The sequence below is a fragment of the Delphinapterus leucas genome, chromosome 12 (assembly GCF_059928025.1).
Source record: "Delphinapterus leucas isolate spDelLeu-1000000601 "Yukka" chromosome 12, BTC_Dleu_Yukka2, whole genome shotgun sequence".
Lineage (NCBI taxonomy): Eukaryota > Metazoa > Chordata > Mammalia > Artiodactyla > Monodontidae > Delphinapterus > Delphinapterus leucas.
The window spans coordinates 65,630,568-65,734,175 of NC_143140.1; the positions used below are offsets into that span (position 1 = coordinate 65,630,568).

The window sequence follows — 103,608 nt, forward strand, 5'->3', positions numbered from 1 at the left end:
TCCCCTTACCAATACCAGTAAGTCTACATTAACAGAGAATCCTAGCTATTTAGTCCCAAGCCTCAAAGTGCCTGGCACACAGGGGCACTCATTAAGTGCCTATTGTGTGAATGTCTCAGTCCTCTTCAGTTGTTACATTGGAGTTCATAGTGCACAGCCTCTAATTTAAATCCCTGGCTACTTTGCCACATTGTCATCATCCTTGGATGGTGGTTGTTAGGACCTTTGAATAAGAAAAGAATAATTGAATATTTCTCCAAATAATCTCCTTTTATATACTGTCACTGTCTTTGGGCTTAACAACCCCACATCCTGTCACCATGACAACACACTGTCCTTAGTCCCATTCAGACCATTAGACATATTTTATAAGTAGAATATTTGGTTTCATTCTACCCCATTTCGACTTAACTTTTTTGTGTGTGATAAAACCAGAGATACTAAGCAACATATTAAGTCTTTGCTTTAAAACTCAGGCTATGGTGTTTTCATGAGGTTTTGATTTAATAGTTCACACAGGTCATGTGAGACTTGTCATGAGCATTTAACATTTAGAAACTATTTATTTTGTTCTCGCAACAAGTAGCAAGAAACTTCTGTCTGGTAGGTGTAAAATTAGGTTCCAGAAACACAAAGATGAGCAAAAACGCCTTTCCTTCCCTGGGGACACTAACAACACAACACCTAGTATATTCATGTGTATGACGCATGAATCTGTAAATTTAAAATTAGAGATAATATGGTCAGATAGTGTTTCCCTCTTTTCTGCTAACACAAACACAACCAACTATTGATGTCCTCATATCTGCAGTTTGTTTTAGATTTTACTCTGAGAGTCTCAGATTATCCTAATGCTGAAGGGTTTATAATCTATCAAATGACAAGACAGTCAAATTAGCGAAAGGAGAGACAGCACATTAATTCCAATCAGTGGGTTGTCTTCCTGTCTTATTTCAAAATACATTTGGTAGAGAAGCAGTTTCCTTTACCTCAGGTAATAAAATATGCTCTAGGAAAGTTTTCAGAAAATAAAAAAATTCCACCCTATTTAATTATATTTTATATTCAGTCTTAATGATTATCTTTCAGATTTTTCTAGGGGTAGGAAGAATGTGCAGAACTAACTGGGATTGGTAATACCAATGGTAATAATAGTTATTATATGTATTAGTCATGGTAATCTGCCTATTCACACTCATTACCTCATTTAATCCTTATAATAATCTAGTGGAATATGTACTATCATCAGCCCCATTTAAAAAATGAGGACTCTGGGGCTTAAAGAGATTAAGTAATTTGCTGAGCTCCTAAATAGTGGAGGAGAGGGGAGGAAGTTTTGGATGTTATTGGTACTCATCTTCATTAATAAAAAGTCCATCTTCATTTGTTCTCAAGGTAAATGTCACACAGACCATTTGCAGCAGAATTTTTGCAATCAGGGAATATTTTATTAAGCCAAGACATTTCTAGTCCCTTGTCATATATCTTGGGTTATTAACGTCTCTCTTGTTATGAGCTAAATCTACTTCCTGTCGCTCTGTAATACCAAAATATCTCCAGTTAGTTAGACTGTGGAATCCAGAACAGTACCCCTGAGGTCGTTGTGATATTGATGTTTCTATTTGGATCTTCTTCCTCTCCTTCTCCGGGAGCCATGCTCTGCATCCCTGACTCACAGCACATGCTAACGGCTCCGGGTGGCAATGATGCAAGCCGCCTTAGTTAATAAGCCCATTAGCAGTCAGCACCATTGTGGGTGGAAGAGAAAACAACTCTCAGTTTGGGGTGAAATAAAAATACACACTGTATACTGAGGCAACAGAAAGGAATGGGAGTACAACTGTGAAACGCACAGTTATTATTCCCTTAGAGACCCCGTACTGTACAAAGCTCCTTAAAATATTTTATTCTCATCTTTCCATGACTAAGAAGTATTTCTTAATGTTGAAAACAGAAGAAAAAAAAAAACCCACTGAAACTAAAACCTGAAAGTTAATGGAAAGAATTAGGTTTCACTCAGAGTCCTGTAAATGGTCCAAGAAGAAAAATCAGAGTTTAAAAAAGGAAAGAAAGAAAAGGCAGAGCTCTTTAGGATTTCAGAGTTAATGGGTAAACCTCCAAAGTGCTGGCCACTTGAAAGCAGCTTAGATGAACACCCAGAATTCTGGGACTTCACTAAGGAGGAGCCTAATTACTCAGATCTACGGTGACAGGAAAAAAGAGGTTGCTCTGCAAGATTCTTGCCCTCCAGGGGTGATTAAAGTATGGTCCTAATTCCAAGATGCATCTTAGGGTGGCCTAGACCATGGTTTCTTAGCCTCAGCACCACTGACATTAGGGCCAGGTGATTCTTTGCTGTGGGGCCTGTCTTTTGCATTGTGGGATGTTTACCAGCATCCCTGCCCTGTCCACTAGATGCTGGGAACATACCCCCTCCCTCAGTCATGACAATCAAAAATGCCTCTAGACATTGTCAAGTGTTCCATATGGAGCAAAATCACCAATGGTTTAGAAAACCAATGGCTTAGACGTCCCTTGTTCACGCTCCTATAAAGTGTGGTGACCCAGCTGACACTTCTTCAGGAGACCTAGCTATATAGGGTCAACCCAGGGGTAAGGACTTCTACACTCCTTCAGATGACTTTGAATTCCAACTCATTTACTTACTAGCTGTATGGTCTTGGTCAAGTTACAGAATAATAAAATATCAGTAGTTAATATTTATTAAGTGCATACGCATTCACTTTTCAACCAGAGTGTACTGAAGGAACCAGGAAATATACTAGGTCCTGTGGATATGATTCTGAGCCAGAATAATACTGACTCTGATTTCGTGGAACTTAACAGCCTAGTGATGGGATGGAAATTACAAACTACTGCTCATGTAAATGCATAACTACCCAGTCAGATGAGTGCTGTGAAGTAAAGTACATGGCATTAGCATGTACATAAGTCCTATGGTTGGAGAAAGCATCAGGCATTCTGAAAGATCAATGTGGTTGAGCCACAGAAAGCAGATTTGCCAGAGGCCAGAGAGTTTGCTAAGCACCTTCCCTGTGGGATGGCATGGAGTGGGTTCATGCCACATGATACGGGTACTGTTGTTAATACCCCTATTTTTTAAAACAAAATTCATAAGTTATCCCTCCCCTCCTTTCCCCTTTGGTAACCATAAGTTTTTTTTCTATGTATGTGAGTCTGTTTCTGTTTCATAACTAAAAACATTTGTACCATTTTTTAGATTCCACATATAAGTGACATATTCATCTTTCTCTGTCTGACTTACTTCACTTAGTATGGTAATCTCTGGGTCTATCCATGTTGCTGCAAATGGCATTATTTCATTCTTTTTTATGGCTGAGTTGTATTCCATTGTATATATGTACATCTTCTTTACCTGTTCATCTGGCGATGGACATTTAGGTTGATTCCCTGTCTTGGCTATTGTCAATAGTGCTGCTATGAACATTGGGGTGCATGTATGTTTTCAAATTAGAGTTTTCTCTGGATATATGTCCAGGAGTGAGATTGCTGGATCATATGGTAGCTCTATTTTTAGTTTTTAAAGAAACCTCCATACTGTTTTCCATAGTGGCTGCACCAATTCACATTCCCAACAACAGTGTAGGGGAGTTACCTTTTCTTCACATCTTTTCCAGCACTTATTATTTGTAGACTTTTTGAGGTGATACCTCACTGTAGTTTTGATTTGTATTTCTCTGATAATTAGTGATGTTGAACATCTTTTCATGTGCCTATTGGCCATCTGAATGTCTTCTTTGGAGAAATGTCTATTTCGGTCTTCTGTCCATTTTTTGATTGGGTATTTTGGTTTTTGTTATTGAGTTGTATGAACTGTTTGTATATTTTGGAAATTAAGCCCTTGTCTGTTGCATCATTTGCAAGCATCACTAATTTTGATGCTGACAAATTTATCATCCTTTTGTTTAAGGTATTTACATTTTGTGTGTCATTTAAGAAAACCTTTCTTACCCAAAGCCATGAAGACATTTTCTTATAAAATGTCTAGAGTTTTATTTTGTTTTATTTTTTAATAAATTTATTTATTTGGCTGTGTTTGGTTTTCGTTGCTGCATGCAGGCTTTCTCTAGTTGCAGTTAGCGGGGGCTACTCTTTGTTGCGGTGCATGGGCTTCTCACTGTGGTGGCTTCTCTTTTCGTGGAGCATGGGCTCTAGGCATGTGGGCTTCAGTATTTGTGGCACGCGGGCTCAGCAGTTGTGGCTCGCAGGCTCTAGAGTTGCTCTGTGGCTCGCGGGCTCTTAGTTGCTCTGCGGCAGGCTCAGTAGTTGTGGCACATGGGCTTAGTTGCTCTGCGGCATGTGGGATCTTCCCGGACCAGGGATCGAACCTGTGTGTCCTGCAATGGAGGGAAGATTCTTAACCACTGCGCCACCAGGGAAGTCCCTAAAGTTTTATTTTTTAATGTAAGTCTTTCACACACCTAGAGATGATTTCTATATGTGGTGTAATGTAGGGATCTGATTTTGTATTTTTCATATGGATAACCAATTGTTCTAGCACTCCTGAACTCTGCTGATCAGTATTGCCACCTCTGTCACATAAACATTAACCAAATGTGTATAGATCTGCTTCTGGGCTATCTCTTCTCTTCTATTGTCTTTCCTTGTCACATTATCTTAGTTATTACAGTTTTGTAATGTCTTTATCTGGTAGCGTATGTCTTGATCCTATCTAATATTGTTTTTAATACACTTGACCCTTTGTTTCTCCATGTAGATTTTAGGGTAAACTTTCAAGTTCTACCAAATCTTGTGGGCTTTTTTATAGGAATTATATTAAATTTAAAGATTAATCTGAAAGAAGTATTATATTTTGATTTCCTAAATATATACGTCTCTCTAATTATTTTGGTCTTCTTTAATACCCTTCAGTAAAGTTTATAATTTTCTCCAAGTCAAGCACATATTTTATTATGTTTGTTTCTGGATTCCTCATGTCTTAAAATTACATTTTCTAGCTATCTGTTGCTAGTATGTAAAAATGCAATTGATTTTTGTATATTGCTCTTATATCCAACAATCTTGCTGAACTCTCTGTTTAGATCTTATAAGTTGTCTGTAGATTTTCTTGGGTTTTCTAAGTAGACAACCATAATGACTATACTCATACACCAATACACATATTTACCACATGAGGATCTGTGATGTTGTCACTCAGCCAAGGTCACATGATTTGAGAGCAGGGAAGCTGTGGTTCAAGACCAGATCTGTTGTACTTAACAGCCTGTGTTCTTTCACCACTCAGTTATGCTACCTCTTCATTATCCCATCTTTTAGTGTTTTGTTTGATTGATTCTTTTTGTTCTTTTTTTCAATTCTTATGTATTTTATTTTGCAGACTTTTTCTTTTTGAATTGTTATGTTTTAAATATATTTTTCTTCCTGCAATAGCTAAGACTTCCAGTGGTAGCTTGGACTTGCATTAAAATATAAAATATAAGCAATACAGTAGACATTCTTGATTTGTTCTTGGTTTTAAAGAACTGTTTCTATATTTACACCATCAGGTATGATATTTACTGTAGAATTAAATATATATATCCCCTATACTAGATTAAGGAATTCCTTATATGTAAATATTGCTCAAACATTTTGTCATCAATGGAAACTAAATTTTTTCTAGTGCTTTTTTTCTGCGTGTACTTAGACATTTTTCCTCCAAACTATTATTGCAGTGACTTACATTATTGGATATGGTAAATTACAGTAATAGATTTGAGCCTCAGTTTTCTCATCTGCAAATTGAGAAAAATCTTTACTTTGCTTGGTTTGGTGAGGAATAAATTAAATAGTGTCTATGAAGAATTGCCACGCAGGCACAAAATAAAGACCACACCCATGTCTTCCTTTTGCCCCATGATGCACTCTCTGCTCTGACACTGTGCCCTAGGACTGTGTTAATAATTAATGACTTCTTTGTTGCTGTCTCTAGTTAAGTTCAGCCAACGGGCGGTGGCAGCAGGCCACTGAAGTATTGGAAAAGGGTGAATAGAGTGTTTATTCTACCAGCCATGTCCTCGACAGGCCACACCAGATTGTGTGCATTTCTCTCCTGAAGAGGGCAGTTCCTATCATGTAGCGCTCTCCACAGAGCTGCCTCATCCAGATTGTGTTAACCATACCCTCTCCCGCCTCTTTGAGCCCAGAGGTGATATAGCTCTCCACACCCACATGCACTTACCAGACTCTGAGTCTTGCTCTCTTCACCTTGGTTTCCTTAATCTCTGCCCACATCTTTGTAAAATGTCCCTTTACTTAACTGTCCTCAAATGATTCAGTTTGAGTGCCTGTGTTTCATCCTGGGAACCTGATGAATACAGAGAAAAATAAATAAATTGTTCATTCCATCCCACTACAACCTGAATATGGAAATGGATGAGCTATTTATTTATTTATTTAGTTTTTGCAATTCTAATTTTTTAATGTCCCTCTATTTTCACAGTTTTCAGGCAGTGAAAGCATTATAGGAAATTTGAAAGACTGGCAAGCCGCCTGAGTGGAAATGGATGAGTTTTTTCTTTTTTTTAACATCTTTATTGGACTATAATGGCTTTACAATGGTGTGTTAGTTTCTGCTTTATAACAAAGTGAATCAGTTATACATATACATATGTCCCCATATCTCTTCCCTCTTTCATCTCCCTCCCTCCCACCCTCCTTATCCCACCCCTCTAGGTGGTCACAAAGCACCGAGCTGATCTCCCTGTGCTATGCAGCTGCTTCCCACTAGCTACCTATTTTACGTTTGGTAGTGTATATATGTCCATGCCACTCTCTCACCTTGTCCCCACTTACCCTTCCCCCTCCCCATATCCTCAAGTTCATTCTCTAGTAGGTCTGCATCTTTATTCCCATCTTGCCCCTAGGTTCTTCATGACCATTTTTATTTTTTTAGATTCTATATATATGTGTTAGCATATTTATTTTTCTCTTTCTGACTTACTTCACTCTGTATGACAGTCTCTAGGTCCATCCACCTCGCTACAAATAACTCAGTTTCGTTCCTTTTATGGCTAATATTGCACTGTATATATGTGCCACATCTTCTTTATCCATTCATCTGTTGATGGACACTTAGGTTGTTTCCATCTCTGGGCTATTGTAAATAGTGCTGCAATGAACATTGTGGTACAAGTCTCTTTTTGAATTATGGTTTTCTCAGGGTATATGCCCAGTAGTGGGATTGCTGTGTCATATGGTAGTTCTATTTGTAGTTTTTTAAGGAACCTCCATACTGTTCTCCATAGTGGCTGTATCAATTTACATTCCAGCTAACAGCACAACAGGGCTCCCTTTTCTCCATACCCTTTCCAGCATTTATTGTTTGTAAAGTTTTTGATGATGGCCATTCTGACCAGTGTGAGGTGATATCTCATTGAAGTTTTGGTTCGCATTTCTCTTATGATTAGTGATGTTGAGCATTCTTTCATGTGTTTGTTGGTAATCTGTATATCTTCTTTGGAGAAATGTCTATTTAGGTCTTCTGCCCATTTTTGGATTGGATTGTTTGTTTTTTTGATATTGAGCTGCATGAGCTGCTTGTAAATTTTGAAGATTAATCCTTTGTCAGTTGCTTCGTTTGCAAATATTTTCTCCCATTCTGTGCGTTGTCTTTTCGTCATGTTTATGGTTTCCTTTGCTGTGCAAAAGCTTTTAAGTTTCATTAGGTCCCATTTGTTTATTTTTGTTTTTATTTCCTTTTCTCTAGGAGGTGGGTCAAAAAGGATCTTGCTGTGATTTACGTCATAGAATGTTCTGCCTATGTTTTCCTCTAAGAGTTTGATGGTGTCTGGCCTTACATTTAGATCTTTAATCCATTTTGAGTTTATTTTTGTGTTTGGTGTTAGGGAGCGTTCTAATTTCATTCTTTTACATGTAGCTGTCCAGATGGATGAGTTTTAAATCAAGTATTTCTTCTGTTCAGTGAAACAACTATTCATTGTCCTGATTTAAATGATTGAATTAATAATTATTATCTCTGATTTTGTCAAAACTGTTTTCTCTGTTTTCATTGTTTGGAACTACTTGCAACTTTCAAATCAGAGTTGAATAAGCAATGCATATAAAGAGTCTAGCACTATCCTTTGAGGCACTTTAAAGGCACTCTAACATTTGTTTTGTTTAAAAGGAAGAAAGAAAGTGTATTGTGAAGGAGTAGAAATTTGAGCCATTTTAATAACTTTCAAGCTCACTGTGCTCTGCAAACCTAATATTACTTCCATTTTGTGATATTATAATGGAAATTATAGAGCACAAGTCAGGTCTGGAAGGTAAAGATATGGAAATTATTTAACATATCAAAAGGAACCCACATTTACTCTAATTTTCTTCTTGGTTATGCTGACAATCTTTCTCATTTTGGAATGTCTTTCATAGCTTGTAAAAGGCCATAGATGGACATAATGGGCCCAGTAGAGTCTAAGTTGAAATTGGAAAATTGTTCAATAATCATCCCAATGAGAAAACTGTAGCAATCCTTCATTTGATGATATTCTTGCTTATAGTATATTTGGAATTATTCTAAGATAAAAAGACATTTCAGGTGAATTTAAAAATCCAAGGTATTAGAGACTACAGCTTTCCAGCTTTTTCAGGGGTTAAACAAATACCTCTGGAAAAAAATATTATTGAAAACAATAATCCACTGACCAATCTCTTCCATGGTGTTTAAAATTCGGTATTTAATCTATCTAGGTATGATATAGAGTCTTGTTTAGAAAAATAGATAATATGATATTACTGAGTTTGGTTACTTTCAAAAATATTCTAGACACATAGTTTTAAAATAGGCAGTCCTAAAAATAGTGTCACATTACTGAATCTCTGCATTTGCCATCTTCCTCACCAGTCACGTTAGAAGAACATGTACTTGTGTTTAATAAAGTATTTATTTGCTTATTTTTAATGGTTGTTTCAATTCTGTCTCCAATTACTTTTTTCTTTAATTGAAGTATAATTGCTTTACGATGTTGTGTTAGTTTCTGCCGTACAACAAAGTGAATCAGCTATATGTGTACATATATCCCATCCCTCTTGAGCCTCCCTCCCATCTCCTGCCCCCGTCCCACCCCTCTAGGTCATCATGCTACACAGCAGGTTCCCACTAACTATCTATTTTACACATAGTAGTGTATATATGTCAATGCTACTCTCTCAATTTGTCCCACCCTCCCCTACCCCCCCATGTCCACAAGTCCTTTCTCTACATCTGCATCTCTTTTCCTGACCTGCAAATAGGTTCACCAGTACCATTTTTCTAGATTCCATCTATATGTGTTAACATATATTTGTTTTTCTCTTTCTGACTTACTTCACTCTGTATGACAAACTCTAGGTCCATCCACCTCACTAAATAACTCAGTTTTGTTTCTTTTTATGGCTGAGTATTATTTCATTGTATATATGTGCCACATCATCTTTATCCATTCATCTGTCGATGGACACTTAGGTTGGTTCCATGTCCTGGCTATTGTAAACAGTGATGCAATGAACATTGTGGTATGTGACTCTTTTTGAATTATGGTTTTCTCAGGGTATATGCCCAGTAGTGGTATTGCTGGGTCATATGGTAGTTTTATTTTTATTTTTTTAAGGAACCTCCATATTGTTATCCATAGTGGCTGTATCTATTTACATTCCCACCAACAGTGCAAGAGGTATCCTTTTCTCCACACCCTCGCCAGCATTTATTGTTTGTAAATTTTTTGATGATGGCCATTCTGACTGGTGTGAGGTGATACCTCATTGTAGTTTTGATTTGCATTTCTCTAATGATTAGTGATGTTGAGCATCCTTTCATGTGTTTGTTGGCAGTCTGTATATCTTCTTTGGAGAAATGTCTATTTAGGTCTTCTGCCCATTTTTGGATTCGGTTGTTTCTTTTTTTGATATTGAGCTGCATGAGCTGCTTGTATATTTTTGAGATTAATCCTTTGTCAATTGCTTTATTTGCAAATGTTTTCTCCCATTCGGAGGGTTGTCTTTTCATCTTTTTTTATGGTTTCCTTTGCTGTGCAAAGGCTTTTAAGTGTCATTAGCTCCCATTTATTAATTTTTGTTTTTATTTTCATTACTCTAGGAGGTGGGTCAAAAAGGATCTTGCTGCAATTTATATCAAAGACTGTTCTGCCTATGCTTTCTTCTAAGAGTTTTATAATATCCATCTTACATTTAGGTCTTTAATCCATTTTGAGTTTATTTTCATGTACAGTGTTAGGGAGTGTTCTAATTTCATTCTTTTACATGTAGTTGTCCAGTTTTCCCGGCACCACTTATTGAAGAGGCTGTCTTTTCTCCACTGTACATTCCTGCCTCCTTTATCAAAGATAAGGTGACCATATGTGCGTGGGTTTATCTCTGGGCTTTCTATCCTGATCCATTGATCTATACTTCTGTTTTTGTGCCAGTACCACACTCTCTTGATTACTGTAGCTTTGTAGTTTAGTCTGAAGTCCAGGAGCCTGATTCCTCCAGCTCCATTTTTCTTTCTCAAGTTTGCTTTGAACCAGTGGGAGGTAGCTGTGAAGGAGGAAAGGTTTCCACACACTAGGAAGGCCCTTCGTGGGCAGAGACTGCAGGTGGCAGAGGGGGGAAGCTTTGGAGCCATGGAGGAGAGTGCAGCGACAGGGGTGCGGAGGGCAAAGCTAAGAGATTCCCGCACAGAGTATCAGAGCCGACCAGCATTCACCAGCCTGAGAGGCTTGTCTGCTCACACGCTGGGATAGGTGGAGGCTGGGAGCTGGGGCTCGGGCTTTGGAGGTCATACCCTAAGGAGAGGACTGGGGTTGGCTGCGTGAACACAGCCTGAAGGGGGCTAGTGCGCAGCTAGCTGGGAGGGAGGCTGGGAAAAAGTCTGGAGCTGGAAGAGGTAAGAGACTTTTTCTTGCCTCTTTGTTTCCTGGTGCACGAGGAGAGGGGATTAAGTGTGCTGCTTAAAGGAGCTCCAGAGAGGGGTGCGAGTCGTGGCTATCAGCGTGGACCGCAGAGGCGGGCATGAGACACTAAGGCTGCTGCTGCAGCCACCAAGAAGCCTGTGTGCGAGCACAGGTCACTATCCACACCTCCCCTCCCAGGAGCCTGTGCAGCCCATCACTGCCAGGGTCCCATGATCCAGGGACAGCTTCCCCAGGAGAACACATGGCATGCCTCAGCTGGTGCAATGTCATGCTGGCCTCTGCTGCCGCAGGCTCGCCCCACACTCCGTACCCCTCCCTCCCCCTGGTGTGAGCCAGAGCCCCTGAATGAGCTGCTCCTTTAACCCTGTCCAGTTTGAGCGAAGAACAGACGCCTTCAGGTGACCTATACGCAGAGGCAGGGACAAATCCAAAGCTGAACCCCAGGAGCTGTGCAAACAAAGAAGAGAAAGGGAAATCTCTCCCAGCAGCATCAGGAGCAGCAGATTAAAGCTCCACAATCAACTTGATGTACCCTGCATCTGTGGAATACGTGAATAGACAACGAATCATCCCAACTTGAGGATGTGGACTTTGAGACCAATGATATATATATATTTTTTTCCCTTTTTCTCTTTTTGTGAGTGTGCATGTGTATGCTTCTGTGTGTGATTTTGTCTGTATAGCTTTGCTTTTACCATTTGTCGTAGGGTTCTGTCTGTCCGGTTTATTTATTTATTTTTTTAGTATAGTTTTTAGTGCTTGTTATCAGTGGTGGATTTGTTTTTTGGTTTGGTGGCTCTCTTCTTTCTTTCTTTCCTTTTTTTTATTACTTAAAATATTTTTTTTAATAATTATTTTTTATTTTAATAACTTTATTTTATTTTGTTTATTTTATCTTCTTCTTTCTTTCTTTCTTTCTTTTTTTTTTTTTCTTCCTTTTATTCTGAGGTGTGTGGATGACAGGCTATTGGTGCTCCGGCAAGGTGTCAGGGCTGTGCCTCTGAGGTGGGAGAGTCAAGCTCAGGACATTGGTCCACAAGAGACCTCCCAGCTCCACATAATATCAAATGGTGAAAATCTCCCAGAGATCTCCATCTCAACGCCAAGACCCAGTTCCACTCAACAACCATCAAGATACAGTGCTGGACACCCTATGCCAAACAACTAGCAAGACAGGAATACAACCCCACCCATTAGCAGAGAGGCTGCCTAAAATCATAATAAGGACACAGACACCCCAAAATACACCACCAGACTTGGACCTGCCCAGCAGAAAGCCAAGATCCAGCCTCATCCACCAGCACACAGGCACTAGTCTCCACCACCAGGAAGCCTACACAACCCACTGAACCAACCTTACCCACTCAGGGCAGACACCAAAAACAACGGGAACTACGAAACTGCAGCCTGTGAAAGGGAGACTCCAAACACAGTAAGTTAAGCAAAATGAGAAGACAGAGAAATACACAGCAGATGAAGGAGCAAGGTAAAAACCCACCAGATCTAACAAATGAAGAGGAAATAGGCAGCCTACCTGAAAAAGAATTCAGAGTAATGATAGTAAAGATGATCCACCCAAGAGGGAAGAGATGTGGGGATATATGTGTATGTATAACTGATTCGCTTTGTTATAAATCAGAAACTAACACACCATTGTAAAGCAATTATACTCCAATAAAGATGTTAAAAAAAAAAGAAAAGAAAAGAAAGCCATAAAAAAAAAAAAAGACTGCTTTGGCTACTCGGGGTCTTTTGTGTTTCCATACAAATTGTGCAATTTTTTGTTCTAATTCTGTGAAAAATGCCATTGGTAATTTGATAGGGATTGCATTGAACCTGTAGATTGCTTTGGATAGTATAGTCATTTTCACAATATTGATTCTTCCAATCCAGGAGCATGGTATATCTCTCAATCTGTTTGTGTTGTCTTTGATTTCTTTCATCAGTGTCTTATAGTTTTCTGCATACAGGTCTTTTACCTTTATAGGTGGCTTTATTCTTAGGTATTTTATTCTTTTTGTTGCAATGGTAAATGAGATGGTTTTCTTAATTTCTCTTTCTGATTTTTCATTTTTAGTGTATAGGAATGCTAGAGATATCTGTGTATCAATTTGGTATCCTGCGACTTTACTAAATTCATTGATTAGCTCTAGTAGTTTTCTGGTGGCGTCTTTAGGATTTTCTACATATAGTATAAGGTCATCTGCAAACAGTGACAGTTTTACTTCTTTTCCAATTTGTATTCCTTTTATTTCTTTTTCTTCTCTGATTGCCATGGCTAGGACTTCCAAAACTATGTTGAAAAATAGTGGTGAGAGTGGGCACCCTTGTCTTGCTCCTGATCTTAGAGGAAATGCTTCCAGTTTTTCAGCATTGAGAATAATATTTGCTGTGGTTTTGTCATATATGACCTTTATTATGTTGAGGTAGGTTCCCTCTATGCCCACTTTCTGGAGAGTTTTTATCATAAATGGGTGTTGAATTTTGTCAAAAGCTTTTCTGCATCTATTGAGATTATCATATGGTTTTTATCCTTCAGTTTGTTAATATGGTTTATTACATTGATTGATTTGCATATATTGAAGAATCCTCACGTATACTGAAGAATCCTTGCAAGTGATAAATGCCACTTGACCATGGTTTATGATCCTTTTAATGTGTTGTTGGATTCTGTTTGCTAGTATTTTGGTGAGGATTTTTGCCTCTATGTTCATCAGTGGTATTGGTCTATAATTTTCTTTTTTGGGGATATCTTTGTCTGGTTTTGGTATCAGGGTGATGTTGGCTTTATGGAATGAGTTTGGGAGTGTTCTTCCCTCTGTAATTTTTTGGAAGAGTTTGAGAAGGATAGGTGTTAACTCTTCTCTAAATGTTTGATAGAATTTTCCTGTGAAGCCATCTGGTCCTGGGCTTTTGTTTGTTGGAAGACTTTTAATCACAGTTTCAATTTCAGTGCTTCTGATTGGTCTGTTCATATTTTCTATTTCTTCCCGGTTCTGTCTTGGAAGGTTGCACTTTTCTAAGAATTTGTCCATTTCTTCCAGGTTGTCATTTTATTGGCATATAGTTGCTTGTAGTAGTCTCTTACAATCTTTTGTATTTCTACGGTGTCTGTTTTAACATCTCCTTTTTCATTTCTAATTCTATTGATTTGAGTCTTCTCCCTTTTTTTCTTGATGAGTCTGGCTAAAGGTTTATAAATTTTGTTTATTATCTCAAAGAATCAGCTTTTAGTTTTATTGATCTTTATTGATCTTTACTACTGTTTTCTTCATTTCTTTTTCCAATAATGTATTTGAAAGCTCTAATAATTATATGAAAATAAACCGAATAGAAAGCAAAGAATGTAGAGATTCTCTGGATTGACTCATTTTAAATCCTCCCCAACATCAATTCTATTGTGCCTTCCTGTGTGTAAAACTAACAGTTACATTCCGCCGTCTCTCTTAAAGGTAGAGTTCCAGGTGTAACTCAGGTTGCAACATTCAAAGAGGCTCTCCCTCTGAGTTATGTGGAGGGAAAAGAAGAGTTTGGGGCATCCATTTCGCCAATAGAGATCATTGCACCAGTGGCATATTGCTGTCAGCAGCAGTGGCTTTCAGATTCAACAGCTTCCTATTGTGGAAGAGCCAGCAGCTTCTGAAGTTCAGCCCATTTCTGCAGTCATCCCAACAATTCTGGGAGCTGTCTCTATCCCTGAAAAAAAACTCTTCACTAGTGGAGTGGATTCTATTGCCTACCACTAAAAACTCTGTCTAAGACAATTGGTATAGTGTATCGCTGAATCCTCAGTATAGCTGAAATGAACCATAATAGGAAAAGAAGAAGACCTTTGACACAGTAGAGTCGATTCACTTAGCCTGCACCAGGTGCTGTGCTCTGCGAAGTGCTTGGAGTACAGCCCCTAAGGAGCTCCCCGTGAGCATTTTTGTACATGGGTGTGGGGAATGGCATGGTTTGGGAGGGGGGCAAGGAGAAGCTGACAGAGAAAAATAACCAAATATTAAACATGGCGGTAAGAGCAGCGTACTGTATAAACCTTACCACTGTTTGAAGCCTGACACCTTTTAAAATCAGAGAACTTAGGAAGGGAGGAAGGAGAAGAGAGAAGAAGGAAGGAAGGAAAAGAAAGGAAAGAGGAAGAATATCTGACGCTTGTAGATATTATTTGACCAGCATGATGTACAAACATTATCTTATTTAAAATACCATCACGGTATACCAGGTACGTTGAGAATATTGATCCTGTTTTAGAGATGAGAAAACTGAGGCTCAGAGTCTGGGATTTAAATCCACACCCATCTATACCAAGAACTTACACTGTTTTTAACTTAGTGTAGTGTGATGGGGATAGGGAGAGACAATAAAATTTAGGGTTATCTGTACAAAGTTATTAATTGAATACCCAGTCCGTAGAAGGAGATTTAAAATTGTGAGCATTTTTTCCCTTAAACTTTAATTACAGCTTGCTGAGTTTTCCTCTACATAAATTCAAATTTTTATACTATGGACATTTACGGGGCAAATTTGAAATGAGGACATGAATGTTTCTGGATATTTCTTACCACTCCTGAAAATTTTGCTGATTTGGCCTGATGGTTCCTATGAATAACTTTGCGAGGTGGGGAAGTGTAAAGTTAGGAGGAACAAGTTTACCAGAATGAACTATGATTAATGACAACACGTAATTCCCTTAAAGTTTTAAACTAAGAATGCATGTAAATGAATAACCTTTTTAAGGACAGACATGCTGCATCACCAGTAGAGTTTACTTAATTTATTTTGACAACTGCTTCTAATTACTTATATAACGCATTACATGGGTAATAAAAATGCTTAATAGGATAAGACCTCATTGCTATTTCAGATCAAGTGAGAGGTGTGTGTGTTGATTTGCCAGGCATTTGTGTGTGTGTGTGTGTGTGTGTGTGTGTGCACACGCGCTGGGAGGATTCATTCAAAGAAACTTTTGAAATGTCAGGTGTAAAAAGAGATTAATTCCCACGTGGAATGTGAAAAAACTCTTCAATTGGTGAATACTGACAATTCTCAGCTGTGGAAAGCAATAGCTAAAATTTATTTTAGGTTAAATTATATTCTAAAGCTAATTTAAATGTTGGTTCTTGCGCGAGTCAGCCTATTATATGTTAATCTAGCGCCCCCTTGTGTAATAGATTTTAATAAAGTTTGGGAGTCAGTATTTATATACTCTGTTTTCTGATAAAGTTCTGGTATCTATAATATATAAACAATTCTTACAACTCAGCGACAAAACCCCCAACTATCCAATTAAAAAATGAACAATGAGTCTGAACGTACATTTCTCCGAGGAAGATATACAAAATGGCCAATAAGCACATGAAAATTTGCTCACATTATTAATCCTTAGGGAAACGCAAATCAAAACCACAATGAAATTGCACTTCACACCCATTAGGATAGCTTATATACTATATTTTGATTTCTAATTCCTAAAGGAATATTGGATCGTGATATTATTTTACCTTTGTTTGGTTTTTTTTTTTTTTTTTGGTATTTTGAAAAGCATACATAATAAAAAGTACAGAAAGGAGTGAGACTGAAATTTTCAGGCTTACATACTACGCCTATGACTGTCATTGAACAAAAACCACTTATGCATCAGGACATTTCTTAAGAAAATCAGATTCACTCTCAGGAATAAAGGAAAAATAACCTTGTAAAACAGGAGAATTTGTTCTGATTCTTGGAATTTCAGGGCAAGAAGAAAATGTGGAGACCTAGTGAGAGGCAGGAAGTGGTTGACATTTGTGTTTCCTGTGCAAATACTGCTGTCACCGTGTGAGGGCAGCACAGGCTAAACGGCATTATTAGTCCTTCATATGGAACGTGGTTTTATGACAAATTTCTCTCCCTTTTTTTTTTTTTCGGTACGCAGGCCTCTCACTGCTGTGGCCTCTCCCCCTGTGGAGTACAGGCTCCGGACGCGCAGGCCCAGTGGCCATGGCTCACGGGCCCAGCCGCTCCGCGGCATGTGGGATCCTCCCGGACCGGGGCATGAACTTGTGTCGCCTGCATCTGCAGGCGGACTCTCAACCACTGCGCCACCAGGGAAGGCCCCGAATTTCTCTTTTTAAAGAAGGTTGTGGTGCAGATACACAGAACAAACTAGTGGTTACTGGTGGGGAGAGGGAAGGGGAGCAACATACGAGTGGGGAGTGGGAGGTTCAAACTATTGGGTGTAAGATAGGCTACAAGGATGTATTGTACAACATGGGGAAGAGAGCCAGTACTGAACCCTGTAAATGGAGTGTAACCTTTAAGAATTGTCTATTTTCAAAAAAAAGACTCACTGTCTGTGTTCTTCTGTTCCCTTAATATCGTTATTACTGAGATCTGTTCAAGGGCAAGCATTGCGGCCAGGCTTAAATCACAAAATGATTTAGGCCAAAAGTGGCTTCTCTTATGTCAAAAACTATAACTGGTTCTTTTCCTCGGGGCACTTCTTGCCCTATCTGCTTACAGAAGTATATTCTTCCTCATAGTAAGATTTTCAATGTGGCACAAAAACTTGTTTACTAATAGAACGAAAAAACTTTAGTTTCTCTGTAAAAGGAAGTCAAAAGTATACAAACCTATGCACAGTAATGTTTTTATTTTTTTATATTATTTGGAAATGATCTAGATATTCAATGAATACCCATCAATCAAGTTATCTCAGTATGACTATAAAGTTTCAAGTAACCAAAAAGATTTTGGAAATTATTTTTAAGTACACATACCATAAAGTACAATTATTGTTGAAAAGTTTATTTATAAACTTATATCTCACTTACATCTATTTAATTTACTTGTTAATAACCGTTACGTTTAGATTACTCATGAAAATTTCATTAGACTTTGAACAGGTAACCATGTTCTTAAGTTATCTTTCTTGCTGACAAATTCTGTGACAGAGATAACACGAGCTTATTTTAGTAAACCTAGGTAGAATAAAAGTTTTATTTTTAATGCTGATGACTCTAAAAGCATGACTTCTAAAATTAAATCAACAAACTAGATTTTATTTATTAATGTGGGCAGAGAAAGTCAGCCCACCTTATCAGTAAACAAAGGATACTGTGGCCATGAAGCCATCAGTCACTGCAGCCACCCCGATGGTGCTCCCTGAAGGTCTTCAGGATGGAGAAAAACAGGACACTGGCAGTAGATAGTTAAGGTGCATATCAAAGGAACAATTTCATTGACCCTAGACTCTTGCATCTTCTAATACATAGAAAAGCGCTAAATTCTTTAACTTGAGAAGTCTGCTTTTGTTTAATTAGCGGTAATCTTTTGATGTTCTACTACCTGTTTTTTGTTTGTTTGTTTGAACTCCTATATATCCTGACTTCTCCCTTACCTCTTTGGAACAGTCCCTCAGAGCTATCTGAGAGGCTGTCTCCCAGGCTTATGTCCTCAGTATGTCCACTAAACAAAACATAATTATCAGCTTTTAGATTGTGCATTTTTTTTAGTAGACACTAAAGACTTATCCTAGATCATGTGAACTTGAAAACACATTTGGGTTACTTTCAATATTTCTGAGAGTCTAGAAATACTTAATTCATATAGGCACTTATTTTTCTTTAAGCCAATTACATAGAGTTCTTTTACAAATTAATGTTGGCAATACCGTCTGCAGGTAGAAAAATATCACACATCTATAATGTACATACATAGACATACATAAACATATAGACAGATGAAAACAAATCTTATAACTTTTGTTTTAAAATTTTAGCTGTGAGATGGGTAAGATAATGCAAAACTCACTAGCTTATAAAAGAACAATTTGATCCAAATAGTGTTTCTGGCTGATGGCATAAGTTTATCTGTTCAGACAGCCTATATTTTTTACTAACATTTGTGGAGTTTTAAGATTTTTCATTTGCCTAGATTCTAAGTAACTTTCCTTTCTTCCCCCGCTTCTGATAAGAATGACCTCCTTGAAGTTTGCACTTCAAAGATATGACATAATTAAGAGTTCCAAGGGAAAACCAAGTAGAACATTTACATCTCAAAGGCGCGGGGAAAACGCAAGTTCCTCCAAGAAGGACTTCGGTTTCTTAAATTCAGACTTTTTTTTTTTTTAATACAATATCCGCAAGCCTTTTGAGATGACTAGGGGAGGTTTGGGGATTGGTAAAAAGGATAGGTGGGCTTTGATTTGCTTCTAGAGCTGAACTCCGTTTCTTGTAAAGATTAGATTCGTAAACAAGTACAATTGTTTCTAATTCCTCTAGGGATTGGATTGCAGCTTGAGTGACATCATAGGTTGATCCACCCATCTGACTATATTATCTTCAATTTGCTTCTTTAGATCAGGGAAATGTTCAACTTAGATAGAAATCAAATATTCCTCTGTTTGAGACTTAGAGCTTTGTCTTTGGAAGGTTTTTCTTTCCCTTTGGGTACATAGTTTCATTTAGCTTAGGGAAAAATGCCTTAAAAGAAGTTTCTGTCAGGCTCTGAATATCAGCTGACAGTTTGGCCAACTTTTGACCATAGAGCTACTGAAAAAATCCTTTCAAATAACTTGTCAGGTTTCAGTCGAGACAAACAAAGACAACACTGACCCCCCTAAAAAATAAGAAAGGAAGAAAGAAAGAAAGAAGGAAAAAGAAAAGAAAAGAAAGACAATTCCTCTGAGGGCTGGCAATAATTGGTAGGACCCAAGCCACAAATGTGGTGCAACTCATATTTCTATTCCACCACATTTTGGGGTCCCCAACCTGATGGTTGCCAAGCCAAGTTCTCAGGACACAAAATGAAACAAACAGGAAGGTAACAGCTGTCCCTGGGAAAGAAAGGAGCAATAACTGATAGGTCTGGATTTGGAAAAGTAGGGAAAATATGAAATTTTATTTTCCTTTCTAGACTGGCAGTACGGACAGAGATTTGGGAGAGCTGACTATCAAAAGAATTCTCATCCTTCTGTCAGTTTTCCTAGGATTTAATCTGTAGGCTCTGGAGTAAGTTGGGTTTAAAGTAGAGTGTAGCTCCACTATTTACCAGAAGTTGTCAAGATTTTCCAATAATTTTAATTTTAGTTTCCCTTTGGCTGTTTAAGGGAATAACTGGTAGCAGTTACAGGAGAACCCCTTGGAGTCCCGTCAACACTGATATGGGCCCATAAGGGGGAACTTCGAGGGTAGATACGGGGGTGTCTGTAAGGCCACTAAATTGGTGGACTCTTTTTAATGGTTGTGTAGTCTCTTCAGAGTGGAGAGACAATTCAGACAGAAAATTAGTAGAATGAGTACTCAAGTGAAGGGTAGAAGGAAGCAGTAGATGTTATGTGTGCCTTATAGTCTTTTGTTCTAGGTACCTCTTGTATCTTTAATTTTTCATTAGCCTTTTTCAAGGAATCTTTGAATAAGTTACTTTGGAATTTTGAAGCTTTTTGGAAGCTTCTGCATGCCAATTAAAATAGGGATCCCATTCTGTTTGTTTGATTTGGGAGCCCTTGCTTTCAAATGAACTTCTTAAATAAACGATCTTGTCTAATTGGAACATTCCTCATAAAGCCATTGTAGCTCAAGTTTGTCTTTAATAAGATTGATCCATGCACATAAAGAGACACCATAATTTTTTAAAAATATTTATTTATATGTTTATTTATTTGGCTGCGCAGGGTCTTAGCTGCAGCACGCAGGATCTTCGTTGTTGCTTGTGGAATCTTTAGTTGTGGCATGCGGGAACTTTAGTTGTTGCATGTGAACTCTTAGTTGCAGCATGTGGGATCTAGTTCCCTGACCAGGGATTGAACCCAGGCCCACTGCATTGGGAGCACAGAGCCTTAGGCACTGGACCACCAGGGAAGTCCCATAATTTTTTTTTAACATAAAATTGGCTGAGGTTCCTAAAGGCGGGGCATCCTTAGAACATTTAGACGACTGAGATCTAATTTTTGGAGTTTTCCTGAGGGCAAAGAAAAAAAGTTCTAGATAGCTTAACGGGTATGCTTAGGGTTGGGACTTGGGTTTTTTTTTTTTTTTTTTTTTTTGCGGTCCGCGGGCCTCTCACTGTTGTGGCCTCTCCCGTTGCGGAGCACAGGCTCCGGACGCGCAGGCTCAGCGGCCATGGCTCACGGGCCTAGCCGCTCTGCGGCATGTGGGATCTTCCCGGACCGGGGCACGAACTGTGCCCCCCGCATCAGCAGGCGGACTCTCAACCACTGCGGCACCAGGGAAGCCCTTGGGTATTTTTTGATAGTATGCCTTTCACAGGATACTTCTTTTTCCTGGTAGATGGCCTTAGCTCTATTTGACCCACGACCAGCTGTTCCTCCTTGGAGGGAATTTTCTTGCAGGTGGCTAGAGACCTGTTGTCAAACTTACTCATCCGTGACCACATTATCCTTACATGGAAATATTGTGCTTGGAGACAATTTTCTCTCAAATAAAGGTGACAAGTTCTTCAACACAGTTGGACTTCCCGGGTGGCGCAGGGGTTGAGAGCCTGCCTGCCGATGCAGGAAGCACGGGTTTGTGTTCCGGTCCAGGAAGATTCTACACACTGCAGAGCGGCTGGGCCCGTGAGCCATGGCCGCTGAGCCTGCGCGTCCGGAACCTGTGCTCCGCAACGAGAGAGGCCACAACAGTGAGAGGCCCGCGTACCGTAAAAACAAAAACAAAAACAAAAACGGTGACAAGTTCTATTTAGGTTCTTGATTGGTGCCTACTGATTTTAGTTTTGCTGTCAGGGAAATTCACAGTTTAAGTCTAAACCAAGCACACTCTAATTCAGAAACCGAAAGAGTACTCAGCAGAAGGACAATCTGTCCTTATCCAAATCCTGAATAAAGTCAGAGAATTAGACCAAAAGGAGGGAGCTCAAAATCCAGGAGGAGACTCGTCAAATCAGAAGCAGAAGGTGACCCAGGGAAGCACTGAGCTCAAGGCATTCAGTGCAAATACTTTGCTGGATTCCAAGGGTCATTGTCCCTTCAGGGGGTCATTTTCTTCAGATCCCACATTCTGTCACCATTGAATGTCAGCCTAAATAATGAGGTAAATTGAGGTGAGCTCAAATGACCAGAAATTGGGTTTATTTGGGAGTAGCCAAGGAATTGCAATCTGGGAAACACAGGCAGGTCCGTTGAAGATTTGGGGTGGGTTGTACTTCTGGGCAAGGAGCTCAAAGAAGGGGAAGTCCAGCTGGAGTTAAAGCAGTAATTTCATTGGCTTGAGGGTGGGGATGTTCGTTGGTCAGGAGATAAGTCTTGGACTTCTATAAATCAGGCATTCACAGGAAATCAGTCTCTCATTTCCTAAGTTCCATTCTTCTGAGGGGGCATGCGTGAGATTCTCCATTTCATATATTCTGGTTCCATTTTAGGTTGAAACCCCTTCACACTGGGTACCTCCCACTTATACGGGAGGTATACATGCTATTAAACTTCTGTTTGTTTTTCTCCTTTTAATCTGTCTTTTATTACAGAGGGGGCTCAGCTAAGAACCTAGAGGGGTAGAGGGAAAATTATTGCCCCCCCCAAGAAGAGTTAATTTAATAAATGCCTCAAATGGTGAAAAGAGAGTGTCATTTGTTTATTTTTTTCTGACTTTTCCTTCTGTTAGTATCACTATGGATTCGTGGATTTTTATAAATTCAATGAATTTCAATAAACTACAGTTATGGAGGGGGGAGGTTTCAAACCATCACAAATATAATCAGTGGAAGACCCTTTAAGCTGGCTCCTGGGTCCTTTGCACATGACTCCATTAGCCTTTGAAAGTGTTCTTTCTTGCTTTGGGGCACCAAATCTGAATCCTTGGTATGAGAGACAAAAATTCCTGTTCTAAGAGTGCTAAAGGCAAATGCAGTGACATCATATCTTAGATATTTCAGTGAGCAAAGGTAAAAAATACATATTTTAAAAAAATGAGTTCCTATGCGTATTTCTAATCTTGTCATTACAGTATTTTTACTTAATTTCTTTAATTTTATAGTTTTATCTCCCTCCACTTATATTTCATCCTATAATGTAAAGAAACTACTTTTAAAAACAATACCATAACACAACATTATAAAACAACTATACCCCAATAAAAGAAAACAAAGAACACAAAAATTAAAACAAAAACAAAAACAATACCAGTATTACCACTGAAAAAAGTTAAAACATTATTTTTCCACAGATTTTCTTCCCCTTAGAGTGCATCCCAGTAAGAATGTACAGTTGGGACTTCCTTGGTGGTCCAGTGGGTAAGACTCTGCGCTCCCAGTGCGGGGGGCTGAGGTTCGATCCCTGGTCAGGGAAATAGACCCTGCATGTGTGTCGCAGCTAAAGAGTTCACATGCTGCAACTAAGAGTCTGTGAGCCACAAGTGAGTCCAGTCTGCATGCAGCAACTAAGAAGTCCGCATGCTGCAACTAAGACCCGGCACAGCCTAAATAAATAAATATTAGAAAAAGAAAAAGGAAAAAAAAAGAATGTACAGTCAAGGTACTCTCTTTTAAAGTTACTTGAAATACATCTTTCCTCTGTGGAGTAACCCTAATAATTTAATATACAGCCAGGGTCATTTATTTTGTTTGGCTTTCAATTTCAGTCACTGAGATTTAAATAAAATGATATTCTTTAGCATGTAATGACTCAGAAATCAGATCCAGATAAGAAATCTTCCTTCCATCCTGCCTCTTCCACCTCATTTCTCCCCACCATAGGTAATCATTTTTAATGGTGTCTTCTTTAGCCTCCTAATGTTTATTTTTGCAAGAGGATATTGTGTCTTATTTCCTTCCTTTCCTACACAAAGGGCGGCATATCATTTATTTTTATACTCCCTTGCATTTGTACATAACCATATATCCTGGTGATTACTCCACAGCGGTGTTATCGCTACCTTCTTCTAACTTCATATATTGAGTTTCCTAATCCAGCATCTTTTGAATAGTTTCACTACATTTAGGGGACTATTTAGCCTCACAAGGGTAGATAGAGCCCAGAAAAGCTGATTCTCACACCTCCCCGCGCAAACCTTCCTCCCGCTTTCAAAATGGCATTCTTATATTTCCTGGGCTCCTCCAGTCAGGCTGAGCGGGCAATGAGTGTTTGGGGAAGGCAGTTATGCATGATACCCCTTCTGATGGCCTTGGTGGCAGCAGGACGGTGAGGCTTCTGCGTGGTTCCAACGGTTCCTGGTACAGAAGCGTCCTGGGTGACTATGGCATTTGCAGATTTGATAAACTCCACTTAATGGCATCAGGACAAACAGTAACATCTGGTGGCAGCAGTCACTGTGAGGGCCCCCTTGTCAGGCCCCCTCTGTGGTGATGTTTGGGGGCTTGTTCCCAGAAACAGCCTTGAGCCTGGTTTTCCAGTCAACCCAACACTTCTCTGAGCTGCCTGGGATCCTTTTAATAAAATCCTTTTTCAGCTTAATTGGCCAGAGTATGTTTCTCTTGCTTACAACTAGGAACTCTGACCTAAATGCTCTTTATGAAAAAATAATGATTAAACAAGACTAAATAAAGAGAGTGAGGAAAAGGAGTGTACCATCTGTCCTTAGTTCATCTGTAATAGATTATCCTTGATGCACTCTCTCTCAGCCTGTCCTCAATATTTCTATTATGTTCATTTTTCTGCTTAAAAAAAGATAAAAGCAACCAAATTTTGAATTCTACGTTTTGCTTCCTCCTTGTGTACCGGGATGATAATTGCAGAGAGTAAACTGAAGTTTAGCTCTCTACCTAATGCCAGCATTTCTCAGCATCGAGGCTCCTTCTTTTTTTTTTTTTTTTTTTTCATTTCCCTGTGCTTTTGTTCTGGCATCAAAGATGGCTTTGAGGATGACTGCTCTCAAGATATGAATGGTAAAGAAAGAAGGGTCAAATTGTTGACTTTTGGGTCTCTACGGAGATTCTCGTGAACTCCCTCAGTAAGGGAGATGTTAATCTTCAAAACGTGAGTTTCCGTTTCAAGAGCCAGGTATTTGAGGGTACCACGAAATCTGATTATTGGTTTTTGTTTTAGTCCGAAAATCTCATCTTTGAATATCAAGAGCAAAATCAGGAGAACTCACACATGAACGTTTATGCCAAAACACGGTGAGAAGAACGGGGGATATCGTAAGGGGAGGTTTGGGTTTTCTCCCACTTCTAGAGATGTGTGGCTGAGTGGGTCAGTGGACCTGGAGGTGCCTTGGGGTGATGCAGGAGCATGGGAGAGAGCTTTGTGACCTGGCTGCCCAAGAGCAGAGGGGCACAGCAGAAGCAGCCAATAAGGGACTAAAGGAACGGTTAACCTCAGCAGCAAGTATCCACAGAGAAGTGGCTGCATAACAGACCCTTGCATGCCCCTGATGCCATGATCCTAGTTGAGTATTATCAAGCTCACTGCCTGGGATATGGGATCTAGGTAATAATGTTCTCCTGTTGTTATCACATTAATCAATAGGCTGGAGCACTTCTTGGTCACCGCTGGACTTAAGCACACGCTTCATTAAGTTACTATAGGCTAGGGACGTCCCTGGTGGTCCAGTGGCTAAGACTCTGCGCTCCCAAGGCAGGGGGCCCGGGTTTGATCCCTAGTCAGGGAACTAAGATCCTGCATACCGCAACTAAGACCCAGTGCAGCCAAATAAATAAATATATATTTTTAAAAAGTTACTGTAGGGGGCTTCCCTGGTGGCGCAGTGGTTGAGAGTCCACCTGCCGATGCAGGGGACATGGGTTCGTGCCCCGGTCCGGGAAGATCCCACATGCCGCGGAGCGGCTGGGCCCATGAGCCATGGCCGCTGAGCCTGCGCGCCCGGAGCCTGTGCTCCATAACGGGAGAGGCCACAGAAGTGAGAGGCCCGCGTACCGCAAAAAAATAATAATAAATAAAAAATAAAATAAATAAATAAAAAAGTTACCGTAGGCTACTGAAAAGAGGGACTGGAGGACTCCCGAGAGAACATGGTGCACAGCCGTGCCCTGGGCACACTCAGACCTCCAGGGAGAGTCAGAGTTGGGAATGAAGTAGAATTTTGGGAGGCCAGAAACCTCACACCTCACTGGTGCCTCTGTCACTGACGTTGCAGGAGCTGGGTCAGGCTGTATAGGTTCAGGAAGAGGGAGGAGGAACAGGGGTCCTGTGAGGCTGACAGTGCAGAGAGAAGACATGGCAGAACCCCCAGAGACAGAGCCGGGAAAGCATAACATGACTTGGACAAGGCTGGTGTTGGGTGCTTTCTATGACTCCTCTCTTTATGCCTAACCAACCCCGGACACTGGGACTCCTCCGAAGATAGGGCATTCCAACTGGTTCCATGAGCTCCATTACTTTTGTTTTTCATCTCTTGATTCCTTCCCACGAATCTGTAAGGCTCAGGCTGCTTTTTAGGGTTAACATACAAGTTTATAAGTAAAAACATATGGGAGTTTATCCTCCTTTCCTCATAATAGATTGTAAACTCCTCTGAGACAGAGGAACCCGCCTTCTACAAGATGCCTTCTATTATGTACTATGCAAACGGGGGAGAGTTTTCAAATATTAACTGACTGACTAGACCTCTCCATTCTGATGGGAATGCTGGCAGCTCCATCCTCAGTGTCACAGGTGAAAATAACAAATAGCACTAGATGTCCCAAACGTGTTTGTTTTTCTTTCCCAAGAGGACTACCTCGTGCTTCCCTAAGCCATTTCACCTGGTGGCTCATCAAACCGTAACCCTGCCCAACAAACTTGTCTGACAAATGACCTCACAGAAGCTGAAGCTAATAACCTTGAGGACAAACCAGGATTTCTGGCTTCACCTGTTGGCTCATCAAACCGTAACCCTGCCCAACAAACTTGTCTGACAAATGACCTCACAGAAGCTGAAGCTAATAACCTTGAGGACAAACCTGGATTTCTGGCTTCACCTGTTGGCTCGAAGTATCTGGACTGATTGCCCATGTTTTCTTAACTTTGTTCCACATTTAATTTTATTAAAAAACATTGTACTAATTGGCAAATTAATGAGGTTTCATAAGATAAAAATGTAAAACACTTAACACAGCTTTGACACCAAGCAAGCTCTCCCTACGTGAGCTAATCTTATTACCGGATCTTCAGAGATATCACCTTATTCATCATTCTCTCCCGTAATCATATACCACTATATGAGAAAGCAACGTCTAAGTTGTTGAACTTTTTGCTTGATATATATTTTAAGGTATGCCCCCTCCTATTTTTCCTGCATTTGCTACTTTCTAAAGTGGTCACAAATATTAGCACAGTAAGAAGTACATGAAAAGAAACTGCATTCTCTGTGCATTATACATGGCCTTCGTTACCCAGAAAGGGCCAGCCTAGTTTTCTTTTGTTTTTGTTTTTTTTTTTTTGCGGTACGCGGGCCTCTCACTGTTGTGGCCTCTCCCGTTGCGGAGCACAGGCTCCGGACGCGCAGGCTCAGCAGCCATGGCTCACGGGCCCAGCCGCTCCGCGGCATATGGGATCTTCCCAGACCGGGGCACGAACCCGTGTCCCCTGCATCGGCAAGCGGACTCTCAACCACTGCGCCACCAGCGAAGACCCGTTTTCCTGTTTTGAACTTGCTTCTCCTCCACCCAAGGAGGTAAGTTACCTTTGCCTACTATGGAGATTTCAATGAGGAGTGGGAATGCCAATGTCAGCTTAGTTCAGTGGTTCTCAAATTTTCATCTGCTTCAAAATCATTTGAGAAGTTTGAGAAAAGTCAGAATCCAGGTCCTATTCACTCGCTTCCCCCCTCCACACAGATTCTAATTTGCTAGACCAGGGAGGGGGTCCTAGGAATCTGCTTTTTTAACTCATCCACTGGGTGACTCATTGGCAGGTGGTACAGAGACCACAATCTGAGAAACACTGGGAAGGCCCATTTATAGTCTCCCACTTAACAAGCATTTACTGGGCATCAGGAGTAAAACTAGGCATGCAGTGTATTCCAAGAGAATACAAAGCACTGATGAAATAGACAGTTTTCAAAGCATGTTCACATCTTTTGTTTCCTCTCCACGTCAACCATGTGAGAGAGGCAGAGAACAGATTGGCTCTTAGATTGAGAGACTAGTGTCTTTAGTGGCTAATTGATTACTTTTAACAAGATGAAATGCTTTTTGTGCTAGTCAATACTGAAGTTAGTTTTTTTGAAAAACAAAAGACTACTTTTTTTCTTCATTCTACTCATGAAGATATAACATTTAATTCCTATAAGAGTGCCTTGTAACATTTCTAGATCACGGAACCCCACCCCCCTCTTAAGAATCTGATGAAAGTGAGGAACTGGCCTCTGAGTGTACAGACGCACATGCCCATGAAACACTGCAGAAAATTCCATCCATGGACACCAGTTAATCTACCTTGTCCTAGAAGTTTGCTCTTTTCAAATGCAAATCTAACACTGTTTATTCAGCAAATATTTTTAGGGCACTTACACCAGGCAAAAGCACTGTGTTAGATGTGGGGTAGCAATTTGTGTCTTAACAAGCCCTCCAGGTGATTCCGATGTATGCTAAAGTTTGATATCCACTGGCCTAAACCAAAATGCTCCCCATAGGTTCAGATTTATTTGTGGGGGGCCATCACTGGTGTTTTTAAAACCTCTTCAGGAAATTTTCATACACAGGCAGAGTTGAGACTCACTGGTTTAAACGTTGGAAATGTGGTTTCTGGTCACTGATAAATGCTCACCGTCCCCAAAGGAAGAAAATCCGATGTCCACACCTATGTATCTATGGCTCCCAGCATGCACGGTGACAGTAGGCTTGGAGTTTTAAAGGCGTCCATTATGACCAGGCAGCCCTTTTGCAGTCATGAGGTCACTTTGGAGGTGATGTTCCAATGCTCCTCCTCCTTCCAATTAATTTATTGTTTAAGAGCAGAAGCCCCAGGTCCTGCTTTCTAGTTAATTATCTTTTAGAGTTGTTTTAATGGAAAAGATAAAACACAATCTCTGAGTGGTTTGTGTGACACTAGAAGATAGAAAATCCATTCCTGGGGTGGAGGCTTTTAACTTCCAATTGCTGTCCTTAGTGACAAATAGATCAATTTTTGTTACTGATCAGTTGCTCTGCTAACAGTTTCTGTTAAGACATCTATTTCACAACTAATGGAGAAATTGTTGTTTTGGAGAGCTTGTAGGCTTTTGATTCACACGAGAAGAAATTTTTGCAAGTCACTGTCCTCTGGAATATCTGCGTAGGGTCACTAAAGTTAGGTAAAAGACATTGCCTTGCCCAATAGAATGATTTTTATTAAATAAGGAAATATACATATACATGTATATATAATTTAAAAATAATAGCCATTATTATTCATTATAATTAATCTACAATAAATTGAGCATTTATTATAGATGGACACTGTATTAGACACATTACATACATTAGTTAGTATATTCTTCACCAGAATCATTCAAAGTTATTATTATCCCCATTTTGTAGATGTTGTTCAAGGTCAAATACTCCGGATTCAAAGCCAGACATTTCTGATTCCAGATCTGTGAACTTTTCACAATATTGCACTCTCCTATTATGACACATAGAGTCCTAATATTCATATCATGCTTCATCAATTACCATGAGGAAGACTATTACGACAGAATTCCAAACTCCTCGTGTAACTGAACGCTTAAAATGTTTGAGGGGAATTCCTTGGCAGTCCGGTGGTTAAGACTCAGTGCTTCCACTGTAGGGAACATGGGTTCAATCCCTGGTCGGGGCACTGAGATCCTGCAAGCGGTGCACTGTGGCCAAAAAAAAAAAAAAATTTGAGGAACTAACTGCGCAATGCTCATCGTCGCCCTTTCTAGTTCCTGTGACAGCTGCCTCTGTTTTAAGCTGGTAAAATACTCTTATTCAGTATTGGGTTTATCTTGGCTGTTGTATGAGAGCCTGTAGAATGGATAACTTTGGAATTTTAACAGTAATTTCAATAGTAGTGAAGAGTGAAAAACAATCTAAATATTCATCATTCAAGTTAATTATGGCAACATCATTTGATAGAATATTGATATCTCTTTAAAGCATTCTTCAAAAAATTATTCATAACATAGGAACTGTTCAGAAAATAATTCTAAGAGAATAAAACGAGATATAAAATTGTTCCCAATGAACAAAGTTGTTTGCAATGAACAACACATGTAAATACATAAAATATTAGAAAGTAACATAGCAGAATATTAGCAGTATTTATATATGAGAGGTAGGGTTGTGGGTAAACCTACATTTTCTTATTTTTTCAATATTTTACAATGGGCACATATCCATTTTTAATAATAAAAATATTATTTTGGTCTATCATCAGGAAGAAAAATAAAAATTATGAGGAACCTGACAGATTATTCAGTGAATAATTGAGTTGTCTAATTGAAATGATAAATGTCTCCAATCAGTCTCATTAAAGATATTCATGTTTAGATGTAAAACTTTTCTGAAACTATGTCTGTTTTATAGAAAACCACACGTTGCTAACACTTTCCTTGTGAGTTTGGCATTATAAAATATTGGTTTATATATATATTCATTGTTTTCATGCTAGAAATAGAGTAGAAGGTGCCTGGTACAAAGTATGTTCTCAATAAATATTTGCTGAATGAATGAATGAGTAGGAGACGATTTCTCAGGTTGTAATGCATAAAGAGGTCACCTTCTGTCAACTTTCTTTTACTGTTGCAGTCTTGGATTCTTTTTTTTTTTAATCAGTCAGCTGGTATGTTTATGAGCATTGTCCTATAAATATTTTAATCATAATTTTCTCTAAGCCTTCTCTTGGAGGATTAGTGTAAATATGCTTAAAACAGAAATATGAATTCAACTAATACTAAAACTATATGTGTCTTAATGAGGGTGTAACTTCTTTTTGTCAATGTAGAAAAGAAAGCCTCAAATCTTAAACTTGCATACAATTGTCTGAAATCCTTGAAAACAGTAGAAGCTCTTCCCAATAGCACAAATCTTCCTGGAAGTTCACTTGTAATAGAGTTTGGCAACAAAGTCCATGGACATTACACTGTAAATACCACTTATATCCCTGCTTTCAACAGCCTTGTTGGTAAAAATTTTGAAACTTTGGAAGTACTGTACCAGAAGGTAGACCTCAGTGGTAATGGAAAACAATGGATATTCCTAAATCTGAGAAAAGAGCAGTGACTAGATCCACCCAATTGAGAAACCACTTATCCCTAACTAAAGTTGTATTTTTATACTCTTAGGGCTTTCTGGCTGTTCTCCTGGTGTCTATTTGCCACTGACTCTCACAAACAATTTAGGACCACTTTTTTGAACAGATACAAATAAATCAGCCTATGGCATTTCAAGAAAAAAAATTGTGTATCAAAACATTATAAATTTACTATTTAGTTGCTTATTTATTTTTCCCGTGCTTTGAGACTATGAAGAATTTGAGGGTGCTTTTAGGTAACACACATAATCTAATAATCAAAAATATACTAAAAATCAGGATGAGATAAAATGAAAGTGAACACACACACACACACACACATACACACACAAAATCAGCTTTGAGCTTCCTGGAAAACATAACCCCAAAGAAAAGTCCAAAAGAAGAAAACTTAACTTTCTCAGGCCAAGCAACACTTTATAGCATTCAGTTCTGAAAGAAATTACTCAGGGGACTTGGTGTAGGGAACACTTAAAGATATAGCACACAATAACTTCAATAATAACTCCACCGCAAATATAGATATAAGGCTGCTTATATCTAAGACTTGTAAGATATAAGGCTTCTTCTTATTGTATCCTTCCAAAAAGATCAATTTCATGATACTAAAAAGCAACACTGGGAGATCAGTCTGCAGTGAATCAAAACAGTGCCCAAGGATATTACTTTCTTAGATTGTGGTTCAAACCCTCAATAAAACCTACATTAAAAAAAATCAGAATGGATGAATTGCTTCACTTGAGAACACTCATTTATTAATAGATGTAGGTATAAAGTGTCATTGACTGAAGGATGTTCCAGCCAAATACTGTAAGATCAACTAATAGGGGAGTGGCCAAGTTGGCAGCGTAGGAAGACCCTGAGCTCATCTCCTCCATGGGCACACCAAAATTACAACTATTTATAGAGCAACTCTTGATGAGAAGAACTGGAAGACTAGCAGAAAAGATCTTCTACAATTAAAGATATAAAGAAGTAACCATGAGATGGGTAGGAGGGGCAGAGATATGGTATAGTCAAGATCTATACCTCCAGGTGGGCAATTTACAAATGGGAGGATAATTACAATGGCAGAGGTTCTCCTCAAGAAGTGAGTAGTCTGAGTCCTACATTAGGCTCCCAAGCCTGGGGATCCTGCACCAGGAATGTGAGCTTCCAGAATGTTTGGCTTTGAAGGTCAGCATGGCTTACTTTCAGGAGAGCCAGAGGGCTGTGGGAAATAGAGACTCCACTCTTAAAGGGCCTACACACAATCTCACATGCTCTGGAATCCAGGGCAAAAGCAGTAATTTGAAAGGAGCCTGGGTCAGACCTACCTGCAAATCTTGGAGGACCTCCCGAAGAGGCAGGAGGCAATCTGGGGGCATAGACACTGGCAGCAGAGCTCCTCGGTTGCATAGGACATCTCCTACCAAAGGCCACTTCTCCAAGGCCAGGAAACATAGCCTACCTACAAGATACATAGAAATAAAATCAGCAAATTAGGCAAAGTAAGGCAACAGAGGAATGTGTCCAAAATGAAGGAACAGGATAAAATCTCAGAAGAACTAAGTGAAGTGGAGATAGGCAATCTCCTCTACAGAATTCAAGATAATGATTATAAAGGTGTTCCAAGAACTCAGGAGAAGATTGGATGAACAGAGGGAGAAGTTAGCAGTTTTTAACAAAGGGTTAGGAAATATAAAGAAGAACCAAACAGAGATGAAGAATACAATAATTGAAATGAAAAATACATTATAAGGAATCAATAGTAAATTAGATGATACAGAGGAATGGATCAGCAAACTGGAAGACAGAGTAGTAGAAAACACTGAAGCTGAACAGGAAAAAGAAAAAAAAAAAGAAATGAGGACAGTTTAAGAGACAACATCAAGCATAGCATTTGTATTATAGGAGTCCCAGAATTAGACGAGAGAGAGAAAGGGGCAGAGAACTTATGTGAAGACATAATAGCTGAAAACTTCTCTAACCTGGGAGAGGAAACAGACATCCAGGTCCAGTAAGCACACAGAGTCCCAAATAGGATCAACTCAAAGAGGACCACAGCAAGACACATTGTAGTTAAAATGGCAAAAATTAAAGATAAAGAGAATATTAAAAGCAGCAAGGGAAAAGCAGCAAGTTACATACAAAGGAACTCCCATAGTGCTATCGGCTGACTATTCAGCAGGAAGCCTGCAGGCTAGAAGGGAGTGGCAGGGTATATTTAAAGAGATGAAAGGGAAAAATCTACAACTAAGAATATTCTACCCGGCAAGGCTTTTCATTCAGATTTGATGGAGAGATCAAAAGATTTAGAGACAAACAAAAGCTAAAAGAGTTCAGCACCACCAAACCAGCTTTACAAGAAATGTTAAGGCAACTTATCTAAGCAAAAGCAGAAAGGCCACAACTAGAAACGTGACAATTATGAAAGGAAAATCTCATTGGTAAAGGCAAATATACAATAAAGATAGTAAATCAGCCATGTATAAAGCTAGCAGGAAAGTTAAAAGACAAAAGTAGTAAAATCATCTATATCCACAATATGTAGTTAAGAGATACACAAAACAAAAAGATGTAAAGTATAATTTCAAAAACAGTAAACATTGGTGGGGGGGTTAGTAAAAATGCAGGGTTTTAAAAATGTATCTACTTAAGAGATCAGCAACTTTAAATAATCACATATATAATAATCATATATATAATATATATATACTGCTATGTACAGTGTGGGGAACATAGTCAATAACTATGTAGTATGGTGACATATTGTAACTAGACTTATCATGGTGATCATTTTGAAACATATATAAATACCAAATCACTATGTTGTGTAACAGGAACTAACATAGTGTTGTAGGTCAATTATACTTCAAAAACAAACTCATAGAAAAAGAGATCAGATTTGTGGTTACCAGAGGCAGGGGGAAGGGAAGGGGGAATGGCATGAAGGTGGTCAAAAGGTACAGACTTCCAGTTATAAGATAAATAAGTACTAGGGATGCAATATACAACATGATAAGTATAATTAATAGTGCTGTATGTTATATATGAAAATTGTTAAGAGAGTAGATCTTAATAGCTCTCATCACAAGAAAAATATTTTTTTCTATTTCTTTGATTTTATATCTATATGAGATGATGGATGTTCACTAAGCTTATTGTGAGAATCATTTCATGATATTTGTAAGTCAAATCATCATGCTGTACACCTAAACCTTATATAGCGCTGTATGTCAATTACATCTCAATCAAACTGGAAAAAAACACCAACAGTGGACTGGGACCAATTAGCTCAAAAGCCTGCTAGCACCAAATTCAAGTTTTTACACATCTAGTGACTTCCCTGGTGGCGCAGTGGTTAAGAATCCGCCTGCCAATGCAGGGGACACGGGTTTGAACCCTTGTTTGGGAAGATCCCACATGCCACAGAGCAACTAAGACCATGCGCCACAACTACTGAGTCTGTGCTCTAGAGCCTGAGCCACAACTACTGAGTCTGCATGCCACAACTACTGAAGCCCATGCACCTAGAACCTGTGCTCGACGACAAAAGAAGCCACCGCAATGAGAAGCCCACACACAGCAACAAAGAGTAACTCCCGCTCTCCGCAACTAGAGAAAGCCTGCACACAGCAACGAAGACCCAACGCAGCCAAAGAAAATAATACATTAATTAATTAAAAAAAATTTTTTTACACATCTAGTTGTTTTAAGCATTGCCCAAATAAACAAAATTTTAGCCATTTAGAGCTGCCTGTCTGCTTTGCATACTTCACCAAATAGCACCCAACATCTGCTGGTCATAGATAAGATAAACCCTGTGATTATATAGGTGCCAAGCTGCTGCTGCCCTTCAGAGCTTTCTGCCCCAGAGGCTTCCTGGGAGACTGCTGAGAAACAACACATAAACATTTAAGTACCCTCTTTTCTGGGAATTTCCTTGCCCTTCTCTCCTTCTGGATGTCCCCCTCCCCCAAATAATCTCTAGATTGTTTGGTTCTGGTTCTGTGAGGGACTATTTTCAGATGGATGGATGGTTATAGGAATAGGTGTGTGTGTGTGTGTGTGTGTGTGTGTGTGTGTGTATTTCCTAGCTCTGCCTGCTGAAAGAGCACAGAGGCAATGATTTCCCAGGAGCGATGGGCATTCCTGCCACCCGGATCTTAGTTTCCACATACCATTCTCAAGTAAAAGGAACTGGGGCTCCTTGGACAAATGGCTAGCCCCAGGGCTGTCATAGGGAAAGAACAAGATGAAAGTACAAGACGAGCCTGGAATATCTCTTGGTTCCAGAAAGTAAGGAAGTGCTCAATAAAGATGGTGTCATTAAAACAAGATACACAAGTCAGCTTGAAACATTGGCCAAATCTGGGGTAATCTGAGAACAAAATAATAAACGGTAATGTTTTAGGTCAGGCAGCTATAACAAAATACTATAGACTATGTGGCTTAAACAATAGAAATTTCTCACAGTTCTAAAGTTCAAAATCAAGATGCCAGTAAGGTAGGTTTATTTCTTTTGGCTTGTAGGCAGCTGTCATCTCTCTGTGTGCTCACATGACCTCTTATTTGTGCATCCATGGAGAGAGAGAGCAAGTTTTTGATGTACCTTCTTATAAGGGCAATAATCCCATCATGAGGGCCCCACCCTCATGACCTCATCTAACCCTAGTTACCTCCCAAAGGCTCCTATTTTCAAATACCATTGAGGGTGAGGGGTTCAGCCTATCAACTGGATGTGGGGGACACCAACATTTGTAATAGAATATGATGGATCAATACCCATAGAGTAGAAACCACGATCACATGGTGATATGAATAACTGAATAAATAAATAAATGGGGAAGGAATAAAAGCTCTTTGTTAGAGTAGAATTCCAACTAATAAATGTAAAAAGTGATGGAAATAAATGATCACCATTTGGCAAATGTCACAGTAATAACTGTTTTAGTCAAGAATCATCAATGAAGGCTAAACTTAGTGGGTTGAAGTATAATGAGAAACAGGATAATTACATAAAACTGATTAACCTCACAAGATATTTATTAATCACAAAGAGAAAAATAGTAACTCTACAGTGGAGAAACCTGGTAAATCCTACTTTAACTGAGAGATCAAAGTCAACCTCAACAGTAATGGGACAAATCAACATCACATGCCCTCTAACGTGATACACGGAGAGTACACAATATTACTTCTGTGGTATTCTTGCAAAAATGTAAAACTTGAATTTAATCAGAGGAAACCTCAGACAATCCTAAGTTGAGAGACTCTTTAAAAGTCTGAAGTTTATGAAAGACAAAGAAAAACTGAGGAACTGAGATTAAAGGAGATTAAAGGTGATTAAAGGAGTCTAAGGGGACGTAACAAGTTCATGCAATCTGTGATCCTAGCTTCAGCCTGAGTTAAGGGCTCTGTCTATATATTATACCTCTGGTCCCACATAATGAAAAGTACAGAAGCAAGCAGTAAATAAAATGGTTTTCAGTAAATACTTATTGATTGATTACTTACCAAGGAATCTAGGTAGGTAGAGCCCTCTGCTTTCATCACTTCCCTCTCTTTGAGTGGCAATGTGTTTTGAACCACCCACAGAATGTAAGTGTGCATGTATACAGGATAGAGGAGCTCTGTCCTTCACCAGAGAATTTATAGCATATAAGCTAAAAAACTGAGTGGCTGCCTTGAAAGTGCTGGACTCTGCCGAGTAAAAATGTTTCATGATCTCAGAGGTGACTCTCATTCGTCCTTAACTCTGGAAAGCCAGAGAGCCACATCTTCAAACGGTTTACCCAAAGAGTGGATATCTTGTCGATTCCCCCTTTTGGGAAATGTCACTGGAAAGACCATAAGTTCAACTTTCTACTGTATTTTGCCAGAATACTCTCAAAAATTCACCTGTAAACTTCCAGTTTCCAAGAATAGTAGGCTAGGTTATTGAGATCATCTCTCTTGATGACAACAACTAAAAATAATGGGCAAAACTCACTTAAAAGCAGTGATGACCTAACATGACAGTAAAGAATTGTGAGGTTAAAATTAAAAGGGAAAATGGGAGCCTCAGGAAGTAAGCTAGAACAGAAGCTGCTTTTGCTCTGGGGCATTTGAAAATTCAGGTAAATTTTAACTTTTGTTTTGACAGCCTTGTGGAGTGAAATGGACATAAATCAAAGCTCAGGGCATATAAAAAGTTCAGAATTAAAGAAGAGACCTTAAAAAAAAGCTGTGACCCTTTAGAGGGACTATCCTCAGAGTAAGGTGGAAAAGAAGTTAACCAGTTTTTACAAAGATTTGCATCCAAGTTGCAATTCACCTGGGTGGCACTGAGACCCTGAGCCCTGAATTGGATTTAAGGTAGTTCTAGACTTGTTGTGTCCCAGGTACCTGGAAACTACACAGATTTTATCGGAAGAGGATACTTTTATCATCTCCTCACATTATTCCTGAAAATATTTTCATTAACAATGACCAGCACAAAGGTGACCTAGCATTAAAAAACAAATCACCATAAGAAAGAAACAATAAGAATAGAAGTAGGCCTACAAAGGTTTCAAACACTAATTACCAGCTACAGACTACAAGCTGACTATATTTACTATGTTTAAAGAAATGAAAGACAAACTTGGAAATAGCTTACAGGGAGAAGAAACCCATATCAAAAAAAAGGATAATAATTGAGAATTCATTAAAGAGATTTAGCTGATGGACAAATTATTGAACCAGGGAATAGATCAGAAGATGTTCCCTAGAAGGCAACATGGAAAGATAAAAAGACAAAAAGAGCAAGAGATAAGAGAATAGACTTAGAAGGCCTAACATACTTTTCACTTTAATCCCAGAAGGAGCGGAGAAAGAAGGTGAGGCGGAGAATATGAGACTCTTGCACATATAAAAATGGCTGGGAATTAAAAACAACCTGATAAGCAATATTTATCCACAGATTCAAGAAGCCAAAAAAATCCAAGAAAGATATATAGAAATGCACAGCTAGACCCAGCACACCAAAACTACAGAAAGCCAAAGGCAAAGAGAAAAATCTTGAAAATGACTAGACAAAACCCCACTTTCCTCCAGAAATGCCTCATTGGAAGCTTAGATAACGTAATTCCCAGAGCATGAACCAAGATAACCTTAAAACAAAATCCTGCCATCTCTTAAATTAACACACTTCTGGTTTCCATTAATAGTTACAAGAAATTGATATCCAGTGCTGGTTAATACACAGACACACTAAAACTCCTCAGCAAAAAAGAAAATTTTGTTTTTAATTTCAGTTTAATTTTCCAGAGAAGTCAGACTTTGAGGGCATCCACCATTTAGTAGGACAAATCAAAAGAAAGTAACCACTGAAACATAATATATAATGATTTGACTCTCTGGGTCTAGGTAGAGAACCTGATGAATTTTCTACAGATTCTTTGTCAACTTTTTCAGAGTATATGGTTCACTACTCACCAGGTTTCATTTCTGAAAGATTCCGAAAATCCTTTTAATTTTTTAAAAGCTAAAGTTTGACTGTCTCATTTATAAGAATGAAGAAGTCTTGCAGGTGAAGGGAGGTGGCATGAGAAGTGGGAGTAGCATTAGAGGGATCCAAGAAATGTGGATCCCATTCTCAGCTCTAGACTCAATTCGTTGTGTGAGTTGAACAAGCTGCTCTACCTCAGAGGACACGGTTTTTCCATATGCCTGACTTCCTACATTCCCAGCCACATTACCTTAGAGTAAATCTAGATCCCAATAACAGGCATACACAGTTGTTCTCTGGCTCCAATCTTTGCCTGTTAGTGCAGGACCTTAAGTCCTCACACTATTTCTAGGGTACTCTCAGGTGACTCACATGTGCTCATGAAACCAGCGATTATCATTTTCTGTGATTTATACCTTCTTCCTTCTCTCTTAGATTCTGTCTGGGAGTCTGCCACTGCAGCTTCCGAAATGAAATTTAAATATCTTCCCCATCCCAAGGCTCCAGTTCAGGGTCCCCTTGGGAACTGAGGGCTAGCTCTGGAGACTTTGGGGCACCAGGTGGGTGGGTCTTCCACTTTGGGGTTACTCACTGTCTCCTGGTGCAGTGCTGCCCCGAGCTCCTATGCTCATAGAGAGATCAGTGACATCCCGACATTTTGTTTCCTATAGCCCCCACACCCTCAGGAGGACTGCCTCAAGTCTGACTGGGTAAAGAGAGGAAGGCAAAGAAAGAGGAGGAGGCTATAAATACATAGTCATGAAGTGACATGAGCCAGACGCTCAGAGTGAAGCTTCTTTCATGGCCGCCCACTCTGCTTAAGCTTCTAGCATGCCTCAAAGGGTTAGAAGAGTTCCTTCCTAGAGACATGGCTAGTTAACGTACCAGGGATCATTAGTTTGAACATTTCTATAAAATCAAAGTGTTCCAGGAGTGGGCCCCTTATTGTATTGGGTTTAAAGAGTTTGGGCAAAAAAGAGTGGATATATGTATATGTATAGCTGAATCAGTTTGCTGTACAGCAGAAACTAACACAACATTATAAATCAACTATACTCTAATAAAAATTAAAAAAAAAAAAAAAGAACACTCAGTAATTCAAGAAAACTTAAGAACCACCAAGCTGGAAACACTGGTGCCGAGCGCGAACGTCCCATCTGTAGCACATACATCGTAGACCCACCCCCCTGCTGTCGTACCCACACCCCTCACACCCACCCTGACCCAGACCGAGATGAAACAGTCTCCAATGCCAGCCTTTCAGGTCACTCCATGAGTAAGAGATGGCTTAAAGAAAAAGAAAATCTTTAATGGAATCTGTTCTCAAATAATATGTTACAACAAAATATGAAGAATGTACACAATACAAAAATATTTAGAAGAAAAAAAAAAGTTTGGGCAATGCATCAAACAAAATGGTTCCCTGAAATCACTTCATTAGAGATTTAGTCCTTTGGATTTTTTGTACTTTCTAGCTCTTTATAAAAGTGCTAAGACTCCTGGGCTTCATTGGAAGACAGTCTTGTTTGTCAGTTGGCTGATGAAAGGACAATGCAGAGATGGGCCACAGTTTGAAGCCTTAGAAAGAGAAAGAGGTAGAGAGTAAGAGCTATATGATTTTTTGGTTTCTCTCATCATGTAACTTATTTATTCATCCTTTCTTTTTATTGCAAAACCTTAGCTGAGGGCTCTTAAGGGTTGCACTGTGTTCCCCTAAAGATATGGTGAAGTCCTTATCTCCAGTTCCTCAGAATGTGGCCGTATTTGGAAATAGGGTCATTGCATACATGTATAACTAGTCAAATGAGGTCATACTGAAGTAGGGTGGGCCCTAATCCAATATGACCTGTGACCTTATAAGAAGATGGCCATGGGAAAACACAGAGGCACAGGGAGAAGACCATGTGAAGATGGAGGATTAGAGTGACGCGTCTACAAGCCAAGGAATGCCAGAGGTTGCTGGAAAACCACCAGAAGCTAGGAAGAGGCAAGAAACGATTCTCCTATCGGTTTCAGGAGGAGCATGGCTCTGTGACACCTTGATTTCAAACTTCCAGCCTCCAGAATTATGAGATAACAGATTTCTGCTCTTTTAAGTCATCCAGTTTGTGATATTTTGTTATGGTAGCTCTAGGCAACTAATACAAGGGCCTATGTGTCGAACCTCATTCTAGTGGCTTTGGATCAAAGTCAAATAAGATGTGGTCCCATCTTCAGGAAAGTGCTAGATAGGATTTCAGAGAGAGAGAGAGACAGAGACAGACAGAGAGAGAGAGTGAAAGACGGAGGGAGAGAAGGAGAGATATTAGATAAGAGGTTTGTATTACTAGGAGAAGGGCTTTAAAAACTTAATATGTACACTCTAAAATAAAGGAAAGGATTGAGCTGGAAAAACTGGAGCTCTGATAGGATGATATAGGTAAGATGCCCTCTGTCTTCTTCCTTTTGAAGTCCTGAGATGACAGCTTTGGAGATCAAAAAGATGGTTTATGTTCACAACAAAAAGGAAACAGTAATCACTAGAAGTCAGCATGGGTTTACCAAGAAGAGAGTGTCTCTCAGGGTCAATTCATCATCTTTGACAGGGAAGTCAGACTGGTAAGTGACAAAATGTAACAGGCAAAGTGTAGCAAGAATTTATTGACATACCTGGAAGTTTTCCTTATGATATCCTTACAGCCAAGATAGAGTGGTTGAGCTGGGAATTGAGGGAACAGCTGTACCTATGGATCCATGACTAATGAATGGAACTATGACAATCTGGGCTGAGGTTTCCATCGGAATGCCAAGGAGCTCTTTCATAGGTGCTGCCCTGTTCAGTATTTTTATCAGTGAATTGGAAAGTCAAGCATTACCAAATTTGTCTTTGATGGGCTAGATGCCTCCATCTACACCTGGATGTGTGCACTTGGTTCTGGATAGGATCACATAGTTAAGGAGGCCATAGGGAAGCCAGAAGATGTTTTGAAGGGAATGACCAAGTTGATGACCTGAAGGAGAGTAGCCATCATGTAATATAAGAAACTGGTGAGGTATTTGGGGATATAGAGGCTAAACAATAGAGAATGCAAGAAGTACATGAAGCCGAGGGATACTGTGTTTTACTTGGATTGAAGGGTTGTAATCACCGGGTCAAGTAATAGGAAGGCAAACTCAGCTTGATATAGAAGGAACTTTCAGATGTTAGAGTAAAAATAATACACCCACAATGAAACCTGAAAGATATCAAATCTCTATGGACTCATCTACAAATTCAGTAAAAATTCTAACAGGATTTTTTTTTAAGGAACCCATCAACTTATTCTGAATATGTAGATGAACAGAGGCTTATAAATAGCTAAATCAGTTTTGAAAAAGAAGAGCAAAATGTTACTATTTGCCGAAGAATGGTAAGATATACCATAAAGCCAGGATAATCAAAGAGTGTGGACCTGGTACAGCCACAGGTAAATAAGCCAATGGATCAGAAGAAAGAGCCCATGTGTCTAGGGGAACTTGGTACACGAGGGAAATAACACTCAAATCCATGAGGCAAAATGGAAGGACGGCTCAGTGGGTGTTGTTGAGGAAACAGATGGACTCTACAAGGGAAAATAGAGTTGGAAAACTTACACAATGTACAAAGATGGGTATAGATGGATTAAAGAACTAAATGTGAAACATAAACTCTAAAGCAAATAGGAGAAAATACAGAAATATATATTTGTGATCTTGGAGTAGAAAGGACTTAATGAAACTTCCAAAGTGCAAAGCATAAGGAAAAAATTATTCAACTGTCCATTTCAAAAAATAAGAATCTTGAGTGATGACATATAAAGTTATCAGGTTACTGACAGATTAGAAAAAAGTTATTTGCAATGTGAAACCATAAGAGGTTAATACTTAGCTATATAAAATACCCCAAGTAAATATCTAGGATATATTGGGTTGGCCAAAAAGTTCGTTTGGGTTTTTCTATAAGGTCTTACACACTGGTCTGACAGGCACACATAGCTGACACTTCATCTGCGTTTAGAATGTAAAGTCCAGTGGTTAGGTGGATCCAGAATGCCTACGACTGTGTCATGGCTCTTCCTCTTTGTGACATTTGGCAACCCCTCTGAACTTTAGTTGCTTCATCAGTAAAATAACACAAATAATGAGACTGGTCATAAAATTCACATAAGGATTAAATGAGATAATATAAACCAGAACAGCATCTGGCACATGATAAAAACTCAGCCGTGGCTGTTTTTGCATCTCTATTTCATTTTGATATTATGAGTCCAATAACTGTTACTTTCCCGCATATTGTATTTCAAAATTAGTGTGGTAACGCTTCTGGGTTATTAATCAGGCAATTAAGTTTTTCTTTAATTAATAATCAGAAAAGGAAGTCATATGCCTTCCCTGAGACTGTGCTCTGGCGGTGTATGAGGTGTGCCTCGTAGATTAACCATTAATCCCAGAGTGAAAACTGAATTCAGCGTTGTAGAGCTGGAAGGGATGTGGGAGACCATCTTGCTAGTCCCAGCCCTTTCGACACAGGAGGATGCAAAGACCTGGAGGAGGTAAGTGCCATGCCCTGAGTTTGCACCGCAAGAACCATAGCACTTCTTCTGTGGTTTTGATTAATTAATTATGACTAGAAAAGATAATTAGGAAATCAAAGTGGTGATTAGGAAAGATTAATGTCACCAGCTGGCTTTGTCAAATGGGTGTGAACTGTCTACATGAATAATCTCACTTAATTAGAGACCTAGACCCAGAGGACTCATAGTTATTCCAAGTATGAACTTGCTGGACTTCCACTTGACTGTTGCTTTGTTTCAGTAGGTGGAGCCACTCTCCCTCATTAGAATAAAGTAAACAGATTTAACTCAATTATAAATAGAAAAATAATATGTGCTCTCCGTCACTGAGAGTTGCACAGAGTGACGACTGGCTCGAAACCCCGGGTGCAACAGTGAGCAGTGCTGGAGCATGAGTTCCAAGCCAAAATCCATAGGGATCATCGGAGCTCCTTTCTCAAAGGGCCAGGTGAGTAAAAACCCTGGCTTTGAATAGCCGGAATTTATGAGAAAGTTTCGAATTTCAAAATTAGTAAGGTGTTAATGTCTAGTTAGTTAAATTCCCTGATACAACCTGACCTGAAATCTATGTTTTAAAGTCCTCTCACCATTTTGCATCATTGTATAATTATGGTCACAAATCCATTTATTCTTATGGCTCCTAATCTCAGCCACAGCTAATTTTATTTAAATCTGCTGAATTTTTCCTCATAATTTTTTAAGAGAAAATATTTTTATTTGAATGGGAATAGAATATTTCTGCATTGTAGCTACTCATTTAGATTTCCGTGCTCTCGTTGCTTTTGGTGTTACTGTGTATGTAGAAGGAGATAGAATTTTAAGAAAACACATTTGTTTAGTTATGTAATTAACACCTAGAAGAATTTCATAGACGGGCAGCAACCTTTAGAATTTAAAAATGTGGATAACCTAAATATTATTGATTTATCAACTTTGCGAGTGATTTATATTATTTTAGGGCTTTCATGATTCTATAAAAGTACTGATTTCATGGACTAGGTAGAGTCCCTTGTGCACCTCTCTTTGAGGGAGGAAAAAAGAAAAACAAAAAAGGAAACCCACCTGCAAGTTGACCACATTGAAAGGACTAATGAATTTATCAAACTCCCAGATTCCAAAACATGCCAGCCACACGTAAATGTACAGTCTTTTTTTTTTCTCTGCCCAGGCACACTCATTCTGGTAAATCTAATGAGATTACAGATATCTTCGACTCCTGTAAGCGTCTGTGCTAAAAGAGGGGGGATGGGGAAGTACAAAAACAAAAACAAACAGGATAGAGTGTGAATTGACACCTTCCCAGGCTGATTTTTTGTGGTTGTGGTTGTTTTAAATGGGGTTTCTCAGGTGTCTTAGAACTTTCTCTTTGCCCGTCTGAGCAATGTATTTCTTCTCTTAGTTTTGAACTCTTGCTTTGCTCTCTGGCTTTTTTATTACAAAACAAATTGGGACAGGTCGGAGGTTAGAGATGCAAACTGCATTTGGACTGTCAGTCAATACTGCTTCACTTTCCCTGGAAATCTTCCAAAGGTCTCTCCTGAAACACAGGGACATTTTGCTGACAAAGAAGTGTTTCTTTTAATGCTGGCGGTAATTGCAAAATCCACAATGTGCTCACCTATTCTTGGGACAGGTTCTAACAAAGATAGCACTGAAATAACTGATAAAAAAAGAAGGAAGGAAAGAAGAGAGGAGGGAGGGAGGAATGAAGGAAGGAAGGAAGGGAGGGAGGAAACGGCTTGAATATGCTCTGACCCCTGGACCTCAGCAGAAGGCCAAATGCTGATAATAACAGCCATTCCAGGGGATAATATTTTGAAATATAGCCAGATGCATTTTCCATTCTCCATAATTCTTCCTTCCTGGCTTCTACAGCTCTTCCTTATTAAAACATGGCCCGGGGCTTCCCTGGTGGCGCAGTGGTTGAGAGTCCCCCTGCCGATGCAGGGGACACGGGTTCATGCCCCTGTCCGGGAAGATCCCACATGCAGCGGAGCGGCTGGGCCCGTGAGCCATGGCTGCTGACCCTGCACGTCCGGAGCCTGTGCTCCGCAACGGGAGAGGCCACAGCAGTGAGAGGCCCGAGTACGGCAAAAAAAACAACGACGACAACAACAAAAAAACATGGCCCCATGAGAATGAAGCTTATTGTCTCGTGATAGTAAGGACTCAGAGAGAGATATTTTTCTACACTAAGCCATAGCATAGAAGGGAAAAAAATGGCCAACATATAAATTTCTGTCCTCACTTAAAGGAGGTAAAATTGGATAAATAGGCAAAAGGGAGGATTAAAGGGCTAGAAGGTTGAATCTGAAAAAGGACTCCATTCCCTTGCAGGGCAGTGGTTAAGGGGAGGAGGTGGTGGCAAAGAATGAAGTAGGTATTGTATTGATTTTACTGTTGAGTTAACTAAAAGGCTCAGAGAGATTTGAGAACTTGCTCAAGGTCACACAGCTTTGACTGTGTAATTCCAGACAGGACTGTCTGATACCAGAGCCTGTGCTCCTGACCTGCACTGGTGCATCTTTAGATCTACAGCGGATCTTAGAGTTGCAGTCAGTTAGGGAATGGAGCCCAGCTTCAAAGTCAGTAGAGCTAACAAAGAACAATGAGAAAAGACCAATCATTAGAAGCAGTTTGAATCAGACAAAAAAAAAAAAAAAGCTAAAAAGTGTCACTCTGTGAACTTGATCGACTGTGATATTGTAATAAATATACAGCTGGGCCTCCATATCTGCGGGTTCTGTATCTGGAATATCTTTATGTCATTTTACGTAAGGGACTTGAGCATCCGTGCAGGGGGCAGGGGGTAGGGGGAGTAGGGGTGGGGAGATGGGGAGGTGGTGGGGTAGGGTAGGTGTCCTGGAACCAATCCTCTACAGATACTGAGGGAGGACTTTCATATCAACTAAGGGGTGTATAAGATTTGTTGTGTGTGTTTTTTTTTATAATTCTTAAAGTTCAGAATGGTGTTATTTTTATTTTTATTCTTTTGGCGGTAGGCAGGCCTCTCACTGTTGTGGCCTGTCCCGTTGCGGAGCACAGGCTCCGGACGCGCAGGCTCAGCGGCCATGGCTCACGGGCCCAGCCTCTCCGCGGCATGTGGGATCTTCCCGGACCGGGGCACGAACCCGTGTCCCCTGCATCGGCAGGCGGACTCTCAACCACTGCGCCACCAGGGAAGCCCCAGAATGGTGTTATTTTTAAAATTTTTATTGAAATATAGTTGATTTATAATGTTGTGTTAGTTTTGAGTGTACAGCAAAGTGATTCAGTTTTATATATGAACGTAAATTTAAAATTCTTTTCCATTATAGGTTATTACAAGATGTTGAGTATAGTTTTCTGTGCTACACAGTAGGTGCTTGCTGGTTATCTATTTTATATATAGCAGTGTGTATATTTTAATCCCGAACTCCTAATTTATCCCCTCCTCCGTCTCCCCTTTGGTAATCATAAGTTTGTTTTGTATGTCTGTGAGTCTATTTCTGTTTTGTAAATAAGTTCATTTGTAAGGGGTGTATGAGATTTGTTCTAAAGTTTGAAAGGGAGAGGGAAAAAGGGCAGGGAGTTTTATCAAATTGACAATTTTTGAGCATCTGCTAAGTGTCAGCTCCGTACTACAAAACACAGTGCTGGAAGTGTAGAAAAAATTGGACTGAAATCTAATAATGGAGAAAAGACAAAACAAACACAAAACCAAGGCAAAATCTGAGCCAAGCAGCACGCTGTTGGAGTTTAAAGAAGGAGAAATTGTATCTGCTTGAGAGGGGGTGGGAGTCATACAAAAAAGGAGTGGAGTGAAGGAGCAAATGTGTCCATCTGAGTGTGGGGCGTCCCTGGCTGCCAGGGACAGGAATTTGACATGGAGGATTTACCCGGCAGCCAGGGCAAATCATCCGGTAATTTGAGTTGGGGAGAAATATCTACTTAGTTTGGTGCCACGGCACAATCCTGGGGATAGATCCACGTGTCTTTTGGCACACCTTCTCCCCTGAGAACACAAAGTAACCTCCTGTATTGAAAAGGCTTGTTGGAAATTAGAATCAGAGAGACACATGCAAGGACCGGTTCTTTAGATGGCTAATCTGCCGGGAGGCTGGAGAAGACTTACAGCCAGGAGGAAGCGTGTTAGCTTCCCTGATGTAAAATGAGCAAAGGTAGAATTGTGCCAACTGTGCTTAACCAGGTCAAAATACCTGAAATACCAGGTAAGTTTTGTGGTTTCGGCTCCCGGGTGATGATTTTCCCTGCTGCCTGCTTTCTCCCCAAGAGCCCTAACTTACCACCGTGAGGACCTGCAAGTAGGTCTTTCTCATGCCATGCTCTTTTTTTTTTTCTTCCTTATGTTTTTACTCAAGCTGTTCCCCTGGTTTGCAAAGTTTCTCTATCACCCTATCTATTTTCCTGAACACCTACTCACGTTGCAGGACTCAGCAGAAATATCAGCCTACTCCACGCAGACTTCTCTGACACACTCTGCTCCTGGCAGAGTTAGGATCATCCTGTTTTTGTGGTTATGAATCTTGTATCTGCGTTGAAGCAAGTCTCTAAGCACTGTAATTGGGATTAAATATCCAAATCCCCTATTAGCTTGTTAGTTACTCAAAGACAGAAGCCCTCTCCTTTTAATCACTCTATCTCCATCTCTCAGAGTGCTTTTGCACAAAATATGTGTTCACTGTGCTGGTAACGCGGTGCGATGGAGAAGAGGAGATGCAAGTTTTGGAATCTAAAGAGTGCAGATGTGAACTAAGGCTCTCCCATTTGTTAGGAAAGTTATATAACCTTTCTGATTCTGGATCTTCATATTTGACATAGGGGTAATTCAATCTACCTTGCCGTGATGATTAAATGAGATAATGTAAATTCCTGACTCTGTAGGTATTCAAAAATTGATACTCTTCAATTGATTAATGAAAAGGGTTCCCATTGTGGGCATCAGATGGTCATGATAATGTCTGAATTACTCTATTTTTTAATTGTTCAGCCACGAGGAGGGGTGGAAGAAGGCCCTACAGTATTGAGGAAGGCTGGTCTGCTTGAGAAACTTAAAGAACTAGGTAATTTGAAAAAATTAATTACTTTTTATTGAAGTATAGTTAATGTACAATATTATGTTACATGTATGTACAATATAATGCTTCACATTTTTAAAGGTTATACTCCATTTACAGTTATTATAAAATGTTGGCTTATATTTCCTGTGTTGTACAATATATCCTTGTAGCTTATTTTGTACATAGTAGTTCGTACCTCTTAATCCCTTACCCCTATATTGCCCCTCCCCACTGGTAACCACTAGTTTGAGCAAGGTAATTTTTAACTTGAAAGATCAGCCTGATTTTCTTCTCACTCTGAAGGAAGGACCAGGCTCCTGCTAAAAGAGGGTGTGTCTGGAGTGACATTTATACCACAGAATTGCAGCATTGGCTATAACCCTAGAAGTACAGCCTATAAAAAAAGCAGCGATGGGGAGCATGCTCAGTAAATACTGTTGGATGAATATCCTCACTCAGATCTTTTGTCTTTCCAGCCAGACTCTTGCATAAGAGAATGTGTGTGTGCAAGAACTGGGGGTGGGTCGTAGGGGAGTCAGAGGAATTGAAAATGAAAAGCCAGGGGCAGCAGGAAGTACACTACTAGCAAGAGGACCCCTATTTGTGAAAGGAAAGAAAATAAAACAGTAATATGATAACAATAATAGTACCTAGTGTTTGCATGGTGTGTATATGTGTACACATATACATATACATACATATATACGAGCATGCAAATGCAAAGTGATATAATTTTAAAAGTATGGGCTAAAGTAAACGTCATCTTTATATTTAGAACTCTGATGAAGTGTTGGGGAGGATATGGAGCAACTTGAACCCTCGTGTATTTCTGGCGGGAATGCATAATGATACAGCCACTTTGGAAAGCACTTTGGCAGTTTTTAAATAAACATACATTTACCTCTTGACCCAGCAAATCTGCTCCTAGATATTTACCCAAGAGAAGTGAAAACATATACCATAAACACTACTACCCGAATGTTTGTAGCAGTATTATTTATAAAAGCCAAGAAATGGAAACGAAATGCCTATTAACCGGTGAATGGATAAACAAAAAGTGGTACATCCATACTACGGGATAGTGCTCAACAATAAAAAGGAACAGACTGCTGACATAGGCAAGAACATGGATGAATGGCAAAGACGTCATGCTGAGTGAAAGAAGCCAGACACAAAAGACTACCGTGTGAAATTTTAGAAAAGACCCAAGCATAGCAGGACAAAGATCAGTAGTTGCCTGAGGGTGGGGCAGGGATTGACCATAAAGGGGCACGAGGGAATTTAGGGGGTGATGAAAATATTCTAAATCTTGATTATGGTGATGGTTGCAAGACTGTAGATATTTCTAAGACTGGTTGATCTGTACATTTAAAGTGAGTGAATTTTAGTGAATAACAATTATACCTCATAAAGCAAAAAAAAAAAAAAAGACCCCAAGAAAGAACAGAATGCTTGGGGAAATGGACTAGACTAGTCCCTCTGTTAACAAGCATAATTTGGTCATATTTTATATCAGGTTGAATCTCTTGAAGGTGTTAGTGAATCATGGATACACACGGACATTTAATGACTACAGCGTACAATGACTGGTTAGTTCAGAACACTGTACTTATATCACATGAAGCTCTGTAAATTGAAGCCTAAACAGGGCCTTTTAGGGAGTGACCTAGGTCCTTAGAAACTTTGGGCTAGCTGCAATTTCTTTTTTAAAGAAGTATAATAATAGAGCTTTTATTTCCTGACCTCACAAAAGCTTTTAAGGCTCGTTGCTAATCATACGTTCTTATTTAATTCAGACAGTCCCACTATGAGGCAGGTACGATGGACAGAGCAGGGAGCTGAGCTGCTTCAGCTGGTGACAGATTGGACTGAAACCATGGGCTGTTAATATAGTGTGAGAAAATTTAGAAAATATTGGTGTATTTTCTTCTGGGCATAAATATATATGTATACATATTCTTTTAAAAACAATTTCTTCATTACATATACAAAACACGCTTATTGTAGTAAAGTAGACAGCACATAAACAGAGACAGAGACCAAGACAGTGATGCCACCCATTAAGAGCAAACCAGCTTATCACTGTTACACTTTCGTGTCTAGCCTAACTGGCTCAATTCAAGAGGTATCGATATTTGCAGAGAACCCAGTATACAGCAGGCACAGGTGTACAGCAAATGTGGGATGATGCTGTCAGGCAACAGTGGACAAGGTTTTTTGCCTTCACAAGTTTTTACAGCCATTCCAGACTTTTTTTTTTTTTTTGCAAATACACCTATTTGGTAAAATTGGAATCATCCTACAGGCTGTTTTGTAATCTCTTTTTTTACTTAGTAACCTGAAACTTTTAATTTTAATTATAGAGTGTGATGTGAAAGATTATGGGGCCCTGACCTTTGCTGATGTCCCTAATGACAGTCCCTTCCAAATCGTGAAGAATCCAAGGTCTGTGGGAAAAGCAAGTGAACAGCTGGCTGATGTGGTGGCAGAAATCAAGAGGAACGGAAGGACCAGTCTTGTACTGGGCGGAGACCACAGGTCTTTTTTAATGATTATCTCTATGGAAGTCTGGCACAAATACTGTAAAGGAAGTATCACCAAAACCATGAGAAGAGAGAAAATAAGGAAGGGAGAGCATTGATCAATATTTTACACCAAATTTTCTGTCTTTTTTCTTTTAAATTTATTGGTTACTACTTTATTTTGGAAACATAAATTTAGCTCTGTTTGAAGGCTTGCATTATCTGTATAACAGCAGAAGATACATGACATGTGAATGGATTTAGGCAAAATATTCAGACTTACATTTCTAAATAAATGAGCACTGAGGAAATTCATAGTCAGTTTACTGTACTTGATTACTGATAATAGAAACAACTCATTTAGGTCAACAACTAAAGCATGCGTTTTCCCGTTATAAAAGTTAATAATTGTAAAAATTTTGAAATACACACACATATATAAAAGGGAAAAAACGATGGCAGTTGTAATTCTCTAACAACCGTTTCTACTGGAATTTTGAAAATCTGGCATACTTCCTTCCTGCCACAATTTTTTCCTTGTGTATGATTTTAACAATTGTGTATTATCCTGTTTTGTTCTTAATCTACACTACCAATTTCCTTCTGTTACTTCATGATATATACAAGCATAATTGTTTATTGTTGCTTAATTTTTCATCAAAGTATGATATCACTATATATATCCATATTTTCAGATATTCAGATTATTTTCAAATTTTCACCATTATAAATAATTTGGCAAAGATAATTTTTGCGTGCAAGTCTTTCCATGTTTACTCTCAAGGTCCCACGATATGTTATCAGAAGAAGTATAATTAGATAAATAGTACAAATATTACAATAGCTCTTGATGCAAGGGTCAGTTACCTCATCCCCCTCCGTTTTCTCCCCTAAAGCCAAAGAGTTACCAGGGCTTCTGTGACGAAACTGCCATTGAGAAACTGGAGCTCACTTTCTTTTCTAAGCGGAAAAATTTGTAAGTGGAAATTTTCAGAGTGGCTAATGGCCAAAGGAAAAGAAACCTGTAGGGAAAGACAAACATTAAGCTGAATCATCAATACCTGAACATCAAGAAACGACTGCTTCCACTTTGAGAATCTGAAAGTTCACGATTCTCTGGAGGATTCCTGAACATTCACAAGTGGGAGAATGCAAGCATTGCATGGCAAATCCTGATCTTTTAACTTTTGTGTAAGATATTACTTAGCATTTTCATTCCGGCAAGTTTTCTGGAGCTTGGAATGTTTGAGATGAACTTTGAGGGTTCTGGATCTGGCTAAGAGCGGGTCCTTAAATACCTAGCAGGAGACTAGAAAGTTCCAGCAGAGGATCTGAGTGAGTGAGCTCCCAGGATACTCTGGCTGAAGTGGATGTAAGGACTTCCGAGTGATGCTCCCCAATTGTAAAAGAATTGGATTTTAAGAAAAATGGAAGGACTCTGTCATAATTCACTTGGGAGAATTAGTATTTACCAAGAGAGATGAGAGTACAGAAAACGAGCCTGAGTTAACCCTGAGAGTTGAGTGGTGTCTCATGCTAAAAAATCTCTTGTGTGGCTACTGTCTTTTCACACAGTTAATTTTTAGTTAAACTATAATTTGCAATTTTATTAGAAGGTGGTTTTGAAAAAAATTACAAATTTATTAGTAATGCCATTGAAGTGAATAAATATAACTTGTTAGTAAATATTAAGTATAAGCTATACTTTCTCTATTGTTATCATTGTTTAATTGGCATCTCCAGTTTAAAACCTCTCAGAAATATTAGCCACTTTGACTTAAAGGAAAATCAGGTGAGGATGTTGCATTTATGATATGATGTATGTAATGATACTGCAAACCTGATGTCCATACAAACTTCTTTTCCTCTCAAGTTTGGCAATTGGCAGTATCTCTGGCCATGCCAGGGTCCACCCAGATCTCTGTGTCATTTGGGTGGATGCTCACACCGACATCAACACTCCACTGACGACCACAACTGGGAACTTACATGGACAACCTGTATCTTTCCTCCTGAAGGAACTAAAGGGAAAGGTAAACAGCTGGTTGGTATTTTGTTACAAAAGAATTATCTTTAGCAGAAGTTCAGGAGGCGGAAGGGAAGTAAGAACCCCTGTGCCATCTTCTTGATTAACTTCTCAAACTTTTTTCTGGGCAGCCAATAAGCAATGGGTGGGCGGATAGAGGTGGTGAGGCTCTGTACCTCTACCTTGATAGTTTGCAAACTGACTTCATATGTAGCTTCCCTTCTGATTCTTAAACTACCCTTTTTAGTAGGTGGGGCAGAGAGGAATCCTCTATAAACAAGTTAACAGAGGTTCAGAGGTTAACAGACATACCAAATGTGCAGCAAGGACCAGAACTGGTCTCCTGGCACCTCCTCCTTCTACTACAAACCCCATAGCCTCTCATGCTTACCAAGTGTCCCCTCCACATCATAGGGCCTTTTCAAACATGGAGTTTTAAAATGAGGATTATGGTGGTTTATTATTTAACATCTTTACTATGAGAAACATATATCTAAACCACAAGAGGAAGAACTACCTCCTCCTTGGAAACTTCTTTTCTAAAAGACGTTAAGATGAAATTCCAGAATGAGATTTAACATTGTAGTTCATAATTTTATTGATATGCTGTAGCATATCAATAAAACAATTTTTATTGATTCAACCGTAGCAAATTGGCCGTTGTGATGATACTTGGGGATCAAAACCTCCTTAATGTTAAATGTCGGCAGCAATGTTTTCCGAACAGATGACCAAAGTGATAGGCTTGCAAAATGCGTAGCCAGCTCATGGGAAGAGCCAAGCATGGCTCCAGGACATCTGAAGATATGGTCAAACCAAAGGTCTGATCGAAAATTTCCCTTAGCCACTCTCAACCACCCTCTGGATTAAGTCTTTACTAAGAGAAGAAAAGAAGGAAGCTACGAAAGTAATGGAAGCACACTGATTTCTTTACAGAAGAGTTCCAGGAGAGCAGGGCAGAGTGGAAATGGGGCGCAGGGCAGGTAAACGCTGACAAGTGATTCAGGTTAGGTGTGGGCCACAGGGTTGAAGCTGGGTAAGGCCAAAGCAAACAAGGGTAGCACAGGCGGGCAGGCACTTCATTCTTCATTTTGTATTATATTTTAATGATTTCCCTGAGATTTATGTTCTAAACCAGACACAGGCAATCTAACAAGTGTCCTTAACTTTCAATGTAAGATTTGCTCAAGAGAAGCATATATAACCCAATGGAACCATTGCAATTCTAGATTCCCGATGTCCCAGGATTCTCCTGGGTGACTCCCTGCCTATCTGCCAAAGATATTGTGTATATTGGCCTGAGAGACGTGGACCCTGGGGAACAGTAAGTTTATTCCTTGATGTGACTTATCTTCCTTTTTGTCCTTTCTCTTGCTAGGTGTGCTGGTCAAGCCGATGAGAAAAAATTATTTTCAGCACCAAGTCTATATATCTATATCTACACATATTTATATGTATACACGTACATACATATACGTGTATGTATTCAGGTGATTTTTACGTTGACTTGCTATTTAGAGATATATTGATATATACATACAGTTCACCAAACTTAAATATTTTTTTTAATCTCACCACACTGATCTTTTCTTTAAAAGGAAACAAGAGGGCATAGGGTCAGTCTCCTTATAAATTGTAGATTAATATATCCTCTTTCATAGCTACATTTTGAAAATTCTGGGAATTAAATACTTTTCAATGACTGAAGTGGATAAACTGGGAATTGGCAAGGTGATGGAAGAAGCATTCAGCTATCTACTAGGAAGGTATGATACTTTGTGTGTGTGTATGTGTGTTTGTATGTGTGTAACATAAATATTATGAAAAGGACTTGCTACTGACACTGGTCAATGTAAGTTATTAATAAAGCAAGGAAGTACAATCATGGAACTTCACTGGGTTGTTACTTTTTATGAAGTAAGAACTGTATTTTTCTACGAAATATTAAACCACCAACTTTAAACTGAATTCCTTTCCCACCTCTTAAAAGAAAGAAAAGGCCAATTCATTTGAGCTTTGATGTTGATGGACTGGACCCGTCTTTCACACCAGCTACTGGCACACCAGTCCAGGGAGGTCTGTCTTACAGAGAAGGTCTCTACATCACAGAAGAAATTTACAAAACAGGTATGTAAAAATCTGAGTGAATAAAGAAGGAAGTGTACACCCGGCCAATATATATTGATACCTCCCAAATCTGAAGATCGAGCCCCAACAGACACTTCCTAAATGTCCATTGCATGATGCAATGACTGAAATGTTTTCAGTTATTACACCTCTTTCTATTCCCAGATAATATTTCAAGTCAGTCTGTACTAAATTAAAAATGTCAACTATTTAATAAATTACATTATTTCCATTTGTTGTTGTAGGGCTACTGTCAGGATTAGATATAATGGAAGTGAATCCATCTCTGGGGAAGACACCAGAAGAAGTAACTCGGACAGTGAACACAGCAGTAGCAATAACCTTGGCTTGCTTTGGAGTTGCTCGGGAGGGTAACCATAAGCCTACTGATTACCTTAACCCGCCTAAGTAAACATGGAAACGTCATATAAAAATATCACAGTTAATGACATAATTAGCAAATCGACTAGTTTAAACTTCTAGTTATCCTCCCAAAGGTTTCGTCTTTCAGAAAAATGTTTTGCCTTGGTAAAAGTTAGTACAATTAGTATAAACTGTATCAATTCCCTCTTGGTATGAAATTCAAGATATGGAAATGCTAACTTTTGTGAAATTAAAAAGCTTATATTCCCATTTTGGCAAAAGCCTTATCGTTAGAGAAATACACATTCATTTCCAAATAAAAATATGCTGGCATTAAAAATAAACACCTATATCAGCCCCCGCACATAGAATGGATCTCTTGATTTCAGGAGATAAAGCTACCCAGCCTGAAAAGGGACCATATTTCCATGTTGTTCAAAGCTGTAATCCCTAGAAACTTCTTTTCTCTTTATCTCTTTGTAAGGTTCTGTCACTGCTACACAGGTTTCTAAATACAAGCAAAACACACACACACAGGTGAGAGTGTCAACCTGGAAAAGCAACTGATTTATTTTTAAAAACAGAGATTAAAGAATCACCACTTAAGGATGATTTTATTAAGCTTATGCATTTCTAGCTATGTTATTTTCTTTCTTTTTTTTTTTTTTAAAGAAGATGTTGGGGGTAGGAGTTTAGTAATTTATTTATTTATTTTTGCTGTGTTGGGTCTTCGTTTCTGTGCGAGGGCTTTCTCTAGTTGTGGGAAGCGGGGGCCACTCTTCATCGCGGTGCGTGGGCCTCTCACTATCGCGGCCTCTCTTGTTGTGGAGCACGGGCTCCAGACGCGCAGGCTCAGTAGTTGTGGCTCACGGGCCTAGTTGTTCCGCGGCATGTGGGATCCTCCCAGACCAGGGCTCAAACCCGTGTCCCCTGCATTAGCAGGCAGTTTCTCAACCACTGCGCCACTAGGGAAGCCCTAGCTATGTTATTTTCTTACATGACTTCCAACTCATTTCATATAGTAAGTTCAAGTCCATGGCAAAGGCAAAAACTTGCCAATCTACACTAGAAATATTAGCCCATTTACTTGGAAATCTATGATAAAAAATTTAAGCCATTTTAAAAAGAATATGAACCTGTTTGCTCCAGTAATGCAATGAAATCTAGAGTCCTTTACTTGACAAAAATCTCTTATCCCAGATACACCAAAAGAGATTTATGTATAAAAGGATTTGTAGTAACTATTTTACATGTGTGGTGCCTTTAAACCAGTGTATTTGAAGACTGAATAAGTCATTAATACTAAAAAATAAAAACAATGGCCAAGATAGGAAAGATTGAGAGTGCCTAGTAAAAGTCATTTAATCAGATTATGTCCCCATTCCTAGGTAGCTCTAGTACATTGTTGTGGATATGAACAACGTGTAGCTTACTTTATCTCTTAGAGACAAAAACATAGGGAGATGGGAGTTGGAAGTCAACAGATTCACCATTTGAATCAGAATAAAACAATCTGAACATCACTGCCTCTACTCCACCACTATGTAGCACGATCATGTTCAGATTTAATAGATTCAAGTCCGTTTTCGCCACAGCACACCCTGACCTCACTGAGTCACTGGCAGAGACACTGGCACCTGATTAGACTGAGGTGCTGGAGACCCACTACTGACGGCTTGTGGAGGCACTGCAGCTGGTTCCATCTTGCTAATGTGAGTGATGAATCGAAGACGAAGTTTTAAAGCTGGTTTTAAATTACAGATAATCTTCTCTACCTAAAAAATGAAAACACATTAAAAAGTATTTTAACCAGAGAACTTCAATTTCCAACCTTTAAAGAAGCAATTTACACATACCCTGAGACAATAAACTAGGGAGTGGAACAGGTGGATGAGATGTTTCTCTGCATGTTTTGTGTTTTAACAAAAGCAGATAAAACTCCTTCTTTCTTACATGAGAAAAAACATGTGTTGTCCCTCACACACACACATATATATATGTATATATGTGTATGTGCGTCTATCTATGTATGCATACACTTACAAAAACGTACTCATTTACCTAGCTAGCCAGTCGTCCCACTGACGATAGCTAGTAGAGTTTACACTGGGAATTCTACATACCCACCAAGGGGATCATCCTTTTAAGATACCATCTTCACGGAAGGTATCATGTAAGGGAAGCATAAAGCACGATTATATGTCGAAGTTCTTTGAATAACTTACGTTCATAACATTTATCTATAAAGCTAACTTTCTGGTTTTGATTTACACTTGGAATTCAAACTAAATAATATTAGATCTACTCTTACTTAAAAAACTTTAAAGAAATAAATACATCAAGCAGTTCCATAGCTTTCTTAGCTTTACTCAAATGTTTTTGGATCTTACTAGGAAAGATCAGCCCATTAATAATTCTTCCTTTTTGTATTCCCCTTGTGTCAAAGTTTCTTAGGCCCAAATATAGGGAATATGCTAACAAGAACATTTCTGAATGGGTTCCCACTTGACAATCCTGCTGAGGCATGAAGGAGGCGACACCCTCCCCACCCCATGTCGCCAGCTCCAAGGAACGAATCCCTCAGGCTAGGAGTCATATGTTTACGTCTATCAATTTATGTTCCTTTCCCATTTTAGAGAGAAGTAACATTGAAGTATGGAGGGGAGGTCACTTAATTCCACCTATCTGCCCTCTCTCCACCCTTCTAAAACAGCTGAGATCCTGGTTTCCACTGACAGGAAACTCAGTTATGATTTAAGGAGGACCCTTCCACTTTGAGACAGCTCTCCCAGGGAATGGCTCTTTATATGCTGAGTTACAACGTGCCTCCCTTTAACTTCACCAGTTTGTATACCTTTTAAAGTGACACAGAACAAATTTAATACCTATTCCAAATGGCAACACCCAAATAGTAAGAATACAATTGATTCCCCAGGACTTTAAAAATTCAAGTTAAGCACCCCCAGTTCCTTCAAATACCCTTCACTAGTTATTCTCCTGACCCTCCCGGTTTTAGTCTTCTTGTCATGCTGCGATTTGTCTCACATCCTCACAGTGTACCCTAATCACTGTGGGGAAAACTAGGCCCTGCTTCACTTATAACACAAGGCCTCTCTGATCTTTTCAGTAGCCATACCGTACTGTTTCTTCCTAATGAGTTTACTGTTAATAAACCCCCAGGTCTTTTTCAGATGTTTTGCTGCAAATATCAAGGGGAAAAGTGTGAGAAATTATAATAGGTATTTACTTTAACACTATGTCCAGAGTAATAAGCCACGTAGCCTAAAAAGGTCTATTAACCTTGTCCCCTTAAAAGAAAAAAATTAACCAAAAACCCCACTCACCCAAACAAAATAGTCTATCCGCCATATATTTAAGTTTTCTAAACTAAATGTCATTAAAAAATAATTAAAGTGAACTTACTTGCTCTTTTACACTGTCACCAGTAAACATGTACTTCATATGATACAGGAAGTCACAGATGGGATCCATGTAGTTTAAGTGGGTGCTACACTGGTCTACGTTCAGCAACATGTCATAAAATGCCACACCAATCTATTCAACAAACAGCACAGAACTACTTAAATGGTAAGAAAATGGTTCAATAACTCAGCTTGATGCAGCTAGACTCCATTCAAGACCAGCACAGAGGATAACATGTTTGTTGAGGAATTGTCACTATCAGACAGACCTCTGTGCACATGGGTGATATGACACTGCCTGCATTTATAATGGAATCCAGAGTGCTACAAACTGCCTCCTAATAGAGCTTACATGCAACTTCTCTTTCTAATAGTATTCTCTTAAACTTAAGAGCTAGACAATCCCTTTTCTAGAAACGACCTCTCAATTTCTGGGATACCTGCAATCGCCGGGAGGAGCCTTTATACTGGACCTTCTTAGTTCCATTTGGTGGCTCACACTTTAAGGGTCTACTCCTGGCTCATTTCCTTTTATCTATACTCTTGTTATAGGTGATTGACTTCAACCATTCCCATCATTTTAATGAATTCCTCTGTACTACAGAGAATGTTCTCAAATGCACTTCTCTGTCCTTTACTTTCTTTTCAACCTTGATGACAGATATTTTCCCCTGCATCTCCAGTTCAACACATCACCCATCAAACTCGTTATAGGCATACTAAGTTATGGGGACACTAAGGCCTCAAAAATTGCTCTTAGATCCCACTAAAATGATTTTCCTACTAATGGTAATGATATGCAGTTTGAAAAACACTGGGAAAGAAATCTTAATATATCTTTTAGAACCCAGATTTTATTCTACCTCTATCATACATCGAGTTCTCTCTTGCTGAAATCTTTGTAAAAATGGTCCCACGAGATGGTACACATAAAGCAACTGGAACTCAGTCTTCACTATAGGAAGAAGTACTTCAGTAAGAAACCTAAAATTTAAAAATAAAAATTTATTGTTACTTGAAATCAGTTGAATTGTTTGAACGTTGTTAATACAGCCTACCCGAGTATTTGCAAAATTTGTAATCTTCTTAAAAACGTTTCTTTTAATTTTGGTAACATTTTAAATTAATCTCACATCTCTCACTGGCTCTTATTTTCATTTGATTATTGAAATAAATTACTTCAGATTTAGAAGTCATTCCTAATAGTAAAATTACTGAATGACAGAATGCGAATTATTTGAAATAAAAAGAGAATAACCAACCTAATATAAAGGCCATTCTCAAGAAATGTGAATCTAATTAATACCAATTATACAGTCAAAAAAAAAAACCAGAAGATAGCCTAATATTAGTTATGCAGTTCAAAAGCCAACTTTCGGGATATATTCTGGAAAAAGAATGCATTTGACTAAGCCTCCCAAAATGGTAATGGAAAACAAGATACCAGATTGTTACTTGTACATACAAATTAATTTCACTCAAACAATTCTGAAATAAAGGAGGCTTCCTGATACCTAGAATCTACTTAAGACTTCTACTTCTAAGTTGTTCTATTGAATGAGATATATACCTCATGCATAAATGAGATTATAAAACAAAAACAAAATGATAAATCAAATGTCTTTAAGAAATCATAATACCTACTTGGGAATGAGAGAAAGTTGCCCGATGCTAGAATGGTGCCACACCGCATGTGCCAGAGCTAACGTGTAGCTGCAGCTCATCTCAGAGTAGGACTGATGACAAGCAGTGAAATCAAAGAGGCGGAAAGGATAGCCGACCCACTCTGTCTCAGACGTCAGGCTGGGACTGCTGATAACACTCACAATTCGATCATGAAGGACGATCCAATACGGCTCCTTTAAAACCAGGAGAAAGCCTCGTGAAAAATAGCATTTATCCGGTATTCCACCCCATATCCAGTATTCTACTCCAAAGCTTAAAATAATAGCACTTTCTCATGTCCAGTTCATTTAGTATCTGATATTTACTACATGGTAAATTGACTTTGCCTAGTTTATTATACAGATAACACTGGTACACATTTATAGTTCATAACTATGTGTGTGTGTATACATATATTTTGGAGGAGTGTAAGGAAAAAGTGATTCATAAAGGTGCATAAAAAACAAGTGTGGAAAGCTCAGGTTTAGACAGTATTACTGACATTCAAAGATGTTAGACAACTGTGTGGTGCTGACTAGACACGGGTGGCGGTCACAGAAGGGAGACTTCACATGGGCGGAGAAGTCATGGAAGACTTCACTGAAGAAGCAAGCCCTAAGCCAGCAGAGAAGGAGTAAGCTTTAGAGAAGGTGACGGAAGGAATAAGGGTTCTGATATATTCTCTTACATGGCAGAAGTACCTGAAACATGTCTCAACAAGCATTATTTGCAGGAGCCAAGGCTCTAGATACATAACATGTTATGGGGGTTGAAAGTAGATCAGATTTTAATGGGAAAACTAAGGCTGGATAGGTAAGGTGGGACCAGAGATGCAGGGACCCATAAGTCAGGTAGATTTATTTAGATCTGATGCAAAATGCAAACAAAATAGTCACTGTAGATTTCTGAAGCAATAACAATGTGAAAGCTTAAAAAATATGAAACATTTCATTAACTGCATGACGAGCTTATACAAATCACAATGATTAACTCACTGGTAGGGCAGTGATGATCAATCCAATTGCATTCATCCATGCTGTAATGTTCTCTCTTGGCACTAAAGGCTGACTATTAGTGGGGAAAAAAGAATAAAAGAGTGAAATTATAAAAGTGACAATGGATCTTATTTTGAGAACATATATCATTTGGGGGGTGACGACTGACCTATTTCAATAAAACTACAATGGATTTTTAGCGAGTAAAAATATAAACAAAAGCTAAATAAGGCTTTTCTTCTTTTTTTGCTCGTCTCCTTTAACAATGGTTGCTGAGCTAAAAGACTATTTCACTTATGTATACTTCTTCTCCAATCATTATCCCCTACTTTACACTGGTCTTTAAGGAGGGAATCTTGAAAGACTATCTTTAGTGAGAAGTTAACATTATTCCTAAATTAAACGTCAAACAGCTAATAAAGAGTAGAAGTGGGAACAAACCCAGGTCTTCTGACCCTGTTCAGGGCTCATTCCATTTCATCTATATTACAAAGACAAGATCTGGACCCAAAAGACAGCCACTATTCAACGTGCATTGGCCTTGGGACAACAGGTTTGTCAAACAGCTCCAAATAAAATATCATTCTCTACAAATAAACAGTGAATCTTATTGCAGGAAACAGGATACACACCTTTTCAGGACAACATTTAGAAGAGCATTTCCAACATCTTGGCCTGAAACAGCCAAGGCCATGAGCTCCACACAAGTAACGTGCAGTGCGTGGGCAGCGGGGTTGGGAAACTCATTGAATCTCCAGTCGCAGTTTGGGAACGGGCCAGGGGATTTGCCAGCCATTGGTGCAGATGGTGAAAGCAATAACTGTCGATTATTTTGAGATTAAAGGCTCCCATTTGTATAGTGCTTCACAGTTTCCAAATGTTTCACATGTAAACATCTCATTCGATTACCAATTCATCTGATTATGAGGCCTCAAGAAGTGATTTACTGGAGAGCTTAAGAGGCAAACAATACAAACCAAATACAAATAAATCTGACATGACCCAAGTGTACTGATAGCAACCACGTGGTCAAGCACAGGTATAAACAATTGGTCTCATGTAAGTGGGCTCTTGTAATTGTGACATGATGGCTATAGATGCAACCAAGGTATCTGTAGGCTTTATCAACCTATTTTCTTTTAATAGTTATAGGAAAGTTAATAAGAACATTACTTTCTCATGAGTAATTCTTTTACTTCAGGAAATAATTCCTTGCATACGAAAAGAAATCATGCCCATTTATGTAAAATTGCTCTATCTAGTAAATAGTGGCATGAGGTATAGACATATTAAGCACAGTGTGCTAATAATTTAAAACAACATAAACGTGAAGAAATAAAAATACCAATATAGAATCTCTTTCACTAAAAAAAAAAAAAAAATAAGGTTTTATTGTTATCTATTAATGTTTTAAAAAACATTCAGGGATTTATTTAAAGCAACAAAATTCTATGTTCTCCAGTGGCAAACAAGATGTATGTTCTATAACACATAGTACATTTATTTAGGAATAAGACTTTTTTTCTTGAAAACAGATCTCTTCTCTAAGGTCTTTTTTGAAATATAAATTTTAATGGAGTAAATTTCTGCCTATCTGGCATAATGCTGCTAATTTAAGATTTCAAAACCTTCAAAACATTTCAAATAAAATGATCTTAAAAAATTGAAATCTTAGAATATATCAAAATCTTGGAATATTTAAAGACAATATATGTTCACACAAATCAACATACAGTTATTTCTGAAGAGTCTGGAAAAATCACAGTAAAAAGGATATTATCTACTAGTCTGCCAATCAATTTGCAATAGTAGGAGTCATCTGGGACCCAGGGATTGTCTTCTCGTGCATTCATAGCGCATTTCAGGTAAGTGTCACTTAGACACCAGCCCTGTGGTCGATTATCCTTGAGCGACCCAATGATTGCATGGACAAGTTTTCGTTTGAGACTTTCGCGATTTCTCAGGTGCATTTCATAATAGTGCAGAGTGTTATACAAATAGGTCACTGGACGATCTGCCAAATAGAAAACAGATCATTTCAATGTTACCTGGTTACTGAAAACTGTGAAAAACTAATCCTCATTTTCAAGATTACCAAAAAACAGCTCAGAAGGTTATAAAACTATTTCACATGTTGGGCAATTGCATACAATGAATATTTTTATTCTAGGACAACACAGAAGGCTTCTAACGATATACACAGCTTATACTGAAGGATATTCATCACATTCTGACACAGCAGTTCCAGTCCTGGAAATTTATCCTGCAAAAATGGCTTATGTGTAAGCAATGTTGCTGCAGCCCTGTTTATACTAGCAAAAGATTAGAACAGTGTAAATGGTGAAAAACAGGGGACTGGTTAGGTCAATTATGGCATGTATGGAGCAGCTTTGTACGTACTGATACAAAGTAATCAACCATAATACATTATAAAGGTTAAAAAAAATAAGGTGCAGAACAATGTGTATATTACATAATATTTGTGAAAAAAAATAAACTACCAACTCCAGAGTATTTAAGGTAGGATACACAAGAAACCGGTAATAGTGATTGCCAACAGGGAAAGAAACTGCCTAGCTGGAGGACAGGGATGGGACTAACTACTTTTCACTGCATCACGTGCATACATTACCCAATACAGAAGAAAAGCATTTTTTTTTTTTTTTTTTTTTTTGGTGGTAGGCGGGCCTCTCACTGTCGTGGCCTCTCCCGTTGTGGAGCACAGGCTCCGGACGCACAGGCTCAGCGGCCATGGCTCACGGGCCCAGCCGCTCGGCGGCATGTGGGATCTTCCCGGACCGGGGCACGAACCCGTGTCCCCTGCATCGGCAAGCGGACTCTCAACCACTGCACCACCAGGGAAGCCCCAAGGAAAGCATTTTTAAAGGAACGCTCCCCTGGACTTCATACCTACTCTGCAGTGCTAAAACGCAATTCAGACTTCTGCTTTGAAGGGAGACATCTCAGATCAAGGACTAAGAAAAACTGCCCCCAGATAAATACGCCCTGTCCCCACAGTGGCTGCTCCAGGACTTCTGTGCTCTGTCACTGACCTCACCATGCTCCAGTTACCAGGCTCAAAACTTTTAGAGTTGTCCCCGATTTCTTTCTTTTGATATTTTCCCCATAACTGGTCAGTCAAGCCCAATTCCTACTTCCTTGACTATCTGTCCCTTCTTTCTCATTTTCAATGCCACCATACTTGTTTAGATGCTAATCATACACCTGAACGTCTTGACATAAGTCTTTGAAATGGCTTCCTCCTTCCAAGACATGCTGTGGCCAGAACTGGACTCACCTTTCTAAAAGAATGCTTTCCATACCATGACTTTACTCAGTAACTTCTAGTTAACTCTTGAATATCTGCAGGTTATAAAATCCTAACTTCTCAGCCTGGCATTTATGGTGATCTACCACCAGGTACAATTTAGCCCATTGTTTTCAAAATGCCTTGTTTTTTAACACCTCCATGATTTTTCCAAAGGATTCTTTCTGCTTATCATGCTCTCTTCTCCTTTCTCTTTATACAAATCACATACATCATAGTTCAAACACTATCCATCCAAGAAGCCTGCCAAGATCTGTTTAGCTCATAGTAACATTAGTCTGTTCTGAACTCATACTTCCCTCCTATACTGATTTGGTAATTAATCACACAATATATAAAATAAGGGATCTCTAGTATATTACTTTTTTTTTGGCTATGATTTAACTATTGATATTTTTATGTTTTCTATTTTATACTTCATGGCATCATCACATAGCACTGCCCCTCAAAAACATTTTTATTAAAAATTATTAAAATAAAACCTTTAGAACTACTATTATCCAAATGGTCATGCCCAGCTTAGTTTCGTCTACAGAGCTATTAGATGGAATTAAAATTTGAAAAAGCTCACCATGAAATTTATATAAGCCTCCCAGGTGATCTAGTAGAGTCTCCAATGACTTGGATACTGGGAGCAACTCTAAAAATCTGTGGATTACTATATCAAATACTGGAAGGAAACGGAGACACACATTTCCAAAATAGATGGGTAGATACGGAGACTGGATCGGCACCGGAGGATCGACCTGCTCTGCCAGGCCCTCAAAATAGAGCTTCTCCGGGTATTTCTGTGGAAGTGAGGAAATGGTAAATGTTTATGGGATCTTTTGTAATTTTCTTAAAAAAGGAGCTAAATAAACCTGTCATTTTTCGAAGAGTATGAAACTGTGTTTGTTCCTGCAATGCAATGAAATCTAGAGTCCTTTACTCACCCAAAATCTCTATTATCCCAAAGATATACCAAAAGAGATTTACATACGAAAGGATTGGTAATAACTCTTTTCATTTTGTATTGTAAGTACCCATGTCTCCTAAAACTGTAGTTTCAATTTATTCTTAACATTAGAGATACTCTAGAACCTTGAGAATGTTTAGGGAGCTAATTCACTTCTATACAGACCAGAGAGAAAAGAGCAGAGCTGCAGAGAAAACAGCCAAGTCAATTAGCCAAATACCTAAAGTTTGGCCTTAAAAGGGATTAACTGAAGCACTAATTTTAATTAGTACCTTGTGATAATTCATGTGCTTGGTGTGCCAGTCATTCTGCAGCCAGTGCTCTGGGGAATTTTCCTTCACAAAGTCACTTACTCGATTTCTAAAATCATTTGGTTTGAGCAACAGCAACTGAATTATGAAATAACAAACCTGGGCTTCATTCCCTTCATGACTACGCATGGCCTTTGGAGAAGAACAGAAAAATTAAATGAAAATGCCCAACCTGTGCAAAAGCATGGCTCTAAAGAGTCTAAATTTGAAAACAGTAAAACTCACGATTATTAGAATTTCATTATATGTCTAGTCTACCCCAAAACAACTGTTCAGCATTCCTCCAACATATCTGACCCTTTCTTGCCTATTTTTGGCTCTCACCTAGAATGTCCATCTTTAGTTTTTGAAATTTAACCTACCTTTTAAGATCCACCACCTAGGTAGATGTAATCTCTCATTGTTGCCTGGCAATATTTTCCCTACACCTCTAACTTATCCTTTTATTTTACTGATTTATAGACTTACCTTATTTCCCTTACTAGACTATAACCATCTTTATACCTATGCTCTACAGCTAAGAGGTAAATGTTAACCACTTAAGCTCCCTAAATATCACCACTATAGTATTAAAAAAAATGTAGCATTGTCCAGCCTGGTTCAGTGATTTTTCTTAAAACTTGGCCTGAAATAGACATCAAACTCAGGAGAAAAAACTGCTTGGGGAATACTGGGTGGCTATAAGAAACACTCAGTTATGACTATGGCTACCAAAGTGTACAGAAATGGTTATAAGTACTGAAAAAAGATTCAGTGACTTTTTACTACTTCCTGCCTCTAGTAGGAGCCTTTGAGAATCAACTCAGGGCATTACAAGGCCAGGACCACATCTGTCTTATTTACTTCTATACCTTCTGTGCATACAACACAGTAGATATTCAATACATGCTTACTGAATGAATGAAGAAATTGGGGAATCTCTAGTTCCTTAGGGAATTGATAGCAATACTTGTTTTATAGTATAAATTTATTAAATCCTTAGAAACAACATAGAACAGATCAGCACAAGATCCATTAGCCATACACATCGATCCAAAAGAGAATGGGACTGCTTAGAAATCTGTTCTTAAGTAAATGTATTCTTACCAGGCAGAGAATTAATCTGTCCAATGTAACAATGTTGTACTTCCATACCATGTCATTAAGAATTTCAATGCACTTGTTGAGTTGCTGACCCCCAGCTGATGTAGAGAACTCATATACCAGGAAATCTGCAAATGTTCTCACATGGACTACCAAGGCCCTAGCTCCAATTCTCTCTAACACTCTGGAAAGCAGAGAGTAAAAAATAAATTGCATTGCTGCAGGGTATATTGGATTGCCAAATGGAATGCAGATCTAGGTTTCTGGCTTACCTATAGCCAATCTGATTAATATGATCTGTTTCCAGGAGCATTTTCCAGAGAAGACAAAGGAAGAGAGGAGGAGAGCGCTGTGCAGAAAAGTGGGTAATGATGTCATTTTCATTCGTCATTGACTTCCACTTCCTATACTCCTCCTCCACGTTTTTTTTCAGATTAAAACGGCTTTCCTGAGGTACATTATTTTGTTTAAAGAATGCCTACAAGGGAGAACAGAAGTTTATTTCAATGGTTGTAGTAAAAAGGGCTATGGCTACAAAGTCAAGAAACCAGCTCCAGCCTTGACTCTAACACTAATAAATTCCAGGTGACCTCAAGCAGCTCAGTAATCAAGGCCTGAATTTCTATACTGGGAAAATACAGAGGCTTGATTGGATTATCTGTTAAGATTTCTTTCCTAGATTTTCTAAACAGAAATTCCAAGCAAGCCTGAATTTCAAACTTTCTTCAATCATCTGTTGACACTTCTGCTCATCTTTGGGAAAAAAAAAAAATGGAAAAGAAAAAGAAATGTAAGTACTCTTTGGTTACATATTTTAGTATATCTATAAGGAAAATCATTACACTGGCCGAGTGATTCTCAGAGTATGGTCCCCAGACCATCCTTATCAGTGTTACCTGGGACCTGTAAGAAACGCAAATTCTCAGGCCTTATCCCAGACCTACTGAATCAGAAGCTCCGCAGCTGGGGTCCAGCAATCTTTAGCTAAACAAGCCCTCCAGGTGATTCTGATAAGTTTGAAAAGACCTACTGTTCCAGCCCTATTAGAAGTTACAGAAAACAGATGTTCATTATGCCTAAAATTTTCTCTGCAAAGTGGAAGACAGATGAGGTTTTCCTTTCTCCATATTATAAAAGCCAAGTTTATAGTTTTTCTCTTTGTGTGATTTTAAAAAATCAGTCAAATGTACATGATGTGTATTCTGTGAAGCTCCATTACACTGTATTTCTCCCCATTGCTGTTCTATGAGAAAGAATTTTTCAGTTAATGTGTTAAATCTCACAAGATTCTAAAACTGTTCACTAGTAAGATGAAGCCATAACAATTAAATTTTTAGAAACATAACCAGTCCTATAATAAGACAAGGAAAAACTCAAGAGATTTTGGAAGTAATAGCAAGGATTTACAAAAAAAAGAAATAAAAGCTAATTTTCTCTGGGTATCATCAAAACTCTCTAGAATAACACAGTAAATGGGAAGAATGATTTCATATACTGTATATTCAATATATAATTCAAGATGAAATTACCTGCAGTGGGCCTGGAAAACAACTAAGAGTGTGTGAAGCCCAATTATGAGGAGTAAAACTCATGATGGTCTGAAGGATGTCTTTACACCAAGTTCCCTGAATTGAATCAGAGCCTGTAAAAAAATCTAAACACAAGCAAACAGATGTAACCCAGATATAAAAGCTCATGGCCACAATTCATAAATGATTTCACAGAAAAGTCACAAGTATGTACACTCAGAGAATTTCACTGCAGTGCATTCACTACTTAACTAGTAATCACATCGGTAAATGTGAACATAACTAGTGAAAAGAAGACAAAAGACATTTGGTATCTTTTTTTTTTTTAATTACAGAGCACAAAAGACAAAAGGTATCTTTTTTTTTTTTTTAATTACAGAGCACCAATGATAAAAGATTGGTACAGGCCCATCACGACTGCTCATTTAGTTCACTCTGACAATGAGGTATTAGCACTTTACTGAGCCAAGGAAATAGAATTAATAAAGTACCACATATCTTTTCTGGTGGTTGAAACAGCTATAGACTATAACGCTCTAAACCAAAGAGGTTTATTTATGTAAAATAAGACAGTTTACACAAAGGTATTTGAGGATGCTAAATTCAATAGCTGTTTCTTTAAAATAGCCATTCTCAAAGTGTGGTCTGTAGACTCTGTGGGTCCCCAATATCCTTTCAAGGATTCGATGAGGTCAATGCTATTGAAATAATAATACTACTAAGATATCATTGGCCATTTTACTGTGTTGAAATGTGCACTGATGGCACAAAAGCAATGGTGGGTAACACTGCTGGCCCTCAGAACAAATCAAACAGTGGCACCAAACAATACTAACAGCCACTGTAATCTTCACCACAAAACACTCTTAGCAGGGGAAAAAAAAAAGTGCCATTTCACTTAAGAATATCCTTGATAAAGTAGTAAAAAAGATTGTATCTCAGCCCTTAAGTACATCTATTTGTAATATTCTGTGTGATAAAATGGAAGTACGCATAAGGTGTTCCACCTACACACCAAAGTATGATGGGTATCTTGAGGAAAAATACTTGTGCGATTGAGTACTGGGTCAAATTAGTTCTTTTTTTCAATGGAATTCCAATTTTACTTGAAAGAACATATAGTTTTCTGGATTTGGGCGTTAGGCAGACATTTTCTTGAAAATTAACAAAGGGAGTCTGTCACTTCAAGAAGAACAAATGACTGCATCTTTTACCAATGATAAAATTTGACCTTTCAAGTGAAAATTAGAATTTTGGAAAACTTATATACACTACCACAAGCCTAATAGTTTTCCAAAACTTAAAGAATTTTTCTAATGAAATCTGTAGTGAGATTAAAAAATGTAATTTTCTTATACTACATAATGAAATGTGTCAACATTTACAAGCTCTATCTACAGAACTCAGTAAACCAATGTTTTCTAAAAAAACAATTCATGAATTTACAAAATATGCATGAACACAAAATCCATTAAATGTACAAAATAGATCAGTGGGTTATAAGGTAACAGAGTACAAAGAGTTCACTGATAGGACTTTGTACTCCATTTAAGAAACTATCAATTTTTCAATTTTGTGTGACACCAAACAATATTCATAATTAGCTGAAAATGCTATTAAAATACTCTTCCCCTTTCCATCTCCTACCTGTGTGAGGCCATTTCCTTTTTACTTACTTCTACTAAAATAACACTTGCAATAGATGAGATGTAGAAGCAAATAAGAGAATCCAGCAATGTTCCTTTACATCAGACATTAAAGAAAGATGCAAAGGGCTTCCCTGGTGGCACACTGGTTAAGCATCCGCCTGCCAATGCAGGGGACACGGGTTTGAGGCCTGGTCTGGAAGGATCCCACATGCCACAGAGCAACTAAGCCCGTGTGCCACAACTACTGAGCCTGTGCTCTAGAACCCACGAGCCACAACTACTGAGCCCACATGCCACAACTACTGAAGCCCGGTCCGCCTGGAGTCTGCTCCGCAACGGGAAGCCACCACAATGAGGGCCGCGCACTGCAACGAAGAGTAGCCCCTGCTCACCACAACTAGAGAAAGCCCGTGCACAGCAACAAAGACCCAATGCAGCCAAAAATAAACAAACAAACAAATAAATAAAAGCAGCTCTATAAAAAAAAAAGAAAGATGCAAAACATGTAAAACAATGGTACTTCTCACTAAAGTTTTGTTTTGGAGACGACAGGGTTTATTTTTCATAAAAATCACATCATGTATGTTAACATGCAATAGGTTTATTACTGTTATTTTAAAATAAATCAAATATTTAAAAAACTCCTACTTTAATATCTGACAAAGTAAATATCATATATGTAATCCATATAACAGAAAATCTTTGGGAATTTCAATTATTATTATTATTTTTTAAGAGTATAAAGTGGTCCTGGGACCAAAAAGCTCAGGAACCAAAAAGAGACCAAAAAGAGACCAAAAAGCTCAGGACTTTAAAATGATGTTAGATGACCAAAAACTGATGTTCAACCTAGTTAAAATGGTAGTACACAGAGAAGAATTTACATTAATTACTGAAATGGTGAAGATATCAAAACAACAACTGGTTTTTTGGAAACAAGTGAGAAGAATCTTTTCAGTAGGTTACCCTCCCCCCTGCCCCTTAGTAGTCAGGAGGGACACAGCACACTCTGACTCATCTGTGTCTGTTGGTAGTGGCTGCATATTCACTGTACCTGTTACGTGAGTTGCTCTAGCTAAGGTCAATATCAAGGCGCGGTTCAGTTCTTCAGATTCCGCTGAAAGCACCGTTTTGGGATCGCTAAGGAAGCGTGTAAACTGTGGCTGTACCTCCGAGCTACCTAATGCTGTTATAAGCCTGAGTGCAGTGCTCTCAACACTGAAAAGTGGGAGAACAAAAACAATCATTAAAAGATCAAGCTGCAGATAAAAATCTCAGAACTATAGAATTAAATCTAATTCTAGGTTAATCACAACGGGAAAACTTGCAAACTATAAATTTCCCTTCTTTGGTTAAAAACAAACAGACAAATGAACTCGTCTTTTGTGTGGGAATGAGCTTTGCTTAATTTGTTTTAAAAGCCCGAGGTGCCAAATTTTACGGCAAAAACCAACTGACATTTTTACACATTTGAAAAAGATAGCTTGTAGCCTGCAGGACTAAAAAATTTCACCTGGATGCACAGCATTTGAAAAAGTACATCTTTTAAAATTTGAAATGTATTTTCACTTAGAGAAAATCAAAATGACGTGATACTTTAACCATAATCTGAAGTATATTTGAATCCAGTATTCTAAAGGGCTAAGTTAGAATACAATGTCAAAGGTCTTGGAAGTACTTGTTCTCAGTCCAAAGATCCCTAGGCAATAAGTCAACTATCTTACTAGGTTTCTATTTAAAAAGCTGGACTCTACTTCTTCTATACTGGAAATAAAACACTCCAGAAGCCCTGGAGTTTTATGACAGTGAATAAAAATACTGTAAGGTAATGGATTAAGTTCCCCATCTCCAACAAAGTTTCTAATGAATCCAAGGAAAGACAGTCTCCAATGAGCTCACCAGAGATGGAGCTGGTTCTGGTTTGTTTGTGCAACTGCAGCCAAAGTATGAAGATGACTCAGGAGCTGAACTCTGTAATGAGGCTGAATGTGGTGCATCCGGTAGCTGAACATCTCAAGAAGCGTGTGCAAGATCCCCCAGGCATGAGACTTGAAAACAGTTGGCAAAAGCTGACCTTGAGGAACAAGACAGTTGAAGGCACCAATCAGTAAAAGCTATGTATTAAAAGATACCTGAAGAAAAGTCACACTGAATAAAATCCATGCAAAGATTCTGATCGTGAACACACACACATACAAACATACAGATACACATGCACACATATATACTCATACATTTTCCAAATTTTCTCCATAATTTGTACTTTAATTTTAAGGAAGAAAATCCAGATCCTTATTTTTGGGTTGGCCAAAAAGTTCGTTCGAGTTTTTCTGTTACAAAACGACCTTTCTGGCCAACCCAACAATACCAACTTTGCTTTTTTTTTTCTGGAATTTGACAAATGATACTCAAGTTCATCTGGAAAGGTAAAATAAGAGCGAGGATATGGAAAAAAATTACTCTAACCTTCCTCACTTCTTTATTTTTGTTTAGTTATCTTTTAAATTACTTTCATAACATTACTGTTCCCAACCTTTTGAAGCATGAGGATCACTTTCTAATACACAAATTGCATCACACCCCCTCCTCCCTGCTAACAAAGTTTAATTTGACTTTCAATTATCTGGAAAAAAGAGTAACCATGGTTAAAATGATACTGTATTAATAAAAAGTTAAAATTACCTCAAATCAGAAAAACACTTCCATATTAGAAAATATCTATTATTTAGAACTGCATAACAACCAACAGACATCGTACAATGTCTTCTGCAATGCAGGAACACCCCCTGCCTATTGCCAGTCAGACTTGGTACTCATTGCTGCCCCGGGCAAACCAGAAAGAGAGGCAAATGGGACCGCTGGTTTTTATATGAGTACAGGCATCATGTCTGTCCTGCTCACTGCATCCCAAGCACCTAGCACAATTACACGCCCCCCTTTCTTAACCATAACTTTACTTTAAAACATGCATCCCACTCCCTTGACCCTCTGTGAGGGTCTATCCCTCTTTTTAGTTTTATTTTTCTCTGTAAGGTTTATCACCTGACATATTCCATATTTCGATTATTTACATTTTTTGTCTGTCTTCCTCATTTAGCAGGTAATCTCTATGATGGCAGTGATTTCTGTACACTGCTATATCCCTAGCAACTAGAAAAGTATACGTTGAATGAATGGAAGCGTTAATGGTTAAAAACACCAGAAAGTCCTGTCTTACTGATAAATCCTTTGATGCCCAAAGACTCTATTTCCATATAGACCAATAAACGGCTGTACGTTTCCACTAGGGCTGGAGCCAAGGCCACACTGGACTTTGCATGAGCAAGTTTTATCACTCTGGTAGCAATGCTGTGGATAAGGCTGAGGAGAAACAACACATTAAAGTAAAAGAAAGTAAAAATTCATTATTTTTGACATAAACACAGGAATTATTCTACTTATAGAGAACTTGGTATAAATCTGAACTTAAATATATAAAATGAATCAGCTCTGTTTTAATCATTTAGGTTGTACAGGACACATGGTAGTGATGCACTGTACAACCTGAGACTAATTCTGGTTTCCACGCTGCTTTCAATGTGCCTCAGGATCTCTCTGCTCACGGAAAAGCAAAATTTGGGTACAACTCATGTACTCAACTCAAAATTTGGGTACATGCTTGAATGGTTTTAGGCTGTTTCTTTTTCAAATATGTCACTAAAACCATTTAAGAAATTAACTTTTGTTACAGAATTACTTAACAAATCACTGGTAAGACCCAAATGTTAGGTACTAAAGGGACTTTCCTCAATTTCGTCACATATGCCAGTAAAGCGCTTGTATAATTCTAGCACAATGTTAACCATTTGAAAAAGAGCATGTTTTTTCTAGAACCAATGACCCCCCACCTGGAGGTCCACACATACATTCTCTTTGACCTAGGCAGTGTTTGAAGTTTGAGCCAACACTTAATGGTTGAGAGTCTAGAAATAAAAGCCCTTTCCAAAAAAACCAAGAACTAGATACACTAATGTTCATTCTTACACTGCAGAAATTAGCACAAGTGGCAGCACCGTTAAGTTGAGCCCCTCCCGCTCCAGTCAGCCTCAACCCCTCTATACACACAGGCTTCCGTGCACACTATTACCTGACTCGCCTTCACGCAGCCCCAGGCAGGCATCACTCACTTACATTATCAGCTTGGCTCCTATGGGCACTTGAGGTTCTAGAATCACACCCAACACAGCCCTTTCTGTCTTTTAGAAACCATAAATGTCAATTCTAAAAGCACTCTTATGTATAGTCAACATAGGAAAGATATTACAGTTTTTGCATCCCTGGACTCAGCAATTCTACTTCCAGCAAATTATTTAATAAAAATGCAATTATGGATAGGTGCAAAGACAGCCAGAAAGGTGCAAAGACAGCCAGAAAGGTGCAAAGATAGCCAGAAAGATAATCTTCATAGCCATCTTTATAACACCGAGACACTGCAATCTCAGTATCCAACTACGTGGAACTGACTAAAGAATCACACATAGACACACAAAAGACTTCTTTGTAGCAATTAAAACAGATGTTCCTGAAGAGCACTAGATCTAAAAACATGTTTAATTTAAAAGAAAACACCAAAAAACAGGTGTGTAATAGATTATATGAGAAAAAGGTGGTTATAAAATAGTACTGTAGTTAAGAACACATTTTGAAAAAACAAAAATACCCCCTATAAATTCATATATTTATACATAGAAAAAAGACTCAATACATATATATAAATATAATTTTACAATGCTTATTTCTTACGGAGGGATTATAGCAATTATTTTCATTTTCTTTGGGTTTATTTGTATATTCTAGAATTCCTATAATAAACAATACCATTTTTGTAATAAAATAAACCTAAAGGTTTTTAAAAATATACCTGGCCATAAAATATACACACATAATCATGAAATCAAGTCTTTGCTGCACTGATATCAATTCCCTGGCATAGGACGAAATAAATAAAAAAGAACATACCTCATTTTGGCATGAACTGTCAGTGAGTCCAGGAGGTTCATTGGTAAGGGAGTAATAGATCCTGAAGCCAAACAGCTCGTTCCAGGAAGAGGTATCCTCATAATTCCATTTCCATAAATAGTTTCTACCAGAGCTCCCATGGGTAATGTAAAACATTCTGAATTTGTAGAGTATGCATTACACAGCAGGGCGATCTTATAGTCATTCATCTGTAAACTTTTATTTCTAAGACTCTGCTGTAGGAACCTAAAATTTCAAGTTCCATTCAACAGAAAAAAAGTGCAAATAATTTCTAGAAAGGTAATTTGCATTTCTAAAAAAGTTTAATTTCATGCAACTATATATTTATTCCTATAGGTATTATAGTTTCTGCCCAAAACATAGTGTCAACACATATAAAAGACTGAGAAGCATTTCAGAAAGAATGTAATTATAAGTGAACACTGAATGGTTGTTAAGTATGTACTATATATACTGCACTGAGATTCAGATAATGAAGAAATAACTCACAGATTCATGAACTAGCCTACTTATCTATTTGCTTGAGTACAATAATATACCTTCATTACAGATGTCACTAAGGAAAAATGGTTAAGGGTTACCTCACAAAATGAAAGCCAAATGAAATGTGAAGTCTGACTACCCTACAGTCTCCTATGAAGAGATCTGTCAGTCAGTCCTTTTCAGAAGTTCAGCTATTCCTAACACCCTTGACGGAAGCCCAGTCCTATCTAAAAGAGGGCATCTTCTTTGAGTAATCGCAGCTTTGGAAATGATGTAAGGGAGCATGCCAGCCAGATCAGCTCAATCAATCCTGGCAGCCCAGGGAGTGAAAGATATCCCAGTCAGATCATGCTCAAATTCCAAGTACTTAAACAATTTTGAAACATTTTCACACAGTTTTGGAAATTAAGTATTTTAACTAAGGTAAAACATGTAAAAGCAAAGATTAGACCTGAAAATTAAAAAAATATATATAAATATATATCTCCACATACATATAAACAGGCTTGGTTAGTCTTCTAGTTGCTTTCTGCTGCAACGGATCAGGTTCCCTTAGTTATAACGTACACATTAAATATTTACCCTTACCTCTAGTGGATGTGGGAAGATTTCCATACTTCACATAAATACTGAGACCAATATTAGTCTACAACCCACTATTTATTAAATTAAAAAAAATGAACTGTCAAGCTACAAACAACTTACTCATGGTGAAGCTTTAGGGAATGAGGTATTGGAATCTGTAGCTTGGAGTTGTCATTTTGAGCTTTTCTATTGAGGTGAATCCAAATGCAGGTCATTGCAAAGGCATGAGTTGACTGGGGTTTGTTGATGTCAGGAACTGGGATAAACTAGAAAAGAACAATTTAAATACAAGAAAGAGTAGAATTAACTAATTATATATATTTTAGTAATCCATTTCTGCTATATCTCATAATTTAGCTCCAACTGTTCAATAACACAAATCAGAAGATCTAACAGCTATCAGATATTGAAACTATTACAAGATTGTTTTTACTTGCCAAGAAAATAACTGAAATCCACAGGTGCTTAGTCAAGCTTTTCCTACTGCCACAAAGCATTCATAATCATTAAATTTTTATTCTTGGACTCCCCTGGTGGCACAGTGGTTAAGAATCTGCTTGCCAGTGCAGGGGACCCAGGTTCGAGCCCTGGTCCAGGAAGATCCCACAAGCCACGGAGCAACTAAGCCCATGTGCCACAACTACTGAGCCTGCGCTCTAGAGACCGCGAGCCACAACTACTGAAGCCCGCACGCCTAGAGCCCGTGCTCCACAGCAAGAGAAGCCACCGCAACGAGAAGACTGCGCACTGCAACGAAGAGTAGCCCCCACTCGCCGCCAACTAGAGAAAGCCCGCGTGCAGCAACGAAGACCCAATGAAGCCAAAAATAAATAATCAAATAAATTTATTAAAAAAAATTTTATTCTTTAAAAATTAAACATCATTAAGAAAAAAATTAATCACATCATTATCTTACTGAGTGTGATAAATATGAATACAGAGTTTCTAAAAGTCACAATATATGCTTTCCAAGAACATATAAGAGACATGCAATCTAAATGAGTAGCATAAAACATATTGTTTATTGATGTGTGAAATGACACGGATGTCTGGAATTTGCTTTAAAATCATCGGCATTAATAAAAAAGATGAGGAAAGAAGATGAAATAAGAATACTTCTTGAACTTCCCTGGTGGCACAGTGGTTAAGAATCCACCTGCCATTGCAGAGGACACGGGTTCGACCCCTGGTCTGGGAAGATCCCACATGCCGCAGAGCAAATAAGCCTGTGTGCTGCAACTACTGAAGCCTGTGCACCTAGAGCCTGTGCTCTGCAGCAAAGAGAAGCCACTGCAATGAGAAGCCCACGCACAGCAATGAAGACCCAACGCGGCCAAAAAAAGAATATTCTTGGTGATGGGACAGGAGTGTCTTTTTCTATTTACTCTACATTTTTTGTGCATTTTAAAATTTCCATAATAAAATGTTTCTAAAAAATGACAATCATCAATATATACCATATTTTACTCAAATACCTTATATAATAAAACACTAGTGTGACACACTCAATTGGCAAACAACCAAAAAAACCATATTAACAGATACTGATATTATGTGGTCACTCAAATGTGTATAGATTAAAACAGTTTCATGCTTTTAAAAACTGTAACCCTGTTTAGAATGTAGAGAAAGAGCTTGTCATACTAGATGTTCAACTGTGATTTAAGATAAACTTCAAAAATAATCTAGTTCAATTTCGTCACTTTATACAGGAGTAAACTAATGTCAAGAAAAACTGAATGTCTATCCCATGATCACAGCAATCACAAAAACTGGGAAAAGAACCATGTTTCCAGCGTTCAAGTCCAGTGCTCTTTTCACAAAATCACACTAAAATCCTTAAGCATAAATGAGGCATAATTCTAATCACATTGTTAACTATTTAGTAAAACTTACTTCTTTTTCTGGGTACAGAAGGTCAAAGAGCTTCATGACAGGGAGAAAATCAGCTAGTGCATTTTTCTGAATACTTCCAGAAATGAATTGCAAGAGAACCCACATCAGATGATCTCTGCCTTTAATCAGTCCTCGCCCTGCTAACTGTAAAAAATGTTTAAATACAAATCTACACAGCCAGTTAAAGAAACAGATACAGTAAAGTTTAAAGAAAAAAGAGAGAGAAACCTTGTTCTCAGAAAGTTAGCACCTTTTTTTTTTTTTAACATCTTTATTGGAGTATAATTGCTTTACAATGGTGTGTTAGTTTCTGCTTTATAACAAAGTGAAATCAGTTATACATATACATATGTTCCCGTATCTCTTCCCTCTTGCGCCTCCCTCCCTCCCACCCTCCCTATCCCACCCCTCCAGGCGGTCACAAAGCACCCCTGAGCTGATCTCCCTGTGCTATGCGGATGCTTCCCACTAGCTATCTACCTTACGTTTGGTAGTGTATATATGTCCATGCCTCTCTCTCGCTTTGTCACAGCTTACCCTTCCCACTACCTATATCCTCAAGTCCACTCTCTAGTAGGTCTGTGTCTTTATTCCTGTCTTACCCCTAGGTTCTTCATGACATTTTTTTTTCTTAAATTCCATATATATGTGTTAGCATACGGTATTTGTCTTTCTCTTTCTGACTTACTTCACTCTGTATGACAGACTCTAGGTCTATCCACCTCATTACAAATAGCTCAATTTCGTTTCCTTTTATGGCTGAGTAATATTCCATTGTATATATGTGCCACATCTTCTTTATCCATTCATCCAATGATGGACACTTAGGTTGTTTCCATCTCTGGGCTATTGTAAATAGAGCTGCAATGAACGTTTTGGTACATGACTCTTTTTGAATTATGGTTTTCTCAGGGTACATGCCCAGTAGTGGAATTGCTGGGTCATATGGTAGTTCTATTTTTAGTTTTTCAAGGAACCTCCATACTGTTCTCCAGAGTGGCTGTATCAATTTACATTCCCACCAACAGTGCAAGAGGGTTCCCTTTTATCCACACCCTCTCCAGCATTTATTGTTTCTAGATTTTTTGATGATGGCCATTCTGACTGGTGTGAGATGATATCTCATTGTAGTTTTGATTTGCATTTCTCTAATTAATGATGTTGAGCATTCTTTCATGTGTTTGTTGGCAGTCTGTATATCTTCTTTGGGGAAATGTCTATTTAGGTCTTCTGCCCATTTTTGGATTGGGTTTTTTGTTATTGAGCTGCGTGAGCTGCTTATAAATTTTGGAGATTAATCCTTTGTCAGTTGCTTCATTAGCAAATATTTTCTCCCATTCTGAGGGTTGTCTTTTGGTCTTGTTTATGGTTTCCTTTGCTGTGCAAAAGCTTTGAAGTTTCATTAGGTCCCATTTGTCTATTTTTGTTTTTATTTCCATTTCTCTAGGAGGTGGGTCAAAAAGGATCTTGCTGTGATTTATAGCATCTAACTTTTACATTTACTAATTACTTTTTCTCCACTCAAGGCACACCCAGCAAAGCCTTTTAAATTATTTTAATATTATATGTTTTCTCCCTGACCTCCAAAACAACTATGCATATCAAAAATTAAATGTTTTAAAACATGATTAAGTCAATAATGTATGCATGAGAATCAAGTTTAATTTGCGAATATTATGAAAAATATTTCATCAAAACACAAGGAGTACTTTATTGTACCAAAAGGATGAAATTTATTGTTTTTACTCCTCAAGGACTGGTTATCCAACACACTTTTCCTGGTTTCCTGTAGATTATAACAGAAACCAGTGGTGGTGATCGGGGTGGTGGGTAAGTGGTGGTTGAAAGGATTTTAACAACTCTTATGAAAATATTTCCCCCAAATAATCTAGACTATCAAGATGTTATAGATACAACAACACTATTTTATTCCCATTCAATGTGTCCAAAGCCTTATGCCTAAAACCAACCCTTTCCACAACTTACTCTTCCACTCGTATTCCCTGTTTCGGATTCATTGTTGTACTCTTCCATTCACCTGTCTAGGCAGACACCAGTGAGTGATCCTAGATTCCTGTTACTCCCTGTCACCTATCGTCACCAAGTCGTATTCACCTCCCAGCATACCGGGTTTCTGGCTCCTCCTCTCTGTCCTGGTTTAGGTCTTCAGCATCTCTCACCCAGACCACTGCAACAGCTCCCTTACTAATTTCTTTGCTTCTGATTTTGGCTCCATCCATCTCTACATCACTGTCTTCCTACATGTGGTCATTAGCAGTAATTTTTCCAACTTGTATATGATGATGTCATTCCCTTCCTCATTTGCTTCCCAAAGTAAATTTAACTCAGAACAAACACAGGGTCATATAAAGTTCTCCATGTCTGGCCTTACCTTCCTGCTTTCTTCATCTCACCAACACTTTCCCTTTTACATTTTTCTTTCCAGCTATCACACACTTTTGTCCCTTTCCAAATGACCATCTTATTGTTATGGAAACACTTTCCTCTTGGCAAATTTCTACTTGCCTTTCAAGTAATAGTTTCAAGATCCCTTTGAGAAAGCCATTCCTGATGTCTTTAATAGGGACTATTATCTCATTCCTATCACAAGGAAACATGCTTCCATTATGTGAACTGTAATATTATAATCAAATTGTTTATACCTATATCTTCCCACCGGTAAAGAGCTCTTTGAGGGTACTATACTAGTGCCTTTTCATTTTGTATCTCCTTGTCCTTGCACTGTGAATATGTGGAATGAATAAGTGAATGCAGTTTTTATGGTGACAAGAAAATGAGAAGTTAAGAAACCATAAAGGCACTGAACAAAACAGAAATCAGAGCTCGGAACTTCCGTTCACTAGGTAACATCCACACCAGTCTAAAACATACTAATCAACAGGTAAAGTGGCTCTGACAAAGGGTGTGGTACTTACCTTCTGATGAAGAGAAAGGACCATATGTGGAAAACTTGCAAACTGGAAAAGCACAAAGAAAATGAGCTGACTCGAGAGATGCTGCCAGAGGAGTTGGCTTGTTCCCCCATCATCAAACTTCTCCTCGGTCTCCGATCGCTCCATGGCATAAACCACCAGATCCACCAACTGGTCCTCCAGCACAGGGCAGCGCTGCTTGTGCTGTAGGGCAGAGATTAAATACAGTATTCCAAAAGCCTCCCGGTTAGTTTCAGAAGTTACCAGTTAATGGGCATTAATCGTAACAAGAGGCTGAGAAGCATGGAATGAAGTTGAACTTAGAAAGTTAAGGTTAGATTTAGTCTGTTAAAGCTGCATCATGTTACATTATCATAGAGGACGAGTATCATAAAAAATTATTTTTCAGGTCTCACACAAAACAGCCTTCCCATTAACTTTTGACTTTCACTACAGACATCAGTGTTCCAATATGACAAAGGGCACTACACAGTAGAAAATTTTGTTATTTATTTTTTGAACAAAGATCATTTAAAAGACAAATGAAATGGGGATAACAGTATTAAGCTTGCAATCTAGCTCAAAATATGAAAACCCTGGATTTCCAGGAATTAAATACTATGACAGGAGAGCAAACAAAGCAGTGTGTAATCTATTTATTTAAAAGTAATCACCACATGTTTACACTAACTTTATATACAGAGGTATATCTAAATGGCTTCTAGATTACTCAATGTCTATTTTTCAACGTGTGGTATTGATCTGATACTGAAAGGAAAACTTCCTCTACAAAAAAAAAAAAACTTGATCTCAAAGTTAAATCTCTGCTCTTCCCTCTTAGAAGCCAAACATAATGCAGCTTTAATTTTAAATTAGACTATTTTAAAAATCTAAAACAAGAAAAAGAATTGAGTTTAAACACTAAAAATGAAAATGCAACTTCCCTTTCTAGAGGCAAAAAGATTTATGCTTTTTTAAAGTGATTTTAAAAAAATGTACTTTTACCAAAAGAAATATGTTGAGCCATATTTTAAGCCATTTTTATACTTTTAATAAAATGTTATATGACTTAATAGCCAGGCAGTTGGAGGCCTTTCTAATGAATACAATACTAACATAGATGCTTTCCCTATAAACTTTAGATGTGATTATTAGTCTTTTGCCATGAAAAAGGGATATGATTTCCTTAAATTTAGGGGAAAAATGCAAAATGGGGACAAATTTGGAAAAAAACAAAACATAATGAAGAGCATCCCCTCTTTTGCATGCTTTCTGCCAGCTCCAAACTTGTAAAGCTCCAATATAGCTGCACTTTCTTAAAGCATGCAAATAAAACAAACATCTATCCAAAACAGTAAGCATCAATGGTTGTTTCATATTTTTTCCAAAAACACAATGCCATGATCACAGTTCAATCACATTACAGGTTTACGAAGAGCAATATTAACACCACCAGTTGGGACTACAGTACTTTTCCTCCAAATGTAATTATCATTATGAAGCAGAGCAAAGTGCAACAGACAACACTACAAACTATTTCTTAAATCAGCATGCACAACTACTGTGTACAGGGCTTGAAATTCACTAGTTCTGCCAACCACCAACAACCTAAGAAATGTGTCAGACAACACAAATTTAGAGCGAGATCATTCAAAGTATACAAGAGTCAGAAAAATTTGTGAAAAGAAGTAAAGCCAGAATTTCCAGTAGGAATTTTTCTTCAGTGATGGGAATTTGCTGCTAGTTGGAAACGAACCAATTTGTCATCTATTCCTCCATCCATGATGGTCTTCCATCAGTCTGCTTCAGGAAAAAAGAATAAACTAAACAAAATTGGTGTTTAGCACCTGGGTCATTTTTGAGTTTCCCTTATTAGTATTAGCTATTTGTTTCAGAGAACTGGATTTTTACCTACATATTTTTAGGACTGCAGTGATTGATGGTCATATAGTTAATGATTTAGAGGAAAACCAAAAATATTAAGATTTTGGCAAAGTAAGAACAACTAGGAAATTTACAGTCAAAGCTGATAAGCTTTCAGTATACACCATGACTCAAGACTACCCCCAGATTTTCTGTTAACAATTAAATCAGTCAGGAATCTCTATGGCACCAAATGCACTGGTTGGTCTGAGGGTAGCAGAACATCTATCAGAATGAACTCTATATTTCCCAGATGTTTTTGGTTAAATGCAAGGATAGTGCTCACACCAAGTTTAGGGATAGCTTACACATGTTCCTTTTTTTACTCGCCAATTTTAATAATACCAAAAAAAAAAAAAAAAAGAGGGAAAAGTCTGGAATATAAAATGATCTGTGCTACTAACTACTTTAGAATAAGTTTTGCTTTAGTTTTCAACTGCTAAAAGATAATTACATTAAAATTAAGATTCTCCACCACATAAGTTTTATAAAGTGGAAGAAATGAAAATTCGTAAATCAGTTTAATGATCTGTGAATAAAGGCTAATTATCAGTCATAGGGTGTGATAATTCTGGTAGCCAATGGATGCTATGTCTATGGCTATTCACAACTTGCTGAAAGCTTTCATAAATTTAAGTCTTAAGATATAGGCATACAAATTGAATTAGTTTACATCATATGTATATGTATGTTTAGTTAAAGCCTGTGTTAACAATAAGAATCTAAATTCAGTATTTTAACAATGCAATTTCTGCATAACAGCTCAAACTGTATCGGAAATTTGTATTAAATTTTCAGTTTTGGTAAATGCTGAAAATCAGGCACAAGGAATTAACAGAAGCATTAACATTAAGCCCCACCCATGCCCTGATTTTTTCCCACCACTATTTAAAATGGCAAATGATAAGGCTTTCCGTCTTAGTAAGCATATCCTATATTAAGTGGCTCCTGACATTTTCATACAAGTTTTGGTACTGCTTATGTGGTGCAATTTTAACATACTGTACTTAGGTGGGCGTAAGTTAACTTAAAATCATTATTTCAGTGCTAGAAATCAATTTTAAAGCAGTATCTATTTAGGACAGGTTGGGAAGAAAAATCCCATCGTATGTCATTTATCATATTCTCTACCAATCAGAACTGGAGTCCCACGCCAGTTAATACCACTTTCAATGGTGCCTTTTAAGGATAAACTGAGTGATCAGTCTAGTACTTCACTGTCTCAGGGCAGCCAGAGTTCACATGCCACCACAAAAGAGCTTGAGGAGTGAATCTGTTTTGTCATGCTCTTATTCAGTACAAAGAATACAAACTCTTGTGCAAATACACAAAACAGGATTCTTACACTGTGAACACTACCTTGCTGGTCACAGAACTGGGCTATTTATGACCTTCTGAATGCAACCAATTTTAGGATAAAATACCATAGCCCAATTCCTACTGGAAAATGCAATATGGACAGCTCTTAAAAGGTTTCAAAGCTTTAAGTACATTATTGCATTGCTAGAGAGAGGACAAGAAAGTATAGTGCAGGATATAGTTCTGTAATGATAAAAGATGTGATGAGATAACTTGTTTATTTTTAATCATATGCTTCTTATACAGTGTGCTCTCATTGTCTACCCTACTCTCCAGGTGGTAAAAATAATACACCAAGTCAATGCAGCATATATCTTACAAGTGCGCTCACTACAGTTTTCTCCCAAAACAATTAATGATGAATTGTGAACTTCTGACAATGTTTACACTACAGTGAGATCAATATTAATAATGTTCTGTCAGCATTTCCATTATAAACTTTATTTTTTACGGATTTATGTCTTAGTCATAAACTTTTTTTAGGTTGAAACTTGTTACTGAAAGGATCAGATCAGAAACACCCTTCTCTAAATTTTGTCAATTTCTAGTTTGAGAAGAGCTGCCCCCCAAAAGCAAAAAGCTAAGGATGGCTAAGGATATCTGGGGGAAGAAGGTACTTGCAGCTCAAATTACCATGGGTACATTTATTCATCAAACTGCAAAAAGAAACTGAGTCAAGTATGCCTTAAAGTGCACTGCAAAAATTAGTTTTAAGACATAGCATGAAGCATTCTTTCAAGGTTCACTGAATACTTACCTCTAACTCAAGTGAAAGCTGATCAGAGCTAAAGACTTGGTGTTTAAGATGTTACATTGACAGGTTATGTAAGGTTAACTGTCAGATACTGTGGTGTGAAGCAGTTTCAGTTTCACATGAACAAAGGCTTGTCCAAACAAGGAGACTTGGTAAATTTTTCAGAAGAAAAAACTTAAAATAATAAAAGAGATACTGCTACTAGGGTGAGGTTTGGCATGCAAAGTTTCAACACTGAGCAAGTTTTATGGCCAAGCTATATGTCCTTAAAAATAGGGCTTTATAAATGGAAGCACTGGCACAACCTTCACTATAGTATTGCAAACAGCAACGCTATTTTATATAACCTAGACAAGAATGTCTTTTTAAAATCAAAAAGCTGGTCTATTTTAATATGTTGGGCTCAAAAATTTTTAACAAAAATAATGAGAACCACTATTTTGCTTAAAATCTCAAAGGTGAAAAGTCCTGGAACAGACTTGGGACTGTATAAGAGTTTGGTTTATAAAGTTTGGCCATTTCGTGTTCCTCCTGCCACAGGTGGACTTCAGCTGCGAGGCGCTCACTGCAGGAGGAGGACACTTCTGGCAAAGACTGACAAAGAAGGGTGTTTGTCAAGCAGGTGTGGGGTCACCTAAGAGTGTGACATTTCTTAGTCAATCTCCATGTTTCCAAAAAAACTTCCCCATGTAAAGCGTACCACTCCAACTTTTAAAAGTAACATATCTCTGTTAAAGTGCTTTTGTTCTCTTTTTTGTTTTGTTTTTAATTTGTTTTTGTTTTTAGGCAAAGCAACATAAGTATTTTTATTGATGTTGTTGTTTGTTTATGTTTTAATAGTCTGGAAAGATAAAGGCCACCACAAATCTTTCCATCTCTGAAAATTCCACCAGGCTAGCTTTAGCCCTAAAGTATGAAAAACAGTAAAATGGAGTGGGAAGGAAAAACAACCCATCAAAAAAGTGACAGGCTTTATCATGTGCCAGGTGTTGTCTCTTGATTTGATTAAAAAAAAAAGAATATTAAAAAAAAAAACAAACACCAAAAACCAAAAACAAAAACAATCCACCAAAAACAACTCTCATATCCCAAGAAGAAATTCATTTTAGTGGCCTTGGTCTCAGCATGGTCCTGCCAATTTCAAGCCCCGACCATACATGTATTCTCTAAATGGAATCAGTGGCTACAAAGCGGCCAGCGTATCGTTAGTCACAATACAACAGTAAGGTTGTGAACATACCTGAGCAATGTTCAAGGTCTAGAGCATTGGAGGATGGGCAGGACAAGACAGGACAGAACAAAAATAAAGGAAGAAAAAAAGAAAAGACAAAACAGTGACTATGAGGCCAGCCTCAAGGAACCCAGAGTCAGCACAAACCCTCCCACATGTTAAACCACCAAAAACAAACACACACCAAAAAGAAAAAAAAAAAATCAGCAATTGAGGCCATGCTGAAAATACCAAGGGTTATAAAAATAGACACCCAAACAACAAAAAAAGTCAAAAATTATGGTTACGTCATGGGTAGGTTTCTCTGGCAAAAGGTATACTTGAAACTGGCCTTATAGAAAAAAAAGCAATGCAAAATAAACCAATTTTTAAAATATCTCCTTCTTAATTTAAATATTCTTAAAGCAATATATAAATGATAAGAACAATACATTGTTTAATAAACCATATATTAAAAAAAAAAATCACCGAATAGTTCTTAACTGTTTTGCTCAGTTAGCTATAGCAAAGAAAAGAGAAAAGAATAGTGCAGATTCTATGCAGAATTTACTAGGTTTCCAGCACAGTACAGTACCTGCTTATTTAAACCTAGCATATTGCAGACCATATCCCTGGAATAAGGCTGCTCCAAAACATATCTCAACAAAGCAGTCTGTGGTTCAAACAGATCCTTTAAAGAAAATAAAGAAAATTATTGCTTCAAGATCAAAGTTAATGTTAATTCAAATAATTTGAAATTGGGATCAAAAAATCCTCTAAAGGCACTTGTTACCTTCACAGAGTAGGCAGTATCTAGTGGAAAAAAATCATAGGATTTTAGTGCTTACAATTAATCTGTTCCCACCCCTCATTTGATAAATGATGTAACTGAGGTGAAGGGACTTGCCCAAGGTCATAGAGGAAAAGTTAGAAATGGCTTCAGCTACAGTCACGTGGAAGTCTTAAGCATCACTGTAGGGAAAGGATTTTTTTCCCCAGAAATCTTTCTAATCATTCTCCTACAAGTGTAAACATAGACATCATTTCCAAATTTGGAGAGGACTTGATAGCACACGGGTTAAGAGTTCAAATCCTGACTATACTATTTCCTAAATGTGGGGCCTTTTAGTCAAGTTACTACCCCACTCACTGTCTCAGTTTCATCATCTGGATAATGGAAATATTAAGATGATAGTTAAGAATAAAAGTTGTTGCAAAGTAAGCTCTTAAAACAGTGCCGGGCGCATAGTAAGTTCACAATAAGTTCCTCTGTTTTCATTATTACTGCTATCATGATTGCAAATTCCATTTAGTTTACCACTTTTTCATCTTCTAAAGTTTTGCTGACTAATATGCCAAGAACCCAGAATTGTCACTTTAGTTGCACTATTTTACACTCCTCACTTTTGGAAAAGTTTCCTAATCACTGTCTATGTCATTTTTGACATGAAAACATTTACATGAAAACTATCTTGCCCTCCCCATACCCTGCTCTGTCACTACTCCAAACCCCAAGATAATAAAATAAATGTCATATTTCATTATAGCCTTTATGTCTATATCACATATTTCATTTTATGGATATTTGTGGATTTTTTTCCTTTGAGAAATTTCTACTCTACTTTTGTCCTCCCCTTTTGAAAAAAAATCTAACAAATAGGGACACTGCAAATTCATTTTTGGTCCCTGCTTTGTAAAGGAAAAGTGAAAACAAGGAATCAATTAAAAACTTCAATTTTCTAACACCAAGTGCTTTGCCAGGAGTGAACCGTTGGAACATAGACACCTGCAATATCATAAACCACAGGCTGTACTTGGATATTGAAATCATATGATAAACCATAAACTATCTTTCATTAAATATTTACTTCTTCAGTCTATGAAGAGACAGTTTAGCATTACACATCAAACACTCCAGGATGAAGACTCTTAGACGGATCAAGAAAGTTCCATCGTATTTAGTAACATACCTTATCATATGGCAAGAGGCCTTTCAAAGGAAAACGGAGAGTTGCAGGGTCCAATTTCCATGAATTACAAATGGCGCCTGAGTTATTTACAACTGGCAGAAGGCTGCAACGGCCTGTATGCATTACAAAAAAATGTTTCTAAATAAATGTGAACATAGAAATGCCTGGTCCTTCATTCGCTCTACAACTATTTAATGAACATCTATGCTGAACCAGGCACTGGTTAAAAATATGTTTTAATTAGATATAAGTTTGGGAATTTTCTTTGATTATTTTTAGCCCAGATGGTTAAAGACCAATTTGTACAGGCCTTCTAAGCTCACAAATGTTGCATTTGTCCAGGGACAGAGGTCGGCAAGCTACAATCCATGGACAAAATCTGCCTGTTTTTGTAAAGCTGTACTGGAACACTGTTGCTTTTGCACTGTAATGGCAGAGTTGAGTAGTCGCAGCAGACTGTATAGCCCACAAAGCCTAAAATATTTGTTATATCACCATTTATAGAAAAAGTTTACAGACGCTTAATCTAGGGTCAACCTGAGTAACTTTAAACATGATGCTCCTAGAAGCCTTAGATGTAGTATATGACCATCAATCAGTTCATGTATCCAAATGCCTGATAAATACTGTCACTGCGATGTCCCACAGGCACCTCAAGTTCAACATAACTTAAACTAAATTCATCATCATCCTTCTCAATCCTCCCATAATTCATTAAATGATGCCAATATCTACTCAGTTACAAAAACTAAAAGCCTAAGAATTATCTGTCTAGTGTCTGTTTAGTTTTTGTATTTCCAGTGTCCAGAATAGCACCTGACTCACAGAAAGTGCTAAAAACTTCATCATTGACTAAATCATGTCTATATTCCAGGCTGTTCTGAGGCCACCATGATTTCTAGAAATTATTCAGGAATATATATGAGCACTGCAAAAACTGCAAATCACGTGCTTATTTTTAAAAGAAAATTCTGAGAATCTAACAAACATGAAAAAATGGAAAACAAAATAAATGAAATACAGAGCAAAGGTGTAAATTGGAATGGGCTGAGAGAGTCAGATAATCGAGGGGCAGATCTACTGCGACTTCCAGTTGCCTAGAGATTCCATGGTGCTTTACTAGCTCTACTAAAAGTTCCCTCTAATCACCAGGAAACACATCTTCTAGAATGGTTCTATCTGAAGCTTAGACCGGTCCAGACAGTTGCTTTTCCTTCCCTGTACTTAACACACAAAGTACCTGAAGCAAGTAAAAGGACATTATTAAGCTCCTAGAGTTATACTAAAATGACAAGTCACCAAGACATGTATAAGATACCATCCATCAACTTTGTTCAACAGTCAGATCACTAAAGACCAGGTACTTTTTAGTATATTTTGAATTATAATCCTACCGCAAATGGAGTTGATCCTTGCTGTGGGCCTGAAGGTGTCCACAAAGTCTGATACCAGGTTTCCAAGTAACTGAAACAAAACAAAACAGAAGACAAATAAGTATAAAAATAAAACCAAGGTTGCTGTGAGTACAAGAATCATTTACATAAAATGAGATTATGTAAAGATTTAGTACAATTCCTGGCACATAAAATTACTCAAAGGTTAGTTCTCTTTTGCTTCCTTCCAAACAATTACTGACCAGTTCATTTCTTCCTGAATTAAGCCAGGTCATACCACCATGTTCTTAGCTATTTGATGAAGCTATGTGTATTTCATCACATAATATATAAACTGTCTCAGCAGGACAGAAGAGAAATGAAAGAAATACATATTACGTATTATCTAAGGATAAAGTGTTAAAAGAATAAGCACACAAAAAAAATCACATTATTATCTAAGAATAAAGTGATCATTAAAAGAATAAGCACACAAAAAATCAGATTAATATAACGATTTTTAATAAAACTTTCTATTAAAAATTTTAGAAAATATCAAATTTACCCAGTGTGGAAGTTTTCCCTCAGGATATAATTTCCTGATCTCTGTGACTGCAAAATATGCTGGTAATAAACAAGCATTTCTTTCCAAGATATATGCTATAACCTAAGAAAAATAAGAGGGCGATGTTATTATTTTGACTAGTCCCACAGATAAGCCCCTTAAATGCAATAACAACAAGAACTATGGTATTAAGAAGTAGAGATATTACTTCATGGATTCACTGGGCTTAAACTGTAGCATAAAAATTTTGTTTATATGTGAATATCTAAAAATGAAGATTAATAAATAATAAAATGACTGCTGATAGTAAGAAACATTGAAAATGCATCAATTATTGGTAGACTCTAATAGGAAGGCAACAGACTAACAATTCTTGCAACATTAGTTACAAAGCACAAAGATCTTCTAAGTGGTCCATTGATATTAAAATGGTTGAAAATACTTCAATATCAATATTGTTGCTTTCATAGTTAAAAACCATGAATTAATTAAAATATAAAATTTCCCTCTGAAATACAATGAAAGTGAAATAGAACCTTTAAAACACGATTTTTGTAGAAGTAAAGAAATGGAACGTTTTACAAGCTACCGTAAGTTTTAAAAGCACAGAACTATGTAAAACTAGACTTTTTTTAGGATATGATCAATGAATTGCAGACATGTTTACCTCTCTTGCTGCTAGAAGCTGCTGTACAACAGCTGAGCTCACTGTATTGGGAATTGTTAAGGTTTTCTCCAAAATCACTTTTAAGAGATCTCGAACACCCTGATAGAACAAAAAAGTCACAGGTTAAAATATAAAAACGTCCCCGGTGCTAGTTAAAACATCTAAAGTTTTCAAGGTTATACACTTGGAAAAAAAATGTTACCCTCAAGGTCACACTTCTGATTTTTTCTGAACCAGAGCTAACATTCAACCTCCTAACATTAACCCAAGAGAAGTGTCATGTTCCAAAGCAGAATTCTAAAGAATGGCTTGCAATATGAATGAAGAAAGTCACTTATAAATAAAAATTAAACTTTCCACACTCTGCTAAGCTTTTTTGATCGTCACAACATTAGAAGAGTTTCTATTACTATGAGGGTCCAAAAAGTTTAATTTGAGCTTAATGGACAGAAATATATTTGAATATAACTTGAAAATACTCTGAAAACATGGACAATAATACAAACTTTCTGGCAGATGACCTTTTCTACTCCTTCCCATTGCATATTCTAACTTTATTCCCCTTTCTCATCATCCATCACATACTTTAATCCCTCAAACTTATCGAATAAGGCCATTCTGTTAACTGGTCATCCATATCTATCACCAGTTGCATTATTTCAGAGCAGAATCTGATACATAGAGAAGAAATTTCATTCCATAGTATAAACAATGTGATCTATCTTATAAAAAAGACAGACAAAACATATATATGAAAGAAATTAGAAACAATTATAAAGCACCATACAAATAAGTACGGAGGTAAAAACTACATATTAATGCTAAGAAAGGTGAAGTAAAGTACAGAGAAAATAATCAGAAAAAGCTTCTTAGAATTAATTCTGTATTAAATCACGATTCAAGCCAATACTTATCAGTTAAGTCATTTTAGATTAGCAAAAATACAGACATAAAGCACAGGGTCAGGTATTGGCAAGTCTTTCAAAAAGGACAATAACAAAAGTGGCTTGAATGAAGGAGAAGCTTCTGCAGCTATGGAGCTCCTGAGATGTATTATGAGACACAACTAGAGACTGTATGCTGTTGTTTTTGGTCAAGAGCAGAGTGCTGAAGACACCAGGTAAGGAAGGAAATGTGTCCAAGGGAGGTCAAGGTGAAGCAGGACTTGCTCCCTTCATCAGCTGAGGCCGGCATCTCTTCTCAGTTTCATACACACCTGCTCTGTGCTTTCATTGGAAAGGGGCCCCAACATCCTAAGATTTGTGGCATGAAGGGACCCAGAGTCTGCTTGGTGACTTCCCTACTTGTCACAGAAATTTACCAGCCACCTGCATTTTTAAGAATGTTGGGAGGGGAGCAGAGAAGCTGTGAGAAACACTGAGCAATTTTAAATCCCTTCAGGAGATACAACAAAAAAGGAGATTTTGTAAATGGTTCCACTTCATTTCTCCCATGTGAAATTAAGATATGTACACTGAAAAAGTAATCACACCTAACAACGATTACTTTTTATATTGAATAATTAGGAAAAAAATACCTTGTAATCCACTCCTCCAATTATTTTCCGAACCAGTTTAAATGTTAAGGCCCAAAGCTGTGTTCTTTCCCATTCAAGTGTGTCAGAGTTTATCAGGGATTCACAAACCATCCTAGAAAAAAGGAATACCCATTCCAATTACAAGACAGAATTTTTGCAAGTTCTCTAATAGCCAAGGTCTGTGTACTCTGGATATTATATTTGCCACAGTAAGGTTTTTTTTTTGGCCACGTTGGGTCTTCATTGCTGTGCGCGGGTTTTCTCTAGTTGTGATGAGCAGGCTTCTCATTGCAGTGGCTTCTCTTCTTGCAGAGCACGGGCTCTAAGGCACATGGCCTCAGTAGTTGTGGCGCACGGGCTTAGATCTCCATGGCATGTGGGATCTTCCCAGACCAGGGATTGAACCCATGTCCCCTGTATTGGCAGGCGGATTCTTAACCACTGTGCCACCAGGGAAGTCCCAGTAAGTATTTTTCATAAAGGTACATATTACTCAAGCACACTTTCAAAAAATTACGTATAGTATTTTACATTTTTTACCTATATGAAAGACTAAACACAAAGTAGAACTAAATAATATTAATTACATTATATTTTTACTAGAAAGATATGTACCAAAAGCTATTGGTTAAATATTTACCATTTACCAGTTTGTGGCAAACTGTATTTTTCCAAGATGGCTGCAAGAAGACTTTCGATCCCACATGCTCTTCTAAAATGTGACATTGATACTCCTCCCATGAAAAGTATCAGTGTCATTCTCTACCCCTCAACCTGGGCAGGCCTAATACTGGCAAATGGGATGCTGTATGACTTTCAAGGCAAGGTGGTAAAGCTTCTGCCTAGCCCTCTTATGAATGCTTGCTCTTGGACTCCACTATGCTGTGAGAAAGTCCAGGTTACATGGAGAAGGCACATGTAGGTTCTGGCCAACAGTGCCAGCTGATGTCTCAGATGACAGCCGGGTATCATCCACCAGATATGAATGGGGAAACCTTTGTCATGACTCCAGTCGTAGCCACTATCTGATTGCAGTCACGAGACCTGAGAAAAAACTACATACTACTTGCCCAGTCAAGCACTATAATCATGAATGTTAATAATAAAAGGATTATTATTGTTTTAAGCCACAAAGTATTGAAGTAATTCATCAAGCAGCAAAAGTAAACTGGAACCAACCGAGCAATTCCACTCCTGGGTATATAGCAAAAAAAAAAAAAAACACTAAACTGAAAAGATACATGCACCCCAATGTTCATAGCAGGATTATTTACAATTGCCAAGATATGGAAGCAACCTAAGTGTCCCTCAACAGATGAATGGATAAAAAAGACATGCCATACACACACACACACACACACACACACACACACACACACACACACACAGTGGAATACTACTCATCAATAAAAAAAGAATGAAACTGTGTCATCTGCAACAACATGGATGGACTTGAAGGGTACTGTGCTAAGTGAAATAAGTCAGACAGAGAAAGACACACACTGTATGATATCACTTATATGTAGAATCTAAAAAATACAATAAACAAACTAGTGAATATAACAAAAACAACAAAAGTTAACTGGAACAAGCTCATCAACGTGAGTGATTTTAGTCTCTGGACTGAAAGGCAAAGTCTGCCTGGTTTTGAGCACCGTAAGTATACAATTCTAAGAATACTGCATCCTAGAAATTAAAAATGAGATATTACAAAGGATTTCTTGTTGAGCCCAACTTCCTTCTTCATTCCCTCAACCAATTTCTAAACTTTAATAAAAAAGTAGATTCTGGGCTTCCCTAGTGGCGCAGTGGTTAAGAATCCTCCTGCCAATACAGGGGACACGGGTTCGAGCCCTGGTTCGGGAAGATCCCACATGCTGCGGAGCAACTAAGTCCGTGCACCACAACTACTGAGCCTGCGCTCCAGAGCCCGTGAGCCACAACTATGGAGCCCGCGAGCCACAACTACTGAGCCCACGTGCCACAACTACTGAAGCCTGGGCGCCCTAGAGCCCGTGCTCCGCAGCAAGAGAAGCCACCGCAATGAGAAGCCCGCGCACAGCAACGAAGAGTAGCCCCCACTCACCGCAACTAGAGGAAGCCCACGCACAGTAACAAAGACCCAATGCAGCCAAAATTAAAATAAATAAAATAAAATAAATAAATTTATAAAAGAAAGAAAGAAAGAAAGAAAATTCTTTAGATTGCTCATATTCACCATTAAACGTACCTGGGTGGAAGGAGACCAGTCTCGACTGCCATTGCTAAGCAGTCATAAAGAAAAGAAATTCTTTTAGGACTATGCTGGCCGTGAATGAATTTAACAATCCACTGGATGCACTGTTCGTGAGATTCCTGGAAAATCAGAAAATGATTATGCTTTAGGTCTAAACTTACATTTTGTAACTAACAAATAGCTAATGGTTCCTGGGAGTATATCAAGACTATGAATGAGATACTCCATTACAAATTCATGGATGAAAACAAATTCTAAATAAAAAAACTGAAAAAATTCAGATTTAGTACTTGAGTTATAGTAAGCTCAAAATCATACAATTATATAAGCTTCCACCATTTTTACTACATGGCACCTCCAAAAAGAGTACGATTTTATTAACATATTCATGATCAATAGAAAACTCTAGCAAAGATTGTGTACGGCATTGTAAGCAGTGCCCTTAATGGCAGATATAAATATTCCTGTCACTGGGGGAAAAATCCACTATGAATTAGTACAACAGCCTCATGAGAATTTCGTGAGTCTAATTCCTAAGAACCCAATGAGTTATGAATCTAATGACATATCCAATTTCTAGACTTGCAAAACTTTAAATCTGATACAAAAATGTAGTACCCAAATCACAGATTATCTTCTAGGATATCCTCAAGATGTCCTGCTCCTCTGTGCTACCACTGTCCCTGATACACACTTCTACTGTTGAACATATAATGCTGATTTAGAAATACTTATTTTCTTCCCAGCTCCTCCATTAGAATATAAAATTTTCGAAGACAAGGGCTGTGTCTTAACTCATAAAATGTTTAACGAATTATTAAAATATTAAAGTATGTCATAAAGATGTTCAACATCACTCAGAGAAATGCAAAAATAAAACCACACTGAAATAAAATTGCTCCTGTTTTTAGATTGGCAAAGATCAAAAAGTTCAAAGATCAAAAAGTAGATTAACATTCTACTATGAGGCTCTAGGGAACAGATACTCTTATAGATTGCTATCGGGAGTATAAACTGGTAAAACCCTTATGGAAAGCTATTAGGCAATTTCTATAAAAACTACACATAGACATACCCTCCGACCCAGCAATACTATAAATTTATTCCGTGTCCCACGCATAAAACTGTTCGTTATAGTATTATTTAAAGCGAAAAAGGGTAAGAAGCAACCTGTCAGTTGGTAGGAGACTGGTTAAATAAAGGAAGGTGCAGCCATATAACAGAATATTATGTTGTTATAAGAAAGTAAGAAAGGAAGGCAGAAGTAACTCTTAATGGATTGATGTAGAATTACTTTGAGAATTTAATATTAAGAGGAAAAAAGCAAGGTACTAATGAACAGTGTACACGGCATATGAACATTCTATAAAAATGATTCTATGCATAAAACACTTCTAGGGGCTTCCCTGGTGGTGCAGTGGTTAAGAATCCACCTGCCAATGCAGGAGACACGGGTTCAAGCCCTGGTCGGGGAAGATCCCACATGCTGCAGAGCAATTAAGCCCCTGCACCACAACTACTAAGCCTGTGCTCTAGAGCCTGCATGCCACATATACTGAAGCCTGTGCACCTAGAGCTCGTGCTCTGCAACAAGAGGAGCAACTGCAATGAGAAGCCCGCGCACCGCGACTAAGAGTAGCCCCCGCTCACCGCAACTACAGAAAGTCCGCGTGCAGCAATGAAGACCCAACGCAGCCAATAAATAAATAAATAAATAAATAAAAAGAAAAAAAATAATTAAAAGTAAAAGAAATTTTAAAAAAATGAATATATTGAAACTCTGTGATTCATGTCTGAGTAGCAAGTCTTAACCACCAGCAGCTCAAGTGTAAACAGTTCTCATTTTCCTACCAAAATGCACCATGAGAAGATAAGGTACTATTGGACTATGAGCTCTTTAAGGATCACACACTTTGTCTTTTTCAAGGCTGCATTTTCTGGTGAATGTTCTCTGTTACTAAGTTTTACTGCTCCTTTCCTCAATTTTATTATATCTTTGTATCCTTATTGTGGCATCTTTGTATCAATGCTGGGCCAGTTTCCAGTTCCTAAAAATGGAAAATTTTATCCATTACACTCCCTAACACAGCTGTTTCGAAGTACACCAAACAAATCAGCATAGGATCAAAATGGTTTTATATAATCTAACTTGGGAGAGATTTATAAAAACAACTCACTGTGCTGTTGTCAACCTGATTTTTCAATACAGATTCTCTACTGGAAGAATACAAATTGAAACAAATGGCAATCAGAATTGACAAGTAAAAGATGATGACAATTTTATTTCTCCTTTTCCGGAAAGACCTTAACAGCAACATCAAAGAAAATGTGAAAAAAGAAAGGGTCAAAAATCATCAGCTGAGTGTATTAAAAATGCAGAGCTCACCTGAGAAAGACCACCCCAAAACTGTCTGAAGGCCCCCAGACAGCTAATTAGTTTTGTTTTTTCATCTTCAGGGGTGTCCATAAACATGCTAAAAAACAAAAATAGCATTATTTGCCACTAGTTTTAAAAAGGTAATTCAACATAATCAGAATAGCGGATCTTAAAAACCTCCAAATCAGACCTAAATAAAATCTTACAAAGATACACTCAGGTAAAAACACAAAAATCTGCCATGCATATACTCACCCAGGGAAAGCCTCTTCTATAATTTCCGTTTTCTGTTAAAAAAAAAAAGTAAACGACGTGAATTTTGTTTTTTTAAAAAGGGAGGGGGAGGGGCGTGCCCGAGCAAAATAATACAATGCAACAAGGGCAAGTCACCTTAATCAGCAACGCGCAGAAACAAACAATACCTGCCTGCTTGGCCTGTAACAAAGGGTGTTGTGGATTTCAAAGGAGACTTGGAATTGGACAGCAGTTTGAGAACTGCTCAACCGTTGCACACATACACGGTTTCACAACAAAGAAGAGATGGAGGAGAGGTTGCCCAGGCCAGGTTTCTTGAGTTGTTGCCCGCGAGCCACCCCCTCTCCCAGCCATCGTCCTGGATCCCTGGTCGTTCCACTCACCACCACCTCCTCAAAAATGCTCTGCAGTTGCGTCTCCATCTGGACCATCTCCCCCGCCTTCCTTGGACACCAGGCGCGCTGCCCGGGTCAGGCCCGAGATCCGTCAATGGAGGGGCAGAGGGCCGCAGACGCCTGTAGGAAACCTCAGCCCGTCGGGGTCGGTTTCTTCCCCAAGCGCCCAGCTGAGTCCGTCCCCTGTTTGTTGCAGGGCCCAGCAAACAACCGGAAGCTGCAAGGCCCAGCAAACAACCGGAAGCTGCACGGAAGCCGGATCGCTGGGTGTCCTCTGATTACGAAACCCGCAGAAACCAGGGACACAGTCAAATGGTTCCGCCTGTGGAGAAGTGCGGCGCGCGAGCCAGACGAGAGCGCCCCTAAGTGGAACCTCGAGCCTAAGTCACCCCGAGGCCCGGTCGGCTGCAGACCGCCACTTCGCGGCTGAAGCGGGAATTGCTTCTTGCTTGGTGCTGATGCTTTTGCACGGCGGGAAGAAAACAAGCTTGAGACCCAGGGGCTAGAGCCTGCGGGAAATGCTCCTCTTGCGACCTGGGGCAACCTGATGTCTACGAGCTGCTGACCATCTAGGATTCCGTCAGCAGCCTGGAGCCAGGAATTGAAAGCTCACTTTTCTAGACGACAGGGACAATGCCTTCTCGACTATGGTAACCTCAGTGCCTTGCAGAGTGCCAGAAGCACAGCAGGCTTTCAATGAAGGTTGAAAAGGTGAATGAACGCATCACTACTGATTTTTAATTAAAATAATCGAATAATAATATATACTGTTTTCAGTTATGATCATCAAAAAATAATATTTATCAATTACTAAATACATATAGCCTCTTTGGTGGTGGGTAGGGATGGAGAAGGGTGGCAAAGAGGAAGGTTGATTCAGTGGCATGGTCGGAGCAGATACACTGAGGGGTGTGCCGCCCACCGCTGTATTCTTTGAAGCATCAGTTGACATTTTTGTGGAAACTTGCTCTCATTCTTCAAGCTGATTTAGGTGTCTCTTCTTTGTCTTCATATAACACTTTTGTGTGTAAGTAGTAGAGGACTTCATTTATGGAATATTTATCCACCGTTCCCTCAGTGCTAGACACGGTGTTAGGTATTCACTGAACTGTATTGCAGAGTGTATTTTGCAGAATATCTGAGCTATTATAGAAGGGTGACAGAGCCAGAATTATTAAAATCCAAGTACCCTAGCAACCTATTGTTCTTTTTTGTATGCTAAACAGATTATTTTATTGTGGATTGTCTTCAACCAGATTCACTTCTAAGACAGCTTTCATTTACTAGCAGATTTCCACGTTTCGGCTCTGTGTTTCGAAATTGGTATATTCTCTCTCTTTTTTAACATCTTTATTGGAGTATAATTGCTTTACAATGGTGTGTTAGTTTCTGCTTTATAACAAAGTGAATCTGCTATACATATACATATATCTCCATATCTCCTCCCTCTTGTATCTCCCTCCCACCCTCCCTACCCCACCCCTCTAGGTGGTCTCAAAGCGCAGAGCTGATCTCCCTGTGCTATGCGGCTGCTTCCCACTAACTATCTATTTTACATTCGGTAGTGTATATATGTCCAGGCCACTCTCTCACTTCGTCCCAGCTTACGCTTCCCCCTCCTCGTGTCCTCAACTCCATTCTCTAGTCTGCGTCTTTATTCCTGTCCTGCCCCTAGGTTCTTCAGAGAAATCGGTATATTCTCAGCAAATGCCAGCTACTCTTTTTTTTTGCCAGCTACTCTTGATATTGGTTATTCTAAATCCTTTGCATTTCCGTATAAATTTTAAAATCAGCTTGTCCATTTTGATCAAAAAATACTGAGATTTTTATTGGGATTAAATTGAATCTATAGTGTAATTTGGAGATAATTGATACCTAAGCAATATTAAATCTTTTAGTCCACAAACAGAGTTGATCTCTCCATGTATTTAGTCTTCTTTTATTTCTTTCAGCAATCTTTTATAGTTTTCAGTGTGCAGATATTACATATCTTCTGTTAAATTTAATCTTATGTATTTTATATGCATTTCGGGGGGATGGTATTTCAAGTAGCATTTTAAAAATTCTGTTTTCCAGTTGTTTATTGCTAACATATGGAAATACAATTGCTCTTTGGATATTGGTCATTAATCCTGTGACCTTGCTCAATTCACTTTTTAGTTCTAGTAGTTTCCCCCCAAGTAGTTTTTTATAGAACCCTTAGAATCGTCTCTGTCCACAATTGGTCGTCTGTAAATAGGACAGTTTTACTTCTTCCTTTTCAACTTACTTCTTCCTTTACTTCTGTTTCATGCTTTACTGTATTGGCTAGGACCTTCATCAGTACAATGTTGAATAGAACTGGTGAGAACACACACCTTTGCCAAGTTCTTGATCTTAGGGGGAAAGCAGCCTTTCATAAAGTCTGATGCTAGCTGTAGGTTTTTCACTGATTTTCATTATCATTTCATTGACACTGTTTGTCAGATTGAGGAAGTTCTTTTCTATTCCTAGTTTACTGGAAGTTTTTATCATGAATAGATATTGAACCTTGTCAAATGTTTCTCTGCCTCTATTGAGATTTTTCAGTTTTACTCTGTTAATGTGATGGGTTTAATTGATGGGGTTTTGAATTGTGGGAGAAGGGAATTTCCCCCTCTTTTTCCTCTTAGTTCTTTTGAATGGCAATTAAAATGACATAAGGCAGATTAACGGGAGAAAATCAAATTTATTACATATATACAGGGAACCCTCATAAGCATAAAGAATTCCAAAGACAGTAAGGCAAGATGAGGTATATTTATTATTCTGGACTGGAGAGAAGGAGGTAGGAGTCTGGGACTTCAGAGGGACATAAGGCATTCACAGGAAGATGAAAAGAATTAATATTTGGTAAGCATATGTTTGCTAGGCCATCTAGGGGCAGCGGAACACAGATAGGACTTTGATCTAACTAGCCTTGGTAGGTTCCTCCCTGTCTACCACACCTAGTTCATATTTTACTGTAGTATCTATGGTGTGGACTCCTTCCTCAGACAGGTCGTCTATCATAAATTCTTTTAGACAATAAATAGTGGAAGTTCAAAGGTTCTTCCTGAGCCTTTTCAGCATGCCAGAGTGGCACATCTTGGGGCAGCCTGCCCTGAACCCCATCAAAATGCTAAACCAGTTTTGCTTCCATGGGATACATACTATTTGGTCATGATATGTTATCCTTTCTATATATTTCTGGATTCTATCTGCTAATATTTTATTGAGGTTGTATTTTTTTTTCATATGCTACTATCATCGCCAACTCCTAACAAAACAAGCCTTTTTTTGAATAATCAACTTTAACTAGTGAAGAAAACTGCTGCGAGTCATAGGCCTCCAAAAGCCCTTTAACTTTTTTTTTTTTTGAAGGCTGTGGAATACCTTGTACAGCTGAACTCGTGTCGTTCACTTGCTAGGTGACGAGCTAATAATTCTCCTGGCGTGGCTTTGGCCTGGCAGATGTTTGGTTCCCTAGCATTTGTAATATGTATATACAACACAATATGCCCTTGTTACCACGTAAGAGCTTCTAACAACCTGAAATGAAAGAATTCCAATTTCCTGCTGCAGAGTGCCTTCAAGAGTTAGGCTGACTGTATTATTTGCTAGGGCTGCCGTAACTATAGAAACTGGCTGGCTTAAACAATAGAAATGTACTTTCTCACAATTCTGGAGGTTAGAGGTCTGAGATCAAGGTGCTAGAAATTTGAGATCAAGGTTTCCTATTTTACTCAGTAAGTCAAAATCCATTTTTATCATTATTTATTTTGATAAATATATAAGAAATATTTATGACTCATAAATTTATCCGTTGGTAGGTTTCTTCGGAGGCCTTTCTCCTTGGCTTGCAGACGGCTGTCTTCTCCCTGTGTCTTCACATGGTCTTCCCTCTGTGCATGTCTGTGGCGAATTTCCTCTTCTTATAATGACACCAGTCGTACTGGATTAGGACCCACCATTATGACCTCATTTTAACTTAATTACCTCTTTATTTGGACCCTCTGTCCAAATAAATTACATCTTCAACATGTGAATTTGGAGGCATACAGTTCAGCCTCAAAACTCCTTCCTCTGGGCCCCCAAATGCACGTCCTTCTAGCATGCAAAATACATTCAGCCCATTACAACAGCTCTCAAATCTTAACCATTGCAGCATCAGTTCCAAGTCCAAACTCTCGTCTAAATATCCTCTAAATCAGGTATAGGTGCTTCAGATGTGAGGCATTCTGAGGTAAAATTCCCCTTCAGCTATGAGGCTGTGAAACCAGATCTGCTTCCAAAGCACAATGATAGGACAGATAGGACAAGCCTAGGATATACATTCCCATTCCAAAAGGGAAAAATTGAAAAGAATAAAGGGGTCACAAGTTCCAAGCAACTCTGAAATCTAGCTGAGCAATTTCCACTAGATTTTGAGGCTTGAGAATAATCCTTTTCGGTTTGACTGTTTGCTCTGTCCTCCAGGATGGGTGTGTGTGTGGGTGGTGGCTCGGTGGAGCTTGTAGGCACCTAAGTGGCGTGACGTGGGCATCCAAGCATGGGAGGGGTGGTGGTGAGGTTGAGAGGCTGGTTGCATACAGGGGAGTTTATCAAATAAGCAGAAATAGTAAGTTCAGTGAAAGTCTGGTTTCACACTGTGGGAGAAGGGGAATACATATGTGGAAAGAGAAAACTAGGATGAACCCTATAGTGCTTGACTGAAATTGGATATTTTGTTATGAACTCATGGATTTAATAGATGGATAGTTTTAGAAATAAATACAGTATGAGCTGTCCTAGCTTTCCTCAAACATGACCAAAGCTTTAGCAGAAAGAAAAATTATGTGGAGCAGCAGATTGAGCAAAAGGGTGAACATAAAACTGTACCTAAGGAAGTATACTAGTGGTCAGATCAGTGTGATTTATCAGTGCAATTTTGCATAGTGGAGGCTTGGTGCTGAGAACAGGAAATATGTCAGAAGTTCAGGAAACAAGCTAAGGCAGAAATAGAGGTAAAGGTGACCAGCAGGAGTTGGGCAAAGTGAGATCAACCAGGATGTCTTTGTAAAAATGGCTAGTATATTTGGATCGCTGTTAGAGCTGGTCTTAGGACAAATAGTTGAATCATCCTGGAGAGTGAGTCAAAGGTAGTACCTCTCAGAATTGGAGAGCCCTGAAAGCCAGGATGGGTTGTTTGAGTCATCAGCTAATGAGATGATCACTTTGGGCTTGTAAATAATGGAGTGAGCTAAGAGACAGAAAGAAAATTTGGTTTTCTTTCTGTCTCTTAGAAAATAGACATTTGGTTTAGGAGAAATACTGGGCCAGATTTGAGGATCAGGGGATGCACCTACCTCCCTAAGGAATAGGATATAGCAATTCTAATGGAAAGCTGGAAACCCTAGGTGCCGAGGATGGAGATGAAGCCGCTTAGAATCTTAGGAGGATGGGAATAGACCAGTCAGTTGTCTCCTGCTGTTGTCATCTTCTTCTCCCCCTAGCCTGGTGATGCTTGTCTTAGTTGAAGCCAGGTGTAGAAACAGGGGTCAAAGTCCATTCAGGCGGAGGAGGCTTTTTAAAATGAGAGATGTGAATTATGAATTAATGTCTTTCAGTTTGGCTGTGCATGGATTAGTTACTAATACCTGATAAGGTTCTTCCCATTGTGGCTGCAAAGAATCTTTTATTTGATGTCCTTTCCAATAAACAAAATCTCTAGGTTGTAATTTATGATCCTTTTCATTTCTTGGGAGTTTGCTGTAAAGGTAGTTACTAATTTTTTTTAAAGTGTCTTAATAAGACCCTGGTAATAAAGTAATATATTTCCTTTGAACCATTGTGGGTGAAAGTTTCCAAAATATTGTTTTCCCAGAAAACCATTTTCTCAGATACCCAATGGATTAAAGAATGTACGTGCTAGGGAGGCTTCCCT

At 38.4% G+C, this 103,608-nt stretch overlaps 2 protein-coding genes and 1 long non-coding RNA gene across 12 annotated transcripts; 1 reads left to right on the plus strand and 2 right to left on the minus strand.

Annotated features, from left to right (window-relative positions):
• Positions 1 to 10,777: 10,777 nt before the first annotated feature.
• Positions 10,778 to 33,588, minus strand: LOC149747889 (uncharacterized). Its single transcript, XR_016395203.1, has 3 exons — positions 33,060 to 33,588; positions 32,406 to 32,539; positions 10,778 to 29,653 (listed from the first exon to the last, which is right to left on the minus strand). It is a non-coding gene; the product is annotated as an uncharacterized LOC149747889 (long non-coding RNA).
• A 9,740-nt stretch (positions 33,589 to 43,328) lies between these two features.
• ARG1 (arginase 1) lies at positions 43,329 to 55,837 on the plus strand. 2 transcript variants are annotated; one of them, XM_030760265.2, is made up of 8 exons: positions 43,329 to 43,561; positions 48,104 to 48,176; positions 50,537 to 50,711; positions 52,569 to 52,728; positions 53,951 to 54,045; positions 54,383 to 54,487; positions 54,712 to 54,848; positions 55,094 to 55,837. In XM_030760265.2, the coding sequence occupies exons 1-8, from the start codon at positions 43,505 to 43,507 to the stop codon at positions 55,258 to 55,260; spliced, it is 969 nt and encodes a 322-aa protein (XP_030616125.1). In that variant the 5' UTR covers positions 43,329 to 43,504; the 3' UTR covers positions 55,261 to 55,837. The 2 variants fall into 2 exon arrangements, with proteins under 2 accessions (XP_030616125.1, XP_089778131.1); XM_089922005.1 differs by having other exon boundaries at positions 43,330 to 43,561; positions 50,537 to 50,618.
• Positions 55,750 to 97,922, minus strand: MED23 (mediator complex subunit 23). 9 transcript variants are annotated; one of them, XM_022556634.2, is made up of 30 exons: positions 97,674 to 97,921; positions 97,291 to 97,322; positions 97,045 to 97,132; positions 94,653 to 94,777; positions 92,423 to 92,534; positions 90,886 to 90,984; positions 90,219 to 90,320; positions 89,675 to 89,744; positions 88,281 to 88,393; positions 86,906 to 87,001; positions 86,341 to 86,358; positions 81,068 to 81,268; positions 78,132 to 78,275; positions 76,356 to 76,501; positions 75,147 to 75,392; positions 73,366 to 73,508; positions 72,048 to 72,222; positions 71,203 to 71,366; positions 68,500 to 68,624; positions 67,243 to 67,448; positions 66,974 to 67,154; positions 65,849 to 66,019; positions 65,193 to 65,409; positions 63,071 to 63,307; positions 61,926 to 62,091; positions 61,294 to 61,366; positions 60,278 to 60,492; positions 59,497 to 59,617; positions 58,635 to 58,766; positions 55,750 to 56,986 (listed from the first exon to the last, which is right to left on the minus strand). In XM_022556634.2, exons 1-30 carry the CDS (start codon positions 97,719 to 97,721, stop codon positions 56,819 to 56,821), a joined length of 4,134 nt encoding a protein of 1,377 aa, XP_022412342.1. In that variant the 5' UTR covers positions 97,722 to 97,921; the 3' UTR covers positions 55,750 to 56,818. The 9 variants fall into 9 exon arrangements, with proteins under 9 accessions (XP_022412342.1, XP_089778127.1, XP_022412351.1 ...); XM_089922001.1 differs by lacking the exon at positions 86,906 to 87,001; XM_022556643.2 differs by lacking the exon at positions 86,341 to 86,358 and having other exon boundaries at positions 97,674 to 97,920.
• Positions 97,923 to 103,608: the final 5,686 nt, after the last annotated feature.

Coding starts and splice junctions, on each gene's coding strand:
- ARG1 (XM_030760265.2), top strand. CDS start 43,505: ATGAGTTCCAAGCCAAAATCCATAGGGATCATCGGAGCTCCTTTCTCA. Junction 43,562..48,103: donor CTCCTTTCTCAAAGGGCCAG/GTGAGTAAAAAC, acceptor TTAATTGTTCAG/CCACGAGGAGGGGTGGAAGA. Junction 50,712..52,568: donor GTACTGGGCGGAGACCACAG/GTCTTTTTTAAT, acceptor TTTCCTCTCAAG/TTTGGCAATTGGCAGTATCT.
- MED23 (XM_022556634.2), bottom strand. CDS start 97,721: ATGGTCCAGATGGAGACGCAACTGCAGAGCATTTTTGAGGAGGTGGTG. Junction 68,625..71,202: donor TAGAGCAACTCACGTAACAG/GTACAGTGAATA, acceptor GCTTGTGTTTAG/ATTTTTTTACAGGCTCTGAT. Junction 66,020..66,973: donor ACAGATTAATTCTCTGCCTG/GTAAGAATACAT, acceptor TCTTCTCCAAAG/GCCATGCGTAGTCATGAAGG.